Source organism: Anomaloglossus baeobatrachus, chromosome 4 (assembly GCF_048569485.1).
Source record: "Anomaloglossus baeobatrachus isolate aAnoBae1 chromosome 4, aAnoBae1.hap1, whole genome shotgun sequence".
In the NCBI taxonomy this organism is placed as follows: domain Eukaryota; kingdom Metazoa; phylum Chordata; class Amphibia; order Anura; family Aromobatidae; genus Anomaloglossus; species Anomaloglossus baeobatrachus.
The window spans coordinates 12924458-13068636 of NC_134356.1; the positions used below are offsets into that span (position 1 = coordinate 12924458).

Below are 144179 nucleotides of genomic sequence, written 5' to 3' on the forward strand. Positions count from 1 at the left end.
TCACTCTTCTCTCCCCACCTCACCCTTCTCTCACCCTTCTCCCTCCTTATCGTCTTCTCCCTCCTCACCCTTCTCTCCCTCTTCTCCATCCACACTCTTCTCTCCCCCATCACCCTTCTCTTCTCTGTCCTCACCCTTCTCTCCCTCTTCTCCCTTCTCACCCCTCTCCCTCCTCATCGTCTTCTCCCTCCTCACCCTTCTCTCCCTCTTCTCCCTCCTCACTCTTCTCTCCCCCTCACTCTTCTTTCCCTCCTTACCCTTCTCTCCCTCTTCTCCCTTCTCACCCTTCTCCCTCCTCGTTTTCTCCCTCCTCACCCTCCTCTCCCTCTTCTCCATCCTCACTCTTCTCTCCCCCCTCACCCTCCTCTTCTCCGTCCTCACCCTTCTCTCTCCTCACCCTCTTCTCCCTCCTCACTCTTCTCTCCCCCTCACCATTCTCTCCCTCCTCACCCTTCTCTCTCCTCACCCTCTCTTCTACCTCCTCACTCTTCTCTCCCCACCTCACCCTTCTCTCCCTCTTCTCCCTCCTCACTCTTCTCTCCCCTCCTCACCCTTCTCTCCTTCTTCTCCCTCACCCTTCTCTCTTCTCACCCTCTTCTCCCTCCTCACTCTTCTCTCTCCTCACCCTCCTCACTCTTTTCTCTCCCCTCCTCACCCTTCTCTCCCTCTTCTCTCTCCTCTTCCTCCTCAATCTTCTCTCCCCCTCACCCTTCTCTCCCCCTCACCTTTCTCTCCCTCCTCACCCTTCTCTCCCTCTTCTCCTTCCTCACCCTTCTCTCTTCTCACCCTCTTCTCTCCCCTCCTCACCCTCCTCACTCTTCTCTCCCCACCTCACCCTTCTCTCCCTCTTCTCCCTCCTCATCCTCTTCTCCCTCTTCACCCTTCTCTCCCTCTTCTCTCTCCTCACCCTTCTCTGCCCACCTCACCCTTCTCTCCCTCTTCTCTCTCCTCACCCTCTTCTCCCTCCTCACTCTTCTCTCCCCCTCACCCTTCTCTCCCTCTTCTCCTTCCTCACCCTTCTCTCTTCTCACCCTCTTCTCTCCCCTCCTCACCCTCCTCACTCTTCTCTCCCCACCTCACCCTTCTCTCCCTCTTCTCCCTCCTCATCCTCTTCTCCCTCCTCACCCTTCTCTCTCCTCACCCTCTCTTCTACCTCCTCACTCTTCTCTCCCCACCTCACCCTTCTCTCCCTCTTCTCCCTCCTCACTCTTCTCTCCCCTCCTCACCCTTCTCTCCTTCTTCTCCCTCTTCACCCTTCTCTCTTCTCACCCTCTTCTACCTCCTCACTCTTCTCTCCCTCCTCATCCTCTTCTCCCTCCTCACCCTTCTCTCCCTCTTCTCTCTCCTCACCCTTCTCTCCCTCTTCTCCCTTCTCACCCTTCTCCCTCCTCGTTTTCTCCCTCCTCACCCTCCTCTCCCTCTTCTCCATCCTCACTCTTCTCTCCCCCCTCACCCTCCTCTTCTCCGTCCTCACCCTTCTCTCTCCTCACCCTCTTCTCCCTCCTCACTCTTCTCTCCCCCTCACCATTCTCTCCCTCCTCACCCTTCTCTCTCCTCACCCTCTCTTCTACCTCCTCACTCTTCTCTCCCCACCTCACCCTTCTCTCCCTCTTCTCCCTCCTCACTCTTCTCTCCCCTCCTCACCCTTCTCTCCTTCTTCTCCCTCCTCACCCTTCTCTCTTCTCACCCTCTTCTCCCTCCTCACTCTTCTCTCTCCTCACCCTCCTCACTCTTTTCTCTCCCCTCCTCACCCTTCTCTCCCTCTTCTCTCTCCTCTTCCTCCTCAATCTTCTCTCCCCTTCACCCTTCTCTCCCCCTCACCCTTCTCTCCCTCCTCACCCTTCTCTCCCTCTTCTCCTTCCTCACCCTTCTCTCTTCTCACCCTCTTCTCCCTCCTCACTCTTCTCTCCCCTCCTCACCCTCCTCACTCTTCTCTCCCCACCTCACCCTTCTCTCCCTCTTCTCCCTCCTCATCCTCTTCTCCCTCCTCACCCTTCTCTCCCTCTTCTCTCTCCTCACCCTTCTCTGCCCACCTCACCCTTCTCTCCCTCTTCTCTCTCCTCACCCTCTTCTCCCTCCTCACTCTTCTCTCCCCCTCACCATTCTCTCCCTCCTCACCCTTCTCTCTCCTCACCCTCTCTTCTACCTCCTCACTCTTCTCTCCCCACCTCACCCTTCTCTCCCTCTTCTCCCTCCTCACTCTTCTCTCCCCTCCTCACCCTTCTCTCTTCTCACCCTCTTCTACCTCCTCACTCTTCTCTCCCTCCTCATCCTCTTCTCCCTCCTCACCCTTCTCTCCCCCTTCTCTCCCCTCACCCTTCTCTCCCTCTTCTCCCTCCTCATCCTCTTCTCCCTCCTCACCCTTCTCTCCCTCTTCTCTCTCCTCACCCTTCTCTCCTTCTCCCTCCTCACCCTTCTCTCTTCTCACCCTCTTCTCCCTCCTCACTCTTCTCTCTCCTCACCCTCCTCACTCTTTTCTCTCCCCTGCTCACCCTTCTCTCCCTCTACTCCCTCCTCTTCTCCCTCCTCATCCTCTTCTCCCTCCTCATCCTTCTCACTCTTCTCTCCCTCTTCTCCTCTCACTGCTGCCCCCTGCCGGCTGCTCCCCCTGTTATAAGGCGGCGCTTATTACCGGCTCTGGAGTCCGCTGTCAGTGCGCTGCGCTCCGCTCTGCCCGGCGGATGGTGCCGGCTGCTGCGCCCGATCTCCGGCTGCCGGCGCTGTGTGCGGCCGTGACCTAGATGACCGGGGACGGGATGAGTTTCCATAAGGAGGACGGGGTGAGCCTGTGCCAGAAGGCGCTGCAGATCGTGTCCGAGCTCTGCCTGGGGGGGCAGGTGGAGTGGGACAAGTGCACCGGCATCTTCCCCCGGAGCAACCAGGGAGCCGGCAGTACAGGTGAGTGTCAGAGCGGGCAGAGGAGCGGGCAGGGGATCGGGCAGAGGAGCAGAGAGAAGAATGGGCAGGTGGAGTGGGACAAGTGCACCGGCATCTTCCCCCTGAACAACCAGGGAGCCGGCAGTACAGGTGAGTGTCCAAGGGCAGAAGAGCGGGCAGAGGAGCGGGCAGAAGAGCGGGCAGAGGAGCGGGCAGAGGAGCGGGCAGAAGAGCGGGCAGAGGAGCGGGCAGAGGAGCGGGCAGAAGAGCGGGCAGAGGAGCGGGCAGAGGAGCGGGCAGAGGAGCGGGCAGAAGAGCGGGCAGAGGAGCGGGCAGAAGAGCGGGCAGAGGAACTCATTGAGATTCTGAGCGAGCAAAGTAGCAACAGGTCCTCTACTTCAGATTTCTAAAGTCCAGGCACCAGCTCCTGCACACCCCTACTGTGTGTGACCCCGATATATACGGCTCCTGCCCCCACCTGTCTCTGACCCCGATATATACGGCTTCTGCCCCCCATCTCTGTGTGTGACCCTGATATATACGGCTTCTGCCCCCCATCTCTGTGTGTGACCCTGATATATACGGCTTCTGCCCCCCATCTCTGTGTGTGACCCTGATATATACGGCTTCTGCCCCCCATCTCTGTGTGTGACCCTGATATATACGGCTTCTGCCCCCCATCTCTGTGTGTGACCCTGATATATACGGCTTCTGCCCCCCATCTCTGTGTGTGACCCTAATATATACGGCTCGTGCCCCATCTCTGTGTGTGACCCCGATATAGACGGCTTCTACCCCATCTGTATGTGACCCCGATATATACGGCTCCTGAACCCCAACCTGTGTAACCCCGATATATACGGCTCCTGAACCCCAACCTGTGTGACCCCCGATATATACGGCTCTTGCCCCCCCCCCCACATCTGTGTGTGACCCTGATATATACGGGTCCTACCTCCACATCTGAGTGTGACCCTGATATATACGGATCCTGCCCCCATCTGTGAGTGACCCCGATATATACGGCTCCTGCCCCCATCTGTGTGTGACCCCGATATATACGGCTCCTGCCCCCCCAACTGTGTGACCCCGATCTATATGGCTCCTGCCCCCATCTGTGTGTGACCACGATATATATTGCTCCTGCCCCCACCTGTGTGTGACCCCGATATATACGGCTCCTGCCCCCCACATCTGTGTGTGACCCCGATATATACGGCTCCTGCCCCCCCACCTGTGTGTGACCCCAATATATACGGATCCTGCCCCCATCTCTGTGTGTGACCCCGATATATACGGCTCCTGCCCCCCACATCTGTGTGTGACCCCGATATATACGGCTCCTGCCCCCCCACCTGTGTGTGACCCCAATATATACGGATCCTGCCCCCATCTCTGTGTGTGACCCCGATATATAAGGCTCCTGAACCCCAACCTGTGTGACCCCGATATATATGGCTCTTGCCCCCCCACATCTGTGTGTGACCCCGATATATACGGGTCCTACCCCCACATCTGAGTGTGACCCCAATATATACGGATCCTGCCCCCCATCTGTGAGTGACCCCGATATATACGGCTCCTGCCCCCATCTGTGTGTGACCCCGATATATACGGCTCCTACCCCCCTAATCTGTGTGTGACCCTGATATATACGGCTCCTGCCCCCCCAAATGTGTGACCCCGATCTATATGGCTCCTGCCCCCATCTGTGTGTGACCACGATATATACTTCTCCTGCCCCCACTTGTGTGTGACCCCGATATATACGGCTCCTGCCCCCCACATCTGTGTGTGACCCCAATATATACGGATCCTGCCCCCATCTCTGTGTGTGACCCCGATATATACAGCTATTTATACAGTTGTCTCTGACTCCCCGATATGTTCCTGTTTTTCGGAGTCTCGTCCCGTCACTATCTCCGTTCTCACTTGGGTGTACCCCAATATCTGTCTCCCACAGCTCAGCGCCCGAACCTTCGTGCCACCCAATGTCCCCGTCACCTCAGCGCCTCCTATAGATCCCCCCGGTATCTTTCTACACCATAATACAACCTCTCCTTCAATACAATACAACTCCTTCAAGTTATTTTACTCTGCACCCCAAAATATCCGGAACCTCCCCAATATAATATGTACCCCAATACCAGGCTGCCCCCCACACACAGTGTCCTCCAGCCTTGGTCTCCCATTAGTCGTCTAGCCATCTTAATGCTGCTCCCCAGTCGTCTGCCCTCCGGGGATCCATCCTCAGCACAACCTCCCGTCACCTCAGATCCTGTCCTCTGTGAGCGATGGCCGCCTAGCATGTGTGGTCTCCGCAGCCTCCATCTCTCGGCACCTTATGGTCCGTACTCCTGAAGCTACAGATCTTCACGTGACCCCTAATGCCCCAATATACGTGGCCCCCGCTCAGCAGCACGGACCCCGGTCCACATAGATGCTATGTCTAGTCACTTATGATGTCTTCATGGTCTTCAGACATTCGCGTGACCCCCTCCCCAAGCCCCCGCAGGTCACCCCAATCCTCCAATCACTGCACCCACCTCACCATTACCCTACTACCCCCGAAACATGCGACTTCAGTACATCAATACTATATGCACCACCCCGAGAGCTCCCCATCCACCACTGGTCCCGGTATCTCCTCATCACTAGTCCCGGTATCTCCTTATTACTTTTCCCGGTATCTCATCACTGGTCCCGGCTATCTCCTCACCACTGGTCCCGGTATCTCCTCACCACTGGTCCCGGTATCTCCTCACCACTGGTCCCGGTATCTCCTCATCACTAGTCCCGGTATCTCCTTATTACTTTTCCCGGTATCTCATCACTGGTCCCGGCTATCTCCTCACCACTGGTCCCGGTATCTCCTCACCACTGGTCCCGGTATCTCCTCATCACTAGTCCCGGTATCTCCTTATTACTTTTCCCGGTATCTCATCACTGGTCCCGGCTATCTCCTCACCACTGGTCCCGGCTATCTCCTCACCACTGGTCCCGGCTATCTCCTCACCACTGGTCCCGGCTATCTCCTCACCACTGGTCCCGGCTATCTCCTCTCCACTGGTCCCGGCTATCTCCTCTCCACTGGTCCCGGCTATCTCCTCTCCACTGGTCCCGGCTATCTCCTCTCCACTGGTCCCGGTATCTCCTCACCACTGGTCCCGGTATCTCCTCACCACTAGTGTCAGTATCTCCTCACCACTGGTCCCGTTACCTCCTCCCGACCTGCTCCCGTTACCACCTTCCCACTGGCCCCAGTATTGCCGCACGACTGCTTCCAGTATCTCCCCATCCTTCCCACCACCGATCCCAATACCACCTCACTACTGCTCCCGTTACCGCCTCCCCACTGCTCCCCTTTACGGCCTCCCCACTGCTCCCCGTTACGGCCTCCCCACTGCTCCCAGTATCTCTTCATCCACTTCACCACTGCTCCCAGTATCTCACAGTCCTTCTCACCACTGCTCCCAGTATCTCACAGTCCTTCTCACCACTGCTCCCAGTATCTCCCAGTCCTCCTCACCGCTGCTCCCAGTATCTCCTCACCAGTGCTCCCAGTATCTCCTCACCAGTGCTCCCAGTATCTCCTCACCAGTGCTCCCAGTATCTCCTCACCACTGCTCCCAGTATCTCCTCACCAGTGCTCCCAGTATCTCCTCACCACTGCTCCCAGTATCTCCTCACCACTGCTCCCAGTATCTCCTCACCACTGCTCCCAGTATCTCCTCACCACTACTCCCAGTATTTCCTCACCACTGGTTCCGGCTATCTCCTCACCACTGGTTCCGGCTATCTCCTCACCACTGGTTCCGGCCACTGCTCCCAGCATCTCCTCACTCACTACTGCTCCCAGCATCTCACCACTACTCCCAGTATCTCCTCACCACTGCCCTCAGTATCTCCTCACCACTGCTCCCAATATCTCCTCACCACTGCTCCCAGTATCTCCTCACCATTGCTCCCAGTATCTCCTCACCACTGCTCCCAGTATCTCCTCACCACTGGTTCCGACTATCTCCGCACCACTGGTTCCGGCTATCTCCTCACCACTGGTCCCGGCATCTCCTCACCACTGGTCCCGGCATCTCCTCACCACTGGTCCCGGCATCTCCTCACCACTGGTCCCAGCATCTCCTCACCACTGGTTCCGGCTATCTTCTCACCACTGGTCCCGGCTATCTCCTCACCACTGGTTCCGGCTATCTCCTCACCACTGTTCCCAATATCTCCTCACCACTGCCCTCAGTATCTCCTCACCACTGCTCCCAATATCTCCTCACCACTGCTCCCAGTATCTCCTCACCACTGCTCCCAGTATCTCCTCACCACTGCTCCCAGTATCTCCTCACCACTGCTCCCAGTATCTCCGCACCACTGGTTCCGGCTATCTCCTCACCACTGGTCCCGGCATCTCCTCACCACTGGTCCCGGCATCTCCTCACCACTGGTTCCGGCTATCTTCTCACCACTGGTTCCAGCTATCTTCTCACCACTGGTCCCGGCTATCTCCTCACCACTGGTCCCGGCTATCTCCTCACCACTGTTCCCGGCATTCTCTCACCACTGGTCCCGGCATTCTCTCACCACTGGTCCCGGCTATCTCCTCACCACTGGTCCCGGCTATCTCCTCACCACTGGTCCCGGCTATCTCCTCACCACTGGTCCCGGCCATCTCCTCACCACTGGTCCCGGCCATCTCCTCACCACTGGTCCCGGCCATCTCCTCACCACTGGTCCCGGCCATCTCCTCACCACTGTTCTCGGCCATCTCCTCACCACTGGTCCCGGCCATCTCCTCACCACTGGTCCCGGCCATCTCCTCACCACTGGTCCCGGCCATCTCCTCACCACTGGTCCCGGCCATCTCCTCACCACTGGTCCCGGCCATCTCCTCACCACTGGTCCCGGCCATCTCCTCACCACTGGTCCCGGCCATCTCCTCACCACTGGTCCCGGCCATCTCCTCACCACTGGTCCCGGCCATCTCCTCACCACTGGTCCCGGCCATCTCCTCACCACTGGTCCCGGCCATCTCCTCACCACTGGTCCCGGCCATCTCCTCACCACTGGTCCCGGCCATCTCCTCACCACTGGTCCCGGCCATCTCCTCACCACTGGTCCCGGCCATCTCCTCACCACTGGTCCCGGCCATCTCCTCACCACTGGTCCCGGCCATCTCCTCACCACTGGTCCTGGCCATCTCCTCACCACTGGTCCCGGCCATTCCCTCACCACTGGTTCCAGTATCTCCTCACCACTGTTCCCGGCTATTTCCTCACCACTTTTCCCAGTATGTCCTCTCCAATGGTCCCAGTACCTCCCTGTCCCTCTCTCCATTGCTTTATTTTTATATTATAAAGTCTCAATTTTTGACCTGTTGCAAAACTACAACTCCCAGCATGCCGAATGTGGTGGTTATACCTTTCAATATGCAGTCAGTTTTTGTGAACGAGCCGGGGGCGGCTGCAGCTTCATGTATGGCGGATTTATCTCTTGTTCTGTCATAAAACATTTATGAATGGAGCGGGGGCAGGGCTGCGGCACGGGGAGTGCTGGGAATATTCAACGGGGGGGGGGGGGGTTTGTGGCGGGGTTTGCTCCTACTAATGAGGAAGCCCAGAACTGGAGCCTCCGGGAGGGAATTCTATTCAATGGCTCTAGAAGCTGCAGCAGGTGGTCAGGGCATGCTGGGAGTTGTAGTTTTCACACGGTCTTAAAGGGACATGACATAATTAGTGTTTTGCGTTGACATTGGCTCCTCCCCTTCATGTCATTAGCGGAGATCTTGATAATACTGATATCAATGAAGTGATTACGCCTTAATTACAAGGAGAAGTCCTATTATATCTGATTACGGGAAAGTTGGGTGCCAATATGGCCGCCATGACATTATGGCAACAGCCCCTAAATATAGCATTTACTGTACATTATGTCATTCAGAAGTCAGGAAAAGCTGGGTGGCCATACAGGCTGCGTACCGGCTTTTTCAGCCATTTCTTGGTTACTTCCGTTTCTATGACAACAGGGTGACAATATGGCTGACATTATCCTCTCCAGTGCGCAGCGTTGTGAGGGGTCATTATTTAGTGTTCATACCTCTCTGCGGACCCTTCTCGGTTGTCATGACGATGAGAGTCAATAATGAGACCTTTCTGCGGCTGGCGGCGCTCTGCGGCCATGCTGGTGTCATCTAGGGTTAACGCACAGACATTATGGGAATTTCTGACCCCGTCACCCAAATGCTAGAGCTCATCCCGAGACTGCTGCCATAGCAACGGCTATACAAGACGTCTTCCCCGTAGAGAGCCATTATATGGGGGATTTACATGGGACTTCTTTTCTTATATTCTCTGTTCATAGCATGTAATATATCATTACCCAGAAGCAAGGGGAGGATATAAAATGATGCAATGATTTCTCATTGGCTACATATCTAAGCATGGGCGGGGTTTTCTCCACCCCTGCGGAGCCAATTGTCAGGATTTTGTGCAGCAATGCTTTATAGGTAATAACTTTAAATATTTTATGCCGCTTTACTCCGGATTTATTTCCATCCGGTATAAGCCGCGGCTGAGCTGTAACTTTATACACGAACATTTATCTAAATCCTCTAAAATGTAATAAAACGTCTAATTAGATCTTCTGATGACAGCGAGGAAAGGTCAGAGACATCAACAAGAGGGAAGACGACAAATAATTGGGAGGAAGATGTGTAAAGACTTCAGTTAGAAGCTGTGAAGCCTGTACGGTATTATATCATCAGAGAGCGATATACAGACCTGAAAATTCAGGGAAAGGCAGTATTATAGTAGTTATATTCTTGTACGTAGGGGCAGTATTATAGCAGTTATATTCTTGTACATAGGAGCAGTATTACAGTAGTTATATTATTGTACATAGGGGGCAGTATTATAGTAGTTATAATCTGGTACATAGGGGCAGTATTATAGTAATTATATTCTTGTACATAGGGGCAGTATTATAGTAATTATATTCTTGTACATAGGGGCCAGTATTATAGTAGATATATTCTTGTACATAGGGGCAGTATTATAGTAATTATATTCTTGTACATAGGGGGCAGTATTATAGTAGTTATATTCTTGTACATAGGGGCAGTATTATAGTAGTTATATTCTTGTATATAGGGGGCAGTATTATAGTAGTTATATTCTTGTACACAGGGGGCAGTATTATAGTAGTTATATTCTTGTACATAGGGGCAGTATTATAGTAGTTATATTCTTGTACATAGGGGGCAGTATTATAGTAGTTATATTCTTGTACATAGGGGCAGTATTATAGTAGTTATATTCTTGTACATAGGGGGCAGTATTATAGTAGTTATATTCTTGTACATAGAGAGCAGTATTATAGTAGTTATATTCTTGTATATAGGGAGCAGTATTATAGTAGTTATATTCTTGTACATAGGGGCAGTATTATAGTAGTTATATTCCTGTACATAGGGGCAGTATTATAGTAGTTATATTCTTGTACATAGGGGCAGTATTATAGTAGTTATATTGTTGTACATACTGTAGGTGACAGTATTATAGTAAATATATTCTTGTACATAGGGGCAGAATTATAGTAGTTATATTCTTGTACATAGGAGCAGTATTATAGTAGTTATATTCTTGTACATAGGTGCAGTATTATAGTAGTTATATTCTTGTACATAGGAGCAGTATTATAGTAGTTATATTCTTGTATATAGATAGCAGTTTTATAGTAGTTATATTCTTGTACATAGGGGCAGTATTATAGTAGTTATATTCTTGTACATAGGTGCAGTATTATAGTAGTTATATTCTTGTACATAGGGGGCAGTATTATAGTAGTTATATTCTTGTATATAGGTGCAGTATTATAGTAGTTATATTCTTGTACATAGGGGCAGTATTATAGTAATTATATTCTTGTACATAGGGGCAGTATTATAGTAGTTATATTCTTGTACATAGGAGCAGTATTATAGTAGTTATATTCTTGTATATAGAGAGCAGTATTATAGTAGTTATATTCTTGTACATAGGGGCAGTATTATAGTAGTTATATTCTTGTACATAGGGGCAGTATTATAGTAGTTATATTCCTGTACATAGGGGCAGTATTATAATAGATATATTCTTGTACATAGGGGCAGTATTATAGTAGTTATATTCTTGTACATAGGGGCAGTATTATAGTAGTTATATTCTTGTACATAGGGGCAGTATTATAGTAGTTATATTCCTGTACATAGGGGCAGTATTATAGTAGATATATTCTTGTACATAGGGGCAGTATTATAGTAGTTATATTCTTGTACATAGGAGCAGTATTATAGTAGTTATATTCTTGTATATAGATAGCAGTTTTATAGTAGTTATATTCTTGTACATAGGGGCAGTATTATAGTAGTTATATTCTTGTACATAGGTGCAGTATTATAGTAGTTATATTCTTGTACATAGGGGGCAGTATTATAGTAGTTATATTCTTGTATATAGGTGCAGTATTATAGTAGTTATATTCTTGTACATAGGGGCAGTATTATAGTAATTATATTCTTGTACATAGGGGCAGTATTATAGTAGTTATATTCTTGTACATAGGAGCAGTATTATAGTAGATATATTCTTGTATATAGAGAGCAGTATTATAGTAGTTATATTCTTGTACATAGGGGCAGTATTATAGTAGTTATATTCTTGTACATAGGGGCAGTATTATAGTAGTTATATTCCTGTACATAGGGGCAGTATTATAATAGATATATTCTTGTACATAGGGGCAGTATTATAGTAGTTATATTCTTGTACATAGGGGCAGTATTATAGTAGTTATATTCTTGTACATAGGGGCAGTATTATAGTAGTTATATTCCTGTACATAGGGGCAGTATTATAGTAGATATATTCTTGTACATAGGGGCAGTATTATAGTAGTTATATTCTTGTACATAGGGGCAGTATTATAGCGGTTATACTGTATGACGGATTTTGTGAACTGCTATTGATACTGATTTTCTTATTTCCCCTGCAGACATATCGGTGAGTCTCCTTGCGGTGGTGGTCAGTTTCTGCGGTTTGGCGCTGTTGGTGGTCTCGCTCTTCGTTTTCTGGAAACTTTGTTGGCCGTGTTGGAGGAGTAAACCTGTAACATCCGCAACGAATGGCGTCCCCCAATGTGTCCCCAGCGCCCCCCCGGAAGTGATGGAAACCAATGAGAAAAAGGAGATCAAACAGAACGGGAAGCATTCTGTGCGGGTGCAGGAGGCGGCCATGAAGATCAGTCACACGTCTCCGGACATCCCGGCCGAGGTGCAGAACGCACTCAAAGAACATCTAATGAAGCACGCGCGGATCCAGCGCCAAATCACCGAGCCCGCCTCATCCTCACGGTGAGAACACAGGTCACAGAGGGGTTTTGTTTTGGTTTTTTTTTAATACTTTTTCTGTAGAGACGTCCACATGACAACACTGCCAGGCAAGGATCAATGGCGCCATCCTCCTCATGTCGCCATCCTCCTCATGTCGCCATCCTCCTCATGCCGCCATCCTCCTCATGCTGCCATCCTCCTCATGCTGCCATCCTCCTCATGTCGCCATCCTCCTCATGCCGCCATCCTCCTCATGCCGCCATCCTCCTCATGTCGCCATCCTCCTCATGTCGCCATCCTCCTCATGCCGCCATCCTCCTCATGCCGCCATCCTCCTCATGCCGCCATCCTCCTCATGCCGCCATCCTCCTCATGCCGCCATCCTCCTCATGCCGCCATCCTCCTCATGCAGTCATCCTCCTCATGCAGTCATCCTCCTCATGCAGTCATCCTCCTCATGCAGTCATCCTCCTCATGCCGTCATCCTCCTCATGCCGTCATCCTCCTCATGCCGTCATCCTCCTCATGCCGTCAACCTCCTCATGCCGTCAACCTCCTCATGCCGTCAACCTCCTCATGCCGTCAACCTCCTCATGCCGCCATCCTCCTCATGCCGCCATCCTCCTCATGCCGCCATCCTCCTCATGCCGCCATCCTCCTCATGCCGCCATCCTCCTCATGCCGCCATCCTCCTCATGCCGCCATCCTCCTCATGCCGCCATCCTCCTCATGTCGCCATCTTCCTCATGTCGCCATCCTCCTCGGTCTTAAAGTGGGGGAATTTCTATTTCGCAAAGTGCACCAAATTGATCATAATGGTGCACGGAGCGAGCTGTAGGCGACGGTTCTGTCAAACCGCTGTTTCTGAAGTGAGGGGCAATAGTTTTGTATGTGTCTCAGGAGGCAGACATCTTGTTTCCTCCCTTCAATATTAGACTTCGGGAAGGCGGGGCTTAGAATATTTCACTGCTGATTGGAGACAAAGAAAATAGGAAAGGAGCTTCGTTTACTAAGTCGGGCCTCCTGATTTGGTTCCTATGTGAATTTAGAAAAGGCTTTCGGGCCTAGTTTATCAAAACTAAGGTTCGCATTTACTCACTTTGTGCCGCTTGTGAGTGACCCCAACAACTTTAATTGGGTCTTTCAGAGCTCCATCGTGCAAATTTAATAGACAAAAAAAACCTGTCCTTGTTGCCCGTAGCAACTGATCAGGCCTAGGTAGCAGTTTCTAAAGAAAATCAGCCACTTTTGGATTGGTTGCTATGGGCAACCGGTACATATTTTATATTTTGAGGGCAGATTTATCCAAACTGTCTAAAACAAAGCGGGCAATTAAGAAAATGATAGCTGATTTTTTTGTTATGGGCCACAAAATCTAAAGTATAAAAATCCCATTAGGAGCTAATACCTCTCACGGCTAAGGGTTTGTTACAATTGGATCTGGTCAAGACTACATAGTACTGCCCACAAGGATGAACATGGGACTGCCCCTGAGAAAGAACATAGAACCTCCCCTGAGGATGAACATAGGACCTCCCCTGAGGAAGAACATAGGACCGCCCCTGAGGAAGAACATAGGACTTCCCCTGAGGATGAAGATAGGATCTCCCCTGAGGATGACCATAGAACCTCCCCTGAGGATGACCATAGGACCTCCCCTGAGAATGAACATAGGACCTCCCCTGAGAATGAACATAGGACCTCCCCTGAGGAAAAACATAGGATCTACCCTGAGGAAGAACATAGGATCTCCCCTGAGGAAGAACATAGGATCTCCTTTAATGATGAACATAGGACCTCCCCTGAGGAAAAACATAGGATCTCCCCTGAGGATGACCATAGAACCTCCCCTGAGGATGACCATAGAACCTCCCTTGAGAATGAACATAGGACCTCCCCTGAGGAAGAACATAGGACCTCCCCTGAGGAAGAACATAGGACCTCCCCTGAGGAAGAACATAGGACTTCCCCTGAGGATGAAGATAGGATCTTCCCTGAGGAAGAACATAGAATCTCCTTTAATGATGAACATAGGACCTCCCCTGAGGAAAAACATAGGGTCTCCCCTGAGGATGACCATAGAACCTCCCCTGAGGATGACCATAGAACCTCCCCTGAGGATGACCATAGAACCTCCCCTGAGGATGAACATAGGACCGCCCCTGAGGATAAACATAGGACCTCCCCTGAGGATAAACATAGGACCTCCCCTGAGGAAGAACATAGGACTTCCCCTGAGGATGAAGATAGGACCTCCCCCGAGGATGACCATAGAACCTCCCCTGAGGATGACCATAGGACCTCCCCTGAGAATGAACATAGGACCTCCCCTGAGGAAAAACATAGGATCTACCCTGAGGAAGAACATAGGATCCCCCCTGAGGAAGAACATAGGATCTCCTTTAATGATGAACATAGGACCTCCCCTGAGGAAAATCATAGGATCTCCCCTGAGGATGACCATAGAACCTCCCCTGAGGATGACCATAGGACCTCCCCTGAGAATGAACATAGGACCTCCCCTGAGGAAAAACATAGGACCTACCCTGAGGAAAAACATAGGATCTACCCTGAGGAAAAACATAGGATCTACCCTGAGGAAGAACATAGGATCTCCCCTGAGGAAGAACATAGGATCTCCCCTGAGGAAAAACATAGGACCTCCCCTGAGAAATAACATAGGACCTCACGTGAGGAAGAACATGGGACCTCCCCTGAGGATGAACATGGGACCTCCCCTGAGGATGAACATGGGACCTCCCCTGAGGATGAACATGGGACCTCCCCTGAGGATGAACATGGGACCTCCCCTGAGGATGAACATGGGACCTCCCCTGAGGATGAACATAGTACTGCCCCTGAGGAAGAACATAGGACCGCTCAAGCACACTTCTAGCCTGTGAATCACAGCACATCAGGTTTAAATAGCCGTATGGCAAAGAAACTCACCTGAATATTTCCTAACTGAGGCCTGTGATGCCTTTTTAGCATAGGCACGTGCTCTATCCTTATGGAACCGCTGGAAATTATCAAGGACTGTTTTCCATAGTCAATGATCAGACATTGTTACGTTCCAATAGGGCATTTTAGGCCCATATTTTCGGGATCGGTACCCCCAGTGTTCAGCTAGTGATCCCCTAACTGTGGATAGCGGATAAACCCTTTAACCCTTCGTTAGGCACGGATTTGCTCTACACTAAATGGCAAAATAGGCACATAAATACCAACCAATGCATCACGCTTGATAAAAGCCATAAAAAAAACACAAAAACTTGGCAGAATTTTCTTAATGAGAGTGTATCGGGGAGGGGCGAGGACAGGAACACAATCGCGGGGTAACGAGAGATTCCTGACAGACATGAAATGTTTATGAAAACTAATTACACGGAGCGTTCAGATAACAGAGAACAATGACGGCAGGTAATTCATGTTCTGCATAAGCAATTTCCTTCTGCTAATTTGACAGACAAAAGAGCCAAATTAATTGAATGCGGAAGGATCTATAGATTTAGAACAGAGGGGTCTCGCGCGTCTCATCGGCCCGGCTCATCGGCGTAGGATTCGTACAGCCTGTACCCACAGGTACAATAGAGGACGGGTTATTTGTCTTTGTGCTCTGGGTTCATTGGAGGTAAACTCTTCACTGGAGAACGGAGAAAGATTGCAAGAGCCTCCGAGAAACACTGCAAGAATGAAGGCCATGTCCAACATCTTCTGCTAAAGATTCTTTCCTATCCAGAGATTCAAATCTGTCTTGAGTCACCACTAGGGGGAGCTCCCTGTATACAGAGATACATGATAAGATCCTGTCTGCAGCTACCACTAGGGGGAGCTCCCTGTATACAGACATACATGATAAGATCCTGTCTGCAGCCACCACTAGGGGGAGCTCCCTGTATACAGAGATACATGATAAGATCCTGTCTGCAGCCACCACTAGGGGGAGCTCCCTGTATACAGAGATACATGATAAGATCCTGTCTGCAGCTACCACTAGGGGGAGCTCCCTGTATACAGAGATACATGATAAGATCCTGTCTGCAGCCACCACTAGGGGGAGCTCCCTGTATACAGAGATACATGATAAGATCCTGTCTGCAGCCATCACTAGGGGTAGCTCCCTGTATACAGAGATACATGATAAGATCCTGTCTGCAGCCACCACTAGGGGGAGCTCCCTGTATACTGAGATACATGATAAGATCCTGTCTGCAGCCACCACTAGGGGGAGCTCCCTGTATTTAGAGATACATAAGATCCTGTCTGCAGCCACCACTAGGGAGAGCTCCCTGTATACAGAGATACATGATAAGATCCTGTCTGCAGCCACCACTAGGGGGAGCTCCCTGTATACAGAGATACATGATAAGATCCTGTCTGCAGCCACCACTAGGGGGAGCTCCCTGTATACAGAGATACATGATAAGATCCTGTCTGCAGCCACCACTAGGGGGAGCTCCCTGTATACAGAGATACATGATAAGATCCTGTCTGCAGCCACCACTAGGGGGAGCTCCCTGTATACAGATATACATGATAAGATCCTGTCTGCAGCCACCACTAGGGGGAGCTCCCTGTATACAGAGATACATGATAAGATCCTGTCTGCAGCCACCACTAGGGGGAGCTCCCTGTATACAGAGATACATGATAAGATCCTGTCTGCAGCCACCACTTGGGGGAGATCCCTGTATACAGAGATACATGATAAGATCCTGTCTGCAGCCACCACTAGGGGGAGCTCCCTGTATACAGAGATGCATGATAAGATCCTGTCTGCAGCCACCACTAGAGGGAGCTCCCTGTATATAGAGACACATGATAAGATCCTGTCTGCAGCCACCACTAAGGGGAGCTCCCTGTATACAGAGATACATGATAAGATCCTGTCTGCAGCCACCATTAGGGGGAGCTCCCTGTATACAGAGATACATGATAAGATCCTATCTGCAGTCACCATTAGGGGGAGCTCCCTGTATACAGAGATACATGATAAGATCTTGTCTGCAGCCACCACTTGGGGGAGATCCCTGTATACAGAGATACATTATAAGATCCTGTCTGCAGCCACTATTAGGGGGAGCTCCCTGTATACAGAGATACATAATATCCTGTCTGCAGCCGCCACTAGGGGGAGCTCCCTGTATACAGAGATACATGATAAGATCCTGTCTGCAGTCACCACTAGGGGGAGCTCCCTGTATACAGAGATACATGATAAGATCCTGTCTGCAGCCTCCACTAGGGGGAGCTCCCTATATACAGAGATACATGATAAGATCCTGTCTGCAGCCACCACTAGGGGGAGCTCCCTGTATACAGAGATACATGATAAGATCCTGTCTGCAGCCACCACTAGGGGGAGCTCCCTGTATACAGAGATACATGATAAGATCCTGTCTGCAGCCTCCACTAGGGGGAGCTCCCTGTATACAGAGATACATGATAAGATCCTGTCTGCAGTCACCACTAGGGGGAGCTCCCTGTATACAGAGATACATGATAAGATCCTGTCTGCAGCCACCACTAGGGGGAGCTCTCTGTATACAGAGATACATGATAAGATCCTGTCTGCAGTCACCACTAGGGGGAGCTTCCTGTATACAGAGATACATGATAAGATCCTGTCTGCAGCCACCACTAGGGGGAGCTCCCTGTATACAGAGATACATGATAAGAATCTGTCTGCAGCCACCACTAGGGGGAGCTCCCTGTATACAGAGATACATGATAAGATCCTGTCTGCAGCCACCACTAGGGGGAGCTCCCTGTATACAGAGATACATGATAAGAATCTGTCTGCAGTCACCACTAGGGGGAGCTCAGAGAAATCTTGTTTCTTCTAAAAATTATATACAAATCAAATTGAAAAATCCAATGTTTTATATTTTCTTCCTTTTTCTATTTTTTGTTTTATTTTTCTTGCAGACACAATTCCTTCAGGAGACATTTACCCAGACAAATGCAGGTGTCCAGCGTAGACTTCAGCATGGGGGTGGAACCGCTACAGAGAGGCGAGACCACCACCAGCATCGGCCGGATCAAACCCGAGTTATACAAGCAGAAATCCGTAGACTCTGAAGATAACAAGAAGGAAGACGTCAAGACGTGCGGGAAGCTCAACTTCGTCCTTCAGTACGACTACGAGAACGAACTGCTCATTGTCAAGATCCTGAAAGCCCTGGATCTGCCGGCAAAGGACTTGTGTGGGACATCCGATCCCTACGTCAAGATCTATCTCCTCCCCGACAGGAAGAAGAAGTTTCAGACCCGAGTTCACAGGAAGACCCTGAACCCCATGTTCGATGAGACTTTCCAGTTCCCGGTGGCTTACGATCAGCTCAGCAATAGGAAACTGCATTTTAGTGTGTACGACTTTGACCGCTTCTCCAGACATGACATGATCGGGGAGGTGATCCTCGATAATTTGTTTGAGGTCTCGGATCTCTCCAGAGAAGCGACAGTGTGGAAGGACATCCATTGTGCCACCACCGTAAGTGCCAGTCCTGTTCTCTTATATCGGTCATTTTACTTTACATGTGATTGATTGTTTGACAATGCCGCCAAGCACTTTTCGGTTATGGGGTATCTTCATGGGAATTTGCATCAAAGTGTAAGATAAACAGTCACGATTGTTGGCCAACAGTCTGACCCAAACTAAATGGTGGGGGCCACTAAGGGCGGTGATAACCTGAAGAAAAGCTCCTTGTTCCTTTGAGGTCACTGGAAGGCTGGATAGGCAAGAGACACCGTAACGGTTTTATCGGGATCCTTGGCTTTTACATGAGTGCTGCTCCTTGAGTATATTGTGTCTGATCAGTACGGGGGATGATACCATGAAGTGAAGTTCCCGTACCACCTCCCTGAGGTCCCGAGAAGGCTTTACAGGGGGATAACAGTAGAAGACTCCTGTATCTGTCTAAAGCGGGCTTTACACGCTACGATATCGTTAATGAATTATCGTCGGGGGTCACGGTGATTGTGACGCACATCCGGCGCCATTAACGATATCGCAGCGTGTGACACTTATGAGCGACCTTCAACTATTGCAAAAGCGGCCAAAATCGTTTGCCGCGGAGAGGTCGTCCTGAAACAAAAAATCGTTTTCTGTTTATTAGCGATGTTGTTCCTCGTTCCTGCGGCAGCACACATCGCTGTGTGTGACACCGCAGGAGCGAGGAACATCTCCTTAGCTGCCTCCACCAGCAATGCGGAAGGAAGGAGGTGGGCGGGATGTTTACGTCCCGTTCATCTCCGCCCCTCCGCTTCTATTGGACGGCTGCCGTGTGACGTCGCTGTGACGCCGCATGAACCGTCCCCTTAGAAAAGAGGCGGTTCTCCCGCCAGAGCGACGTCACAGGGCAGGTATGTGCGTGTGAAGCTGCTGTAGCGATATGTTCTCTACGGCAGCGATCACACAATATCGCATGTACGACGGGGACGGGTGCTATCGAGCTTGACATCGCTAGCCGATGCTACCGATGTCGCCCGCTTAAGTCTTATTTCCAGCTGTAAGATGTAGCTTCCTCCTCCCACAGTAAAACAAAGTTCCCCGACCCAGACTTTCAACATTGATATCCTCCATTATATGTGAAGGTGGGTGATAACATGAGGAAAAGTTCCCCCATCACTTCCGAGGCGTCATTAAATAAGGGACAGCTGATAACATGAATAGTTCCCGCGTCACTACCCAGGGCTCACTAGGTAACAGTGGGTGATAACATGAAGCATAGTCCCCGCATCACTACCCAGGGATCACTAGGTAACAGTGGGTGATAACATGAAGAATAGTTCCTGCATCACTACCCAGGGGTCACTAGGTAACATTGGGTGATAACATGAAGAATAGTTCCCGCGTCACTACCCAGGGATCACTAGGTAACAGTGGGTGATAACATGAAGAAAAGTTCCTGCATCACTACCCAGGGCTCACTAGGTAACAGTGGGTGATAACATGAAGAATAGTTCCTGCATCACTACCCAGGGATCACTAGGTAACATTGGGTGATAACATGAAGAAAAGTTCCTGCATCACTACCCAGGGATCACTAGGTAACAGTGGGTGATAACATGAAGAATAGTTCCTGCATCACTACCCAGGGCTCACTAGGTAACAGTGGGTGATAACATGAAGAATAGTTCCCGCATCACTTCCCAGGGTTCACTAGGTAACAGTGGGTGATAACATGAAGAATAGTTCCTGCATCACTACCCAGGGCTCACTAGGTAACAGTGGGTGATAACATGAAGAATAGTTCCTGCATCACTACCCAGGGATCACTAGGTAACAGTGGGTGATATCATGAAGCATAGTCCCCGCATCACTACCCAAGGTTCACTAGGTAACAGTGGGTGATATCATGAAGCATAGTCCCCGCATCACTACCCAGGGTTCACTAGGTAACAGTGGGTGATAACATGAAGAATAGTTCCTGCATCACTACCCAGGGATCACTAGGTAACAGTGGGTGATATCATGAAGCATAGTCCCCGCATCACTACCCAGGGTTCACTAGGTAACAGTGGGTGATATCATGAAGCATAGTCCCCGCATCACTACCCAGGGTTCACTAGGTAACAGTGGGTGATAACATGAAGAATAGTTCCCGCATCACTACCCAGGGTTCACTAGGTAACAGTGGGTGATATCATGAAGCATAGTCCCCGCATCACTACCCAGGGTTCACTAGGTAACAGTGGGTGATATCATGAAGCATAGTCCCCGCATCACTACCCAGGGATCACTAGGTAACAGTGGGTGATAACATGAAGAATAGTTCCCGCGTCACTACCCAGGGATCACTAGGTAACAGTGGGTGATAACATGAAGAAAAGTTCCTGCATCACTACCCAGGGCTCACTAGGTAACAGTGGGTGATAACATGAAGAATAGTTCCTGCATCACTACCCAGGGCTCACTAGGTAACAGTGGGTGATAACATGAAGAATAGTTCCTACATCACTACCCAGGGCTCACTAGGTAACAGTGGGTGATAACATGAAAAATAGTTCCTGCATCACTACCCAGGGCTCACTAGGTAACAGTGGGTGATAACATGAAGAAAAGTTCCCGCATCACTACCCAGGGCTCACTAGGTAACAGTGGGTGATAACATGAAAAATAGTTCCTGCATCACTACCCAGGGATCATCAGGTAACAGTGGGTGATAACATGAAGAATAGTTCCCGCATCACTACCCAGGGTTCACCAGGTAACAGTGGGTGATAACATGAAGAATAGTTCCCGCATCACTACCCAGGGATCACTAGGTAACAGTGGGTGATAACATGAAGAATAGTTCCCGCATCACTACCCAGGACTCACTAGGTAACAGTGGGTGATAACATGAAAAATAGTTCCTGCATCACTACCCAGGGATCATCAGGTAACAGTGGGTGATAACATGAAGAATAGTTCCCGCATCACTACCCAGGGATCACCAGGTAACAGTGGGTGATAACATGAAGAATAGTTCCCGCATCACTACCCAGGGTTCACTAGGTAACAGTGGGTGATAACATGAAGAATAGTTCCTGCATCACTACCCAGGGCTCACTAGGTAACAGTGGGTGATAACATGAAGAAAAGTTCCCGCATCACTACCCAGGGCTCACTAGGTAACAGTGGGTGATAACATGAAGAATAGTTCCTGCATCACTACCCAGGGCTCACTAGGTAACATTGGGTGATAACATGAAGAATAGTTCCCGCGTCACTACCCAGGGATCACTAGGTAACAGTGGGTGATAACATGAAGAAAAGTTCCTGCATCACTACCCAGGGCTCACTAGGTAACAGTGGGTGATAACATGAAGAATAGTTCCTGCATCACTACCCAGGGCTCACTAGGTAACAGTGGGTGATAACATGAAGAATAGTTCCTACATCACTACCCAGGGTTCACTAGGTAACAGTGGGTGATAACATGAAAAATAGTTCCTGCATCACTACCCAGGGATCATCAGGTAACAGTGGGTGATAACATGAAGAATAGTTCCCGCATCACTACCCAGGGCTCACTAGGTAACAGTGGGTGATAACATGAAGAATAGTTCCTGCATCACTACCCAGGGATCACTAGGTAACAGTGGGTGATAACATGAAGAATAGTTCCTGCATCACTACCCAGGGCTCACTAGGTAACAGTGGGTGATAACATGAAGAAAAGTTCCCGCATCACTACCCAGGGCTCACTAGGTAACAGTGGGTGATAACATGAAGAATAGTTCCTGCATCACTACCCAGGGCTCACTAGGTAACATTGGGTGATAACATGAAGAATAGTTCCCGCGTCACTACCCAGGGATCACTAGGTAACAGTGGGTGATAACATGAAGAAAAGTTCCTGCATCACTACCCAGGGCTCACTAGGTAACAGTGGGTGATAACATGAAGAATAGTTCCTGCATCACTACCCAGGGCTCACTAGGTAACAGTGGGTGATAACATGAAGAATAGTTCCTACATCACTACCCAGGGTTCACTAGGTAACAGTGGGTGATAACATGAAAAATAGTTCCTGCATCACTACCCAGGGATCATCAGGTAACAGTGGGTGATAACATGAAGAATAGTTCCCGCATCACTACCCAGGGCTCACTAGGTAACAGTGGGTGATAACATGAAGAATAGTTCCCGAATCACTACCCAGGGATCACTAGGTAACAGTGGGTGATAACATGAAGAAAAGTTCCTGCATCACTACCCAGGGCTCACTAGGTAACAGTGGGTGATAACATGAAGAATAGTTCCTGCATCACTACCCAGGGCTCACTAGGTAACAGTGGGTGATAACATGAAGAATAGTTCCTACATCACTACCCAGGGCTCACTAGGTAACAGTGGGTGATAACATGAAGAAAAGTTCCCGCATCACTACCCAGGGCTCACTAGGTAACAGTGGGTGATAACATGAAAAATAGTTCCTGCATCACTACCCAGGGCTCACTAGGTAACAGTGGGTGATAACATGAAAAATAGTTCCTGCATCACTACCCAGGGATCATCAGGTAACAGTGGGTGATAACATGAAGAATAGTTCCCGCATCACTACCCAGGGTTCACCAGGTAACAGTGGGTGATAACATGAAGAAAAGTTCCCGCATCACTACCCAGGGATCACTAGGTAACAGTGGGTGATAACATGAAAAATAGTTCCTGCATCACTACCCAGGGCTCACTAGGTAACAGTGGGTGATAACATGAAGAAAAGTTCCCGCATCACTACCCAGGGATCACTAGGTAACAGTGGGTGATAACATGAAAAATAGTTCCTGCATCACTACCCAGGGCTCACTAGGTAACAGTGGGTGATAACATGAAGAAAAGTTCCCGCATCACTACCCAGGGCTCACTAGGTAACAGTGGGTGATAACATGAAAAATAGTTCCTGCATCACTACCCAGGGATCATCAGGTAACAGTGGGTGATAACATGAAGAATAGTTCCCGCATCACTACCCAGGGTTCACCAGGTAACAGTGGGTGATAACATGAAGAATAGTTCCCGCATCACTACCCAGGGATCACTAGGTAACAGTGGGTGATAACATGAAGAATAGTTCCCGCATCACTACCCAGGACTCACTAGGTAACAGTGGGTGATAACATGAAAAATAGTTCCTGCATCACTACCCAGGGATCATCAGGTAACAGTGGGTGATAACATGAAGAATAGTTCCCGCATCACTACCCAGGGATCACCAGGTAACAGTGGGTGATAACATGAAGAATAGTTCCCGCATCACTACCCAGGGTTCACTAGGTAACAGTGGGTGATAACATGAAGAATAGTTCCTGCATCACTACCCAGGGATCACTAGGTAACAGTGGGTGATAACATGAAGAATAGTTCCTGCATCACTACCCAGGGCTCACTAGGTAACAGTGGGTGATAACATGAAGAAAAGTTCCCGCATCACTACCCAGGGCTCACTAGGTAACAGTGGGTGATAACATGAAGAATAGTTCCTGCATCACTACCCAGGGCTCACTAGGTAACATTGGGTGATAACATGAAGAATAGTTCCCGCGTCACTACCCAGGGATCACTAGGTAACAGTGGGTGATAACATGAAGAAAAGTTCCTGCATCACTACCCAGGGCTCACTAGGTAACAGTGGGTGATAACATGAAGAATAGTTCCTGCATCACTACCCAGGGCTCACTAGGTAACAGTGGGTGATAACATGAAGAATAGTTCCTACATCACTACCCAGGGTTCACTAGGTAACAGTGGGTGATAACATGAAAAATAGTTCCTGCATCACTACCCAGGGATCATCAGGTAACAGTGGGTGATAACATGAAGAATAGTTCCCGCATCACTACCCAGGGCTCACTAGGTAACAGTGGGTGATAACATGAAGAATAGTTCCCGAATCACTACCCAGGGATCACTAGGTAACAGTGGGTGATAACATGAAGAAAAGTTCCTGCATCACTACCCAGGGCTCACTAGGTAACAGTGGGTGATAACATGAAGAATAGTTCCTGCATCACTACCCAGGGCTCACTAGGTAACAGTGGGTGATAACATGAAGAATAGTTCCTACATCACTACCCAGGGCTCACTAGGTAACAGTGGGTGATAACATGAAGAAAAGTTCCCGCATCACTACCCAGGGCTCACTAGGTAACAGTGGGTGATAACATGAAAAATAGTTCCTGCATCACTACCCAGGGCTCACTAGGTAACAGTGGGTGATAACATGAAGAAAAGTTCCCGCATCACTACCCAGGGCTCACTAGGTAACAGTGGGTGATAACATGAAAAATAGTTCCTGCATCACTACCCAGGGATCATCAGGTAACAGTGGGTGATAACATGAAGAATAGTTCCCGCATCACTACCCAGGGTTCACCAGGTAACAGTGGGTGATAACATGAAGAATAGTTCCCGCATCACTACCCAGGGATCACTAGGTAACAGTGGGTGATAACATGAAGAATAGTTCCCGCATCACTACCCAGGACTCACTAGGTAACAGTGGGTGATAACATGAAAAATAGTTCCTGCATCACTACCCAGGGATCATCAGGTAACAGTGGGTGATAACATGAAGAATAGTTCCCGCATCACTACCCAGGGATCACCAGGTAACAGTGGGTGATAACATGAAGAATAGTTCCCGCATCACTACCCAGGGATCACTAGGTAACAGTGGGTGATAACATGAAGAATAATTCCCGCATCACTACCCAGGACTCACTAGGTAACAGTGGGTGATAACATGAAGAATAGTTCCTGCATCACTACCCAGGGTTCACTAGGTAACAGTGGGTGATAACATGAAGAATAGTTCCTGCATCACTACCCAGGGATCACTAGGTAACAGTGGGTGATAACATGAAGAATAGTTCCTGCATCACTACCCAGGGCTCACTAGGTAACAGTGGGTGATAACATGAAGAAAAGTTCCCGCATCACTACCCAGGGCTCACTAGGTAACAGTGGGTGATAACATGAAGAATAGTTCCTGCATCACTACCCAGGGCTCACTAGGTAACATTGGGTGATAACATGAAGAATAGTTCCCGCGTCACTACCCAGGGATCACTAGGTAACAGTGGGTGATAACATGAAGAAAAGTTCCTGCATCACTACCCAGGGCTCACTAGGTAACAGTGGGTGATAACATGAAGAATAGTTCCTGCATCACTACCCAGGGCTCACTAGGTAACAGTGGGTGATAACATGAAGAATAGTTCCTACATCACTACCCAGGGTTCACTAGGTAAGAGTGGGTGATAACATGAAAAATAGTTCCTGCATCACTACCCAGGGATCATCAGGTAACAGTGGGTGATAACATGAAGAATAGTTCCCGCATCACTACCCAGGGCTCACTAGGTAACAGTGGGTGATAACATGAAGAATAGTTCCCGAATCACTACCCAGGGATCACTAGGTAACAGTGGGTGATAACATGAAGAATAGTTCCTGCATCACTACCCAGGGATCACTAGGTAACAGTGGGTGATAACATGAAGAAAAGTTCCCGCATCACTACCCAGGGCTCACTAGGTAACAGTGGGTGATAACATGAAGAATAGTTCCTGCATCACTACCCAGGGATCATCAGGTAACAGTGGGTGATAACATGAAGAATAGTTCCTGCATCACTACCCAGGGATCACCAGGTAACAGTGGGTGATAACATGAAGAATAGTTCCTGCATCACTACCCAGGGCTCACTAGGTAACAGTGGGTGATAACATGAAGAATAGTTCCCGCATCACTACCCAGGGCTCACTAGGTAACAGTGGGTGATAACATGAAGAATAGTTCCTGCATCACTACCCAGGGCTCACTAGGTAACAGTGGGTGATAACATGAAGAATAGTTCCCGCGTCACTACCCAGGGATCACTAGGTAACAGTGGGTGATAACATGAAGAAAAGTTCCTGCATCACTACCCAGGGCTCACTAGGTAACAGTGGGTGATAACATGAAGAATAGTTCCTGCATCACTACCCAGGGCTCACTAGGTAACAGTGGGTGATAACATGAAGAATAGTTCCTACATCACTACCCAGGGTTCACTAGGTAACAGTGGGTGATAACATGAAAAATAGTTCCCGCATCACTACCCAGGGCTCACTAGGTAACAGTGGGTGATAACATGAAGAATAGTTCCTGCATCACTACCCAGGAATCACCAGGTAACAGTGGGTGATAACATGAAGAATAGTTCCTGCATCACTACCCAGGGGTCACTAGGTAACAGTGGGTGATAACATGAAGAATAGTTCCCGCATCACTACCCAGGGCTCACTAGGTAACAGTGGGTGATAACATGAAGAATAGTTCCTGCATCACTACCCAGGGATCACTAGGTAACAGTGGGTGATAACATGAAGAATAGTTCCTGCATTACTACCCAGGGGTCACTAGGTAACAGTGGGTGATAACATGAAGAATAGTTCCCGCATCACTACCCAGGGGTCACTAGGTAACAGTGGGTGATAACATGAAGAATAGTTCCTGCATCACTACCCAGGGTTCACTAGGTAACAGTGGGTGATAACATGAAGAATAGTTCCCGCATCACTACCCAGGGCTCACTAGGTAACAGTGGGTGATAACATGAAGAATAGTTCCTGCATCACTACCCAGGGCTCACTAGGTAACAGTGGGTGATAACATGAAGAATAGTTCCCGCATCACTACCCAGGGCTCACTAGGTAACAGTGGGTGATAACATGAAGAATAGTTCCTGCATCACTACCCAGGGCTCACTAGGTAACAGTGGGTGATAACATGAAAAATAGTTCCTACATCACTACCCAGGGCTCACTAGGTAACAGTGGGTGATAACATGAAGAATAGTTCCTGCATCACTACCCAGGGATCATCAGGTAACAGTGGGTGATAACATGAAGAATAGTTCCTGCATCACTACCCAGGGATCACCAGGTAACAGTGGGTGATAACATGAAGAATAGTTCCTGCATCACTACCCAGGGCTCACTAGGTAACAGTGGGTGATAACATGAAGAATAGTTCCCGCATCACTACCCAGGGCTCACTAGGTAACAGTGGGTGATAACATGAAGAATAGTTCCTGCATCACTACCCAGGGCTCACTAGGTAACAGTGGGTGATAACATGAAGAATAGTTCCCGCGTCACTACCCAGGGATCACTAGGTAACAGTGGGTGATAACATGAAGAAAAGTTCCTGCATCACTACCCAGGGCTCACTAGGTAACAGTGGGTGATAACATGAAGAATAGTTCCTGCATCACTACCCAGGGCTCACTAGGTAACAGTGGGTGATAACATGAAGAATAGTTCCTACATCACTACCCAGGGTTCACTAGGTAACAGTGGGTGATAACATGAAAAATAGTTCCCGCATCACTACCCAGGGCTCACTAGGTAACAGTGGGTGATAACATGAAGAATAGTTCCTGCATCACTACCCAGGAATCACCAGGTAACAGTGGGTGATAACATGAAGAATAGTTCCTGCATCACTACCCAGGGGTCACTAGGTAACAGTGGGTGATAACATGAAGAATAGTTCCCGCATCACTACCCAGGGCTCACTAGGTAACAGTGGGTGATAACATGAAGAATAGTTCCTGCATCACTACCCAGGGATCACTAGGTAACAGTGGGTGATAACATGAAGAATAGTTCCTGCATTACTACCCAGGGGTCACTAGGTAACAGTGGGTGATAACATGAAGAATAGTTCCCGCATCACTACCCAGGGGTCACTAGGTAACAGTGGGTGATAACATGAAGAATAGTTCCTGCATCACTACCCAGGGTTCACTAGGTAACAGTGGGTGATAACATGAAGAATAGTTCCCGCATCACTACCCAGGGCTCACTAGGTAACAGTGGGTGATAACATGAAGAATAGTTCCTGCATCACTACCCAGGGCTCACTAGGTAACAGTGGGTGATAACATGAAGAATAGTTCCCGCATCACTACCCAGGGCTCACTAGGTAACAGTGGGTGATAACATGAAGAATAGTTCCTGCATCACTACCCAGGGCTCACTAGGTAACAGTGGGTGATAACATGAAAAATAGTTCCTACATCACTACCCAGGGCTCACTAGGTAACAGTGGGTGATAACATGAAGAATAGTTCCTGCATCACTACCCAGGGATCACTAGGTAACAGTGGGTGATATCATGAAGAATAGTTCCTGCATCACTTCCAGGGATCACTAGGTAACAGTGGGTGATAACATGAAGAATAGTTCCTGCATCACTACCCAGGGATCATCAGGTAACAGTGGGTGATAACATGAAGAATAGTTCCTGCATCACTACCCAGGGATCACTAGGTAACAGTGGGTGATAACATGAAGAATAGTTCCCGCATCACTACCCAGGGCTCACTAGGTAACAGTGGGTGATAACATGAAGAATAGTTCCTGCATCACTACCCAGGGTTCACTAGGTAACAGTGGGTGATAACATGAAGAATAGTTCCCGCATCACTACCCAGGGCTCACTAGGTAACAGTGGGTGATAACATGAAGAATAGTTCCTGCATCACTACCCAGGGCTCACTAGGTAACAGTGGGTGATAACATGAAAAATAGTTCCTACATCACTACCCAGGCCTCACTAGGTAACAGTGGGTGATAACATGAAGAATAGTTCCTGCATCACTACCCAGGGATCACTAGGTAACAGTGGGTGATATCATGAAGAATAGTTCCTGCATCATTTCCAGGGATCACTAGGTAACAGTGGGTGATAACATGAAGAATAGTTCCTGCATCACTACCCAGGGATCACTAGGTAACAGTGGGTGATAACATGAAGAATAGTTCCTGCATCACTACCCAGGGCTCACTAGGTAACATTGGGTGATAACATGAAGAATAGTTCCTGCATCACTACCCAGGGATCACTAGGTAACAGTGGGTGATAACATGAAGAATAGTTCCTGCATCACTACCCAGGGATCACTAGGTAACAGTGGGTGATAACATGAAGAATAGTTCCTGCATCACTACCCAGGGATCACTAGGTAACAGTGGGTGATATCATGAAGAATAGTTCCTGCATCACTACCCAGGGATCACTAGGTAACAGTGGGTGATAACATGAAGAATAGTTCCTGCATCACTACCCAGGGATCACTAGGTAACAGTGGGTGATAACATGAAGAATAGTTCCCGCATCACTACCCAGGGTTCACTAGGTAACAGTGGGTGATAACATGAAGAATAGTTCCTGCATCACTACCCAGGGATCACTAGGTAACAGTGGGTGATAACATGAAGAATAGTTCCTGCATCACTACCCAGGGATCACCAGGTAACAGTGGGTGATAACATGAAGAATAGTTCCTGCATCACTACCCAGGGATCACCAGGTAACAGTGGGTGATAACATGAAGAATAGTTCCTTCAACCCTTTCAAGTCAAGAAAAATTACTTAGTCTCTTTCACAGCCAAAGACATAACACATGCATGGATGGGTTCTTGTATTCTGATGGTCACAAAGCATTGTACTTCACATAGGTTATGCGTCTGAGAAGTGGGGGTGTGGCTTACTCCTCGGGGGTGGGGTCTCTATTAATGGGTGTGTCTACTTGTGATAGGCTCATACAGAAAAACACCTGAGACTGTCAACTGCCTACAAGGATGTGAAATCCAGGGGCATCTATCCCTTTACTAGTCTTCCAGCCTATATCATACAGAATATACAGTATATCACAAAAATGAGTACACCTCTCACGTTTTTGTAAATATTTTATTATATCTTTTAATGGGACAGCGCTGCAGATCTGCCCCTGTGATACACTGTGCAGTGTCAGTGCGTAGCTCGTATAACAGGGTAAGTAACTCATGACAGCCATTAATGTCTAAACCGCTGGCAAGAAAAGTGAGTACACCCCTAAGTGAAAATAGCTAAATTCTGCCAAATTAGCCATGTTCCCTACCCAGTGTCATGTGACTCCTTAGTGTTACGAGGTCTCGGGTGTGACTGAAGGAGCAGGGGTGTTGTATTTGGTGTTATCCCTCACACTCTCTCTGGTCACTGGATGTATAGCATGGCTTCTCATGGCAAAGAATTTTCTGAGGAGCTGAAAAAAAAAATTGTTGCTCTACATAAAGATGGCCGAGGCTATAAGAAGATTGTCACCCCCCTGACACTGACCTGCAGCACGGCGGCCAAGACCATACAGCGGTATAACCAGACAGGATCCACTCAGTACAGGCCTCGCCATGGCCGACCACAGAGGCTGAGTGCATGAGCTCAGCGTCGTCCAGTGGGGGGTCCGCCTGTCAGTGCTCAAACCATACACCACACACTGCAGTGGTTACAGGGGTGGGGGATCCGCCTGTCAGTGCTCAAACCATACACCACACACTGCAGAGGTTACAGGGGTGGGGGATCCGCCTGTCAGTGCTCAAACCATACACCACACACTGCAGAGGTTACAGGGGTTGGGGGCCGCCTGTCAGTGCTCAGACTATACACCACACACTGCAGAGGTTACAGGGGTGGGGGTCCTACTGTCAGTGCTCAGACCATAGACCACACACTGCAGAGGTTACAGGGGTGGGGGGTCCGCCTGTCAGTGCTCAGACCATAGACCACACACTGCAGAGGTTACAGGGGTGGGGGGTCCGCCTGTCAGTGCTCAGACCATACACCACACACTGCAGAGGTTACAGGGGTGGGGGGTCCGCCTGTCAGTGCTCAGACCATACACCACACACTGCAGAGGTTACAGGGGTGGGCGTCCGCCTGTCAGTGCTCAGGCCATATGCCGTGCACTGCACCACACTGCTCTGCATGGCTGTCGTCCCAAAAGGAAGCCTCTTCTAAAGATGAAGCACAAGAAAGCCACAGATTGCTGCAGACTAAGGACATGGGTTACTGGAACCGTCCTGTGGACTGATGAAACCAACATAAACTTATTTGTGTCAGATGGTGTCAGCGTGTGTGTAGGCTCGAAGTGAGGAGGACAAAGACAAATGTGTCCTGCCTACAGTCAGGCATGGTGGAGGAGGGTCATGGTTTGTTGCTGTATGAGTGCTGCCGGCTGTGAGGGCTACAGATCATTGAGGGAACCATGAATGCCGACATGTCTTGTGGTACTGAAGCGGAGCAGGATTCCCTCCCCTCATATTCCAACATGATAACGACCCCAAAAACCTCCAAGACCCCACTGCCTCGCTACAGAAACTGAGGGTAAAGGTGCTGGACCGGCCGAGCGTCTCCAGACCTAAACCCTATGGAGCATCTGTGGGGCCTCCTCACACGGATGATGTAGGAGGGAAGGTCTGTAACGTCTTTCAGCTCTGAGATGTTGGTCATGGAGGATGAGGAGGATCCAGCGGCTCCTGTGAAGCTCCAGTGACCTCCAAGAGAATTATGGTTGTGCTGGAAAATAATGGAGCCACACAAAATATTCACACCAAGGGCACAATGTGGCCATTATCACAAAGGGGTGTACTCACTTTTGTTGCCAGTGGTTTAGAGATTAATGGCTGTGATGAGTTATTTACCCTGTTATACGAGCTGCGCACTGACACTGCACATGTATCACAGGGGAAGATCTGCAGTGCTGTCCCAAGAAAAGATGTAAGGCCCTGTGCGCACACTGCGTTTTTACCAGCGGTTTTGCTGCAGAAATTTCTTGAGAAATGTGCATGTCACTTCTTTTCCGCAGGTAGCTGCATTATTTCACTCCATTCACTGTAATGTAATCGCGACATACCGCGGGTAGCAAATGATGTGCGGTTACCCCCGGTATAGCCGCGATTTACCTGCGGTAATGGTCATCACTGCTTGCATTTTGCAGGAAGTGATGTGATTATGCCAGGAAGAGGAGGCAGAGCAGAGTAAACACAGACGTCACACTCCCTGGACGCCGCACAGAAGCGCTTCCGTGTGACCTCCAGGTGCCCGTGCAGTCTGTGTCCCGTTCCAGCCCCGCTGCTGCCCGCCCTGCTGTGTGTCAGTGTCTGCCCGCAGTATCGGCAGCTTGTCACGCTGCAGTGCGGGCAGCCATGTGGATGCCGAGCGCTGCTGTCAGGAGGTGAGATGAGATCATTACCTGCGGTGACGATCTCCTGCTCTCCTGACGTCAGCGCTGTCACTACCGTCTATGCCCGTCTCGCGGGCGGCCTGAAACTGTCACTAGCGGTGACGTCACGGGCTCCCGCGATTCTTCGCTGAGAACGCGGCGGGCATCGAAGTCAGTGACAGCGCTGACGTCAGGAGAGCAGGAGATCGTCACAGCAGGTAATGATCTCATTTAACCTCCTGACAGCAGCGCTCGTCATCCCCTGCAGTGACCTGGGCTGACCTATTGATGTTAGCTCAGGTCACTGCACTGGTCTCCCAGCCAATGGGGAACATTCTGTTCTTCATTGACTGGGTCAGTGACTATGGTATGGATCGTCGTGAGACCCCCTTATTAGATTACGCCGGACCCACATTTGATTGTTCTTTTCAATAAATTGGTGAAAGAGGGAATGTTTTGGGGAGTGTTTTTTCAAATAAAACTTTTTTTGTTGTCTATTTTTTATTTCTTACTGACTGGGTTGGTGATGTCGGGTATCTGATAGACGCCTGACCTCACCAACCCCAGGGCTTGATGCCAGGTGACATTACACATCTGGCATCAACCCCATATATTACCCTGTTTGCCACCGCACCAGGGTAACGGGATGAGTTGGGACAAAGCGCCAGGATTGCCACATCTAATGGAAGCGCCACTTCTGGGGCGGCTGCGGCCTGCTATTTTTAGGCTGGGGAGTGTCCAATAACGGTGGACCTCCCTAGTCTGAGAATACCAGACCACAGCTGTCCGCTTTACCTTGGCTGGTGATCCAATTTGGGGGGGACCCCACGGTTTTTGTTTTAAATTATTTATTTAATGTAAAATAAGAATGTTTTGGATTACCAGCCAAGGTGAAGCTGCCAGCTGTGGTCTTCAGGCTGCAGCTGTCTGCTTTACCCTAGCTGGCTACAAAACATAGGGGGGACCGCATGTCATTTTTTTAAATTATTTATTGGCTAAAAACAAGGCTAAGCACCCTTTAGTGCCACATGAAAGTCACTAAAGGGTGCGAGCTTAGAATATGCAGGGAGGTGGGACAATATATAGGTCTTTCTCATCTATTATCTTTCTATTCATCTCTCTATTTATCTATCTTTCCCTCTATCCATTATCTATCTATCGACTATCTATTATCTATATTATTTATTGCAGTTACAGCATAAAAAACCGCAGGGACCAACCTGCGGAAAAACCACGGCAAAAACGCACCGAAAACGCAAAAAAAAGCGGCAAAACATGCGTTTTTCCCGCATTTTTTTTTACAGCAGATGCGGTAATCTTCAACTCCCAGAAGTTTCTCAAGAAATTTTCTTGAGAAAAAAAATCACTTTTCTAGTGCGCACATAGCCTAATACATTTTTTACAAAAATATGAGGGGTGTACTCACTTTTGGGATCTACTATGTGTGACGCTGTCACCTTTGTTATTGCATATTATCCCCCTGAGCCGCTGAATTCCAACACTCAGCTTCTTCTACATTATTAATTACTGTATGTATCCCAGAGGGCTCCTCGGGGGAGGGGCGACTGCTTATATTGGTGATGATGGAATGCAGATCTCGTGTATTTGAATATATTCGACTTATGACAGTCACTCAGCAAAAGGGGTCATTTGGTCGCAGAATTAGAAGTTTACTTGCTCCATGTTTAACCGAATAAATAATGAAGAAACTGTGTTGATCACCAATATTTTTGATAAACAGCCAAGAAACAGCAGACAGCTGCGAGCTGATTTTATCAGTCTGGGAAGGCCCATGGCTATTTGGCCCCTCACAGCCTAAAAACACTGGCCCGCAGCCGCCCCAGAATTGACACAACAAAATTAGATGTTGCAGAGCAGGAGAAGCTGCCGCCGGAGCTGGGAAGACCCATGGTTATTTGGCCCTTCCCAGCCTAAAAACACTGTCCCGCAGCCGCCCCAGTATTGGCCCATCACATTAGATGTCGCAGAGTGGGAGAAGCTGCCGCCAGAGCAGTGTGCGGAGGTGCTGGCGCCAAATCTAACTGGTGAGCCACAAAAGGCGTACTATGACCTGGCCTTGCAGGATGCAAAGGAGGACGTCAAGATAAAAACTAAAATAATGGCGCGCTTGGGAGTGACTTTGACTGTTGGGGGTGCAATGGGTGCATCACTGGGCTTATTACGCTAACAAACGTCCCCACTTCGAAATGTTTGATCGGTTATATCTAGTCCTGAAGTGGTTATAGCTAGAGTCCTCCACCCCCGCCCAGATGGTGGAACACGTTGTTATGGACCATTTCATTCACTGCTTTCCGAGGCCAGTGCAGGCCTGAGTTGCCCAGGGAGATCTCTGCAATGCTGCTGACCTGGTGGGCTAAGTAGAAACGTACCAGGTATTTGAGATGTCATTGGGGAAGCCAGGGATCGCATCATCTAAATACACAAGGTCCCAAAGGGAGGCTAAGACCCAGAAGAAGGACCACAAGTGGGGGAAGCCCAAGATACCAAGGGGTGGGTGATGGTTTGTCAAAGGTCGTGGCTCATTATATAATCTGTTGGAGGTGTCAAGGCCCAGGTGACATAGCTGCAGTTGATGACCTTGGTAAGGGCCACAATCCCACACCAGTTGACTCCGGGGAAGGTGGTGGACATCCGCTGCATCCACAGTGTGCCAAGGACTAACTTGTCACCAGTGTGGTACTGAGTGTCATGAAGTCGGATTGGTAAAGGACCTTTTTACACCTGATTATAATAGGGCGTTACTTATTCTGGGACTTGTGGCATAAGTTGAGAGGACCCAGGTACTCGGTTAAGGGCCGACTCGCTGTTTAAAGAAACCCCATTGCAATCGCAAGTAGATGAGATCCCCTTGTGTGTACTTGTTGGTGACAAGGATGAGGTGGTGACCCATGAAGCCAGATGGGGGTCTCCTGGAGGAACATTGGGACTGCTCAAATGAAAGACCTTAAACTTAAGGAGCATTTAGAACATGACTCTTCTGAACGGGGTGGCTCAGGAGCCGAGGACTGGCACCAGGTTCCATACTTTGTGGTAAATGGGGACTTGCTCTATCGGGTTACCAAACTGAGAGCTGAGGTTATAGAGCAATTGTTGGTACTGGGACCCTATATGCGTAGGGTATTAGACATGGCCCACACACATGTCTTGGGAAGACATCTAGGGGTTGACAAAAATTATCCAGATGTTCTGCTTGCCTGGATGTGGCCGGGAAATGGTAAATTACTCTAAATCATGTCCAACATGCCAGTTTACCTCCCTGGTTGCCCATGTCCATAGTCTATTAGTGCTGCTACCCATTATAGAGGTTCCATTTGTCTGTATTGCTATGGATTTAGTGGGATCCCTGGTCAAGTCGGCTAGAGGGCATCAGTATATCTTGGTGGTTCTGGAGAATGTGACATGGTATCCGGAGGCGGTACATTTGAGAAACGCTTCCGCTAAGAGTATAGCCTGGGAGTTGGTCCACATCTTCTCTCTAACTGGAGTGCCAAAGGAGATTTTGACAGACACAGGGACTCCATGTCAAAGGGCATGAGGGAACTGTGTAGAGCTTTGCAGATCACCCAACTGAAGACTTCAGTGTGCCACACACTTACAGACAGTCTCGTAGAGAGATTTAACATGACCTTGAAGTCCATTCTGAAGAAGGTCGTGGAGAAGGCTGTCCGAGACTGGGACTGCCTACTGCCATATCTGCTATTTTGCGTCTGAGAAGTTCCCCAGGCCTCTACCAGACCTTCTCCCTTTGAGCTCTTGTGTGGCCAACATTCTTGTCAACTACTGGATATAGCGAAGGTTATCTGGGAAGCATAGGTTACCCTCACAGGAGCGTCATCGAGCACGTGGCCCAGATGCAAGAAAGGATTGAAAAGGTGATGTCCATTGTTAAAGAGAGTCTTCTCCAGGTTACCTCTACCTGTTAGGCTGAAAGTTTAGGTTAATGTCAGACCATGCACCCTTGAGATGGATGAGGGAAAGGAAGAGGAAGAATGCCTGGGTGACTAGGTGGTTTCTTGAACTCTAGGACTTCAGCTTCCACGTAGAGCAGTGTTTCTCAACTCCAGTCCTCAAGACCCACCAACAGATCATGTTTTCCTCAATCAGGTTTTCAGGATTTCCTTAATGTTGCACAGGTGATGGAATTATTCCCTGTCTAACATTGAGGAAAACCTGAAAACATGATCTGTTGGTGGGTCTTGAGGACTGGAGTTGAGAAACACTGATGTAGAGCATAGGCCCGGAAACTACATGGTAATGCAGATGCTCTGTCAAGACTTCTCTGTTCAGTGCCCGACTTTGAGCAGAGGGAGGGATATGTAAGTTTGTCCATGGTAAAATCCTGATGGGGAGATATTTTTCACCTGGAGTGAAGAGTAGATGGGTCTATTTACTGTCCATTATGCCCCCCACACCATAGTACTGGGAGTAGGACCTTTTCAACATTCCCTCGTGAAGGTGTCTTTATGGTGTTGCCCATGTGGTCTTCAGACCAACCTCCGGTGATCATTGTGTCCAAGACAAGAGCAGTCCTCTTCCCTCTTTGCCTTGCACCACGATAGCCTTTGGTGTGAGGTCAGTGGACACCTCGTAGCCCAATATCGTGTATACACTTCCTGATGGTTTGTGTAGACGTCAGGATCAGTTTTTGATGTCTGTGGATCAATCATGGAACCAGTGTTGCCGCCATTCCTCCAAGGTGTCCAGGAGTCATCTATCAGCACAACGCCCGGTCTGAGAAGCAGTCACAAGGCTTTATTCTTTTCTTCCTCTGAATTATTGTGCTGTTGAGCAGAACTTTTTGGTCTCTTTGGGCCTCATGGATTCGGTCCACTGCAGGGAGTCAGCGCTGAATTCCGGGAGGATCCGGAGCGTTCCTCACCAGTGTGCGGAGAGTGAATTAGAAGGCGTCCATATGTTCCTGTGAGCGCGCGTTCCCTCAGTGTTTGCTGATAATTTGTGCCCAGACTTTGCTGTTTTCGAGCTGATTAGGAAATTATGAATGTTCCAGGAGGCGCGGAGATGACAGCTGTCACCGAACCTTTGGCGCTGCGCTTTTTACGTATTCTGTAGACGTGATGTGCAGCTCTGTAGAGAAATAACTGGAGCTTAAAGGGGTCCTCTGCTTTGGTGTAGGATTCTATAACCCCAACAATGATACCTAAGGCCTGATGAGCCATAATTAAAGGGGTTTACAGCATAAGGAGGCAACAGGGGCCAAAGGTCTCCTTATACAACCTATGTGAGAGCAGTGTTAATAAGGAATGAGGTGGGCTCCAAATTATTATACCCCTCCCTTGTGACAAAGACACTGTCACAGCCCCGCCCCCTTTTATACATTTTGTAAAGTCAATTAACCCCCCCCATATGATTCTTTCCCCCCAGAAGTCTTACACTGAAGCATCCACGGGGTAACGCTTGCTGCATGTGACATGAACCTCGCAGACCCTTTAAATTTAAAGGGGAAGTCCATCTTTACAACCACATTTTTTCTATTGTTCTAGTTTTTCTAAAATGAAAAATTTAGCCGTTGTGTGATGAATCTAAGTTAAAAATCTCCTACCATTTTGTGCATATGGCTGCCATACGCTGTGTACTGCCTCGGTAGCAGACTTCTTTCCAAGATACCTAAAAATATACGTTAGAAAGTTATTGCAGATGGATGGAAGGCATCTGACCGCAGGATCTGACTACAAAGGGGTTGTTTGTAGTCTGTTACCATGGAGACACATAGTTACACTGACAAGCAAAGGGGAACAATAGTTTGAACTTCTGACTTTTAGGCTCCATATATCACCATCACTACAGCTTTGAGGGTGAGACAACCTTCATCTCATAGACGTTCTGGCGACTTTACCGGTCCACTCTCTCTTGTTTACCGGTCCGCTCTCTCTTCTTTACCGGTCCGCTCTCTCTTGTTTACTGGTCCGCTCTCTCTTCTTTACCGGTCCACTCTCTCTTGTTTACCGGTCCGCTCTCTCTTCTTTACCGGTCCGCTCGCTCTTCTTTACCGGTCCGCTCTCTCTTGTTTACCGGTCCGCTCTCTCTTGTTTACCGGTCCGCTCTCTCTTGTTTACTGGTCCGCTCTCTCTTGTTTACCGGTCCGCTCTCTCTTCTTTACCGGTCCACTCTCTCTTCTTTACCTGTCCGCTCTCTCTTCTTTACCTGTCCGCTCTCTCTTCTTTACCGGTCCGCTCTCTCTTCTTTACCTGTCCGCTCTCTCTTCTTTACCGGTCTGCTCTCTCTTCTTTACCGGTCTGCTCTCTCTTCTTTACCGGTCCGCCCTCTCTTCTTTACCGGTCTGCCCTCTCTTCTTTACCGGTCTGCTCTCTCTTCTTTACTGGTCCGCCCTCTCTTCTTTACCGGTCCGCCCTCTCTTCTTTACCGGTCCGCTCTCTCTTCTTTACCGGTCTGCTCTCTCTTCTTTACCGGTCCGCCCTCTCTTCTTTACCGGTCTGCTCTCTCTTCTTTACCGGTCTGCTCTCTCTTCTTTACCGGTCTGCTCTCTCTTCTTTACCGGTCCGCCCTCTCTTCTTTACCGGTCTGCTCTCTCTTCTTTACCGGTCCGCCCTCTCTTCTTTACCGGTCTGCCCTCTCTTCTTTACCGGTCTGCTCTCTCTTCTTTACCGGTCCGCCCTGTCTTCTTTACCGGTCCGCTCTCTCTTCTTTACCGGTCTGCTCTCTCTTCTTTACCGGTCCGCCCTCTCTTCTTTACCGGTCTGCTCTCTCTTCTTTACCGGTCTGCTCTCTCTTCTTTACCGGTCTGCTCTCTCTTCTTTACCGGTCCGCTCTCTCTTCTTTACCGGTCTGCTCTCTCTTCTTTACCGGTCCGCCCTCTCTTCTTTACCGGTCTGCTCTCTCTTCTTTACCGGTCCGCTCTCTCTTCTTTACCGGTCCGCTCTCTCTTGTTTACCGGTCCGCTCTCTCTTGTTTACCGGTCCGCTCTCTCTTCTTTACCGGTCCGCCCTCTCTTCTTTACCGGTCTGCTCTCTCTTCTTTACCGGTCTGCTCTCTCTTCTTTACCGGTCTGCTCTCTCTTCTTTACCGGTCCGCTCTCTCTTCTTTACCGGTCTGCTCTCTCTTCTTTACCGGTCCGCCCTCTCTTCTTTACCGGTCTGCTCTCTCTTCTTTACCGGTCTGCTCTCTCTTCTTTACCGGTCCGCTCTCTCTTGTTTACCGGTCCGCTCTCTCTTCTTTACCGGTCCGCTCTCTCTTGTTTACCGGTCTGCTCTCTCTTCTTTACCGGTCTGCTCTCTCTTCTTTACCGGTCCGCTCTCTCTTGTTTACCGGTCCGCTCTCTCTTCTTTACCGGTCTGCTCGGGATTCTTTACCAGTACTCTCTCTTTTTTACTAGTCCGCTCACTCTTCTTTACCGGTCCGCTCTCTCTTCTTTCTTTACTGGTCCGCTCTCTCTTCTTTACCGGTCCGCTCTCTCTTCTTTCTTTACTGGTCCGCTCTCTCTTCTTTACCGGTCCGCACTCTCTTCTTTCTTTACTGGTCCGCTCTCTCTTCTTTACTGGTCCGCTGGCTTCTTCCCCTGACTACCTCCTTAGGGGTCATTTTGTTGATGCGCTTCTGTTGCATTCGGCTTTTCTTGGCTCAGCGCCAGGTTTCCTTCTGGGCACGAAGCAGAACAGTCAGTGCTGTATCCAGGTCGGTGCAGTGAATCCGGCAGAAGATTGAATCTATGCGGCATCCAGGGAGCGATGAGCAGATATTACAGAGCGGCAGCCCGGAGCCATCACAAACCTCAAGATGTCCATCAGCAGAGCAAACATCTGTGCCATGTTAGCCATCCTCCCAGGCTGCGCCATCCTCCTGGGCCGCGCCGTCCTCCCAAGCCACGCCGTCCTGCTGGACCGTGCCGTCCTCCAGGGCTATGCAGTCCTCCAGGGCTGCGCCGTCCTCCTGGGCTGCGCCGTCCTCCTGGGCTGCGCCATCCTTCTGGGCTGCACCGTCCTCCTGGGCCGCGCCGTCCACCTGGGCCGCGCCGTCCTCCTGGGCCGCGCCGTCCTCCTGGGCTGCGCCATCCTTCTGGGCTGCACCGTCCTCCTGGGCCGCGCCGTCCTCCCGGGCCGCGCCGTCTCACTTCTATTCGACTTCTTAGGGGAGGAATTCATCCACCTCCTAATGGGGATAATTAGACTCCGCTCTGAAAACTTATAACCAGGAAACCTGATCTAATACTTTCTGGATTACTAGAAGCGAAGAGGCAGATTGCAGCACAGATATATACAACCTATTGCTCCCTGTTATCAGCCATTTCAGACTGGAGAAAGACTGTATTTATCTTTCCTACATAAAGTCAGTTTTTCCATCTGCCTGAAATGGCTGATAACAGAGAGCAATTCTGCTGAAGAGTACGCCTCTCACCAGCAAAAAAATGGCTGGTAACAGGGAACAATAGAATATAGTAATCTGAATTATAGTTAGTCTATTACTCCCTGTTATCAGCCATTTCAGGCTACAAAGAAGCATGAATATAATGGCTTGCTCTCTGTTATCAGCCATTTCCCTGCCTCCCTTTGTGATTTCGCCTCCCTCTGTATCCTGCAGGTGTTATACGCCGATATTACAATGGCGGGATGTGATTTACATAAAGCAGAGTAAGCAGAAGCCGGCGGAGGCTCCGCGCCGCTCACCGCCATATAACCCTCATTATAGCGGAAGTCATTATCCCGCATTCACAGACGATGCCGCAAAGTAACAGGTGCGAATAGTGCCGCCCCGGGGAGCGCGAGAATGTCAGAAGCGAATAGTGCCGCCTTCACGGAAAGTTCATTGTCGTAAAATAAAGCGATCGCATTTCCGAGGATTCCAGAAAAAATAATGGATCAGTTAACTTTTATGTTTAACCTTAAAGTCACAAACTAAGTGCACCCCCCGTAATAATCACAGCGAAGAGCCAGGAAAATAAGCAGTATTATAGTAGTTATATTCTTGTATATAGGGGCAGTATTATAGTAGTTATATTCTTGTATATAGGAGCAGTATTATAGTAGTTATATTCTTGTACATAGGGGCAGTATTATAGTAGTTATATTCTTGTATATAGGGAGCAGTATTATAGCAGTTATATTCTTGTACATAGGGGCAGTATTATAGTAGTTATATTCTTGTACATAGGAGCAGTATTATAGTAGTTATATTCTTGTATATAGGGGGCAGTATTATAGTAGTTATATTCTTGTACATAGGAGCAGTATTATAGTAGTTATATTCTTGTATATAGGGGGCAGTATTATAGTAGTTATATTCTTGTACATAGGGGCAGTATTATAGTAGTTATATTCTTGTACATAGGAGCAGTATTATAGTAGTTATATTCTTGTACATAGGGGCAGTATTATAGTAGTTATATTCTTGTATATAGGGGCAGTATTATAGCAGTTATATTCTTGTATATAGGGAGCAGTATTATAGTAGTTATATTCTTGTACATAGAGGCAGTATTATAGTAGTTATATTCTTGTATATAGGGAGCAGTATTATAGCAGTTATAGTCTTGTACATAGGAGCAGTATTGTCACGCTCCCCGGGTCCTCGGCTCCCCTTCCCGGGTCCTCTGTTCCGCTCCCCGGGTCCTCAGCCCCGCTCCCCGGCTCACCTGCCACGCTCCCCGCTCTCCAGCCTCCGGTGCCCGTCCTTCCCAGGTCCCCTGGTCTCCGATCCCGGCGCCCGACGGCTTCCCAGGCCCTGGCCGGCTCCCCTGCGTCCTCCTCTCAGCTTCCTTCCCTGGCTTCTGGCACCCGGGCCGCGCGCATGCGCATTAGGGCGCGCGCGCGGTCACTGACCCTTTCTTAAAGGGCCAGCGTCCATTAACAGGAAATGAGGCTAAACAGGTACAGGGTATAAAGGGGTTTATTGTCCAAGGGGGCGGGGCCTGATCTTCGTGTTTCCTAAGCTAGGAGTCAGGTCTCCTGGTGTCTCTGTGCATATACTCACCTATCTCTCTTGTAGAGCCGTGCCTGCCTCGCCATCCAGTCCTGCCGTATCCTGAACCCCGAACGCTGTCCATCTGCCATCCTGACAGTCCGCACCATCTCGGATCCCTGCGGTGACCCGTCATCTCGCTCCAAAGGTTCCGGACCCCGCCTGACATCATCTCGGCTTCCGAACCTGAGCTGCGTCACCCGGACTACCACCCTTGACTCCGTGGTCCCAGGGACTTCTCCGCTATACTCGTGTGCACGGACTGTTCTGCTGTTTATAGTGTTCCAGCTACCGGACTCTTTACTACCATCTAGGAGTTCGGCCCAGTGGATCCACCTCCTGGGTCTGCCCGTCCACCTGGCCGTGACAGTAAGATCAGGCCATGGATCCCGCTGCAGCACTAGCAGCCGTACAGGAGGAACTCCAACGCCAGCGTGAGACTCAGACCCGCATGCTGCAATTCATGTCTTCTGTGGACGCCCGCCTGAACACGCTACAAGCGGCAGTCACGTCTTCAGCATCGCGGGCTTCCACTAGTCAATCCACGGATCCAGCTCCTGTGGCGACTTCTTCAGATACCACCAGACTTCGGTTGGCTTCACCACCCCGGTACGCCGGAGACCCCAAGACCTGCAGGGGATTCTTAAACCAATGCTCCCTCCATTTCACGCAGCTGCCGCATTTGTTTGCCTCCGACCAAGCCAAGGTCGCCTTCATCATGTCCCATCTAGAGGGTGAGGCACTGGCGTGGATGAACCCCTTGTGGGAGAAGGGGGATCCTGTGACCACGAACATCCAGGACTTCCTGCAGGCATTCCGTGGTACCTTTGATGAGCCCGGACGCGCCTCCGCGTCTGCTTCGTCTCTTCTCCGGTTACGTCAGGGGACTCTGATGGTGGGTCAATACGCGATCCGGTTTCGCACCCTGGCCTCAGAACTCGGGTGGAACAACGAGGCCCTAACCGCCGCCTTCTGGGAAGGACTCTCAGGGCGAATTAAAGACGAGCTGGCGGGTCGTGACGTACCGACCACCCTGGATGCCCTGATTGCCCTAGCGACTCGAGTGGACATTCGCTTTCAGGAGCGATCCAAGGAAGTGTCCCGTGAGAGACGTCCGGTACGGCATTCCTCTCCTCCGCAGAAACCCTCCGTACTTCAGTCATCGACAGCTGGGGCTCCCGTCCACGAGCCCATGCAGATCGACCGAGTGCGTCAGTCTGAACAACGTCGAGCAGAGCGGCTCGCCAAGGGTCTCTGCTTTTACTGCGGTGAGGGCACACACCTGCTACGCTCCTGTCCAGAGAGGCCGGGAAACTCCAAAGCCTAGGGTTGGTAGGAGAGGCCACCCTAGGTGCTGGGACTCTCTCTGACCCGGTTACATGGACAGTGCAAGTGACAACGGGAGAGACGCGGTTCACGGCTGATGCCTACCTCGATTCCGGGGCAGCAGGCAATTTCATCCAGCAGGCCACGGTGGACAAGTACCGGGTGCCTGTTATTCCACTCGACAAGCCCCTAGTGATTGCCTCGGTGGATGGGAGACCCCTCTCTGACACCATCTCCTGGATCACCAGGCCGGTCGAACTGCGTATCGGTGCCCTTCACACCGAGAACATCGCTTTCTACGTCCTCCCACACATGTCCCACCAGATCCTGCTGGGACTTCCATGGTTGCGGACACACGAACCATCAGTTAGCTGGGGCACTGGCGAAATCACCCGATGGGGCTCTTCGTGTCCTGAGAGGTGCCTAAAGTCCATACAACCCATCCGACGACCTCCGGTTCCAGAGAACCTACCGGGGCTGCCCTCGGCCTATTGGTCCTTTGCAGATGTCTTTGATAAAAAGGAATCCGAGGTACTGCCGCCACATCGTCCATACGATTGTGCCATCGATCTGCTCCCAGGAACAACACCACCTCGAGGACGGATATATCCATTGTCTCCAGCCGAAACAAGGGCCATGTCTACTTACATCTCAGAGAGCCTGGCAAGGGGGTTCATTCGGAGATCCTCCTCTCCTGCTGGAGCAGGTTTCTTCTTTGTCAAGAAGAAAGAGGGCGACTTACGCCCATGCATAGACTACCGGGGTTTGAATCAAATCACCGTAAAAAACAAGTACCCTCTGCCGCTCATTCCCGAATTGTTTGACCGGCTTAGAGGAGCTCGTGTGTTCACCAAGCTGGATCTTCGGGGTGCTTACAATCTGGTACGCATCCGCTCTGGTGACGAATGGAAAACCGCGTTCAATACGCGCGATGGACATTATGAATACTGCGTGATGCCCTTCGGCCTGTGTAACGCTCCTGCCGTCTTTCAAGAACTGGTGAACGACGTGTTCCGGGACCTTCTCTACATCTGTGTGGTAGTGTATCTAGATGACATCCTTGTCTTCTCTCCGGACCTCCAAACCCACAGAGAAAACGTACAGCTGGTTCTACAAAGACTGAGAGAGAATCGTCTGTACGCAAAGCATGAGAAGTGTGTCTTTGAGCAGTCTTCTCTCCCCTTTCTGGGGTACATCATCTCTGATACTGGACTGCAGATGGATCCCAAGAAGGTCTCCGCCATTCTCAACTGGCCTCCTCCTTCTGGACTGAAGGCAATCCAACGCTTCCTGGGATTCGCCAACTACTACCGCCAGTTTATCCCTCACTTCTCTGCCTTGACTGCTCCTCTCTCCGCTTTGACTAAGAAGGAGGCTAATCCAAAGGACTGGTCACCTGCGGCTGACGCCGCGTTTGGCTCTCTGAAGCGGGCTTTTGCTTCCTCTCCTGTACTTCACCGTCCGGAGTTAAACCGCCAGTTCACCTTGGAGGTGGATGCCTCCTCCTCAGGAGCCGGAGCAGTGCTCATGCAAAAGTCCTCCTCCGGGAAGATGGTGACTTGCGGATTCTTCTCCAAGGGCTTCTCAGCGCCTGAACGCAACTACACCATCGGTGACCGAGAGCTCTTGGCAGTCAAACTGGCTTTGGAGGAATGGCGCTACCTCCTGGAAGGTGCAGTGTACCCCGTGATTATTTACACGGACCACAAGAACTTGGAATACCTACGGTCCGCTCAGCGTCTGAACCCACGGCAAGCCAGGTGGTCCTTATTCTTTGCCAGGTTTGATTTCCAGCTTCACTTCCGACCCGCGGACAAGAATGTACGCGCTGATGCCTTGTCCAGGTCTTTCATGCCCATGGAGCAGGAGGAAGAGACTACCCAACCCATCATTTGTCCTAGTAAAATCATTCCGGTGGCCCCTGTCACCCTGGCCCAGATACCGCCCGGGAAGACCTATGTCTCCGAGGTAGACAGGAAAAAAGTGTTACACTGGGGTCATGCCTCGAAAACAGCCGGTCATGCTGGTCAGAAAAAGACATGGGGTGCGATTGTACGCCATTACTGGTGGCCATCCCTTCGCACGGACGTCGCTGCTTTTGTATCCGCCTGTTCCTCTTGTGCCAGGAACAAGACGCCCAAACACCTCCCATATGGCCGTCTTCTGCCTCTGCCGATACCCTCAGTTCCGTGGCAACACATAGCAATGGACTTTATTACGGACTTGCCATTGTCCTCCGGACACACAGTCATATGGGTCGTGGTGGACCGGTTCTCTAAAATGGCTCATTTCGTCCCTATGGCTGGACTGCCCTCTGCTCAGGAACTCGTGGACGCCTATATACAACACATCTTCCGCTTGCATGGCTTTCCATTACACATCGTATCCGACAGAGGAACTCAGTTCACCTCCCGCTTCTGGAGGGCTCTCTGTAAACATCTGGGAGTGACTCCGGACTTTTCATCTGCATACCATCCTCAGTCTAATGGCCAGGTAGAGAGGGTCAATCAAATCTTGACCTCTTTCTTACGTCACTATGTTAACGCCCATCACGACGACTGGTCCGCTCTTCTTCCTTGGGCTGAATTCTCCCACAACCACCACATCAGTGAGTCGTCCTCCAGCTCTCCCTTCCATGTCGTTTACGGACTTCAGCCTTCCATCCCATTGCCTGTATCCCCTTCTTCGGATGTCCCTGCTGCAGATACAGTAGCCCGTGACTTTGCAACCATTTGGGACTCTGTCAAAGCGTCCCTTGGGCGTGCTTCCCTGCGGATGAAAAGACACGCAGACAAGAAACGTCTGGACCCTCCGTGTTTCTCTCCTGGAGATCTCGTCTGGCTTGCTTCCCAGTACGTCCGCCTGAAGATACCATCCTACAAGCTGGGTCCTCGCTACATTGGGCCGTTTAAAGTCCTCAACAAGATCAATGAGGTCTCCTACAAACTACAGCTCCCGGCCACGATGAGGATACCCAACTCATTCCACGTCTCCCTGCTCAAGCCGGTTGTCCTTGGTCCCTTCTCCGCTGCTGCCAGTCCGGCTCCTCCACCTATTGCCGATGACGACATCTATGCGGTAAGGGATATCGTGGCCATGAAGACCGTACGAGGTCGACAGTTCTTCCTGGTGGACTGGGAGGGGTATGGTCCTGAGGATAGGTCCTGGGAGCCCAGGGAGAACGTAGGCACTCCTCTGATCCGTGCCTTCATGTCCCGGTTGCGGGGAGGGGGGCGTGGGGGGGGGGGGTACTGTCACGCTCCCCGGGTCCTCGGCTCCCCTTCCCGGGTCCTCTGTTCCGCTCCCCGGGTCCTCAGCCCCGCTCCCCGGCTCACCTGCCACGCTCCCCGCTCTCCAGCCTCTGGTGCCCGTCCTTCCCAGGTCCCCTGGTCTCCGATCCCGGCGCCCGACGGCTTCCCAGGCCCTGGCCGGCTCCCCTGCGTCCTCCTCTCAGCTTCCTTCCCTGGCTTCTGGCACCCGGGCCGCGCGCATGCGCATTAGGGCGCGCACGCGGTCACTGACCCTTTCTTAAAGGGCCAGCGTCCATTAACAGGAAATGAGGCTAAACAGGTACAGGGTATAAAGGGGTTTATTGTCCAAGGGGGCGGGGCCTGATCTTCGTGTTTCCTAAGCTAGGAGTCAGGTCTCCTGGTGTCTCTGTGCATATACTCACCTATCTCTCTTGTAGAGCCGTGCCTGCCTCGCCATCCAGTCCTGCCGTATCCTGAACCCCGAACGCTGTCCATCTGCCATCCTGACAGTCCGCACCATCTCGGATCCCTGCGGTGACCCGTCATCTCGCTCCAAAGGTTCCGGACCCCGCCTGACATCATCTCGGCTTCCGAACCTGAGCTGCGTCACCCGGACTACCACCCTTGACTCCGTGGTCCCAGGGACTTCTCCGCTATACTCGTGTGCACGGACTGTTCTGCTGTTTATAGTGTTCCAGCTACCGGACTCTTTACTACCATCTAGGAGTTCGGCCCAGTGGATCCACCTCCTGGGTCTGCCCGTCCACCTGGCCGTGACAAGTATCATAGTAGTTATATTCTTGTATATAGGGGCAGTATTATAGTAGTTATATTCTTGTATATAGGGGGCAGTATTAAAGTAGTTATATTCTTGTACATAGGGGCAGTATTATAGTAGTTATATTCTTGTATATAGGAGCAGTATTATAGTAGTTATATTCCTGTACATAGGGGCAGTATTATAGTAGTTATATTCTTGTACATAGGGGCAGTTTTATAGTAGTTATATTCTTGTATATAGGGGCAGTATTATAGTAGTTGTATTCTTGTACATAGGGGCAGTATTATAGTAGTTATATTCTTGTATATAGGGGGCAGTATTATAGTAGTTATAGTCTTGTACATAGGAGCAGTATTATAGTAGTTATATTCTTGTACATAGGGGGCAGTATTATAGTAGTTACATTCTTGTACATAGGGGCAGTATTATAGTAGTTATATTCTTGTATATAGGGGGCAGTATTATAGTAGTTATAGTCTTGTACATAGGAGCAGTATTATAGTAGTTATATTCTTGTACATAGGGGGCAGTATTATAGTAGTTACATTCTTGTACATAGGGGCAGTATTATAGTAGTTATATTCTTGTACATAGGGGCAGTATTATAGTAGTTATATTCTTGTACAAAGGAGCAGTATTATAGTAGTTATATTCTTGTATATAGGGGCAGTATTATAGCAGTTATATTCTTGTACATAGGGGTAGTATTATAGTAGTTATATTCCTGTACATAGGGGCAGTATTATAGTAGTTATATTCTTGTACAAAGGAGCAGTATTATAGTAGTTATATTCTTGTATATAGGGGCAGTATTATAGCAGTTATATTCTTGTACATAGGGGCAGTATTATAGTAGTTATATTCTTGTACATAGGAGCAGTATTATAGTAGTTATATTCTTGTACATAGGGGCAGTATTATAGTAGTTATATTCTTGTACATAGGGGCAGTATTATAGTAGTTATATCCTTGTACATAGGGGCAGTATTATAGTAGTTATATTCTTGTAAATAGGGGCAGTATTATAGTAGTTATATTCTTGTACATAGGGGGCAGTATTATAGTAGTTATATTCTTGTGCATAGGGGGCAGTATTATAGTAGTTATATTCTTGTAAATAGGGGCAGTATTATAGTAGTTATATTCTTGTACATAGGGGGCAGTATTATAGTAGTTATATTCTTGTACATAGGGGCAGTATTATAGTAGTTATATTCTTGTACAAAGGAGCAGTATTATAGTAGTTATATTCTTGTATATAGGGGCAGTATTATAGCAGTTATATTCTTGTACATAGGGGCAGTATTATAGTAGTTATATTCTTGTACATAGGAGCAGTATTATAGTAGTTATATTCTTGTACATAGGGGCAGTATTATAGTAGTTATATTCTTGTACATAGGGGCAGTATTATAGTAGTTATATTCTTGTACATAGGGGCAGTATTATAGTAGTTATATTCTTGTGCATAGGGGGCAGTATTATAGTAGTTATATTCTTGTAAATAGGGGCAGTATTATAGTAGTTATATTCTTGTACATAGGGGCAGTATTATAGTAGTTATATTCCTGTACATAGGGGCAGTATTATAGTAGTTATATTCTTGTATATAGGGGGCAGTATTATAGTAGTTATAGTCTTGTACATAGGAGCAGTATTATAGTAGTTATATTCTTGTACATAGGGGGCAGTATTATAGTAGTTACATTCTTGTACATAGGGGCAGTATTATAGTAGTTATATTCTTGTACATAGGGGCAGTATTATAGTAGTTATATTCCTGTACATAGGGGCAGTATTATAGTAGTTATATTCTTGTACAAAGGAGCAGTATTATAGTAGTTATATTCTTGTATATAGGGGCAGTATTATAGCAGTTATATTCTTGTACATAGGGGCAGTATTATAGTAGTTATATTCTTGTACATAGGAGCAGTATTATAGTAGTTATATTCTTGTACATAGGGGCACTATTATAGTAGTTATATTCTTGTACATAGGGGCAGTATTATAGTAGTTATATTCTTGTACATAGGGGCAGTATTATAGTAGTTATATTCTTGTAAATAGGGGCAGTATTATAGTAGTTATATTCTTGTACATAGGGGGCAGTATTATAGTAGTTATATTCTTGTGCATAGGGGGCAGTATTATAGTAGTTATATTCTTGTAAATAGGGGCAGTATTATAGTAGTTATATTCTTGTACATAGGGGGCAGTATTATAGTAGTTATATTCTTGTACATAGGGGCAGTATTATAGTAGTTATATTCTTGTACAAAGGAGCAGTATTATAGTAGTTATATTCTTGTATATAGGGGCAGTATTATAGCAGTTATATTCTTGTACATAGGGGCAGTATTATAGTAGTTATATTCTTGTACATAGGAGCAGTATTATAGTAGTTATATTCTTGTACATAGGGGCAGTATTATAGTAGTTATATTCTTGTACATAGGGGCAGTATTATAGTAGTTATATTCTTGTACATAGGGGCAGTATTATAGTAGTTATATTCTTGTGCATAGGGGGCAGTATTATAGTAGTTATATTCTTGTAAATAGGGGCAGTATTATAGTAGTTATATTCTTGTACATAGGGGCAGTATTATAGTAGTTATATTCTTGTACATAGGGGCAGTATTATAGTAGTTATATTCTTGTAAATAGGGGCAGTATTATAGTAGTTATATTCTTGTACATAGGGGGCAGTATTATAGTAGTTATATTCTTGTGCATAGGGGGCAGTATTATAGTAGTTATATTCTTGTAAATAGGGGCAGTATTATAGTAGTTATATTCTTGTAAATAGGGGCAGTATTATAGTAGTTATATTCTTGTACATAGGGGCAGTATTATAGTAGTTATATTCTTGTACATAGGGGCAGTATTATAGTAGTTATATTCTTGTAAATAGGGGCAGTATTATAGTAGTTATATTCTTGTACATAGGGGGCAGTATTATAGTAGTTATATTCTTGTGCATAGGGGGCAGTATTATAGTAGTTATATTCTTGTAAATAGGGGCAGTATTATAGTAGTTATATTCTTGTACATAGGGGGCAGTATTATAGTAGTTATATTCTTGTACATAGGGGCAGTATTATAGTAGTTATATTCTTGTACAAAGGAGCAGTATTATAGTAGTTATATTCTTGTATATAGGGGCAGTATTATAGCAGTTATATTCTTGTACATAGGGGCAGTATTATAGTAGTTATATTCTTGTACATAGGAGCAGTATTATAGTAGTTATATTCTTGTACATAGGGGCAGTATTATAGTAGTTATATTCTTGTACATAGAGGCAGTATTATAGTAGTTATATTCTTGTACATAGGGGCAGTATTATAGTAGTTATATTCTTGTAAATAGGGGCAGTATTATAGTAGTTATATTCTTGTACATAGGGGGCAGTATTATAGTAGTTATATTCTTGTGCATAGGGGGCAGTATTATAGTAGTTATATTCTTGTAAATAGGGGCAGTATTATAGTAGTTATATTCTTGTACATAGGGGGCAGTATTATAGTAGTTATATTCTTGTGCATAGGGGGCAGTATTATAGTAGTTATATTTTTGTACATAGGGGCAGTATTATAGTAGTTATATTCTTGTACATAGGGGCAGTATTATAGTAGTTATATTCTTGTATATAGGATCAGTATTATAGTAGTTATATTCTTGTATATAGGGGGCAGTATTATAGTAGTTATATTCTTGTACATAGGGGCAGTATTATAGTAGTTATATTCTTGTACATAGGGGGCAGTATTATAGTAGTTATATTCTTGTAGATAGGAGCAGTATTATAGTAGTTATATTCTTGTACATAGGAGCAGTATTATAGTAGTTATATTCTTGTACATAGGGGCAGTATTATAGTAGTTATATTCTTGTACATAGGAGCAGTATTATAGTAGTTATATTCTTGTACTTAGGGGGCAGTATTATAGTAGTTATATTCTTGTATATAGGGGGCAGTATTATAGTAGTTATATTCTTGTACATAGGAGCAGTATTATAGTAGTTATATTCTTGTATATAGGAGCAGTATTATAGTAGTTATATTCTTGTATATAGGGGGCAGTATTATAGTAGTTATATTCTTGTATATAGGAGCAGTATTATATTAGTTATATTCTTGTATATAGGGGGCAGTATTATAGTAGTTATATTCTCGTATATAGGGGGCAGTATTATAGTAGTTATATTCTTGTACATAGGAGCAGTATTATAGTAGTTATATTCTTGTACATAGGGGCAGTATTATAGTAGTTATATTCTTGTATATAGGGGACAGTATTATAGTAGTTATATTCTTGTACATAGGGGCAGTATTATAGTAGTTATAGTCTTGTACATAGGGGGCAGTATTATAGTAGTTATATTCTTGTACATAGGAGCAGTATTATAGTAGTTATATTCTTGTATATAGGGGACAGTATTATAGTAGTTATATTCTTGTACATAGGGGCAGTATTATAGTAGTTATATTCTTGTACATAGGGGCAGTATTATAGTAGTTATATTCTTGTACATAGGGGCAGTATTATAGTAGTTATATTCTTGTACATAGGGGCAGTATTATAGTAGTTATATTCTTGTACATAGGAGCAGTATTATAGTAGTTATATTCTTGTACATAGGGGCAGTATTATAGTAGTTATATTCTTGGACATAGGGGCAGTATTATAGTAGTTATATTCTTGTACATAGGGGCAGTATTATAGTAGTTATATTCTTGTACATAGGGGCAGTATTATAGTAGTTATATTCTTGTACATAGGGGCAGTATTATAGTAGTTATATTCTTGTACATGGGGCAGTATTATAATTGTACATGGGGCCACTGCTCTGCTGATTTGGTTATTATGTGTCGGTGATATCTCTCGTGGCGCAGTACAGATGTGATTACTGGTCGGTCGGTCCCTATAATTACCGTTGGTGCAGGATGTGATGGAGGCGGCGGTGACTGATGTTTGCTGTCAGTCGTCTGTCTTCATTCTTGAGGTTTGTGCAGTTTCCATATTTAGCTCTGATCCTATACACTGTATAGCGGGGTTATTAATTAGCATTACTTAGAGGTGTTGGATGACGGCTCTGACAGAAGACAATGACTTAATGATTACTCTGCAATCTGCTTCTGTCCCTAAAGACATTTTTTATAAGATCCCGCCAGGGGCAAAGTATAGCTAGAACTTCGGAAGGAAGATGTGGAAATTGAGAATTTTCTATTTTCCTCCCCTTTCGGGTTATTTAAGAGGCACATGACAAATATATCTCTGTGGCCTTTCAGATATTATTAGTTACTCTGTAATTTTTATTGAATAAAATAAAGGGATTTGCTTTTTTTTTCCCCCCAGAAACTGCGCCACCCTTGTCCTTGTGGCCGCGTCTGGTATTACAGCCCAGCACGTTCGGCTCCCATTGAATATTTGTTTGTTTTTTTTTTATTTTGCAAATATTTCTACCTTCCTATATCCATTTATGACAATGGATCATTATTATAAACCTTCACCGTTCTGATTTTTTACTTAATTTCCTCTTAAGCCGTCTCTCTCTATATAGACAGAACAATATCCGACGTGTATTAACCTAGACGCCTGTAAATTACCATTTAATCAAAGTAACATCACCGACTGGTTCAACTGATGGCCTATAAAAAGGTGTCTCATTGCCAAGATTCCACACAAGAAACATCTCATAATGGGTAAAACCAGTGAGCTGTCTCAAGACCTTCACAACATTATTGTTAGAAAACATACTGATGACATTGTTTACAGAAGAATTTCTAAACTACTGAAGGCTCAAGTGAAGATTCTAATAATCCTTTACCGTTCTGATTTTTTCTCTAATTTCCCCATAATTGGTCTCTCTATATATAGACAAAATAATATCCGCCGTGTATTAACCTGCACACCCGTAAATCACCATTTAATCAGAGCAGCATCACCGACTGGTTCAAGTGATGACCTATGAAAAATTGTCTCATTACGGAGATGCCACACAAGAAACATCGCATGATGGGTAAAACCAGTGAGCTGTCCCAAGACCTTCACAACCTTATTGTTAGAAAACATACTGATGACATTGTTTACAGAAGAATTTCTAAACTACTGAAGGCTCAAGTGAAGATTCTAATAATCCTTTACCGTTCTGATTTTTTCTCTAATTTCCCCATAATTGGTCTCTCTATATATAGACAAAATAATATCCGCTGTGTATTAACCTGGACACCCGTAAATCACCATTTAATCAGAGCAGCATCACCAACTGGTTCAAGTGATGGCCTATAAAAAGGTGTCTCATTACCAAGAGTCCACACAAGAAACATCTCATGATGAGTAAAACCAGTGAGCTGTTTCAAGACCTTCACAACCTTATTGTTAGAAAACATACTGACGGCATTGGTTACAGAAGAATTTCTAGACTTCCTCATAAACAATTTCTCTATATATAGACAGAACAATATCTGACGTGTATTAACCTGGACGCCTGTAAATCACCATTAAATCAGAGTAGCAACAATGACTGGTTCAAGTGATGACCTATGAAAAGGTGTCTCATTACCAAGATGCCACACAAGAAACATCTGATGATGGGTAAAACCAGTGAGCTGTCTCCAGACTTTTACAACCTTATTGTTGCAAAACATACTAATGACGTTGATTACAGAAGAATTAATAAACTACTGAAGGCTCCAGTGAGGATTCTAATAATCCTTTACCGTCCTGATTTTTTTCCTCTAATTTCCCCGTAAACGGTCTCTCCATATAGACAGAATAATGTACGCCATGTATTATCCTGGACACCTGTAAATCACCATTTAATCAGAGCAGCATCACCGACTGGTTCAAGTGATGACCTATAAAAAGGTGTCTCATTACCAAGATTCCACACAAGAAACATCTCATGATGGGTAAAACCAGTGAGCTGTCTCACAACTTTTACAATCTTATTGTTGCGTTAGTTACAAAAGAACTTCCCCATAAACGGTTTCTCTGTATATAGACAGAACAATATCCGCCGTGTATTAACCTGGACTCCTGTAAATCACGGTTTAATCACAGCGGCATCACCGGCCGCCGCGCTCTAACTCCCCCTGATTAATGGATCTGCTGATTGCTACAGTCAGCTGATTGGACGGCCGAGAAGCCGGCTCATTAGCATACCGCATAATTTCCCCTTAATGTCGGCTGGAATCTCATCACATTATCGGGATTGTCTATTTATCTAATTTACGAGATAAAGTGACCGATGCGTCTCTGAAAAATCCAAACCAATTCCAGCCTATTCCATACTCAGGGTCATCATGGTGCGGCCCTGGAGGACAGGACCCCCGCCCGTGAATATTACAGGAGGACGGCGCCCCCCACAGGACGGAAATACATGAAAATGTCATCACTTTTGAAATAAAAAAATAATATTAGAGAACATGCCTGGTGGTGATTGGGCCCCTATGTGTGATCTGCCGCCCGGTGATTGTGTGATCTGCCGCTTGGTGATTGTGTGATCTGCCGCCCGGTGATTGTGTGATCTGCCGCCCGGTGATTGTGTGATCTGCCGCCCGGTGATTGTGTGATCTGCCGCCCAGTGATTGTGAGATCTGCCACCCGTTGATTGTGTGATCTGCCGCCCGGTGATTGTGTGATCTGCCGCCCGGTGATTGTGTGATCTGCCGCCCGGTGATTGTGTGATCTGCCGCCCAGTGATTGTGTGATCTGCCGCCCGGTGATTGTGAGATCTGCCGCCCGGTGATTGTGAGATCTGCCGCCCGGTGATTGTGTGATCTGCCGCCCGGTGATTGTGTGATCTGCCGCCCGGTGATTGTGAGATCTGCCGCCCGGTGATTGTGTGATCTGCCGCTTGGTGATTGTGGTTTTTTGGGATTTTTCCAGGAAAGTGTTGACCTCGGGGAGATCATGTATTCGCTCTGTTACCTCCCGACCGCCGGCAGGATGACGCTGACCGTGATCAAGTGTCGGAATCTGAAGGCGATGGACATCACAGGATCATCCGGTACGTCCGACGCAAACACACAAAATGTCCCGCACGGGAAGACGCCGGCGTCGGGGGAAAACTCCTGCACCAAACAAGGGCTAAGAAAGGGGAAATGTGTCAGCTCTTCATGCCGCAACCATTCTTAGTCTTTCCTTTCCTTTTCTTTTCCTTCACACTTTTGTTCTTTCCTTTTGCCCGTACTTCTTTTTTCCCACTTTTTCTATTTGCGCCATTCCAACCTTTATCTTTCCTCCTATTCCAGTGTTTCCTTCGTTACATTTCCCCCTTTCCTTCTTCCTTGCTGCCATCTACTTCCCTTCCTTTTCCTACTTTCTTGATCTTCCTTTCTTTTCTTTCCTTCCTTGTTTTCTTTCTTTCCTCTTCCTTTTCATCACTTTCTTTTTCCTTTCTTGTTTCTTTATTGCCGTTTCCTTCCTTCCTTCTCCTCTTTTTTCTTCCTTCCTGAATTCCATTTCCTCATTGCGTGCGTCCATCCTTCCTTTTTCTTCTCCCGTTCCTTCTTCCTTGATTTCCCTTTTGTTTTGCTTTCCTTTTTTCCACCTGTTTTCTTTCCTCCCTTTTTATTCATTCCTTCCTTTCCACTTCATTCCCTTTCCTTCTTCCTACTGACTTACATTCACTGCCAGCATTCCTTTTTCTTCTATCGTTCCATCACTCTTCCTTTTTTTGTAGTTTTTCGCTTTCCTTCATTCCTCTTCCCTTCATTACTTGTCCTTTCTTGCTTCCTTTTACCCTTTCCTTTCTTCCTTTTCCACCCTTTTCCTTCCTGATTTCCATCTCCTCATTTCTTGCTTCATTCCTTCATTTTCATTCTCTCTTTCCTCCTTCCCCCTTTTTATTTCCTTTTTATTTTGCTTTCCTTCATTCCTGTTCCTTGTTTCTTTTACTTCTCTCCTTCCTTTTCTTCTGTTTTCCTTCTTCCTTCTGACTTCCATTTTGTTTCATGCTTCCTTTTCCTTCCTTGTTCTTCTATCACTTCCTCCGTCTTCCCTTTTCACCTTCTTTTGGTTTTCCTTCTTTCCTCTTCCTTGTGTCATTCCCTCATTTTTCCTTTCATGCTTCTTTTTGCCCATTCCCACCCTTTTCCCCACTTTTTTCCTTCCAATTACCTTGCCCTCATTCCCCACCTGCTTTCCTTTCTTTTTTTTATTTTCCTTAATTTATAACTTGTTCATTCTTTTTTGTTTTTTTATCTTTTATCTATTCATCTCTTTCACCTTTCCTTTCCTTTGGTTATTTTCTCTTCATATTTTCCCTACTTCTCAGGCCCCTTTCTTACTTCCATCTCATTCATTTTCTTCCTCCCTCCCTTTTTTACTTCCTTCCATTCTGCCTTCCTCAGTTCTTCCCTTCCTTCCTTCCTTCCTTCTTTCCTTCCTCCTTTTCTCTCCCCCTCTCACCCTTCCTTCCTTTTTTCATTCCTTTCTCCCTTTTTTCCCTCCTTCCTCCTTTCCTTTCTCCCACCCTTCTTTTTTTTTCTTCATCCACACTTTCCTTCTTCTTTCTCCCCTCCTCCCTTCCTTCATCCTTCCAATCCTTTTTTCTTCCCTTCCTCCCTCATTTCCTTCCTCCTTTCCTTCCTCCCTTCCTTCTCTTCCTCCTTTCCTTTCTTCCTCCCTTCCTTTTTTCCTTTCTTACTCTCTTCCTTTTTTCCTTCTTTCCTTCCTTCCTTCCTTCCTTCTTCACTCCCTTCCACCTTTTTTTTCTTCCTTCCTTCTTCCCCTCCCTTCTCCCTTTCTCCTTTCCTTCCTTCCTCCCTTCCATTCTCCCTCTCTTCATCCCTTCCTTCCCTCCCTCCTCCCTTCCTGCTTTCCTTCCTCCCTTTCTCCCTCCCCCTTTCCTTCCTTTCTTTTTTCCTACCTCCTTTTCTCCCTCCCTTCCTTTTATCCTTCTTCCCTTTCTTCCTTCCTTCCCTCTCACTCTCCCTCCATCTCTTCCTTCCTCCCACTCTAATTTTTTCCGACCTTCCTTTTATCTTCCCTTTCTTCCTTCCTCCTTTTCTTCCTCCCTTCCTTTTTTCCTTCCTCCTTCCCTTCCTTCCTGCCTCCTTTCCTCCCTTCTTTCCTTCCTCCTTTTCTCTCACCCTCTCTCACCCTTCCTTCCTTTTTTCATTCATTTCTCCCTTTTTTCCCTCCTTTCTCCTTTCCTTGCTCCCACCCTTCCTTCTTTTTTTTCCTTCCTCCATCCTTTCCTTCTTCTTTCTCCCCTCCTCCCTTCCTTCATCCTTCACATCCTTTTTTCCTCCCTTCCTCCCTCACTTTCCCTTCCTCCTTTCCTTCCTCCCCTTCCTACTTTCCTGTCTTCCTCCCTTTCTTTTTTCCGTTCTTACTCTCTTCTTTTTTTCCTTCCTCCCTTCCTTCCCTCCATACCTTCCTCCCATCCATCTTTCCCTTCCTTCCTCCCCTCCTTCTCTTCCTCCCTCCTTACTTCCTCCTTTCCTCCCTTCCTTTTTCCTCCCTTCTTTTTTCCTCTCTTCCTTTTTTCCTTTCTTCCTTCCTCTGACCCTTGGTACTCCCCAGTCCCCAGAATGTCAGTGCCTGTTCCCTTGTTTCTGATGGAGAGGCGATTGTGTATGGGGCCGGGGGAGAGTGCAGCATTTAAGCAAATACCAAAGTGAAACAGCAATAGTACAAGTATCAGGGGACAAATGTCAGAAAAGGCAGCAGAAAGTGAATGTTCACTTCAATGTTACAGCTCGACACATCGCTGACAATAGAGACCTGATTAGTAAATGCTCCTGTGTCCGGAGAGCGGGAGAAAATGACCTGAATCATTCTGAGAGGTCTGTGCGAGTAATGATGATGATTTATGTAATTACACAGACGCAGAACAAAGACAACCAACAATTCACGCAAACTATTTCCCCTTCATCTCCAACAAAGTGGAAGAAACTTGGTTACTTCTTATCTCCTGTAAATTGGATAAAATGTACAGGTTTATATTTGAATGTACAGGAATATAACCGCTATAATATGTTTTCTTTCCTCCTAGATCCTTATGTGAAGGTGTCACTGATGTGCGATGGCCGTAGATTGAAGAAACGCAAAACCACCACCAAAAAGAACACCCTAAATCCGGTCTACAACGAGGCCATCATATTTGACATCCCTCCGGAGAACATGGACCAAGTCAGCCTGTCCATCGCCGTCATGGATTACGATCGGTATTAGCTCTGTCGCTTATAATGAAGCCATATTTCACTTGTATTTCTAGAAATCCCCGGTAATCCTTTGTTTTGTGCGCGGCTCTCGGAGGATTAGTCTGAGGATGATGAGTCTTCAGGCTGCGGATATTCATCATTTCGATAAACCTATCTAACCGCGCTTTACCGTACAGGGTGGGACACAATGAAGTGATCGGGGTGTGCCGGACCGGAGTGGACGCCGAGGGGCTCGGCCGGGACCACTGGAACGAGATGTTGGCGTACCCACGAAAACCAATCACCCACTGGCACGCATTAGTGGAGGTAACAAGGAACTTTTTTTCCATCTGTGACACATTTAACCATTTTATCTTTTCATTTTCTTGAACTTTTGGCGCAAATGAAAAGTAAAATTAGAACCAATCAGATCGCGGCTTTATTCCCAAAATGGCCTAAAAATAGTCAATAAAACCAATTTAAGAAAAGTTTAGACGTTTTATCTGATTTTTCACAGTTTTTTACTAGATAGTTCACCCACCGCATCAAATCCAGGGAGGAATGAAGGGGGAGGAGTCACAAAAGGGGAGGAGCCAGCAGGGACTGTGCAGCCCGGGTGACTCTGTGACTAAATCTCAGCTCTACACATATCAGAAAATGGCTGTTGTAACTTGATTAGCAAAAAGATGAAGAGAGTTTTTATTACTGTATTTATTAATTTTTTTATTTATTTATAATTTTTAGACAATGCCTTAAGGTTTAGGATTTATAACTAATAATAATAATAATAATTATTATTAATACATGTATTTATTTATTTTCCATTTATTGAAATCCTGAAGGATTTGGCAAAAAAAAAAGTGATTATAACTTTTTTCCTCTCTCGGGAAATTTTGTTGCCGAATCCAGATATTTAAAATAATAAAAGAAAATACAAAAAAAGATATATATCTAGATGCTGAAATAGAATTTCCCTATTCAGGTAGAAAAATCTATTCTATTCTAGACAAAGAGACAGGGAAAGAGACAGAGGGAAAGATACCGACAGACAGGGAAAAAGGCAAACAGGGAAAGAGAGAGACACAGGGAAAGAGACAGAGGGAAAGATACAGACAGACAGGGAAAGAGGCAGACAGGGAAAGAGGCAGAAAGAGACAGACAGGGAAAGAGACAGACCAAAAAAGAGGCAGACAGGGAAAGAGGCAGACAGGGAAAGAGGCAGACAGGGAAAGATACAGACAGGGAAAGAGACAGACACAGGAAAGAGACAGGGAAAGAAACAGACAGGGAAAGAGACAGACAGGGAAAGAGAGAGACAAACATGGAAAGAGACAGACAGGGAAAGAGACCAATAGAGACAGAGGGAAAGATACAGACAGGGAAAGAGATAGAGAGAGACAGAAGAAAAGATACGGACAGACACAGGGAAAGAGACAGACACAGGGAAAGAGACAGACACAGGGAAAGAGACAGACACAGGGAAAGAGACAGACACAGGGAAAGGGACAGACACAGGGAAAGAGACAGACACAGAGAAAGAGACAGACAGGGAAAGAGACTGACAGGAAAAGAGACAGAGAAAAAGACAGACAGGAAAAGAGACAGACAAAGGGAAAGAGACAGACACAGGGAAAGAGATATTAAGACATGAAAAGAGACACACAGGGAAAGAGACACACAGGGAAAGAAACAGACAGACAAACGGAAAGAGACAAACAGGGAAAGAGACAAACAGGGAAAGAGACAGACAGGGACAGAGACAGAGGAAAAGAGGCAGACAGGGAAAGAGACAGACAGGGAAAGAGACAGACAGGGAAAGAGACAGACAGGGACAGAGACAGTGGGAAAGATACAGAGAGGGAAAGAGACAGACAGGGAAAGAGACAGACACAGGAAAGAGACAGGGAAAGAAACAGACAGGGAAAGAGACAGACAGGGAAAGAGACAAACATGGAAAGAGACAGACAGGGAAAGAGACCGATAGAGACAGAGGGAAAGATACAGACAGGGAAAGAGACAGAGAGAGACAGAAGAAAAGATTCGGACAGATAGGAAAAGAGACAGACACAAGGAAAGAGACAGACACAGGGAAAGAGACAGACACAGGGAAAGAGACAGACACAGGGAAAGAGACAGACACAGGGAAAAAGACAGACACAGGGAAAGAGACAGACACAGAAAAAAAGACAGACAGGGAAAGAGACTGACAGGAAAAGAGACTGACAGGAAAAGACAGACAGGAAAAGAGACAGACACAGGGAAAGAGATATTAAGACATGAAAAGAGACACACAGGGAAAGAGACACACAGGGAAAGAAACAGACAGGGACAGAGACAGAGGAAAAGAGGCAGACAGGGAAAGAGACAAACAGGGAAAGAGACAGACAGGGAAAGAGACAGACAGGGACAGAGACAGAGGAAAAGAGGCAGACAGGGAAAGAGACAGACAGGGAAAGAGACAGACAGGGAAAGAGACAGACAGGGACAGAGACAGTGGGAAAGATACAGAGAGGGAAAGAGACAGACAGGGAAAGAGACAGACACAGGAAAGAGACAGGGAAAGAAACAGACAGGGAAAGAGACAGACAGGGAAAGAGAGAGACAAACATGGAAAGAGACAGACAGGGAAAGAGACCGATAGAGACAGAGGGAAAGATACAGACAGGGAAAGAGACAGAGAGAGACAGAAGAAAAGATACGGACAGATTGGAAAAGAGGCAGACAAGGAAAGAGACAGACACAGGGAAAGAGACAGACACAGGGAAAGAGACAGACACAGGGAAAGAGACAGACACAGGGAAAGAGACAGACACAGGGGAAGAGACAGACACAGAGAAAGAGACAGACAGGGAAAGAGACTGACAGGAAAAGAGACAGAGAAAAAGACAGACAGGAAAAGAGACAGACACAGGGAAAGAGACAGACACAGGGAAAGAGATATTAAGACATGAAAAGAGACACACAGGGAAAGAGACACACAGGGAAAGAGACACACAGGGAAAGAAACAGACAGACAAACGGAAAGAGACAAACAGGGAAAGAGACAAACAGGGAAAGAGACAGACAGGGAAAGAGACAGACAGGGAAAGAGACAGACAGGGAAAGAGACAGACAGGGAAAGAGACAGACAGAGACAGAGGAAAAGAGGCAGACAGGGACAGAGACAGACAGGGAAAGAGACAGACAGGGACAGAGACAGAGGGAAAGATACAGAGAGGGAAAGAGACACACAGGGAAAGAGACAGACACAGGGGAAGAGACAGACACAGGGGAAGAGACCGACAGGGGAAGAGACCGACAGGGGAAGAGACCGACAGTGAAAGAGACCGACAGTGAAAGAGACCGACAGAGAAAGAGACCGACCCAGGAAATGAGACAGACACAGAGAAAGAGACAGACACAGAGAAAGAGACAGACACAGGGAAAGAGACAGACACAGGGAAAGAGACAGACACAGGGAAAGAGACAGACACAGGGAAAGAGACAGACACAGGGAAAGAGACAGACAGGGAAAGAGACAGACAGGGAAAGAGACAGAGACAAGGAAACAGACAAACGGAAAGAGACAGACAGGAAAAGAGACAGACAGGAAAAGAGACAGAGAGACACAGACAGGGAAAGAGACAGACAGGGAAAGAGACAGACAGGGAAAGAGACAGACAGGGAAAGAGACAGACAGAGATAGACACAGACAAAAATACAGACAAGAAAAGAGACAGACAGAGACAAAGACAGACAGGGAAAGATAGAGAGTCAGACAAGGAAAGAGACAGACAGAGAGGGAGACAGGGAAAGAGACAGACAAACAGAGGGGGAGACATACAGAGACTGGGAGAGAGACAGAGGTACAGATACCATCCCGGGCAACGCCGGGTGCTACAGCTAGTATATATATATATATATATATATATATATATATATATATATACACTTTCTCCAAATATTATTACAATTAGAAAAGAAAAAGGTGTGTGTGTACACATGTATGCATGTATGTGTGTAACATAAATATATGTAAATAAATATATTTATGTATATATATATATATATAAATACACAATTATATTATATATACTGTATATCTATACTTACACACACCTTGTTCTTTTCTATTCGTAATAACTTTTTTCAAAGCTTTAAGGATTAGTATTAAAAATGAATAATAATTGTGCATTCATATATATTACATACACACACACACACCTTTTTCTTTAATTTTGTAATGATTTTTGGATTAGGATTTCAATAAAAATTTAACAACGTGTATTAATTTATATATTTGGTTGCATAGACAAAATTGGCTGATAAAAAAAATTCTAATTACTTAGATTTTTTTGGTCTTTTTTTTAAACTTTTTTTATTTATTTATTTTTTATTTGATTTTATTTTTTTTCCTAGTAATTTGATTTTTTTCCTATTATTTTTGGACAAAACCTCATTCTATGTAATGACTTAAAAAATAAAAATAGTAGTAATATTAATAATAATAATAATAATAATAATAATAATAATATAAATGTCTGTTCCCAGATGCCGGGCAGAGCTACCAGTTTCGACAGTCAAGGATCGTGTTCTTCTCCAAAGCCTCCGTTGACCCCTTAGATCAGCCACTACGAGGTCTTACACGTCAACCACTTGCCTAAAACACACACGTGGCCGCGTCACGGAGCCCGGTGTACAGCAGCCAATCAGCAGTGAGTTTATTTCGCGGTGTGACACCACTCATCGTCTCCAGCGCTCACATTCCCGCCAAAAAAGGGAACCGGATCTGACGCCGACACAAGAATTGTGAGGTTACTTACCTTCGTTATTCCTTGTGGTGGGTCTCCCTGAAATGTGTTGTACCGGACACAAACGCACTCAGGAGTATATTTCTATGTTATTTTTTATATATCTATATCGATATCTATACATCTGACCAAACGGGAAGGTGCCTGTAGAGAGAGCAGTGCATTCTGGGTGTCGGGCGCCTCCCACTTTTAACAACTCCGCCTACATCTGATGGGGCTGTAAAAACCAGGGGCTGTAAATTCTGACCAAGTCGAATGAAAGGTCAGACCTTTAAGTGAAGTCTCCAAATTTTAGGTAAAGTTGATTTTTCATGTTTTTTTTACCCCAGGGAGATTAATTTTGTTTTGGGGGGGCAAGGAAGAATAAGTAAAAAAAAAAAAAAAAAATCAAAAAATGTTAATGGATTTTTTTTTTTGAGCAATTTAGGGGCTCGGGTGATATCGTTAAAGGAGGTCCAACCGATGAAACCATTGGAAAAAATAATTGGTATGAGAATAAGGGGGCAATTTGCCCAATTTTTGGCTTTATTTTTGGCACTAAGCACCACAAGGACTCACTAAGCACCATAGTGGCCTCTATTAAGGCATCTTATAACATTTCCTTATAATTTACTAACTCAAAATGTTTTTCAAATCCACGGCAGCCAATCAGAACTTGCCGACACCACTTTAGCGGCAACTCCCCATTCTGATTGGCTCCTATGGTTCATTGGGAATTTTATCTCGGAATGTGAGTCCATGTCGGATTTTTTTCAAAAATGTTATATCGGGCCAAACTTTTTTTGTTTTTGGGCTATACGTTGCCTTGTTGCTGAGTTATTGGTCAGGAAGCCTCCAGTTCTTACATTGCAGATGGGTCTACTTCACATCCACTGTAGCACCGGCTCCTTATGGACCCACTTTTGTTTTTTTAACAAGTGCCCGTCATTACATTGGGCGAAAAAAGAGAAGACCAAGAAATTATTTTCTTCTGCTGCCACTGCCAGTCTTGAGCTACATTGACGATTTGTCATTTGACCGCGTCATCTATTGAAGGCCTCAGGGATCCCTACATCTTAGTGTTCTTTTACAAAAATGTAAAATGTCCTAAAATACTCTTGAAAAGTGGTAAAAAAGGATAAAAAGAAATCCCAAGGTCTAGTCCTCTACTTTCTGGTGTCATACGCCGCATCTTTGGCCTCTTAGTTATAGGCCAGGACATCTGGCTGCATTCAGGACTCAAAGGTGGCAGTGGCGTGTTATAACATATGTAGTGACCTCCAAAGCCTGGACATGGCCAGACGTCCTGGCCTGTAGGGAAATTTTAGAGATGCGGCACAATGGCAGAAAGAAGAGGCCCAGAGAGTGAGCACTGCAGGTGGATGGCCTGCAGTGCTCACCATCTGGTCCTCTTCTTTATTCCTGGGCTTTTCACTATAGGCCAGGACTTTTGGCTGCATCCAGGCCTCAAAGGTGGCATGTGTCAGAAGTCCTGGCCTGTAGTGAATATTCCAGAGATGTGGTGCAATGGCAAAAAGAAGAGGACCAGATGGCATACAGTGCTGGCCATCCGGTCATCTTCTTTCTGTCAGCAAGTGCCACAGTACTGGACTTTTAACTACAGACAAGACGTGCAATTATCTTCAGAAGTCAAGGTCTGTAGTGAAAAGTCCAGAGATAAGGTATGATGGCATAAAGAAGAGGACCAGATGACGAACACTGCATGTCATCAGCACCTCTTCTTCCTACCATCATGCGCCACATTCATGGATATTTCATTACAGACCAGGACTTCTGGTTGCATCCAGGCCTCAAAGATCACTGCATGTTGTAAGGTGGTTGTGAGGCTAAGACACATGCAATGACCTCCAGAAGTCCTAGCCTGTAGTGAAAAGTCCAGAGATGCAGTGCGATGGCAGAAAGAAGAGGACCAGATGGTCACAACTGCATGCCATCTGCTCCTTTTCTTTCTACCTTCACTCCGTACCTCTGAATGTTTCACTACACGCCAGGACTTCTGCCACCTGCCACCTTTGAGGCCTGGATGCAGCCAGAACTCCTGGTCTATATTGAAAAGTTCAGAGAAACAGTGCAATGGCAGAAAGAAGAGGACCGGATCGTCAACACTGCATGCCATCTGCTCCTTTTCATTCTACCTTCAAGTGCCACATTTCTGGACTTCTCACTACAGGCCAGGAGTTCTGGTTGAATCCAGGAGGCCTCAAAGGTGGCAGAAGTCCTGGCATGTAGGGAAAATTCCAGAGATGCGGTGTGGTGGCAGAAAGAAGATGACCAGATGACATGGCGTGCTGGCCATCCGGTCCTCTTCTTTCTGCCATTGTGCCACATTTCTGGACTTCTCTCTACAGGCCAGGAGTTCTGGTTGCATCCAGGCCTCAAAGGTGGCAGTAGTCCTAGCCTGTAGTGAAAAGTGCAAAAATGTGGCACGAGATGGCAGAAAGAAGAGGAGCAGATGGTATGCAGTGGTCACCCTCTGGTCCTCTTCTTTCTGCCATCACGCCACATTTCTGGTTGCATCCAAGCCTCAAAAGTGGCAGAAGTCCTGGCATGTAGGGAAAAATCCAGAGATGCGGTGAGGTGGCAGAAAGAAGATGACCAGATGGCATGGAGTGCTGACCATCCGGTCCTCTTCTTTCTGCCATTGTGCCACATTTCTGGACTTTTCACTACAGGCCAGGACTTCTGGCTGCATCCAGGCCTCAAAGGTGGCAGAAGTCCCGGCCCACAAATCACCAAGCACAATGTGCGCAGTGCCTTACCCCTTCAAAAATTTTCAAAAATTGGTCAAAATTGATTTTTTATTTTTAGACCCATACTGTAGAATAATTGTGATAAATTCCGCCGTTCGTTCCAGCGAGACAAATGATCTTTTCCCTGTGTGAACAGCGGCTATTTTTAGCAGTCGCCATTGACCTTATGATTTTCTGGCACTTGCCGGAAGAGTCCATTAGACCCATCGCCTATTATACTGTTGATGAAAGAGCCAATTAACATGGGGCTGTCTGTTGCTATGACACGGGCCATTCAATGCCGGCGCAGACAGTCGTGCTCGCACACAAAGAGACGGATCTGTTCTGTGCAGCAGCGGAAAGATTTTTATAGACAGAAAATAAAAAATTCTACAGGGAAGTCGCTGCTTATTTATCCTTGCACGATTATGACCAGAGCGAAAACAAATCTCTCCATAGATGTCAGATGAAATTCTCCTGGAGAAAAATATGTTTTTGAAAATTTTGGCAAATTATCAGGTCAAATTCGGTCATCCCCCATGAGAATCAGGATGATTGGGTCAGGTTTTAATGCTTTCCGCCATCCATGAGTAACAATATCTAAGGGTTTTTGGGTAAATTCCCAATTAAGCTACTAAAATAGCAACAAAGAGAAGTCCAGCACCAAACAAAAATTGCTCCCTGAGACTAGTATGTAGGAAAGGTAAATTTTGGCAACTAGTCACCAGGTGTCTAGTTTTAGATCAAGGTTTATTCCCACCATTCCCCTGAATATTCTGCTTTTTTATTTTTTAAAATCCGCCATATGGTTCCAAAGATATGGGTTTTTTTTAAATTTCTATGGTCCTCGAGGGCGGTGCTGACAGAGTAATTATGCAAAGCAGCCTAAAGACACACCCCTGAGGATCCTGTGAGCAAAAAAAATGACCCTTATCACTTGAATCGAATGGCAGATTAAAACTAAAATATTCCACTAAGAGAAGTCCGGCACCATACATAAATTTTTCCTGGAGACTTGTATGTAGGAAAGGTGAATTTTAGCAACTAGTCACCAGGTGTCTAGTTGTAGTTCAAGGTTTATTCCAGCCATCACCCTGAGTATTCTGTTTTTTTCTTTTTTTAAATCCACCATATGATTCCAGAATTATGGGCTTTTTTTATTTTCTATGGTCTGCAAGGGCGGAGCTCACAGGGTAATTATGCAGAACAGCCTAAAGACACGCCCATGAGGATGCTGTGAGCAAATAAAATGTCCCTTATCTCTTGAACCAAATGGCAGATTAAATCTAGAATATCCAACTAAAAGAAGTCCTGCACCATACAAAATTTTTTCCTGGAGACTACTACGTGGGAAAGGGGAATTTTGGCAACTAGTCACCAGGTCTAAAGTGCCTAGTTTTTGTTCTAGGTTTATTCCCGCTGTTCCCCTGAGTATTTCGTTGTTTTCTGTTTTAAAATCCGCCATAGGGTTAAAAAAATATGGACTTTTTCTATTTTCTGTGATCCATGAGGGCGGTTCTCACATGGTATACATGCAGAGCAGCCTAAAGACACGCCCCTGAGGATCTTGTGAGTAAACAAAATGTCTCTTATCTCTTGAACCGAATGGCAGATTAAAACAAAAAAAAAAATTGAATACTCAAGGGAGCTGTGGGAATAAAATAAAGGTAACACTTCTCCTATCTTTTGACTTGGTGAGAAATCTGCTTGAATTTGGGGCTTCCAGACTTTTAAAAATTTAACAAAACAAAGTTTTGGCTACAAATTTTCTAATTGGTAATATTTAATGACATCTTTATTGAACAGAGTGCTTTCCAAAATGAAGGGACTTTTGGGTTTGTTTTTTTTTGTTTTGTTTTTTTTTAATTCCTGTTATGGCATTAATTTGGCAACATTGTAACAATTTAGGCAAATTGTAAAATTTTATTATTTTCAACCATGACTTTTACTTCATGTCTTTTGGAAAATTGAAAAAAAAAATTACAATGGTTTGACGTACAATATTTTACAAAAATTAATGTACTCCAGCAAAGCAAAAAAAAATGAAAATACATTTTTATATATATATATAAAAATAAAATATATATATATATAAAAATAAAATATATATATTTTATATATATATATATATATATATATATATATATATATATATATATATAATATATATAATTTTTTTTTTTTTTTTTTTTTTTTTTTAATTTTTATTTATTTTTTTAATTCCCAAAATATCAATGGAGGACACAGATTACTATCTCTTATTGTTTGGAACTTGATCCCTGCCTGTGACACTTTATGTGAATGTACTTTTATGTGGCGCGTGTGTAAATTTTGGGTGTTTTTGAGCATCACAATACACTGTAGCAGCAATATCTCGAGACTGTTATCAATCAATTCCAGGTAGTATGGTTTGATAATTTACCAATACAAGTATTAACGTCAAATCTGAATAGACATTTTATGCTTCGAGGCCATTTTGGCTAAAAGGGAATTTTATCGATGAAAAATAAGCACAATTTTATTTATTTTTGAATTTTTTTTTCTGTATTAATGAAACTTTAAAAAAAATTCCGACCCTTTAAAATTGTAGATTTTACAAATTTAATTCTCAAACATTTCAGAATGTGATTTCTAAGATTGTCAGGAAATTATTTAGCATTATCTATGAAATTTTTATGCACTAATTTTACGTTTCCGCACCTCTTGGTACCAAAACATATGATTACGCCGGCATTCTGCATATTTTCCCCTCTTCTTTTCTTTTATAGCAGGTATTTATTTAATAGATTTATGCTGAAATTGACTAAATAAAAATAAAAATTCAGGTCACGTCGAAAAAAGGAGTTTGGATTGCTGACGTGGAGACTCGGAAATCACCGGGATGCTGTACACAGTTTGGGTATAAAATACAAGGTGTGTAATAGTGGCCATATATATATATATATAAGACTTGGGTTGGTGGAATCCACCGATAAGTATGACCTAGAGATGAGTGAAAACCCATTCTAAAATAGTAAGTCTACCAGCCTCATCAAGTTCTGCTTAATCATGTTTGTTGTCAATGGCGTAACTTCAGACCCCAGGGGGAAAATTGTTCACCCCCCCCCATTTAATAATGTCGTCCATTCTGGCCCCTTTCTGTAACTATATCCCCCATCCTGTAATAATGTCCCCTATCCTGGGCCCCTTCCGGTAATTATGTCCTCCATCCTATAACAATGTCCCTAATCCTGGCCCCTTTCTGTAATAATGTCCCCATTCTGGGCCCCTTCTGTAATGGTGTCCTCCATCCTGGCCCCTTCCTGTAATATTGTCCCACATCCTGGGTCCCTTCCTGTAATAATGTCCCCCATCCTGGGTCCCTTCCTGTAATAATTTCCCCTATCCTGGGCCCCTTCCTGTAATAATGTCCCCCATCCTGGGCCCCTTCCTGTAATAATGTCCCCATCCTGAACCCTTTCTGTAATAATGGCCTTCATCCTGAACCCTTCCTGTAATAATGGCCTTCATCCTGTGCCCCTTCCTGTAATAATGGCCCTCATCCTGGGCCCCTTCCTGTAATAATAGCCTTCATCCTGTGCCCCTTCCTGTAATAATGTCCTCCTTCCTATAACAATGTCCCCCATAATGACCCATTCCTGTAATAATGTCCCCTATCCTGGGCCCTTTCCTGTAATAATGTCCCCCATCCTAACCCCTTCCTGTAATAATGTCCCCCATCCTAACCCCTTCCTGTAATAATGTCCCCCATTCTGTGTCCCTTCCTGTAATTATGTCCTCCATTCTGGGACCCTTCCTGGAATAATGTCCCCTATCCTGGGCTCCTTCCTGTAATAATGTCCCCTATCCTGACCCCTTCCTGTAATAATGGCCCTCATCCTGGGCCCCTTCCGGTAATAGTGTCCTCTATCCTATAACAATGTCCCTCATCCTGGCCCCTTTCTGTAATAATGCCCCCATTTTGGGCCCCTTCTGTAATTATGTCCTCCACCCTGGCCCCTTCCTGGGTCCCTTTCTGTAATTATGTCCCCCATCCTGACCCCTTTCTGTAATAGTGGCCCTCATCCTGGGTCCCTTCCTATAATTATGTCCTCCATTCTGTGCCCCTTCCTATAATAATGTCCCCCATCCTGGGCCCCTTCCTGTAATAATGTCCCCCATCCTGACCCCTTCCTTCAATAATGGCCCTCATTCTGGGCCCCTTCCTGTAATAATATCCCTCCTTCCCAGCCTGACTGACTCCTCAGTGTCCCTCCTCCCTGCTGCTGAATATCCCTTCACATAGCCAAACAAGCTCTTCAATGTCTCTACTGAATGATACTGCTGAACCTCCACCCTCCTAGACTGCGCAGCCCCTCAGCGTCCCTCTTACCTTCTGGATCTCTATCCACCTAGACTGCGCAGCCCCTCAGCGTCCCTCTTACCTTCTGGATCTCTATCCACCTAGACTGCGCAGACCCTCAGTGTCCCTCTTACCTTCTGGATCTCTATCCACCTAGACTGCGCAGCCCCTCAGTGTCCCTCTTACCTTCTGGATCTCCACCCACCTAGACTGCGCAGCCCCTCAGTGTCCCTCTTACCTTCTGGATCTCCACCCTCCTAGACTGCGCAGCCCCTCAGTGTCCCTCTTACCTTCTGGATCTCCACCCTCCTAGACTGTGCAGCCCCTCAATGTTCCTCTTACCTTCTGGATCTCCACCCACCTAGACTGCGCAGCCCCTCAGTGTCCCTCTTACCTTCTGGATCTCCACCCACCTAGACTGTGCAGCCCCTCAGTGTCCCTCTTACCTTCTGGATCTCCACCCACCTAGACTGTGCAGCCCCTCAATGTTCCTCTTACCTTCTGGATCTCCACCCTCCTACACTGTGCAGCCCCTCAGTGTTCCTCTTACCTTCTGGATCTCCACCCACCTAGACTGTGCAGCCCCTCAGTGTCCCTCTTACCTTCTGGATCTCCACCCTCCTAGACTGTGCAGCCCCTCAGTGTCCCTCTTACCTTCTGGATCTCCACCCACCTAGACTGTGCAGCCCCTCAGTGTCCCTCTTACCTTCTGGATCTCCACCCTCCTAGACTGTGCAGCCCCTCAGTGTCCCTCTTACCTTCTGGATCTCCACCCACCTAGACTACGCAGCCCCTCAGTGTCCCTCTTACCTTCTGGATCTCCACCCTCCTAGACTGCGCAGCCCCTCAGCGTCCCTCTTACCTTCTGGATCTCCACCCTCCTAGACTGCGCAGCCCCTCAGTGTCCCTCTTACCTTCTGGATCTCCACCCACCTAGACTGTGCAGCCCCTCAGTGTCCCTCTTACCTTCTGGATCTCCACCCTCCTAGACTGCGCAGCCCCTCAGTGTCCCTCTTAACTTCTGGATCTCCACCCTCCTAGACTGTGCAGCCCCTCAATGTTCCTCTTACCTTCTCCACCCACCTAGACTGCGCAGCCCCTCAGTGTCCCTCTTACCTTCTGGATCTCCACCCTCCTAGACTGTGCAGCCCCTCAATGTTCCTCTTACCTTCTCCACCCTCCTAGACTGTGCAGCCCCTCAGTGTCCCTCTTGCCTTCTGGATCTCCACCCTCCTAGACTGTGCAGCCCCTCAGTGTCCCTCTTACCTTCTGGATCTCCATCCTCCTAGACTGCGCAGCCCCTCAGTTTCCCTCTTACCTCCTGGATCTCCACCCTCCTAGACTGCGCAGCCCCTTAGTGTCCCTCTTACCTTCTGGATCTCCACCCTCCTAGACTGCGCAGCCCCTCAGTGTCCCTCTTACCTTCTGGATCTCCACCCACCTAGACTGTGCAGCCCCTCAATGTTCCTCTTACCTTCTGGATCTCCACCCTCCTACACTGTGCAGCCCCTCAATGTTCCTCTTACCTTCTGGATCTCCACCCACCTAGACTGCGCAGCCCCTCAGTTTCCCTCTTACCTCCTGGATCTCCACCCTCCTAGACTGCGCAGCCCCTCAGCGTTCCTCTTACCTTCTGGATCTCCACCCTCCTAGACTGTGCAGCCCCTCAGTGTCCCTCTTACCTTCTGGATCTCCACCCACCTAGACTGTGCAGCCCCTCAGTGTCCCTCTTACCTTCTGGATCTCCACCCTCCTAGACTGCGCAGCCCCTTAGTGTCCCTCTTACCTTCTGGATCTCCACCCTCCTAGACTGCGCAGCCCCTCAGTGTCCCTCTTACCTTCTGGATCTCCACCCACCTAGACTGTGCAGCCCCTCAGTGTCCCTCTTACCTTCTGGATCTCCACCCACCTAGACTGTGCAGCCCCTCAATGTTCCTCTTACCTTCTGGATCTCCACCCACCTAGACTGTGCAGCCCCTCAATGTTCCTCTTACCTTCTGGATCTCCACCCTCCTAGACTGCGCAGCCCCTCAGCGTCCCTCTCACCTTCTGGATCTCCACCCTCCTAGCCTTATTGACAGCCCCTCAGTGTCCCTCCTCCCTGCTTCTGCTGAAATCCTCCACCGCTCGGTACAAGCTGCAGCGGTCAGGCCGGGTGGAAACCTCTGAATATTCTGGACTCATACCTTGCTCATTTTAATATCCAGATTGAACACGCCGTCAAAATGCGTAAGTCCACCGGCCTCATCAGGTCACTGGAATATCTGCGGACAGACCCGACACGGCGGAGAATCGCTTTCCATTACAATCCTGTACATTGTTAATATTCTTCCCGTTGTGGTGCGTGGGAGCGGGGGCGGACGCTCCGCTGAGGTCCTTTCAGAGTAAATGAATGCCTGTCAGATACAATGTGAAATCAGCGGGAACTGACAGTGTTATTTTTCTTAGAAAAAAAAAAATCTATTATTTTATTATTAATAATGAATTAATTGATTTTTTATTTTTTTTTATAAAATAGAAAAATAAAAATTCTAAATAAAAATATTTAAAAATGTAAATTATTTGTGGGAAATTTCCGTAAGTGATGGGAGTCTCTCCGCGGCACTCGATGTGAACACTCCCCGAACTTCACATTGCAAATATTTCATACATACAAAAGCCGAATTTCCACTAATTCACAAGGAATAAAATGACTTCCCTGGTGGTCTGTGGTACAACGCCATGGAGTAATAAATGATGTAATGAATATTCCTTCTCTTGTGGTCTAAAGTAATGGAAGGGTTAATTGTTCCTTCCCTGATGTCGGGTATTGGAGGGATTACCATTAGTGGTGGTATAAGGTAATGTCTGAGCTGTTATTGCTCCTCTGGTGATCTGGTTACCTTAGACCACCAGGGACGCAAAGATCACCAGATCCACCACCCTAGACCACCAGGGACGCAAAGATCACTAGATCCATTACCCTAGACCACCAGGGACGCAAACATCACCAGATCCAACACCCTAAACTACCAGGGAAGCAAACATCACCAGATCCAACACCCTAAACTACCAGGGAAGCAAACATCACCAGATCCAACACCCTAAACTACCAGGGAAGCAAACATCACCAGATCCACCACTCCAGACCACCAGGGACGCAAACATCACCAGATCCATTACCCTAGACCACCAGGGACGCAAACATCACCAGATCCATTACCCTAGACCACCAGGGACGCAAACATTACCAGATCCACCACTCCAGACCACCAGGGAAGCAAACATCACCAGATCCACCACCCTAGACCACCAGGGACGCAAACATCACCAGATCCATTACCCTAGACCACCAGGGACGCAAACATTACCAGATCCACCACTCCAGACCACCAGGGAAGCAAACATCACCAGTTCCACTATCCTAGACCACCAGGGAAGCAAACATCACCAGATCCACCACCCTAGACCACCAGGGAAGCAAACATCACCAGATCCACTATCCTAGACCACCAGGGAAGCAAACATCACCAGATCCAACACCCTAGACCACCAGGGACGCAAACATCTCCAGATCCACCACTCCAGACCACCAGGGAAGCAAACATCACCAGATCCACCACTCCAGACCACCAGGGAAGCAAACATCACCAGATCCACTATCCTAGACCACCAGGGAAGCAAACATCACCAGATCCAACACCCTAGAACACCAGGGAAGCAAACATTACCAGATCCACCACTCCAGACCACCAGGGAAGCAAACATTACCAGATCCACCACTCCAGACCACCAGGGACGCAAACATTACCAGATCCACCACTCCAGACCACCAGGGAAGCAAACATTACCAGATCCACCACTCCAGACCACCAGGGAAGCAAACATCACCAGATCCACCACTCCAGACCACCAGGGAAGCAAACATCACCAGATCCACTATCCTAGACCACCAGGGAAGCAAATATCACCAGATCTATTACCCTAGACCACCAGGGACGCAAAGATCACCAGATCCACCACCCTAGACCACCAGGGACGCAAAGATCACTAGATCCATTACCCTAGACCACCAGGGACGCAAACATCACCAGATCCAACACGCTAAACTACCAGGGAAGCAAACATCACCAGATCCACCACCCTAGACCACCAGGGACGCAAAGATCACCAGATCCACCACCCTAGACCACCAGGGACGCAAACATTACCAGATACACCACTCCAGACCACCAGGGAAGCAAACATTACCAGATCCACCACTCCAGACCACCAGGGAAGCAAACATCACCAGATCCAACACCCTAGAACACCAGGGAAGCAAACATCACCAGATCCAACACCCTAGAACACCAGGGAAGCAAACATTACCAGATCCACCACTCCAGACCACCAGGGAAGCAAACATTACCAGGTCCACCACTCCAGACCACCAGGGAAGCAAACATTACCAGGTCCACCACTCCAGACCACCAGGGAAGCAAACATCACCAGATCCAACACCCTAGAACACCAGGGAAGCAAACATCACCAGATCCAACACCCTAGAACACCAGGGAAGCAAACATTACCAGATCCACCACTCCAGACCACCAGGGAAGCAAACATTACCAGATCCACCACTCCAGACCACCAGGGAAGCAACCATCACCAGATCCACCACCCTAGACCACCAGGGACGCAAATATCACCAGATCTATTACCCTAGACCACCAGGGACGCAAAGATCACTAGATCCATTACCCTAGACCACCAGGGACGCAAACATCACCAGATCCAACACCCTAAACTACCAGGGAAGCAAACATCACCAGATCCACCACCCTAGAACACCAGGGAAGCAAAAAGTTACCAGATCTATTACCCTAGACCACCAGGGAAGCAAACATCACCAGATCCATTACCCTAGACCACCAGGAAAGCAAACATCACCAGATCCAACACCCTAGACCACCAGGGAAGCAAACATTACCAGATCCATTACCCTAGACCACCAGGGAAGCAAACATCACCAGATCCATTACCCCAGACCACCAGGGAAGCAAACATCACCAGATCCATTACCCCAGACCACCAGGGAAGCAAACATTACCAGATCCATTACCCTAGACCACCAGGGAAGCAAACATTACCAGATCCATTACCCCAGACCACCAGGGACGCAAACATCACCAGATCCATTACCCCAGACCACCAGGGAAGCAATCATTACTAGATCCATTACCCTAGACCACCAGGGAAGCAAACATCACCAGATCCACCACCCTAGACCACCAGGGAAGCAAACATTATCAGATCCATTACCCCAGACCACCAGGAAAGCAATCATTATCAGATCCACCACCCTAGACCACCAGGGAAGCAAACATTAACCCTTTCATTGTAGTCCATCACACACTGTGTGCAGCATCCCGATGATTTGGAAGTCAGGAAAACATCACGTGACCACAGGAAACCAAAGTTTGCGGTATCGTTTTTTTCCTCTTTTTTTTTTTTACCGATTGAATCAGTGAAGACGGCGGCAAAAAAAGCGAAAAATCCAATATAAATAGGAAACTAAGAAAGAATAAATAATATTTATTTTAATACTATAAAAATATTTTCTCAAAACATTTTGTCCTCGTGTTTTACAAAGTGAAGCAACTGGTGAGATGATTGCTTCCGGGGGGCGGGGGAGGTGCACAGGGGCCCTGGTGCGCCAGTGATACACATTACAGGGCCCTACTATAGATTCTGCATTGGGGCCCGGAAGCTTCCAAAAATGGCTGCCGAGATGACCTTAATCCGTGCCTCAATATACATTTCTAGGAGGGACAACCAGTTATATAAAAAAAAAAAACGACAACTTTCCAGCAAAATGTCCCTGACAACCAACAGCATTTTGGAATTTTGGAATTTGTTCCTTTCGAATGTAGCAATCTATAAATATGGGTTTTTTTTGGTGTTTTTTTATTCCTTATGTGTTTGTTGTGTTCGGATTTGTACATATTCGGTTTTGCAGATAAATTATTGGGGAGAAAAAATGATTGTGCAGCCGTGTAATCTGGCCAAGAAAAGAAAAAAAACAACTAAAAAAATAAAAAATACTATTGTTATATATTTTATTTTAATATGATCATTTTTTTATTTAACAAATATTATTATTATTTTCTTTTGATATTTATTTTTTTTATTATTATTTTTCTTGTTTTAATATTATTATTATTGTTATTATTATTATTATTATTATTATTATTATTATTATTATTATTATTAACAATAACATTTGCTTTCATATTTATTATATTCATTTGTTTTTTTTACATATTTAATTAATAATAATAATAACAATTGCTTTAATATTTATTATATGTATTATTATTTATTTTATAATTTTCATATTTATCATTGTTATTATTATTTGTTCTATTATTTTTTATTATTATTATTATTTAGTTTTAATATTTTTTGTATTTTTTTATTTGTTCTAATATTTATTATTATTTAGTTTTAATATTTTTTGTATTTTTTATTTGTTCTAATATTTATATTATTATTATTATTATTATTATTAACAATACTAATATGTGATTTCATATTTATTATATTTATATTTATTTTTTAAAAGTATTTTATTAATAATAATAATAATAATAATAATAATTGCTTAAATAATTATTATATGCATTTTTTTATTTATGTGTTTTTTATATTTATGTAATTTTTTATTTTCATAATTATTTTATTAATATTATTTGTTCTAATATTTATTATTCTTATTATTATTGTATTTTATTATTATTGTTTAGTTTTAATATTTACCGTATGTGTTCTAATATTTAGTATCATTATTATTATTATTTGTATATTTTTGCTTTATATTTATTATTATTTTATTTATTTATGTTTTTGCTTTAATATTTATTATATTTTTTATTATTTAATTTTAGTTTAATTTTTTATTTTTTTACATTTCTTTTTTGTTTTCTCAGTATTAGAATTTCTGTTTTTTTCCATACGGTCTCTTATCTGACATTTACAGGTAGCATATCATTAGAAGTATTCTATGTTAATAAAATGTAAAAAAAATGTAGTTTTTTTTCTGCTTATTTTTTTAATCTGATGTTTTGCCATGTGAAGATTAAAAAAAAAAAAAGACAATGTGAACAATATATGAAAAAAAAATGTTATTTGTTTATTCATTTAAATTTCTGAATTTTATGTTATAAGAAAAAAAATATATGCAATTTTGGAAAAAAAAACATAATATCGGGCAAAAATAATTATGCAAAAATGTATTAGTGACACAATTATGCAATTTTCTTGAAAATGCATCCAAAATAATAAAAAAAATTTCATTAATTGCAACCTAACCTGAACATTATTATTCCCCCCCTTCTCCAAAAAAATAATAGTAGTGTAATAGGGTACAATGTTGGGGAATATGAGGTTGGGGGATAGGATGTTGGTGTTAGAGTGCTAGAGGATAGGATGTCAGGGGAAAGGGTGTTAGGGGACAGGGGGTTAGGGGATAAGGCGTTAGGGGATACGGTGTGGGGATAATGGTGTTGGAGGATAGTGTGGTAGGGGATAGGGTGTTAAGGGATAGGGTGTTGGGGGATAGTGTGTTAGGGGACAGTGTGGTAGGGGATAGGGTATTGGGGGATAGTGTGTTGGGGGATAGTGTGTTAAGGGATAGTGTGGTAGGGAATAGGGTGTTGGGGGATAGTGTGGTAGGGGACAGTGTGGTAGGGGATAGGGTATTGGGGGATAGTGTGTTGGGGGATAGTGTGGTAGGGGATAGGGTGTTGGGGGACAGGGCGTTAGGGGATAGGGCGTTAGGGGACAGGGTGTTAGGGGGTAGGGCGTTAGGGGGTAGGGCGTTAGGGGATAGTGTGGTAGGGAATAGGGTGTTGGGTGGATAGTGTGTTAGGGGATAGTGTGGTAGGGGATAGGGTGTTAGTGGATAGGGTGTTAGTGGATAGGGTGTTAGGGGACAGGGCGTTAGGGGACAGGGCGTTAGGGGACAGGGCGTTAGGGGACAGGGTGTTAGGGGATAGGGCGTTAGGGGGTAGGGCGTTAGGGGATAGTGTGGTAGGGAATAGGGTGTTGGGGGATAGTGTGGTAGGGGATAGGGTGTTAGTGGATAGGGTGTTAGTGGATAGGGCGTTAGGGGACAGGGCGTTGGAGGACAGGGCGTTGGGGGACAGGGCGTTGGGGACAGGGTGTTAGGGGATAGGGCGTTAGGGGATAGGGCGTTAGGGGACAGGGCATTAGGGGATAGGGCGTTAGGGGATAGGGCGTTAGGGGACAGGGCATTAGGGGATAGGGCGTTAGGGGATAGGGCGTTAGGGGCTAGGATGTTAGGGGATAGGGTGTTGGGGGACAGGACGTTAGGGGATAACATGTTAGTGGATAGGGCGTTATGGTCAATAGATAGGGTTGTAAGGGATGGGACCTTGGGGTTCAGAGTTGGGGTGTTAGAGCAGAAGATGTCAGGTTTAGCCCCCGCTCCTATCATTCCCCGCTCCTATCTTTTCCCGCTCTGTCCGGGCGTTTGCAGGTTGCAGGCTGCACTGCAGGAGTCAGTGATTCTTTTTCTCTGTATAAATATTTCCTAGTCTCTGTTTCTGGTGGCGTTTGTGGGTAACGGGCCCCGGCTGCGGACACTTCTGCAGGACGTTCTCTGTGCTCCGTGTCGTCGGCTGATCAATACTTGAGCGTTTTGTACTTCTTCTCGTGTCCACATAATGTGACTTTTTATTGGGGTTTGTGATTTGATACTTTGCCTATTGTTGGTCGATATCTCCAGCTTCTGTAATATTAAAGATGAGACAGACTTTTTGGGAAACCCTTTGTGTATCCGCTTTTTGTACGCGCTGATTCTAATGTTTGTGACATTTGAGCTACAAGAGAGTATTTACCTATATATAAGATCTATTTATTGTACGACCTTTGACCTTCTATGTTTTTTGGATTTATTTTTTTTGTTTTTTTTTATTTGATTGATTTGCACTCGGCCGGGAAAAGATGTAAATCGCATTTTCAGTATTTTCAGAAATCGTCCGCTCTGGAAAAAAAAAAATGTGCAAAATGTTTGTCATTACAGATGATGAGTACTTTAACAGCAAAACCTCAATATTATGTCATGGAGTGTACAGTTTGTGATAACTTTTCTAAAAAAAAAATAATAAAAATAAATAAAAAATAAAGTATTTAAAAAAAAAAAGATTTAACTATAATTTTGATCTGTTTCATATGTATTTTAAAAGAATAAAGATATTCTAAATTCACCATTTAGTGTCTGTTTATTTTCACTTTTTAAATTTGCTTTTATATTCTTTTTTTTAATTTCTGGAATTCTGCGGCATTCACTTTTGAAATTTGTGTGTTTTTTTTTTGTTCTGTTCTGTTCACGTGAACACGACTGTAGATGTGAACTGCATTACCAAATGTACTGCATTGTGCCTGGTACTGTATCTCAGCCTTTTTCCCTTGAACAGGACCAACTTGATATGAGTTCCAGGCTCAGTCACTACCAAATGTACTGCATTGTGCCTGGTACTGTATCTCAGCCTTTTTCCCTTGAACAGGACCAACTTGATATGAGTTCCAGGCTCAATCACTACCAAATGTACTGCATTGTGCCTGGTACTGTATCTCAGCCTTTTTCCCTTGAACAGGACCAACTTGATATGAGTTCCAGGCTCAGTCACTACCAAATGTACTGCATTGTGCCTGGTACTGTATCTCAGCCTTTTTCCCTTGAACAGGACCAACTTGATATGAGTTCCAGGCTCAATCACTACCAAATGTACGGCACTAAGTCTGATACTGTAGCACAGTCCCATTCACTTGAACAAGACTAAATTGATGTGAGATGCAAGATCAAGCAGTCACTACTAAATGTACTTGCACTGTGCTTAGTACTGTATCTCAGTCTTTTTCCCTTGAACAAAACCAACTTGATATAAGCTACAGTACCAGGCACAGTCACTACCACTGATACTGTAACGTAGTTCCATTCACTGGAATAAGATTTGATATGAGCTGCAGGACTGGACACAGTCACTACTAAATGTACTGAACTGTGTCTGGTACTGTATCTCAGTATTTTTACCTTGAATAGGACCAACTTGATATGAGCTGCAGGATCAGGCACAGTCACTATAACTGATACTGCAGCGCAGTTCAATTCCCTCTAATAAGACTTGATGTGAGTTGCAGGACCAAGCACAGTCACTATTAAATGTACTGCACAGTGCTTGTTACTGTATCTGAGTCTTTTTCTCTTGAGCAGGACCAACTTGATATGAGCTGCAGTACCAGGCACAGTCACTACCAAATGTACGGCACCAAGTCTGATACTGCGGCACAGTACATTCACTTGATTAAGGCTAAACTGCTGTGAGCTGCAAGGTAGGGCACTACTAAATGTACATCACCGTGTCTAGTACTGTATCTGTGTTTCTCCTGATCAGCACTGTGAATCTGAGTTGCAGGACTGGGCTCAGTCACTACCAAAGGTATAGCACTGGTACTACAGATCAGACCCATTCATTTAAAAAACACTAGACTGACGTGAGCTGCAGGATCAGGAACCGTCAGTACCACATCTACAGTGCTGTGTCTAGTACTGTATCTGTCCTTTTCCATTCAACAGGACCAACTTGATATGAGCTGCAGCATCAGGCACAGTCACTACCAAATGTACAGCACTAAGTCTGATACTGCAGCACAATCCCATAAACGTGAATAAGACTAAACTGATGATAACTACAGGGTAGGGCATTACTAAATGTACTGCACTGTGCCTAGTCCTGTATCTGTCTTTTTTCCTTTTAACAGGACCAATTTGATATGAGCTACAGAACCAGGCTCAGCACTACCAAATGTACAGCACTAAAGGGTACTTTACATGTTGCGACATCGCTACCGATATATCGTCGGGGTCACGGTTGTTGTGATGCACATCCGGCGCCGGTAGCGACATCGCAATGTGTAAATCCTAGGAGCGACGATGAACAAATGCAAAACAGTCAAAAATCGCTGATCTGTGCTACGTTGTTCATTTTCATAATGTCGCTCCAGCTGCAGATATGATGTGGTTTGTCGTTCCTGCGGCAGCACACATCGCTGTGTGTGAAGCTGCAGGAACGACAAACATCTCCTTACCTGCGTCCACCGGCTATGCAGAAGGACGGACGTGGGCGGGATGTTATGTCCCGCTCATCTCCGCCCCTCCGCTTCTATTGGCCGGCCGCTTAGTGACGTCGCGGTGACGCCAAACTCCCCTCCCCCTTGAAGGAGGGATTGTTCGGCAGTCACCGCGATGTCGCCGACAAGGTATGTGCATGTGAAGCTGCCGTAGCGATAATGTTCACTACGGCAGCGATCACCAGATATCGCATGTGCGACGGGGGCGGGGACTATCACGCTTGACATCGCTAGCAGATGCTAGCGATGTCGCAACGTGTAAAGTACCCCTAAGTCTGATCCTGCAGCACAGTCCCATTTAATCGAATAAGATTAATGTGAGCTGCAGGACCGGGCACAGTCACTATTAAATGTACTGCCCTGTGCCTAGTACTGTATCTGTCTGTTTCCCTTGAACAGGACCAACTTAATGTGAGCTGCTGTACCAGGCACAGTCACCACCAAATGTGTGGCACTAAGGGGTACTTTGCACGTTGCGACATCGCTACTGCGATATCGTCGGGGTCAAATCAAAAGTGACGCACATCCGGTGCTGGTAACGACGTTGCAACGTGTAAAGCCTAGATGCGCCGATAAACGATCGCAAAAGCGTCAAAAATCGGTGCTCTGTGTAGTGTCGGTCATTTTCAAATGTCGCACCAATAGGAGATACGATGTTGTTCCTCGCTCCTGCAGCAGCACACATCGCTGTGTATGAAGCCGCAGGAGCGAGGAACATCTCCTTACCTGCCTCCACCAGCTATGCGGAAGGACGGAGGTGGGCGGGTCGCCAGCCAGAGCCACGTCGCAGGGCAGGTAAGTGCGTGTGAAGCTGCCGTAGCGATAATGTTCGCTACGGCAGCTATCACAAGATATCACATGTGCGACGGGGGCGGGGACTATCGCGCTCAGCATCGCTACAATCGGCTACCGATGTCGCAGCGTGCAAAGTACCCCTAAGTCTGATAACACAGCGCAGTCCCATTTAATTGAATAAGATTAAATGTGAACTGCAGGACCGGGCACAGTCACTACTAAATGTACTGCAGTGTGCCTGGTACTGTATCTCAGTCTTTTTTCCTTCAACATAACCAACTTGATATGAGCTGCAGGACCAGGCACAGGCACCACCAAATGTACAAATGTATGACACTGGTACTGCAGCTCCGTCTCATTCATGTGAATAAAACAACATTGGTGTGAGCTGCAGGAGCGGGCACGGTCACAATCCTTGTGCCTGTAATGAGAAGTATGTAGTTAGGAGCTGGGGGCTGCGATCCTTTCTTACCCTGATCATGGGGGTGTAAGAAGCTGCAAACAATTGTCAGTCCAGAGGGTCGGCTGCAAATATTAACACATATTACAAACAATATCCACCCTTTATTCCGCTGCCTCCATTATCGCATTCATTCCTGTCTGTTACTGAGATATCAATACCATACCCATAATATAGCCTGCATTATTTAACGCCGCGCTGCAAAATTACCTTTCCCGCTGCCTAGCAATAGAGGTACCCTATAATTTAGGAAATAAAATTCTCCCTGAGAACCTGCGGAAAACAAAATTACTGTATAATGGTAAGGTGTGGACATAAGATTTTATATATATATCTATATATATATATATTACATACATCCTTACAATATATATATATAATTGCCTAAAGGCCCTGTCACACACAGAGATAAATCTTTGGCAGATCTGCGGTTGCAGTGAAATTGTGGACAATCAGTGCCAGGTTTGTGGCTGTGTACAAATGGAACAATATGTCCATGATTTCACTGCAACCACAGATCTGCCAAAGATTTATCTCTGTGTGTGACGGGGCCTTTATTCTGTCTGTCTGTCTGTCTGTCGTTCTGTCTGTCTGTCTGTCTGTCTGTCTGTCTGTCTGTCGTTCTGTCTGTCTGTCTGTCTGTCATGCTCCAAAATTGTGTCCTTACGGTGACACAAAGCTGATTGGCCGCTGGACTCGCCATGGCCCCGCCCCCCCACACGGATTGGCCGCTCGCCCAGGCTGCGCCCCCCCACAGATTGGCCTCTAGCCCCGGCACCCTGCAGGCATTGGCAACTCGGCCACGCCACGCCCCCCTCACGCAATGCACGCTAGCTCTGGCCCCGCCCCCCCACGCATTCCCCGAAGCGACACGGTCACGGAGCCACGACTCACAGGTGAGTACTGTACCCCCGGGAGCCCACATCAGCGTACGCCGCAAACACAGCCGACACATACCCTCGCATTGCTGGGGCTGGACGGCGTATGCTGGTGTGGCCTCCCGTGCGAGTGGGGGACGTGATGCGCTGGTAACCATGGTAGCATAGTTACCAGCGCATCAAGGTCCTGCAGCGGCGTAACATACACACACGCACGCACATAACAGCACACACACACACACACACATCAGATCACACTCACTCTCACACACACCTCACACACACATCACATCGCATCCACATACTCACAACATCCTGGGATATCGCTTGCTTCTCGGCGGCGATACTGTGCTGTGAGCTGCTAGGACCTGCCGGAGGATCACATGGCTGGAAGCATGTGGTATCTCCGGATGTTGTGAGTGTGAGCGCGTATGTGCAATATCGTCTATGTGTGTGTGTGTGAGTGTATGCGATCGTGTGTGTATGCGATCGGGTGTGTGTGTGAGTGTCGGCAGAGGAGCACGGCGTGCTGGAGGAGGCTGGGAGGAGAGAGGCTGATCCTGGGGAAGGCTGGGAGGGGGAGGGGGGAGGCTGAGAGAAGAGAGGCTGAAGCTGGGGGAGGCTGAGGCTGGGGTAGGCTAGGCTGATCCAGGGGAAGGCTGGGAGGGGGGAGGATGAGAGAAAAGAGGCTGGGGGAGGCTGAGGCTGGGGTAGGCTGGAAAGAGAGAGGCTGATGCTGGGGACAGAAAAGGCTGATGCTGGGAGGAGGGAGGCTGATCCTGGGGAAGGCTGGGAGAGGGAGGGGGGAGGCTGAGAGAAGAGAGGCTGATGCTGGGGTAGGCTAGGCTGATCCTGGGAAAGGCGGGGAGGGGGAGGGGGGAGGCTGAGAGAAGAGAGGCTGATGCTGGGGTAGGCTAGGCTGATCCTGGGGAAGGCTGGGAGAGGGAGGCTGAGAGAAGAGAGGCTGGGGGAGGCTGAGGCTGGGGGAGGCTGGAAGGAGAGAGGCTGATGCTAGGGACAGAAAAGGCTGATGCTGGGAGGAGAGAGGCTGATGCTGGGAGGAGAGAGGCTGATCCTGGGAGGAGAGAGGCTGATGCTGCGGGCAGAGAGGCTGATGCTGCGGGCAGAGAGCCTGATGCTGGTGCAGCATGGGGGATGGAGCACGATGGGGGGTGCGCAGCATGGGGGATGGAGCACGATGGGTGCACAGCATGGGGGATGGAGCACGATGGGGGGTGCGCAGCATGGGGGATGGAGCACGATGGGGGGTGCGCAGCATGGGGGATGGAGCACGATGGGGGGTGCGCAGCATGGGGGATGGACCACGTTTGGGAGTGCGCAGCATGGGGCATGGAGCACATTTGGGAGTGCGCAGCATTGCGGATGGACCACGTTTGGGAGTGCGCAGCATGGGGGATGGAGCACACTTGGGAGTGCGCAGCATGGCGGATGAACCACGTTTGGGAGTGTGCAGCATGGCGGATGGAGTACGTTTGGGAGTGCGCAGCATGGCGGATGGAGCACGTTTGGGAGTGCGCAGCATGGCGGATGGACCACGTTTGGCAGTGCGCAGCATGGCGGATGGAGCACGTTTGGGAGTGCGCAGCATGGCGGATGGAGCACGTTTGGGAGTGCGCAGCATGGGGGATGCAGCACGATGGGGAGTGCGCAGTATGGCGGATGGAGCACGTTTGGGAGTGCGCAGCATGGCAGATGGAGCATGATGGGGGTGCGCAGCATAGGGGATGGAGCACGATGGGGAGTGCTCGGCATGGGGGATGCAGCACGATGGGGGGTGCGCAGCATGGGGGATGGAGCACGATGGGGGGTGCGCAGCATGGGGGATGGACCACGTTTGGGAGTGCGCAGCATGGGGCATGGAGCACATTTGGGAGTGCGCAGCATGGCGGATGGACCACGTTTGGGAGTGCGCAGCATGGGGGATGGAGCACACTTGGGAGTGCGCAGCATGGCGGATGAACCACGTTTGGGAGTGTGCAGCATGGCGGATGGAGTACGTTTGGGAGTGCACAGCATGGCGGATGGAGCACGTTTGGGAGTGCGCAGCATGGCGGATGGATCACGTTTGGCAGTGCGCAGCATGGCGGATGGAGCACGTTTGGGAGTGCGCAGCATGGCGGATGGAGCACGTTTGGGAGTGCGCAGCATGGGGGATGCAGCACGATGGGGAGTGCGCAGTATGGCGGATGGAGCACGTTTGGGAGTGCGCAGCATCGCGGATGGAGCACGATGGGGGTGCGCAGCATAGGGGATGGAGCACGATGGGGAGTGCGCAGCATGGGGGATGCAGCACGATGGGGAGTGCGCAGTATGGCGGATGGAGCACGATGGGGGTGCGCAGCATAGGGGATGGAGCACGATGGGGAGTGCGCAGCATGGGGGATGGAGCACGATGGGGGGTGCGCAGCATGGGGGATGGAACACTGGGAACCACAAACACCGCCCTACACAGACACCCACACACACAGACAACGCCGCACACACACAACACTCAACACACAAACACCGCGGCATACATAAATATACGCACGTACCGCACAACACACATATTGCACAAAACATACCTCACCCCAAAACACACCACACACACAAACCGCGCAACACACACACAACGCTCCACAAACAACGCAACACACATACAACACCGCTATCACCTCCCGCCACACCCAGACAACACCCAGAACATGTACAGCCCCTACACAAACACTTGGCAACTACACACAACAACATCTATATATATATAACAAAAATTATACATTAACTACACAATAAATTCTAGAATACCCGATGCTTTAGAATCGGGCCACCTTCTAGTATATAATATATATGTATTAGCTGTAGCACCCGGTGTTGCCTGGGATAGTAACTGTCTGTCTGTTTCTCCCCCACTCTGTCTGTCTCTCTCTCTCTATCTCTTTCCCTGTCTGTCTCTTTCCCTGTGTCTATCTATGTTTGTCTGTCTCTTTCCCTGTCTCTTTCCCTGTCCGTCTATATCTTTGTCTGTCTTTGTCTGTATGTGTGCCGCCCCTGCAGCAGTCAAACTGCTGAGATCCGGGTTGCTGTGGCTCGAGGGTCTCCGGACCCGGGGTCTCACGGCCACTCGAAAAAAAGAGAGCTATTTACAGGGGATAAGAGTTTGTGACGCCACCCGTGGTTTGCGGTAAGGGGAGTACCGCCACTGCCGATGGGAGTATCCAGGGGAGATGGAGTGGGGCAGCCAGATGACGTTCCCTCCACGGGTAGGGGAGGGCCAGGGACTCGGGATGGTGGAGAGTAGGGTAGCGTGGTGCGGGCTGTGGGGCAGGCAGGACGCAGGGTGTGCAGTGTACTCACTCAAGTTATGTAGACGTTGGTGCAACCATTAAACAGACTCTGACACAGAAGTATACCAAGTCTCTGGGTGCCGCTGCCACTTCAGGGGAGCTCGTCCGGGAATTCCCTCCCGTTGTTATTGCTGATGGCCTATAACCTGCCTCCATGCACATGTAGTTAGATGTTGTGAGTGACCCCTCGGCCTGAAACTGTCGCGGTCCCACTCTCTATTGTTAAGTAGGGAAGCTGTGCTCTCGATGGCTGACACTTGGGATTTCAGTGGGCCGCATAAGCTGGAAGGCCCTATCCCCCTCGTTGTGTTGATGCCTTCGATCTCTGAGATCTTGGGAAATTTCATAAAGAGACTATCCTCCACAGGTGAATTACCAGGTTGCGTGAATCTACTCCCTGATCTAGGGTCCAGTACCCCGCTGTGCTCGGTACCGATCCGGCTACTAGATAGTCTGGTGCCGACTGTTCTCCAAAACTAAATCTGGGCACCCTTCTCCAATACCCTGCGACCGGGTCTCCGACTCCTCCGGTCCCAGACCACCGGTCTGTGACCTAACCAAAGTCTCCCAGGGAGCTACAACTCCCTCAGCTCCTCACTCTCTGAGGGCTACCACTCAACTGAACGTGTCCCTCCCACCAGTCTGCATGACCCCTAGGCGGGTGGCCCTTTTCCAGCTAGACCGCCCACTGGTGTGCCTGACAGGGTGTGGTGTGAGGTGTGGCTGGGATTTGGGTGCTGATGGAAGCAATACCAGAGTTAGGATCCCAGAACCATGGGGGATGAGCTCTGCACCATAAGGGAAGGAGTGCAGTACCCTGTGACACCCTGAATAGGTCAGGGGCGTCACATATGTGTTTGTGTCTGTCTGTCTGTGTGTCTCTCTATCGCTTTGTCTGTCTGTCTCTTTCCCTGCCTGACTTTTTCCATATCTGTCTCTTTCCCTGTCTGTCTCTCTCTCTCTTTCCCTGTGTCTATCTATGATTGTCTGTTTCTTTGTCTGTCTCTTTCCTTGTCTCTTCGTCTGTCACTTTCCCTGTCTGACTCTCTGTCTCTTTCCCTGTCTGACTCTCTGTCTCTTTCCATGTCTGACTTTCTGTCTCTTTCCCTGTCTGTCTATCCCTGTCTCTTTCCCTGTCTGACTCTCTGTCTCTTTCCATGTCTGACTTTCTGTCTCTTTCCCTGTCTGTCTATCCCTGTCTCCTTCCCTGTCTGTCTATCCCTGTCTCTTTCCCTGGCTGCATTGTGACATGCCCACATTCTTCCGAAGTTCTGGCTGCACTGTGGCTGGCAGCTCCATTGACTTTAATGGAGGCAGGTTTTTTGGTGAATAACTGTAATGTGTGGGGTTAAAATTTCCCCTCAAAATATAGTGTATGACATTCCCTGAGTGAAATCGGGCGTCTGTGCAAAATTCCGTGATTGTAAATGTGACAATGCGGGTTCCTTTAGTGGACACACACACACACACATACATACACACACACACACATACATACATACACACACACACACACATACAAAAATACACACACACACACATACACACACACACACACACACACACATATACACACACACACACACACATACATACATACACACACACACACACATACAAAAATACACACACATACACACACACACACACATATACACACACACACACATACATACATACACACACATACACACACACATACATACACACACACATACATACACACACACACATACATACACATACATACACTCAGCTTTATATATTAGATTTTGTAAGGGTAGACAGTCTATACACAGCTGCAGGGTACGCCTTCCCAGGAAAATGTCTGGCTCCTCTAGCACAAGCCTACCTCTGGAGGTCTACACACCTCCATACACAGACAACAGACTGAATCCACAGGTCTCCATTTTATCTCATGGAGCATGCCCTATGGTGGAGATATGTGAACAGCCATCCCACCCATATCTTTGACTGTTCACGGAAACCCATGTCATGGCCTATTAACCCTCTCAGCATTTAGCATACAGGAGCCTACTTCCAGGATTACATCACGAGGCTATTAACCTCAGTGATACATATCTCCCATAGAGGATTTTAACAGTGACCCTCTTACAATATAGATAGATAGATAGATGTGTACATAACAGTATGACTCTTCCGTGTTGATTCTCCATTGTCGGCCGAGGTGCTGAGAGTGAAGGGCACCGCGTCCTCCGGGTACTTCACATTCCGGGAGGTAGTCCCATCGCTGCCATCCTCCTGACAGTCCTCAAAAACAAGATGACAAAACCATCAACCAAAAACTAACATTATGTGTGATCACAGACATCAGCTCACCTGTGCAAGATGATAGCGGATCTATCCGTCTACCGGAGAAAAGTATGTGCCCCCCCCCCCACATTACACACTGACCTCCCGTCCTCCATCCATAGACATTAATATGGGGTCGGCCTCTGCAGATATAACAGCTCAGCTCTTCTACAAGATTTTGGAAGCGTCTGTGGGAATATTGTCCCTTCATCCAGAAGAGCATTTGTGAGGTGACCCTGATGTTGGGGGGAGGCCGGCTCACAATCTCAGGTCTAGCTGGATGGGGCTGGGATCTGGACTGTGCGGACGGTCATGTTCTTTTCCTCGATGTCTGCATGGACCTTGTGCACTGGGCACAGTCATCTTACTGAAAAGGGTCCACAGCGTCTCGTGCTGAAACATTAAGATTTCCTTTTACTAGAACTTTGGGGTCGCGGCCACCCCCTGATAACAGCCCCGAGCATCCTCCTCCATCTGTACAGCGGCACAGTGCAGTCAGGGGGTAACGTCCTCCTTCACCAAACCCAGACTCCTCCATCAGACACAGACCAGTGCGATCCGTCCCTGCACAGAACACGTCTCCTCCAGAGTCCGGTAGTGGCGGTTTTATACCGCAGTATCCAATGCTCGGCATTGTGCTTGGTGATGTACGGCTCAGCATTGTGCTTGGTTATACATTGGGGCCGGATGTTATACACTGGGGGTGCTGGGGCCGGATGTTATACACTGGGGGGTGATGGGGCCGGATGTTATACACTGGGGGTGCTGGGGCCGGATGTTATACACTGGGGGTGATGGGGCCGGATGCTATACACTGGGGGTGATGGGGCCGGATGTTATACACTGGGGGTGATGGGGCCGGATGTTATACACTGGGGGTGATGGGGCCAGATGTTATACACTGGGGGGTGATGGGGCCGGATGTTATACACTGGGGGTGCTGGGGCCGGATGTTATACACTGGGGGTGATGGGGCCGGATGCTATACACTGGGGGTGATGGGGCCGGATGTTATACACTGGGGGTGATGGGGCTGGATGTTATACACTGGGGGTGATGGGGCCGGATGTTATACACTGGGGGTGATGGGGCCGGATGTTATACACTGGGGGGTGATGGGGCCGGATGTTATACACTGGGGGTGATGGGGCCGGATGTTATACACTGGGGGTGATGGGGCCGGATGTTATACACTGGGGGTGCTGGGGCCGGATGTTATACACTGGGGGTGCTGGGGTCGGATGTTATACACTGGGGGTGATGGGGCCGGATGTTATACACTGGGGGTGATGGGGCCGGATGTTATACACTGGGGGTGATGGGGTCGGATGTTATACACTGGGGGTGCTGGGGCCGGATGTTATACACTGGGGGTGCTGGGGTCGGATGTTATACACTGGGGGTGCTGGGGCCGGATGTTATACACTGGGGGTGCTGGGGCCGGATGTTATACACTGGGGGTGCTGGGGTCGGATGTTATACACTGGGGGTGATGGGACCGGATGTTATACACTGGGGGTGCTGGGGCCGGATGTTATACACTGGGGGTGCTGGGGTCGGATGTTATACACTGGGGGTGATGGGGCCAGATGTTATACACTGGGGGGTGATGGGGCCGGATGTTATACACTGGGGGGTGATGGGGCTGGATGTTATACACTGGGGGTGATGGGGCCGGATGGTATACACTGGGGGGTGATGGGGCTGGATGTTATACACTGGGGGTGATGGGGCCGGATGGTATACACTGGGGGGTGATGGGGCCGGATGTTATACACTGGGGGTGATGGGGCCGGATGGTATACACTGGGGGGTGATGGGGCCGGATGTTATTCACTGGGGGTGCTGGGGCCGGATGTTATACACTGGGGGTGAGGGGCCGGATGTTATACACTGGGGGTGATGGGGCCGGATGGTATACACTGGGGGGTGATGGGGCCGGATGTTATACACTGGGGGTGATGGGGCCGGATGTTATTCACTGGGGGTGCTGGGGCCGGATGTTATACACTGGGGGTGAGGGGCCGGATGTTATACACTGGAGGTGATGGGGCTGGATGTTATACACTGGGGGTGATGGGGCTGGATGTTATACACTGGGGGTGATGGGGCCGGATGGTATACACTGGGGGGTGATGGGGCTGGATGTTATACACTGGGGGTGATGGGGCCGGATGGTATACACTGGGGGGTGATGGGGCTGGATGTTATACACTGGGGGTGATGGGGCCGGATGGTATACACTGGGGGGTGATGGGGCCGGATGTTATACACTGGGGGTGATGGGGCCGGATGTTATTCACTGGGGGTGCTGGGGCCGGATGTTATACACTGGGGGTGAGGGGCCGGATGTTATACACTGGAGGTGATGGGGCTGGATGTTATACACTGGGGGTGATGGGGCCGGATGTTATACACTGGAGGTGATGGGGCTGGATGTTATACACTGGGGGTGATGGGGCCGGATGTTATACACTGGGGGTGAGGGGCCGGATGTTATACACTGGAGGTGATGGGGCTGGATGTTATACACTGGGGGTGAGGGGCCGGATGTTATACACTGGAGGTGATGGGGCTGGATGTTATACACTGGGGGTGAGGGGCCGGATGTTATACACTGGGGGTGCTGTGGCCGGATGTTATACACTGGGGGTGATGGGGCTGGATGTTATACACTGGGGGTGATGGGGCTGGATGTTATACACTGGGGGTGATGGGGCTGGATGTTATACACTGGAGGTGATGGGGCCGGATGTTATACACTGGGGGTGATGGGGCCGGATGTTATACACTGGGGGTGATGTGGCCGGATGTTATACACTGGGGGGTGATGGGGCCGGATGTTATACACTGGGGGTGATGTGGCCGGATGTTATACACTGGGGGTGATGGGGCCGGATGTTATACACTGGGGGTGATGGGGCCGGATGTTATACACTGGGGGTGATGGGGCCGGATGTTATACACTGGGGGTGATGGGGCCGGATGTTATACACTGGGGGGTGATGGGGCCGGATGTTATACACTGGGGGTGATGGGGCCGGATGTTATACACTGGGGGTAATGGGGCCGGATGTTATACACTGGGGGGTGATGGGGCCGGATGTTATACACTGGGGGTGATGGGGCCGGATGTTATACACTGGGGGTGAGGGGCCGGATGTTATACACTGGGGGGTGATGGGGCCGGATGTTATACACTGGGGGTGATGGGGCCGGATGTTATACACTGGGGGTGATGGGGCCGGATGTTATACACTGGGGGTGATGGGGCCGGATGTTATACACTGGGGGTGATGGGGCCGGATGTTATACACTGGGGGTGATGGGGCCGGATGTTATACACTGGGAGGTGATAGGGCGAGATGTTATACACTGGGGGTGATGGGGCCGGATGTTATACACTGGGGGTGATGGGGCCGGATGTTATACACTGGGGGTGATGGGGCCGGATGTTATACACTGGGGGTGATGGGGCCGGATGTTATACACTCGGGGTGATGGGGCCGGATGTTATACACTGGGGGTGATGGGGCCGGATGTTATACACTGGGGGGTGATGGGGCTGGATGTTATACACTGGGGGGTGATGGGGTCGGATGTTATACACTGGGGGGTGATGGGGCCGGATGATATACACTGGGGGTGATGGGGCCGGATGATATACACTGGGGGTGATGGGGCCGGATGTTATACACTGGAGGTGATGGGGCCGGATGTTATACACTGGAGGTGATGGGGCTGGATGTTATACACTGGGGGTGATAGGGCCGGATGTTATACACTGGGGGGTGATGGGGCTGGATGTTATACACTGGGGGGTGATGGGGCCGGATGTTATACACTGGGGGGTGATGGGGCGGGATGTTATACACTGGGGGTGATGGGGCCGGATGTTATACACTGGGGGTGATGGGGCCGGATGTTATACACTGGGGGGTGATGGGGCTGGATGTTATACACTGGGGGGTGATGGGGTCGGATGTTATACACTGGGGGGTGATGGGGCCGGATGATATACACTGGGGGTGATGGGGCCGGATGATATACACTGGGGGTGATGGGGCCGGATGTTATACACTGGGGGGTGATGGGGCCGGATGTTATACACTGGGGGGTGATGGGGCCGGATGTTATACACTGGGGGGTGATGGGGCCGGATGTTATACACTGGGGGGTGATGGGGCCGGATGTTATACACTGGGGGTGATGGGGCTGGATGTTATACACTGGGGGTGATGGGGCCGGATGTTATACACTGGGGGTGAGGGGCCGGATGTTATACACTGGGAGGTGATGGGGCCGGATGTTATACACTGGGGGGTGATGGGGCCGGATGTTATACACTGGGGGGTGATGGGGCCGGATGATATACACTGGGGGTGATGGGGCCGGATGTTATACACTGGGGGGTGATGGGGCCGGATGATATACACTGGGGGTGATGGGGCCGGATGATATACACTGGGGGTGATGGGGCCGGATGTTATACACTGGGGGGTAATGGGGCCGGATGTTATACACTGGGGAGTGATGGGGCCGGATGTTATACACTGGGGGTGATGGAGCCGGAAGTTATACACTGGGGATGATGGGTGTGACGACATGGACTCTCATGGGTTAAAGTTTCTTAACATTCAGCCAGACGTATTGTTCTTTGTGTGGTAACTCATGTTTGCTTAACTATTGTTTGGGACCAGACCCTTCGGAGCATTCATTGTAATGTAGTTGTGTATTGCTAATCTAATGTAAATTACCTTAGTAGCCATTGTCTAGTCTGTGACTTGCAGACTACATGTAGATATCTTCAGTCTATGCACATCATTTGGATGAACATTGTCCATGCAGCTTGAGATTCATCCAATGGGAGAGGCGATCTTGTCCAACCAATTGATGAGGACGCAGTGTATCCAAGTGGAAGGCTGTGGCTATAAAAGGGATTTCTTTAAGCCACCAGGTGGTTGTTGATGGATGCTGATGGATACAGTCTAAGCTCTTAGGAACTGACTAGAGGATCAGGATATCTTATGGCTTCAATCTAGGGACTCCGGTTCCAGTTGGAGACCATATCCACAGCCTAGGGATTTCGACCCCGGCTGCCAGGATTGTATCATCATACCAGGACTACCTAAGGAGGACACTCAGGTTGGGACAATCCAGTCACCTGGCTACAGACTTTGCAGACTTCACACAGCTTCCTAAATCTGGCGCTATTTCTATCTTGGTGGGTGCTCGCCGAAAGCGGGGTGCTGCTGGATTGGAGTAAATAGCCCTGGAACCTCTGAGGCATGGACATTCTAAATCCCTGGTGAGCCAGCGGAAGGGTGAGACTCTGTTGCCTGTTACATTTGTGTGTTTTGCTGGTTATGTGTTATGTGCCGTTAATTGTTTGGGGATCCAATAAAGTCTTACTATTGTGGTTCCCTCACCCTGTGTTGTCTGAGTAGTGTTACGCCCACAGTTAAGGAGGTCGGCGTTCAGTTGGGATGAGCCCTGAGCCACGCTGTCTTTCTAAAGGCGGACGGTTTTAGTGGACGAGACCACCCACTGAGCCCCGTGTCTCCACAATGGGGCCGGATGTTATACACTGGGGGTGATGGGGCTGGATGTTATACACTGGTGGTGATGGGGCCGGATGTTATACACTGGAGGTGAGGGGCCGGATGTTATACACTGGGGGGTGATGGGGCCGGATGTTATACACTGGGGGGTGATGGGGCCGGATGTTATACACTGGGGGGTGATGGGGCCGGATGTTATACACTGGGGGTGATGGGGCCGGATGTTATACACTGGGGGGTGATGGGGCTGGATGTTATACACTGGGGGTGATGGGGCCGGATGTTATACACTGGGGGTAATGGGGCCGGATGTTATACACTGGGGGTGATGGGGCCGGATGTTATACACTGGGGGTGATGGGGCCGGATGTTATACACTGGGGGTGATGGGGCCGGATGTTATACACTGGGGGGTGATGGGGCTGGATGTTATACACTGGGGGTGATGGGGCCGGATGTTATACACTGGGGGGTGATGGGGCTGGATGTTATACACTGGGGGTGATGGGGCCGGATGTTATACACTGGGGGTGATGGGGCCGGATGTTATACACTGGGGGGTGATGGGGCCGGATGTTATACACTGGGGGTGATGGGGCCGGATGTTATACACTGGGGGGTGATGGGGCTGGATGTTATACACTGGGGGTGATGGGGCTGGATGTTATACACTGGGGGTGATGGGGCCGGATGTTATACACTGGGGGTGATGGGGTCGGATGTTATACGCTGGGGGTGATGGGGCCGGATGTTATACACTGGGGGTGATGGGGCTGGATGTTATACACTGGGGGTGATGGGGCTGGATGTTATACACTGGGGTAATGGAGCCGGATGTTATACACTGGGGGGTGATGGGGCCGGATGTTATTCACTGGGGATGATGGGGCCGGATGTTATACACTGGGGGGTGATGGGGCTGGATGTTATACACTGGGGGTGATGGGGCCGGATGTTATACACTGGGGGGTGATGGGGCTGGATGTTATACACTGGGGGTGATGGGGCCGGATGTTATACACTGGGGGTGATGGGGCCGGATGTTATACACTGGGGGTGATGGGGCCGGATGTTATACACAGAAGGTGATGGGGCCGGATGTTATACACTGGGGGTGATGGGGCCGGATGTTATACACTGGAGGTGATGGGGCCGGATGTTATACACTGGGGGTGATGGGGCTGGATGTTATACACTGGGGGTGATGGGGCCAGATGTTATACACTGGGGGTGATGGGGCCGGATGTTATACACTGGGGGGTGATGGGGCCGGATGTTATACACTGGGGGGTGATGGGGCCAGATGTTATACACTGGAGGTGATGGGGCCGGATGTTATACACTGGGGGTGATGGGGCTGGATGTTATACACTGGGGGGTGATGGGGCTGGATGTTATACACTGGAGGTGATGGGGCCGGATGTTATACACTGGGGGTGATGGGGCTGGATGTTATACACTGGGGGTGATGGGGTCGGATGTTATACACTGGGGGTGATGGGGCCGGATGTTATACACTGGGGGGTGATGGGGCCGGATGTTATACACTGGGGGTGATGGGGCTGGATGTTATACACTGGGGGTGATGGGGCCGGATGTTATATACTGGAGGTGATGGGGCTGGATGATATACACTGGGGGTGATGGGGCCGGATGTTATACACTGGGGGGTGATGGGGCCGGATGTTATACACTTGGGGTGATGGGGCCGGATGTTATACACCGGGGGTGATGGGGCCGGATGTTATACACCGGGGGTGATGGGGCCGGATGTTATACACTGGGGGGTGATGGGGCCGGATGTTATACACTGGGGGTTGATGGGGCCGGATGTTATACACTGGGGGTGATGGGGCCGGATGTTATACACTGGGGGTGATGGGGCCGGATGTTATACACCGGGGGTGATGGGGCCGGATGTTATACACCGGGGATGATGGGGCCGGATGTTATACACTGGGGGGTGATGGGGCCGGATGTTATACACTGGGGGGTGATGGGGCCGGATGTTATACACTGGGGGTGATGGGGCTGGATGTTATACACTGGGGGGTGATGGGGCCGGATGTTATACACTGGGGGTGATGGGGCTGGATGTTATACACTGGGGGTGATGGGGCTGGATGTTATACACTGGGGGTGATGGGGCCGGATGTTATACACTGGGGGTGATGGGGCCGGATGTTATACACTGGGGGGTGATGGGGCTGGATGTTATACACTGGGGGGTGATGGGGCCGGATGTTATACACTGGGGGGTGATGGGGCGGGATGTTATACACTGGGGGTGATGGGGCCGGATGTTATACACTGGGGGGTGATGGGGCTGGATGTTATACACTGGGGGTGATGGGGCCGGATGTTATACACTGGGGGGTGATGGGGCTGGATGTTATACACTGGGGGGTGATGGGGCCGGATGTTATACACTGGGGGGTGATGGGGCGGGATGTTATACACTGGGGGTGATGGGGCCGGATGTTATACACTGGGGGGTGATGGGGCGGGATGTTATACACTGGGGGTGATGGGGCCGGATGTTATACACTGGGGGTGATGGGGCCGGATGTTATACACTGGGGGGTGATGGGGCTGGATGTTATACACTGGGGGGTGATGGGGTCGGATGTTATACACTGGGGGGTGATGGGGCCGGATGATATTCACTGGGGGTGATGGGGCCGGATGATATACACTGGGGGTGATGGGGCCGGATGTTATACACTGGGGGGTAATGGGGCCGGATGTTATACACTGGGGGGTGATGGGGCCGGATGTTATACACTGGGGGTGATGGGGCTGGATGTTATACACTGGGGGTGATGGGGCCGGATGTTATACACTGGGGGGTGATGGGGCCGGATGTTATACACTGGGGGGTGATGGGGCCGGATGATATACACTGGGGGTGATGGGGCCGGATGTTATACACTGGGGGGTGATGGGGCCGGATGATATACACTGGGGGTGATGGGGCCGGATGATATACACTGGGGGTGATGGGGCCGGATGTTATACACTGGGGGGTAATGGGGCCGGATGTTATACACTGGGGAGTGATGGGGCCGGATGTTATACACTGGGGGTGATGGGGCCGGAAGTTATACACTGGGGATGATGGGTGTGACGACATGGACTCTCATGGGTTAAAGTTTCTTAACATTCAGCCAGACGTATTGTTCTTTGTGTGGTAACTCATGTTTGCTTAACTATTGTTTGGGACCAGACCCTTCGGAGCATTCATTGTAATGTAGTTGTGTATTGCTAATCTAATGTAAATTACCTTAGTAGCCATTGTCTAGTCTGTGACTTGCAGACTACATGTAGATATCTTCAGTCTATGCACATCATTTGGATGAACATTGTCCATGCAGCTTGAGATTCATCCAATGGGAGAGGCGATCTTGTCCAACCAATTGATGAGGACGCAGTGTATCCAAGTGGAAGGCTGTGGCTATAAAAGGGATTTCTTTAAGCCACCAGGTGGTTGTTGATGGATGCTGATGGATACAGTCTAAGCTCTTAGGAACTGACTAGAGGATCAGGATATCTTATGGCTTCAATCTAGGGACTCCGGTTCCAGTTGGAGACCATATCCACAGCCTAGGGATTTCGACCCCGGCTGCCAGGATTGTATCATCATACCAGGACTACCTAAGGAGGACACTCAGGTTGGGACAATCCAGTCACCTGGCTACAGACTTTGCAGACCTCACACAGCTTCCTAAATCTGGCGCTATTTCTATCTTGGTGGGTGCTCGCCGAAAGCGGGGTGCTGCTGGATTGGAGTAAATAGCCCTGGAACCTCTGAGGCATGGACATTCTAAATCCCTGGTGAGCCAGCGGAAGGGTGAGACTCTGTTGCCTGTTACATTTGTGTGTTTTGCTGGTTATGTGTTATGTGCCGTTAATTGTTTGGGGATCCAATAAAGTCTTACTATTGTGGTTCCCTCACCCTGTGTTGTCTGAGTAGTGTTACGCCCACAGTTAAGGAGGTCGGCGTTCAGTTGGGATGAGCCCTGAGCCACGCTGTCTTTCTAAAGGCGGACGGTTTTAGTGGACGAGAGCACCCACTGAGCCCCGTGTCTCCACAATGGGGCCGGATGTTATACACTGGGGGTGATGGGGCCGGATGTTATACACTGGGGGGTGATGGGGCCGGATGTTATACACTGGGGGGTGATGGGGCCGGATGTTATACACTGGGGGGTGATGGGGCTGGATGTTATACACTGGGGGTGATGGGGCCGGATGTTATACACTGGGGGGTGATGGGGCTGGATGTTATACACTGGTGGTGATGGGGCTGGATGTTATACACTGGGGGGTGATGGGGTCGGATGTTATACACTGGGGGGTGATGGGACCGGATGTTATACACTGGGGGTGATGGGGCTGGATGTTATACACTGGGGGTGATGGGGCCGGATGTTATACACTGGGGGTGATGGGGCCGGATGTTATACACTGGGGGGTGATGGGGCCGGATGTTATACACTGGGGGTGATGGGGCTGGATGTTATACACTGGGGGGTGATGGGGCCGGATGTTATACACTGGGGGGTGATGGGACCGGATGTTATACACTGGGGGTGATGGGGCTGGATGTTATACACTGGGGGTGATGGGGCCGGATGTTATACACTGGGGGTGATGGGGCCGGATGTTATACACTGGGGATGATGGGGCCGGATGTTATACACTGGGGGTGATGGGACCGGATGTTATACACTGGGGGTGATGGGGCTGGATGTTATACACTGGGGGTGATGGGGCCGGATGTTATACACTGGGGGTGATGGGGCTGGATGTTATACACTGGGGGTGATGGGGCCAGATGTTATACACTGGGGGTGATGGGGCCTTATGTTATACACTGGGGGTGATGGGGCCGGATGTTATACACTGGAGGTAATGGGGCCGGATGTTATACACTGGGGGGTGATGGGGCCGGATGTTATACACTGGGGGGTGATGGGGCCGGATGTTATACACTGGGGGTGATGGGGCTGGATGTTATACACTGGGGGTGATGGGGCCGGATGTTATACACTGGGGGTGATGGGGCCGGATGTGATACACTGGGGGTGATGGGGCCAGATGTTATACACTGGGGGGTGATGGGGCCAGATGTTATACACTGGGGGTGATGGGGCCGGATGTTATACACTGGGGGTGATGGGGCCAGATGTTATACACTGGGGGGTGATGGGGCCGGATGTTATACACTGGGGGTGATGGGGCCGGATGTTATACACTGGGGGTGATGGGGCCGGATGTTATACACTGGGGGGTGATGGGGCCGGATGTTATACACTGGGGGTGATGGGGCCGGATGTTATACACTGGGGGTGATGGGGCCAGATGTTATACACTGGGGGGTGATGGGGCCGGATGTTATACACTGGGGGTGATGGGGCCGGATGTTATACACTGGGGGTGATGGGGCCGGATGTTATACACTGGGGGGTGATGGGGCCGGATGTTATACACTGGGGGTGATGGGGCCGGATGTTATACACTGGGGGGTGATGGGGCCGGATGTTATACACTGGGGGGTGATGGGGCCGGATGTTATACACTGGGGGGTGATGGGGCTGGATGTTATACACTGGGGGTGATGGGGCCGGATGTTATACACTGGGGGGTGATGGGGCTGGATGTTATACACTGGGGGTGATGGGGCTGGATGTTATACACTGGGGGGTGATGGGGCCGGATGTTATACACTGGGGGGTGATGGGACCGGATGTTATACACTGGGGGTGATGGGGCTGGATGTTATACACTGGGGGTGATGGGGCTGGATGTTATACACTGGGGGTGATGGGGCTGGATGTTATACACTGGGGGTGATGGGGCCTTATGTTATACACTGGAGGTAATGGGGCCGGATGTTATACACTGGGGGGTGATGGGGCCGGATGTTATACACTGGGGGTGATGGGGCCGGATGTTATACACTGGGGGTGATGGGGCCGGATGTTATACACTGGGGGTGATGGGGCTGGATGTTATACACTGGGGGTGATGGGGCCGGATGTTATACACTGGGGGGTGATGGGGCCGGATGTTATACACTGGGGGGTGATGGGGTCGGATGTTATACACTGGGGGGTGATGGGGCTGGATGTTATACACTGGGGGGTGATGGGGCCGGATGTTATACACTGGGAGGTGATGGGGCCGGATGTTATACACTGGGGGTGATGGGCCGGATGTTATACACTGGGGGTGATGGGGCTGGATGTTATACACTGGGGGTGATGGGCCGGATGTTATACACTGGGGGTGATGGGGCTGGATGTTATACACTGGGGGTGATGGGGTCGGATGTTATACACTGGGGGTGATGGGGCCGGATGTTATACACTGGGGGTGATGGGGACGGATGTTATACACTGGGGGGTGATGGGGCCGGATGTTATACACTGGGGGTGATGGGGCCGGATGTTATACACTGGGGGTGATGGGGCCGGATGTTATACACTGGGGGTGATGGGGCCGGATGTTATACGCTGGGGGTGATGGGGCCGGATGTTATACACTGGGGGTGATGGGGCCGGATGTTATACACTGGTGGTGATGGGGCCGGATGTTATACACTGGGGGTGATGGGGCCGGATGTTATACACTGGGGGTGATGGGGCCGGATGTTATACACTGGGGGTGATGGGGCCGGATGTTATACACTGGGGGTGATGGGGCCGGATGTTATACGCTGGGGGTGATGGGGCCGGATGTTATACACTGGGGGGTGATGGGGCCAGATGTTATACACTGGGGGTGATGGGGCCGGATGTTATACGCTGGGGGTGATGGGGCCGGATGTTATACACTGGGGGGTGATGGGGCCGGATGTTATACGCTGGGGGTGATGGGGCCGGATGTTATACACTGGGGGGTGATGGGGCCAGATGTTATACACTGGGGGTGATGGGGCCGGATGTTATACACTGGTGGTGATGGGGCCAGATGTTATACACTGGGGGTGATGGGGCCGGATGTTATACACTGGGGGGTGATGGGGCCGGATGTTATACACTGGGGGTGATGGGGCCGGATGTTATACACTGGGGGTAATGGGGCCGGATGTTATACACTGGGGGTGATGGGGCCGGATGTTATACACTGGTGGTGATGGGGCCGGATGTTATACACTGGGGGTGATGGGGCCGGATGTTATACACTGGAGGTAATGGGGCCGGATGTTATACACTGGGGGGTGATGGGGCGGGATGTTATACACTGTGTTACGGGGGGCTGTCTGATAATAACAGAAAGGAGTATCAGACAGTCAGGGTCCACCGTGCAAAGACTCTGCTGCAGACTATGGCAGAGTGCAATACCTCTGTTAACTCACAGAAGGATATAATAAGTAAGTAAAGCAATTCCTCCCTTACTTGGAGGGTGTGTGGAATGATCTCTGTTAATAATCACAGAGACAAAGGCAATGTGTGCGAAATGGCACCTACCTAGGTCCGCTCTTCTAGTGGTGCAAAAGAGACGAACAGCAGCTTAAGCCGCACAAAGCTCCTACCTGCGTTCGCTCCACTAGTGTGCGAGGACACGAACCACTAGATATGGCACCTGCCTAGGTCCGCTCTTCTAGTGGTGCAAAAGAGACGAACAGCAGCGTAAGCCGCACAAAGCTCCTACCTCTGTTCGCTCCCCTAGTGTGCGAGGATACGAACAACTGCCAGACGCAGTATAAGGAACGTTACCCTAACGGCAACGTCCACCTACGAGTAGAATCACAAGGCCCAGCCAGACCATGTGCCTCAGGCACCTGCCTATGTCCGCTCCCCTAAGAGGTAAGGATACGGACAGCAGCCGAAGCTGTAAGGTATAAGAACGCTACCCTGCCGGTAGCGCTCACCTAGCATAGACAGAGGAATGCCTAGAGGAACGCGCACAGAGCGTCTACTCATATGCATGAACCAAGAGGACTGAGCACCATGCGGCGTGTGTCAGGGTCTTATATAGACTCTGTGCCTCATCCAAGATGGAGGACACCAGAGCCAATCCGCTGCCAGAACGACAGGAGTGACGTCATGCTGGCCTATCACCGAGCAAGACGTCACAAGCACATGACCAGCGACCAATCGGCATAGAAGGTGTCAGAGACATGTGACCTCGTGTCAGCGATGATGTCACCCGCACATGTGCAATGGCTCCAAGATTGGACTTAGTCTCCGGCGCTCGCACATGTGCAGTAGCAAGAAATCTGGACTTAGTCTCCAGCGCTCGCACATGTGCAGTAGCAAGAAATCTGGACTTAGTCTCCAGCGCTCGCACATGTGCAGTAGCAAGAAATCTGGACTTAGTCTCCAGTGCTCGCACATGTGCAGTAGCAAGAAATCTGGACTTAGTCTCCAGTGCTCGCAGCAACCGTAACAGTACCTCCCCCTCAAGGGCCCCCCTCCCGGCGACGCAGGTAATCGGCAACTAAGTCGGGAGCATGGACAGCCTCCTCAGGCTCCCAAGAGCGATGTTCCGGACCATAGCCCTCCCAATCTATCAAGAAGAACCTGCGCCCTCTAACCATCTTAGAACCAACTATGGCTCGTACCTCATAGCTAGAGCGAGAGGAATCAGAGGCAGGAGAGTGCACTTCACGAGCGTGAGGTAAAATAGCCGGCTTTAGCAGTGAGACATGGAATTTGTCATGAATCCTAAGATGGACAGGTAACTTCAATTGATAGACTACAGGATTTACCTGTCGAAGAACCTCATAAGGACCCAGGAAGCGAGGAGCAAATTTGACAGAGCTCACTCTAAGTCTCACGTGTTTTGCAGAGAGCCACACAAAGTCCCCTGGAGAAAAGACAGGAGCCGGGCGACGAAACCGATCGGACACCGTCTTCATACGGTCCTTAGCTGCTTGGATCGACTCTTGAGTCCGATCCCAAACCTCTCTGGCATTAGTTGCCCAGTCGGCCACAAGAGGAGGAGGTGCAGCAGCGGGAAACGGTACTGGTACCCTAGGGTGTTGCCCATTATTGAGTACGAACGGTGTCTGCCCAGTGGCCTCAGCCAGCGAATTGTTAAGGGCAAATTCTGCCCAGGGTAGGAGGGAGGACCAGTTATCGTGGTTCTCAGCAACAAAGTGTCGAAGGTATATAATCATAGATTGATTGGTACGTTCAACCAAACCATTAGTCTCCGGATGGTATGCCGAAGAGAGATTCAACTCAATTTGCAGAAGGCTACAAAGATCTCGCCAGAAACGGGAAGTAAATTGCGGGCCTCTATCACAAATGATACGATCTGGCATCCCGTGAAGCCTAAAGACATGCTTGAGGAATAGTTTGGCTAGTACCCTGGAAGATGGGATTCTCGATAACGGTACGAGATGAACCATCCGGGAGAAATGGTCCGTAATGACCCACACAAATCTATGTCCCTGTGAACATGGAAGATCACCCACAAAGTCCATGCCTACCACCTCCCATGGTCTATCTGGCACTGGTAAAGGATGCAAGAGCCCAGCCGGTCTCTGCCGTAATGGACGGTTGCGAGCACACGAGTAGCAGGAACCGACATATCTCTTGACGTGGCTGGCTAAGTGTGGCCACCAATACCACCTCTCCAGTAACTCTCGTGTCCGCCTAATACCAAAATGCCCACCCACCTTTGAGGTGTGGGCCCACGACAGTATATCATTCTGTCGATCAGGTGGAACAAAGGTCTTGCCCGGTGGGATTTGGCCTAACGTCACAGGGGAGAGCGTATGAAAAACCCTGGAGGGAAGGATAAGACGAGGTTCGTCAATCTCTTCCTGGGTAGAAAGCATAGAGCGAGACAGGGCGTCTGCCTTGTTATTCTTACTCCCAGACAGATAGTTGATGGAGAAGTGAAAGCGGGAGAAAAACAAGGACCAGCGGGCTTGGCGAGGATTCAGACGCTGAGCGGTTTGTAAGTACGTCAGATTCTTATGGTCTGTATAGACCTGGAAAGGATGTTTCGCTCCTTCCAGCAAGTGACGCCACTCTTCCAAGGCTAATCTCAAGGCGAGCAGTTCCCTATCCCCAATGGTATAGTTTCTCTCTGCCGGTGAAAAGGTTTTAGCAAAGAAGAAACACGGCCTTTTTCTACCTGCACCGTTCTTTTGATACAAGACCGCACCAGCACCCACTGAAGAGGCATCAACCTCTAAGAGGAAGGGCTTATTCTCATCGGGTCTTTGAAGAACGGGAGCAGTTGAAAAGTGTCTTTTTACTGCCTCAAAAGCCTGAGATGTCTCAGTAGACCAGGCTTTGGGATTAGCACCTTTCTTAGTCAAGGCCACCAAAGGGGCCACCAAAGTAGAAAAATGGGGTATGAACTGCCTGTAATAATTTATGAATCCTAAGAAGCGTTGCACCGCCTTCAAGGAATGAGGTTCGGACCATTGCAGGACAGCAGAGAGCTTCGCAGGATCCATAGCCAGACCCTCTTGTGAGATAATGTAACCCAAAAAAGGCAATGAGGACTGCTCGAATACACATTTCTCGAGTTTAGCAAACAATGAGTGCTCCCTTAAACGGGAAAGGACACGAACGACATCCTGACGATGAGTCTCCAGATCAGGAGAAAAAATCAGGATGTCGTCCAGATACACCACTACTGAGGATAACAGTAAATCCCTGAACACATCGTTTACGAAGTCCTGAAATACTGCGGGTGCATTACATAACCCAAAAGGCATGACGAGGTATTCATAGTGACCGTCTCGGGTGTTAAAAGCGGTCTTCCATTCGTCACCCTTTCGAATTCGTACCAAGTTATACGCACCCCGCAGATCCAACTTCGTAAAAACTTGAGCTCCTCTCAGTCTGTCAAAGAGCTCCGAAATTAAAGGTAATGGGTATTTGTTCTTTATTGTGATTGCGTTGAGACCCCTGTAATCTATGCAGGGACGCAAATCACCCTCTTTCTTCCGAACAAAGAAAAACCCAGCTCCCGCGGGAGAGACAGACTTACGAATGAACCCCTTCTCTAAACTCTCTCTTATATAGGTCGACATGGCCTCCGACTCAGGTATCGACAGGGGGTAAACCCTGCCTTTAGGTGGAACCGAACCTGGGATAAGGTCTATGGCACAGTCATACGGCCTATGGGGTGGAAGAACCTCAGCACCCTGTTTGGAGAACACGTCAGCGAAATCCAAATAGGGTGTAGGTATGGGAGAGAGATCAGTTGATGCAACCGCAACGACCTTAGGTGGTAAGGGAAGACATCGGGACTGACATTTCGAACCCCAACTAATAATGCTGTCAGACTCCCAGTCAATGTGAGGAGCATGAGTCCGAAGCCATGGAAGACCCAGAAGGACGTCGTCTATACCCTCAGGCAAAACAAGAAAAGAAATCTCCTCTATGTGACCCTGAGACAGGGAAAGGCGCAAGGGAACTGTCCTCAATGTAATGGAGTCAGACAACATAGTTCCATTAACAACACGGACAGGAATAGGCGCCTCTAACATGATAGAGGGAATATTGTGTCCCTTTACAAATCCTGAGGACACAAAAATCCCGTCAGCTCCGGAATCCACAAAAGCCATAATAGGCCATGTATTCTCAGATAACGAGAGCTGACCTGGGATACAACACTTAGAGGGTGCAGAAGACGTCTCTAGTAACCCCCCTCTAATGGTTACTAGGCCAGGGAGTTTCCCTGACGACTAGGACACTTGTTGGCATAGTGCCCAGCCTGACGACATACGTAACATATAGGAGGACCAGACTTGCGTAGTCTGGAGGACGTATGACCTAACTCCATAGGAGTGGGAGATGTTTCAGATGCTGAGGAAGATGGTAGTGGACCCTCAACAACTGGAATAGCCCGATGCTTAGGGCGTGAGGAAGAGACCTCGAGTCTACGTTCCTTATGGCGTACATCGATCCTCGTTGCTACTGTGATCAAGTCCTCCAGAGAAGCAGGGACCTCACGAGTAGCAAGGGCATCCTTGACATAGCCTGCCAACCCTCTCCAGAAGATAGGAATCAACACCTTCTCTGGCCAATCTAGTTCTGCCACCAGAGTTCTAAAAGCAATGGCATAAGAACTAGTGGATAACGAACCCTGAGATAGATCTAACAGTCTCAGGGCCGCATCATGGGTAACCTGCGGACCCATGAATACCGCCTTAAGAGCATCAAGAAAGTCTTGATGTCTCAGAGTAACCACATCAGAGCGCTCCCATAGGGGAGTCGCCCATTCTAAGGCTTTGTCCTGAAGTAAGGAGATGATAAAGCCTACTCTGGACCTCTCCGTAGAGAAGCGAGAAGAGTTGACCTCTAGGTGTATCTGACACTGACTAATGAAACCACGACATGATCTGGCATCGCCAGAATATCTGTTTGGCAGAGCAAGTCGAGGATCATGTGCAGATGTCACCATGGTCTGAGGTTTATCCTCTATACTCTTGAGCCGTGACTCAAGTACTTGTATGTAACGGTGTAACTGCTGATATTCTGCCATAACTGCCAGACCCTTGGCTCAGTCCTAATGTTACGGGGGGCTGTCTGATAATAACTGAAAGGAGTATCAGACAGTCAGGGTCCACCGTGCAAAGACTTTGCTGCAGACTATGGCAGAGTGCAATACCTCTGTTAACTCACAGAAGGATATAATAAGTAAGTAAAGCAATTCCTCCCTTACTTGGAGGGTGTGTGGAATGATCTCTGTTAATAATCACAGAGACAAAGGCAATGTGTGCGAAATGGCACCTACCTAGGTCCGCTCTTCTAGTGGTGCAAAAGAGACGAACAGCAGCTTAAGCCGCACAAAGCTCCTACCTGCGTTCGCTCCACTAGTGTGCGAGGACACGAACCACTAGATATGGCACCTGCCTAGGTCCGCTCTTCTAGTGGTGCAAAAGAGACGAACAGCAGCGTAAGCCGCACAAAGCTCCTACCTCTGTTCACTCCCCTAGTGTGCGAGGATACGAACAACTGCCAGACGCAGTATAAGGAACGTTACCCTAACGGCAACGTCCACCTACGAGTAGAATCACAAGGCCCAGCCAGACCATGTGCCTCAGGCACCTGCCTATGTCCGCTCCCCTAAGAGGTAAGGATACGGACAGCAGCCGAAGCTGTAAGGTATAAGAACGCTACCCTGCCGGTAGCGCTCACCTAGCATAGACAGAGGAATGCCTAGAGGAACGCGCACAGAGCGTCTACTCATATGCATGAACCAAGAGGACTGAGCACCATGCGGCGTGTGTCAGGGTCTTATATAGACTCTGTGCCTCATCCAAGATGGAGGACACCAGAGCCAATCCGCTGCCAGAACGACAGGAGTGACGTCATGCTGGCCTATCACCGAGCAAGACGTCACAAGCACATGACCAGCGACCAATCGGCATAGAAGGTGTCAGAGACATGTGACCTCGTGTCAGCGATGATGTCACCCGCACATGTGCAATGGCTCCAAGATTGGACTTAGTCTCCGGCGCTCGCACATGTGCAGTAGCAAGAAATCTGGACTTAGTCTCCAGCGCTCGCACATGTGCAGTAGCAAGAAATCTGGACTTAGTCTCCAGCGCTCGCACATGTGCAGTAGCAAGAAATCTGGACTTAGTCTCCAGTGCTCGCACATGTGCAGTAGCAAGAAATCTGGACTTAGTCTCCAGTGCTCGCAGCAACCGTAACACACTGGGGGCGATGGGGCCGGATGTTATACACTGGGGGGCGATGGGGCCGGATGTTATACACTGGGGGGTGATGGGGCCGGATGTTATACACTGGGGGTGATGGGGCCGGATGTTATACACTGGGGGTGATGGGGCCGGATGTTATACACTGGGGGGTGATGGGGCCAGATGTTATACACTGGGGGTGATGGGGCCAGATGTTATACACTGGGGGTGATGGGGCCGGATGTTATACACTGGGGGTGATGGGGCCGGATGTTATACACTGGAGGTAATGGGGCCGGATGTTATACACTGGGGGTGATGGGGCCGGATGTTATACACTGGTGGTGATGGGGCCGGATGTTATACACTGGTGGTGATGGGGCCGGATGTTATACACTGGGGGTGATGGGGCCGGATGTTATACACTGGAGGTAATGGGGCCGGATGTTATACACTGGGGGTGATGAGGCTGGATGTTATACACTGGAGGTAATGGGGCCGGATGTTATACACTGGGGGTGATGGGGCTGGATGTTATACACTGGGGGTGATGGGGCCGGATGTTATACACTGGGGGTGATGGGGCCGGATGTTATACACTGGAGGTAATGGGGCCGGATGTTATACACTGGGGGTGATGGGGCTGGATGTTATACACTGGGGGTAATGGGGCTGGATGTTATACACTGGGGGTGATGGGGCCGGATGTTATACACTGGGGGTGATGGGGCCAGATGTTATACACTGGGGGGTGATGGGGCCAGATGTTATACACTGGGGGTGATGGGGCCAGATGTTATACACTGGGGGTGATGGGGCCGGATGTTATACACTGGGGGTGATGGGGCCGGATGTTATACACTGGGGGTGATGGGGCCGGATGTTATACACTGGAGGTAATGGGGCTGGATGTTATACACTGGGGGTGATGGGGCCGGATGTTATACACTGGGGGTGATGGGGCCACATGTTATACACTGGGGGTGATGGGGCCGGATGTTATACACTGGTGGTGATGGGGCCGGATGTTATACACTGGGGGTGATGGGGCTGGATGTTATACACTGGGGGTGATGGGGCCGGATGTTATACACTGGGGGGTGATGGGGCCAGATGTTATACACTGGGGGTGATGGGGCCGGATGTTATACACTGGGGGTGATGGGGCCGGATGTTATACACTGGGGGTGATGGGGCCGGATGTTATACACTGGGGGTGATGGGGCCGGATGTTATACACTTGGGGTGATGGGGCCGGATGTTATACACCGGGGGTGATGGGGCCGGATGTTATACACCGGGGGTGATGGGGCCGGATGTTATACACTGGGGGTGATGGGGCCAGATGTTATACACTGGGGGGTGATGGGGCCAGATGTTATACACTGGGGGTGATGGGGCCAGATGTTATACACTGGGGGTGATGGGGCCGGATGTTATACACTGGGGGTGATGGGGCCGGATGTTATACACTGGAGGTGATGGGGCCGGATGTTATACACTGGGGGGTGATGGGGCGGGATGTTATACACTGGGGGTGATGGGGCCGGATGTTATACACTGGGGGTGATGGGGCCGGATGTTATACACTGGGGGTGATGGGGCTGGATGTTATACACTGGGGGTGATGGGGCCGGATGTTATACACTGGGGGGTGATGGGGCCGGATGTTATACACTGGGGGTGATGGGGCCGGATGTTATACACTGGGGGTGATGGGGCCGGATGTTATACACTGGGGGGTGATGGGGCTGGATGTTATACACTGGGGGTGATGGGGCCGGATGTTATACACTGGGGGGTGATGGGGCTGGATGTTATACACTGGAGGTGATGGGGCCGGATGTTATACACTGGAGGTGATGGGGCCGGATGTTATACACTGGGGGTGATGGGGCCGGATGTTATACACTGGGGGTGATGGGGCTGGATGTTATACACTGGAGGTGATGGGGCCGGATGTTATACACTGGGGGTGATGGGGCCGGATGTTATACACTGGGGGTGATGGGGCCGGATGTTATACACTGGGGGGTGATGGGGCCGGATGTTATACACTGGGGGGTGATGGGGCCGGATGTTATACACTGGGGGTGATGGGGCCGGATGTTATACACTGGGGGTGATGGGGCCGGATGTTATACACTGGGGGGTGATGGGGCCGGATGTTATACACTGGGGGTGATGGGGCCGGATGTTATACACTGGGGGGTGATGGGGCCGGATGTTATACACTGGGGGGTGATGGGGCCGGATGTTATACACTGGGGGGTGATGGGGCCGGATGTTATACACTGGGGGGTGATGGGGCCGGATGTTATACACTGGGGGTGATGGGGCCGGATGTTATACACTGGGGGGTGATGGGGCCGGATGTTATACACTGGGGGGTGATGGGGCCGGATGTTATACACTGGGGGGTGATGGGGCCGGATGTTATACACTGGGGGGTGATGGGGCTGGATGTTATACACTGGGGGTGATGGGGCTGGATGTTATACACTGGGGGGTGATGGGGCCGGATGTTATACACTGGGGGGTGATGGGACCGGATGTTATACACTGGGGGGTGATGGGGCCGGATGTTATACACTGGGGGTGATGGGCCGGATGTTATACACTGGGGGTGATGGGGCTGGATGTTATACACTGGGGGTGATGGGCCGGATGTTATACACTGGGGGTGATGGGGCTGGATGTTATACACTGGGGGTGATGGGGTCGGATGTTATACACTGGGGGTGATGGGGCCGGATGTTATACACTGGGGGTGATGGGGCTGGATGTTATACACTGGGGGTGATGGGGCTGGATGTTATACACTGGGGGTGATGGGGCCGGATGTTATACACTGGGGGGTGATGGGGCTGGATGTTATACACTGGGGGTGATGGGGCCGGATGTTATACACTGGGGGTGATGGGGCCGGATGTTATACACTGTGGGTGATGGGGCTGGATGTTATACACTGGGGGTGATGGGGCCGGATGTTATACACTGGGGGTGATGGGGCCGGATGTTATACACTGGGGGTGATGGGGCCAGATGTTACACACTGGGGGTGATGGGGCCGGATGTTATACGCTGGGGGTGATGGGGCCGGATGTTATACACTGGGGGGTGATGGGGCCGGATGTTATACACCGGGGGTGATGGGGCTGGATGTTATACACTGGGGGTGATGGGGCCAGATGTTATACACTGGGGGTGATGGGGCCAGATGTTATACACTGGGGGTGATGGGGCCAGATGTTATACACTGGGGGTGATGGGGCCAGATGTTACACACTGGGGGTGATGGGGCCGGATGTTATACGCTGGGGGTGATGGGGCTGGATGTTATACACTAGGGGTGATGGGGCCAGATGTTATACACTGGGGGTGATGGGGCCGGATGTTATACACTGGGGGGTGATGGGGCCGGATGTTATACACTGGGGGTGATGGGGCCGGATGTTATACACTGGGGGGTGATGGGGCCGGATGTTATACACTGGGGGTGATGGAGCTGGATGTTATACACTGGGGGTGATGGGGCTGGATGTTATACACTGGGGGGTGATGGGGCCGGATGTTATACACTGGGGGTGATGGGGCCGGATGTTATACACTGGGGGTTGATGGGGCCGGATGTTATACACTGGGGGGTGATGGGGCCGGATGTTATACACTGGGGGTGATGGGGCCGGATGTTATACACTGGGGGTGATGGGGCCGGATGTTATACACTGGGGGGTGATGGGGTCGGATGTTATACACTGGGGGTGATGGAGCTGGATGTTATACACTGGGGGTGATGGGGCTGGATGTTATACACTGGGGGGTGATGGGGCCGGATGTTATACACTGGGGGTGATGGGGCCGGATGTTATACACTGGGGGTGATGGGGCCGGATGTTATACACTGGGGGGTGATGGGGCCGGATGTTATACACTGGGGGTGATGGAGCTGGATGTTATACACTGGGGGTGATGGGGCTGGATGTTATACACTGGGGGTGATGGGGCCGGATGTTATACACTGGGGGTGATGGGGCCGGATGTTATACACTGGGGGTGATGGGGCTGGATGTTATACACTGGGGGTGATGGAGCTGGATGTTATACACTGGGGGTGATGGAGCTGGATGTTATATACTGGGGGGTGATGGGGCCGGATGTTATACACTGGGGGTGATGGAGCTGGATGTTATATACTGGGGGTGATGGGGCCGGATGTTATACACTGGGGGTGATGGGGCCGGATGTTATACACTGGGGGTGATGGGGCTGGATGTTATACACTGGGGGTGATGGGGCTGGATGTTATACACTGGGGGTGATGGGGCTGGATGTTATACACTGGGGGTGATGGGGCCGGATGTTATACACTGGGGGTGATGGGGCCGGATGTTATACACTGGGGGTGATGGGGCTGGATGTTATACACTGGGGGTGATGGGGCTGGATGTTATACACTGGGGGTGATGGGGCGGGATGTTATACACTGGGGGTGCTGGGGCCGGATGTTATACACTGGGGGGTGATGGGGCTGGATGTTATACACTGGGGGTGATGGGGCTGGATGTTATACACTGGGGGTGATGGGGCCGGATGTTATACACTGGGGGTGATGGAGCTGGATGTTATATACTGGGGGTGATGGGGCCGGATGTTATACACTGGGGGTGATGGGGCCGGATGTTATACACTGGGGGTGATGGGGCTGGATGTTATACACTGGGGGGTGATGGGGCCGGATGTTATACACTGGGGGTGATGGGGCCGGATGTTATACACTGGGGGTTGATGGGGCCGGATGTTATACACTGGGGGGTGATGGGGCCGGATGTTATACACTGGGGGTGATGGGGCCGGATGTTATACACTGGGGGTGATGGGGCCGGATGTTATACACTGGGGGGTGATGGGGTCGGATGTTATACACTGGGGGTGATGGAGCTGGATGTTATACACTGGGGGTGATGGGGCTGGATGTTATACACTGGGGGGTGATGGGGCCGGATGTTATACACTGGGGGTGATGGGGCCGGATGTTATACACTGGGGGTGATGGGGCCGGATGTTATACACTGGGGGGTGATGGGGCCGGATGTTATACACTGGGGGTGATGGAGCTGGATGTTATACACTGGGGGTGATGGGGCTGGATGTTATACACTGGGGGTGATGGGGCCGGATGTTATACACTGGGGGTGATGGGGCCGGATGTTATACACTGGGGGTGATGGGGCTGGATGTTATACACTGGGGGTGATGGGGCCGGATGTTATACACTGGGGGGTGATGGGGCCGGATGTTATACACTGGGGGTGATGGGGCCGGATGTTATACACTGGGGGTGATGGGGCTGGATGTTATACACTGGGGGTGATGGAGCTGGATGTTATATACTGGGGGGTGATGGGGCCGGATGTTATACACTGGGGGTGATGGAGCTGGATGTTATATACTGGGGGTGATGGGGCCGGATGTTATACACTGGGGGTGATGGGGCCGGATGTTATACACTGGGGGTGATGGGGCCGGATGTTATACACTGGGGGTGATGGGGCCGGATGTTATACACTGGGGGTGATGGGGCCGGATGTTATACACTGGGGGTGATGGGGCTGGATGTTATACACTGGAGGTAATGGGGCCGGATGTTATACACTGGGGGTGATGGGGCCGGATGTTATACACTGGGGGGTGATGGGGCCGGATGTTATACACTGGGGGTGATGGGGCCGGATGTTATACACTGGGGGTGATGGGGCTGGATGTTATACACTGGGGGTGATGGGGCTGGATGTTATACACTGGGGGTTATGGGGTCGGATGTTATACACTGGGGGGTGATGGGGCCGGATGTTATACACTGGGGGTGATGGGGCCGGATGTTATACACTGGGGGTGATGGGGCCGGATGTTATACACTGGGGGTGATGGGGCTGGATGTTATACACTGGAGGTAATGGGGCCGGATGTTATACACTGGGGGTGATGGGGCCGGATGTTATACACTGGGGGGTGATGGGGCCGGATGTTATACACTGGGGGTGATGGGGCTGGATGTTATACACTGGGGGTGATGGGGCCGGATGTTATACACTGGGGGTGATGGGGCTGGATGTTATACACTGGGGGTGAGGGGCCGAATGTTATACACTGGGGGTGATGGGGCCGGATGTTATACACTGGGGGTGATGGGGCCGGATGTTATACACTGGGGGTGAGGGGCCGAATGTTATACACTGGGGGTGATGGGGCCGGATGTTATACACTGGGGGTGATGGGGCTGGATGTTATACACTGGGGGTGATGGGGCTGGATGTTATACACTGGGGGGTGATGGGGCCGGATGTTATACACTGGGGGGTGATGGGGCCGGATGTTATACACTGGGGGTGATGGGGCCGGATGTTATACACTGGGGGTGATGGGGCTGGATGTTATACACTCGGGGTGATGGGGCTGGATGTTATACACTGGGGGTTATGGGGTCGGATGTTATACACTGGGGGTGATGGGGCCGGATGTTATACACTGGGGGTGATGGGGCTGGATGTTATACACTGGGGGTGATGGGGCTGGATGTTATACACTCGGGGTGATGGGGCTGGATGTTATACACTGGGGGTTATGGGGTCGGATGTTATACACTGGGGGTGATGGGGCCGGATGTTATACACTGGAGGTGATGGGGCCGGATGTTATACACTGGGGGGTGATGGGGCTGGATGTTATACACTGGGGGTGATGGGGCTGGATGTTATACACTGGGGGTGATGGGGCTGGATGTTATACACTGGGGGTGATGGGGCCGGATGTTATACACTGGGGGTGATGGGGCTGGATGTTATACACTGGGGGTGATGGGGCTGGATGTTATACACTGGGGGTGAGGGGCCGGATGTTATACACTGGGGGGTGATGGGGCCGGATGTTATACACTGGGGGTGAGGGGCCGGATGTTATACACTGGGGGGTGATGGGGTCGGATGTTATACACTGGGGGTGAGGGGCCGGATGTTATACACTGGGGGGTGATGGGGCCGGATGTTATACACTGGGGGTGAGGGGCCGGATGTTATACACTGGGGGTGATGGGGCCGGATGTTATACACTGGGGGTGATGGGGCCGGATGTTATACACTGGGGGTGATGGGGCCGGATGTTATACACTGGGGGGTGATGGGGCCGGATGTTATACACTGGGGGTGATGGGGCCGGATGTTATACACTGGGGGTGATGGGGTCGGATGTTATACACTGGGGGTGATGGGGCTGGATGTTATACACTGGGGGTGATGGGGTTGGATGTTATACACTGGGGGTGATGGGGCTGGATGTTATACACTGGGGGTGATGGGGCCGGATGTTATACACTGGGGGTGATGGGGCCGGATGTTATACACTGGGGGTGATGGGGTCGGATGTTATACACTGGGGGTGATGGGGTCGGATGTTATACACTGGGGGTGATGGGGCTGGATGTTATACACTGGGGGTGATGGGGTTGGATGTTATACACTGGGGGTGATGGGGCTGGATGTTATACACTGGGGGTGATGGGGCCGGATGTTATACACTGGGGGTGATGGGGCTGGATGTTATACACTGGGGGTGATGGGGCCGGATGTTATACACTGGGGGTGATGGGGCTGGATGTTATACACTCGGGGTGATGGGGCCGGATGTTATACACTCGGGGTGATGGGGCTGGATGTTATACACTGGGGGTGATGGAGCTGGATGTTATACACTGGGGGTGATGGGGATGGATGTTATACACTGGGGGTGATGGGGCCGGATGTTATACACTCGGGGTGATGGGGCCGGATGTTATACACTGGGGGGTGATGGGGCCGGATGTTATACACTGGGGGTGATGGGGCTGGATGTTATACACTGGGGGTGATGGGGCTGGATGTTATACACTGGGGGTGATGGGGCTGGATGTTATACACTGGGGGTGATGGGGCTGGATGTTATACACTGGGGGTGATGGGGTCGGATGTTATACACTGGGGGTGATGGGGCTGGATGTTATACACTGGGGGTGATGGGGTTGGATGTTATACACTGGGGGTGATGGGGCTGGATGTTATACACTGGGGGTGATGGGGCCGGATGTTATACACTGGGGGTGATGGGGCTGGATGTTATACACTGGGGGTGATGGGGCCGGATGTTATACACTGGGGGTGATGGGGCTGGATGTTATACACTGGGGGTGATGGGGTTGGATGTTATACACTGGGGGTGATGGGGCTGGATGTTATACACTGGGGGTGATGGGGCCGGATGTTATACACTGGGGGTGATGGGGCTGGATGTTATACACTGGGGGTGATGGGGCCGGATGTTATACACTGGGGGTGATGGGGCTGGATGTTATACACTCGGGGTGATGGGGCCGGATGTTATACACTCGGGGTGATGGGGCCAGATGTTATACACTCGGGGTGATGGGGCCGGATGTTATACACTGGGGGGTGATGGGGCCGGATGTTATACACTGGGGGTGATGGGGCTGGATGTTATACACTGGGGGTGATGGGGCGGATGTTATACACTGGGGGTGATGGGGCCGGATGTTATACACTGGGGGTAATGGTGTTGGATGTTATACACTGGGGGGTGATGGGGCTGGATGTTATACACTCGGGGTGATGGGGCCGGATGTTATACACTGGGGGTGATGGGGCCGGATGTTATACACTGAGGGGTGATGGGGCCGGATGTTATACACTGGGGGGTGATGGGGCCGGATGTTATACACTGGGGGGTGATGGGGCTGGATGTTATACACTGGGGGTGATGGGGCCGGATGTTATACACTCGGGGTGATGGGGCTGGATGTTATACACTGGGGGTGATGGGGCCGGATGTTATACACTGGGGGTGATGGGGCCGGATGTTATACACTGGGGGTGATGGGGCTGGATGTTATACACTGGGGGTGATGGGGCTGGATGTTATACACTGGGGGTGATGGGGCTGGATGTTATACACTGGGGGTGATGGGGCTGGATGTTATACACTGGGGGTGATGGGGTCGGATGTTATACACTGGGGGTGATGGGGCTGGATGTTATACACTGGGGGTGATGGGGCTGGATGTTATACACTGGGGGTGATGGGGCCGGATGTTATACACTCGGGGTGATGGGGCCGGATGTTATACACTGGGGGGTGATGGGGCCGGATGTTATACACTGGGGGTGATGGGGCTGGATGTTAGACACTGGGGGGTGATGGGGCCGGATGTTATACACTGGGGGTGATGGGGCCGGATGTTATACACTCGGGGTGATGGGGCCGGATGTTATACACTCGGGGTGATGGGGCCGGATGTTATACACTGGGGGGTGATGGGGCCGGATGTTATACACTGGGGGTGATGGGGCTGGATGTTATACACTGGGGGTGATGGGGCTGGATGTTATACACTGGGGGGTGATGGGGCCGGATGTTATACACTCGGGGTGATGGGGCCGGATGTTATACACTCGGGGTGATGGGGCCAGATGTTATACACTCGGGGTGATGGGGCCGGATGTTATACACTGGGGGGTGATGGGGCCGGATGTTATACACTGGGGGTGATGGGGCTGGATGTTATACACTGGGGGTGATGGGGCTGGATGTTATACACTGGGGGGTGATGGGGCCGGATGTTATACACTCGGGGTGATGGGGCTGGATGTTATACACTGGGGGGTGATGGGGCCGGATGTTATACACTCGGGGTGATGGGGCTGGATGTTATACACTGGGGGTGATGGGGCTGGATGTTATACACTCGGGGTGATGAGGTCGGATGTTATACACTGGGGGTGATGGGGCCGGATGTTATACACTGGGGGTGATGGGGCTGGATGTTATACACTGGGGGTGATGGGGCCAGATGTTATACACTGGGGGGTGATGGGGCCGGATGTTATACACTCGGGGTGATGGGGCTGGATGTTATACACTGGGGGGTGATGGGGCCGGATGTTATACACTGGGGGTGATGGGGTCGGATGTTATACACTGGGGGGTGATGGGGCTGGATGTTATACACTCGGGGTGATGGGGCTGGATGTTATACACTGGGGGGTGATGGGGCCGGATGTTATACACTGGGGGTGATGGGGCTGGATGTTATACACTGGGGGGTGATGGGGCTGGATGTTATACACTCGGGGTGATGGGGCTGGATGTTATACACTGGGGGGTGATGGGGCCGGATGTTATACACTGGGGGTGATGGGGCCGGATGTTATACACTGGGGGTGATGGGGCTGGATGTTATACACTCGGGGTGATGGGGTCGGATGTTATACACTGGGGGTGATGGGGCCGGATGTTATACACTCGGGGTGATGGGGCTGGATGTTATACACTGGGGGGTGATGGGGCCGGATGTTATACACTGGGGGTGATGGGGCTGGATGTTATACACTGGGGGGTGATGGGGCCGGATGTTATACACTCGGGGTGATGGGGTGATGGGGCCGGATGTTATACACTGGGGGTGATGGGGCTGGATGTTATACACTCGGGGTGATGGGGCTGGATGTTATACACTGGGGGGTGATGGGGCCGGATGTTATACACTGGGGGTGATGGGGCCGGATGTTATACACTGGGGGTGATGGGGCTGGATGTTATACACTCGGGGTGATGGGGTCGGATGTTATACACTGGGGGTGATGGGGCCGGATGTTATACACTCGGGGTGATGGGGCTGGATGTTATACACTGGGGGGTGATGGGGCCGGATGTTATACACTGGGGGTGATGGGGCTGGATGTTATACACTGGGGGTGATGGGGCTGGATGTTATACACTGGGGGGTGATGGGGCCGGATGTTATACACTGGGGGTGATGGGGTGATGGTTCTGCGCTATACTACAATCTGGTGAGAAATTAACAATTGAAGATATTTTCCAGGAAGGTTCCTCAGACGCGGCACTTCCTCCATCCACATCTAACGGCATCGAAATAACTCGGCAGCGGCTCCTCATCAATCTTCACGAGTCACCGGCACTGACACCAGACAAATAGATTATCTTCCCCATCCGTGTCATCTCTGATTGTGCAGGCCGGAAAATCAATGCAGCAAATAAGTCGCTTGTCTTTTCTGTCTGTCAACAGAATTGAGCAGAAGGACTGGAAAGAAGATGTAGCGGAAGGATAAAATATCACGGAGCGGCCATAACTCTGCCTGTACGAGGGTTAGAGGCTTCTCGGTGGCTCTTAACCCTTAATATGGTGGACGGCTCACTGGATGCCTTGGCCCTCAATATGGTGGATGGCTCACTGGATGCCTTGGCCCTCAATACAGTGGATGGCTCACTGGATGCCTTGGCCCTTAATATGGTGGACGGCTCACTGGATGCCTTGGCCCTAAATATGGTGGATGGCTCACTGGATGCCTTGGCCCTTAATATGGTGGATGGCTCACTGGATGCCTTGGCCCTCAGTATGGTAGATGGCTCACTGGATGCCTTGGCCCTAAATATGGTGGATGGCTCTCTGGATGCCTTGGCCCTCAGTATGGTGGATGGCTCACTGGATGCCTTGGCCCTTAATATGGTGGACGGCTCACTGGATGCCTTGGCCCTCAATACGGTGGATGGCTCACTGGATGCCTTGGCCCTAAATATGGTGGATGGCTCACTGGATGCCTTGGCCCTCAATATGGTGGATGGCTCACTGGATGCCATGGCCCCCAAAATATGGTGGATGGCTCACTGGATGCCTTGGCCCTCAGTATGGTAGATGGCTCACTGGATGCCTTGGCCCTCAGTATGGTAGATGGCTCACTGGATGCCTTGGCCCTCAGTATGGTGGATGGCTCACTGGATGCCTTGGCCCTCAGTATGGTGGATGGCTCACTGGATGCCTTGGCCCTCAGTATGGTGGATGGGCTCACTGAATGCCTTGGCTTTCCTTGTGGTTCTTGACCATAATGTAAAAGTCTCACAGGAGGACGGATCTAAACAGTCTCTTTCTCCAAAATGTCTGCTCCTTACATCCAGTTACTTATGCCTTCGGAGATGCTGCTGGCCAGTGGAGCAAGTTGTCAGAAAGAAGGGTTATCAAATTCAGGAGGTCAAAGACAGGAATGAGATCAGAAGACAGGAACAATGTTAGCAGGATGCTGGGGCTTCTGTTACCCAGTAGAATCTGTTATGTTAGTGTGGCGCCACCTAGTGACATGGTCAGAGACAGTAGGAGTGTGTTTGGACAAGGATATTATACCAATCAGGTATATATTAGGGGTTGACTTGACACAGGTTTGAAGTTCTCACATAGCACTCATCATATCTCAAAAGTCTCCCAGGTTTCCCAGAGACCTCCCCAAACTGTTATGAGGCCACCACTTTATACTGGCATCTGTGATAACTTCCGATGTTCACCCCAACCCTGCAATCTTAAACACAAGAACTCCTATTTGTGGTTGTGGTTTTTGTAAACTCCACCACATTTTAGCCTGAGATATCCCAAACGTGTCATGATTGTGTCTGGAAAATTGAGACCCACCTGAAAAATCACGGACTATTGACAACTACAGGTTCTCTCGGTCCCTATAAAACTCATTTATTGCACCATAACCTCAACCCACACTTCGGTTCCCAGCCTACGAACTCATAATGGACAAGTCACCTCCAAGCTGCAGCCAACTCACTCTCTCATGATGGGATCCCATCATGAGTCTCCTCCAATCTTCAGCCCACCAACTCTCTCATGATGAAGTCACCTAAAATCTTCAACCCACCCACTCTCTCATGATTGACAAGTCTAATCCAGTCTCCAGCCCACCAACTGTCTCATGATGGAAAAGTCTACTCCATTATCCAGCCCACCAACTCTCTCATTATTGACAAGTCTACTTGAGTGTCCAGCCCACAAAATCTCTCATGACAGACAAGTCTAATCCAGTCTCCAGACCAACTCTCTCATAATTGACAAGTATACTCCGGTTTCCAACCCAGTAATGACAAATGTACTCCAGTCTCCAGACAACAAACTCTTTTATGATGGACAAGTCTTCTTCAGTCTGCAGCCCACAAACTGTCTATTCCATAGTCCAGTGCACCAACTCTTATGACAAAAATGTCTACTCCAGTATCCAATTATCTCATGATTGACAAGTCACTTCCAATCTCCAGCCCACCAACTCTCTCATGATGGACAAGTCTTCTCAAGTATCCATTCCGCCAACTGTCTCAAGATAGATAAGCCTACTCTGGTCTCCATCACACAAACTCTTTTATGATGGACAAGTCTTATCTGGTTTCTAGCCCACCAACTTTCTCATGATTGATGTCTTGTGCAGTACCCATTCTACTAACTCTCTCAAGATGGCCATGTCAACTTTGGTCTCCAGCCCTCAAACTCTTATGATGGACAATTCTATTCCAGTCTCCAGGGCACCAATTTTATCATGATGAACAAGTCTACTCTTGTCTCCAGCCCACCAACTCTCTCATGATGGACAAGTCTAATTCAGTCTCCAGCCCACCAACTCTCTCATAATCGACAAGTATACTCTGATTTACAGCACTTTAATGTTCTCAGGATGGAAAAATGTACTCCAGTCTCCAGCCCACAAACTCTTTTACGATGGACAAGTCTTCTTCAGCCTACAGCCCATAAACCATTTCATATTGAACATGTCTATACCATACTCCACCAACTCTTATGACAAAAATGTCTAATCCAGAATCCAATTCTCTCATGATTGACAAGTCACCTCCAATCTCCAACTCATTAAGTCTACTTCAGTATCCATTCCACCAATGCTCTCATGATGGACGAGTCTTCTCCAGTATCCATGCCACCAACTGTCTCAAGATATATATGCCTACTCTGGTCTCCATCCCACAAACTCTTTTATGATGGACAAGTCAATTCTGGACTCTAGCCCACCAACTCACTCATGATGAATGTCTTTTCCAGTATCCAATTCACCAACTTTCTCAAGATATACATGTCTACTCTGGTCTCCAGCCCATAAACTCTTTTATGATGGGCAAGACTACTCCAGTCTCAATTGCACCAATACTAGCATGATGAACAAGTCTACTCTTGTTTCCAGCCCACCAACTCTCTCATGATGGACAAGTATACTACAATCTGCAGCCCACAACTCTCTCACTATGAACAAGTCTACTCGAGTTTCTGGCCCACAAACTCTCCTATGATGGACAAACCTACTCAAATCTCGAGCCCTCCAACTCTCTCAAGTTGTACATGTCTGCTTAAGTCTCCAACCCACCAACTCTCTCAAGATGTACATATCTACTCTGGTCTCCAGCCCACAAACTCTTTTATGATGGACAAGTCTATTCCAGTCTCCTGTGCACAAACTCTCTCATGATGAATGTCTTTTCCAGTATCCATTCCACCAACTTTCTCAAGATGTACATGTGTACTGTTATTTCCAGCCAACAAACTCTTTTATGATGGACAAGGCTACTCCATCTCCAGTGCACTAATTCTATCATGATGAACAAGTCTAATCTTGTCTCCAGACCACCAACTCTCTCATGATGGACAAGTCTACTCTTGTCTCCAGACCACCAACTCTCTCATGATGGACAAGTCTACTCTTGTCTCCAGATCACCAACTCTCTCATGATGGACAAGTCTACTTTTGTCTCCAGACCACCAACTCTCTCATGATGGACAAGTCTACTCTTGTCTCCAGATCACCAACTCTCTCATGATGGACAAGTCTACTTTTGTCTCCAGACCACCAACTCTCTCATGATGGACAAGTCGACTTTTGTCTCCAGACCACCAACTCTCTCATGATGGACAAGTATACTCTTGTCTCCAGATTACCAACTCTCTCATGATGGACAAGTCTACTTTTGTCTCCAGACCACCAACTCTCTCATGATGGACAAGTATACTCTTGTCTCCAGATCACCAACTCTCTCATGATGGACAAGTCTACTTTTGTCTCCAGACCACCAACTCTCTCATGAGGGACAAGTCTACTCTTGTCTCCAGACCACCAACTCTCTCATGATGAACAAGTCTACTCTTGTCTCCAGATCACCAACTCTCTCATGATGGACAAGTCTACCCCATCTCAAGCCCAACAACTTTCCTATACCAGACAAATCTACTCCAATTTTCAACCCTCCAACTCTCTCATGATGGACAAGTCTACTCTTGTCTCTCTCCAGACCACCAACTCTCTCATGATGGACAAGTCTACTCCAATCTCCACCCCATCAACTCTCTTATAATAGATAAGTCCTACTGCAATCTCCAACCCACCAATTCTCTCATGATGGACAAGTCTACCCCAATCTTCACCCCATCAACTCCAATTTCCATACCACAAACAGTCTCTTAATGGACAAGTCTAGTCTGTTCAATTTCCTTACAGCGCCTCTGACAGGCAAAATGATGCATTACACAACCCTCATTGACATCAATGCCCTGTCCGCGGGATGTCTAGATACTTTGGGTCCTACAGGGTCTGATATGGTAAATAGACGTTTGTACCACTACAAGTCTCAGCATGCCCCATATGTGCCAAAATATATCTCCCCTCCTCCACAACTGGTGCGAGTCAATGATGCATCTATAGTAAATACCAGCAGAACGGATAAATTAATGGTAATTCCTCTTAGTCTCGGGCAGAAATTACATTTATTACTCCTGGGTGAAAAGCGTGAAAAATAAACACATTAAATTAGAGGGATAATTTACATGAATTCAATTAGGTGTCGCTTTCCCCGATGGCGGCGGCAGCAGCGGAGGTTACGGCCTTCGAAGGATCCGGCAGGAAAAATGCAAATCTGATTATATTTATGCTAATGACGAGCGGAGAAGTCCATTTACTACAGATGTTTGTGTAATTAGAGGGGATTTCCACAACTGCTCTCATATACACATTATAAGTCTAGCGTAAGGCGGGAACATGGGCGAGTATCACCCGCACAAGCTGTGAGCATGGGGGCAACAAAAGGGGGCGGAGTCTGGGAAAATAAGCGCAATATGCAAATGTATTGTCAATTTATGGGCGGTCTCAAATAGAATGGAGCGAAGCTTAAATATATTGGCGAGTATTGCAAAATCTGTTCTGAGTGGTATCATGACAGTGCGTGCATCATCACTACAGCGCATGTATCATCACTACAGTGCGTGCATCATCACTACAGCGCATGCATCATCACTACAGTGCACGCATCATCACTACAGTGCGTGTATCATCACTACAGTGCACGCATCATCACTACAGCGCATGTATCATCACTACAGTGCACGCATCATCACTACAGTGCACGCATCATCACTACAGTGCACGCATCATCACTACAGCGCATGCATCATCACTACAGTGCACGCATCATCACTACAGTGCGTGTATCATCACTACAGTGCACGCATCATCACTACAGCGCATGCATCATCACTACAGTGCACGCATCATCACGACAGTGCGTGTATCATCACTACAGTGCACGCATCATCACGACAGTGCACGCATCATCACTACAGTGCACGCATCATCACTACAGTGCACGCATCATCACTACAGCGCATGTATCATCACGACAGTGCATGTATCATCACGACAGTGCACGCATCATCACTACAGTGCACGCATCATCACGACAGTGCACGCATCATCACTACAGTGCACGCATCATCACTACAGCGCATGTATCATCACGACAGTGCACGCATCATCACTACAGTGCATGTATCATCACTACAGTGCACGCATCATCACTACAGCACATGTATCATCACTACAGCACATGTATCATCACTACAGCGCGTGCATCATCACTACAGCACATGTATCATCACTACAGCGCGTGCATCATCACTACAGTGCGTGTATCATCACTACAGTGCACGCATCATCACGACAGTGCACGCATCATCACTACAGTGCACGCATCATCACGACAGTGCACGCATCATCACTACAGTGCACGCATCATCACTACAGCGCATGTATCATCACTACAGTGCACGCATCATCACTACAGGGCACACATCATCACGACAGTGCACGCATCATCACTACAGTGCACGCATCATCACGACAGTGCACGCATCATCACTACAGTGCACGCATCATCACGACAGTGCACGCATCATCACTACAGTGCACGCATCATCACTACAGTGCACGCATCATCACTACAGTGCACGCATCATCACTACAGTGCACGCATCATCACGACAGTGCACGCATCATCACTACAGTGCACGCATCATCACTACAGTGCACGCATCATCACTACAGTGCACGCATCATCACGACAGTGCACGCATCATCACTACAGTGCACGCATCATCACTACAGTGCACGCATCATCACTACAGTGCACGCATCATCACAACAGTGCACGCATCATCACTACAGCGCATGTATCATCACGACAGTGCATGCATGATCACTACAGCGCATGTATCATCACGACAGTGCACGCATCATCACTACAGCGCATGTATCATCACGACAGTGCACGCATCATCACTACAGTGCACGCATCATCACTACAGTGCACGCATCATCACTACAGTGCACGCATCATCACTACAGCGCATGTATCATCACTACAGCGCATGTATCATCACGACAGTGCACGCATCATCACTACAGTGCACGCATCATCACGACAGTGCACGCATCATCACTACAGCGCATGTATCATCACGACAGTGCACGCATCATCACTACAGTGCACGCATCATCACTACAGTGCACGCATCATCACTACATCGCATGTATCATCACTACAGTGCACGCATCATCACTACAGTGCACACATCATCACGACAGTGCACGCATCATCACTACAGTGCACACATCATCACGACAGTGCACGCATCATCACTACAGTGCACGCATCATCACGACAGTGCACGCATCATCACTACAGTGCACGCATCATCACTACAGCGCATGTATCATCACTACAGCGCATGTATCATCACGACAGTGCACACATCATCACGACAGTGCACGCATCATCACGACAGTGCATGTATCATCACGACAGTGCACGCATCATCACGACAGTGCACGCATCATCACTACAGTGCACGCATCATCACTACAGCGCATGTATCATCACTACAGCGCATGTATCATCACTACAGTGCACGCATCATCACTACAGTGCACACATCATCACGACAGTGCACGCATCATCACTACAGTGCACACATCATCACTACAGTGCACGCATCATCACTACAGTGCACGCATCATCACTACAGCGCATGTATCATCACTACAGTGCACGCATCATCACTACAGTGCACACATCATCACGACAGTGCACGCATCATCACTACAGTGCACACATCATCACGACAGTGCACCCATCATCACTACAGTGCACGCATCATCACGACAGTGCACGCATCATCACTACAGTGCACGCATCATCACTACAGCGCATGTATCATCACTACAGCGCATGTATCATCACGACAGTGCACGCATCATCACGACAGTGCACGCATCATCACGACAGTGCACGCATCATCACTACAGCGCATGTATCATCACGACAGTGCACGCATCATCACGACAGTGCACGCATCATCACTACAGCGCATGTATCATCACTACAGCGCATGTATCATCACGACAGTGCACACATCATCACGACAGTGCACGCATCATCACGACAGTGCATGTATCATCACGACAGTGCACGCATCATCACGACAGTGCACGCATCATCACTACAGCGCATGTATCATCACTACAGCGCATGTATCATCACGACAGTGCACGCATCATCACGACAGTGCATGTATCATCACGACAGTGCACGCATCATCACGACAGTGCACGCATCATCACTACAGTGCACGCATCATCACTACAGCGCATGTATCATCACTACAGCGCATGTATCATCACTACAGTGCACGCATCATCACTACAGTGCACACATCATCACGACAGTGCACGCATCATCACTACAGTGCACACATCATCACTACAGTGCACGCATCATCACTACAGTGCACGCATCATCACTACAGCGCATGTATCATCACTACAGTGCACGCATCATCACTACAGTGCACACATCATCACGACAGTGCACGCATCATCACTACAGTGCACACATCATCACGACAGTGCACCCATCATCACTACAGTGCACGCATCATCACGACAGTGCACGCATCATCACTACAGTGCACGCATCATCACTACAGCGCATGTATCATCACTACAGCGCATGTATCATCACGACAGTGCACGCATCATCACGACAGTGCACGCATCATCACGACAGTGCACGCATCATCACTACAGCGCATGTATCATCACGACAGTGCACGCATCATCACGACAGTGCACGCATCATCACCACAGCGCATGTATCATCACTACAGTGCACGCATCATCACTACAGTGCACACATCATCACGACAGTGCACGCATCATCACGACAGTGCACGCATCATCACTACAGCGCATGTATCATCACTACAGTGCACGCATCATCACTACAGTGCACGCATCATCACTACAGTGCACGCATCATCACGACAGTGCACGCATCATCACTACAGTGCACGCATCATCACTACAGCGCATGTATCATCACGACAGTGCACGCATCATCACTACAGCGCATGTATCATCACGACAGTGCACGCATCATCACTACAGCGCATGTATCATTACGACAGTGCATGTATCATCACGACAGTGCACGCATCATCACTACAGTGCACGCATCATCACGACAGTGCACGCATCATCACTACAGCGCATGTATCATCACGACAGTGCATGCATGATCACTACAGCGCATGTATCATCACGACAGTGCACGCATCATCACTACAGCGCATGTATCATCACTACAGCGCATGTATCATCACGACAGTGCACGCATCATCACGACAGTGCACGCATCATCACTACAGCGCATGTATCATCACGACAGTGCACGCATCATCACTACAGCGCATGTATCATCACAACAGTGCACGCATCATCACTACAGCGCATGTATCATCACGACAGTGCACGCATCATCACTACAGCGCATGTATCATCACGACAGTGCATGCATCATCACTACAGCGCATGTATCATCACGACAGTGCACGCATCATCACTACAGCGCATGTATCATCACGACAGTGCACGCATCATCACTACAGTGCACGCATCATCACGACAGTGCACGCATCATCACTACAGTGCGTGCATCATCACGACAGTGCGTGCATCATCACTACAGTGCGTGCATCATCACTACAGTGCGTGCATCATCACGACAGTGCGTGCATCATCACTACAGTGCGTGCATCATCACTACAGTGCGTGCATCATCACGACAGTGCGTGCATCATCACTACAGCGCATGTATCATCACTACAGCGCATGTATCATCACTACAGTGCACGCATCATCACTACAGTGCACACATCATCACAACAGTGCACGCATCATCACTACAGTGCACACATCATCACGACAGTGCACGCATCATCACTACAGTGCACGCATCATCACGACAGTGCACGCATCATCACTACAGTGCACGCATCATCACGACAGTGCACGCATCATCACTACAGTGCATGTATCATCACGACAGTGCACGCATCATCACTACAGCGCATGTATCATCACGACAGTGCACGCATCATCACTACAGCGCATGTATCATCACTACAGTGCTCGCATCATCACTACAGCGCATGTATCATTACGACAGTGCATGTATCATCACGACAGTGCACGCATCATCACTACAGTGCACGCATCATCACGACAGTGCACGCATCATCACTACAGCGCATGTATCATCACGACAGTGCATGCATGATCACTACAGCGCATGTATCATCACGACAGTGCACGCATCATCACTACAGCGCATGTATCATCACTACAGCGCATGTATCATCACGACAGTGCACGCATCATCACTACAGTGCACGCATCATCACTACAGCGCATGTATCATCACGACAGTGCACGCATCATCACTACAGTGCACGCATCATCACTACAGTGCACGCATCATCACTACAGCGCACGCATCATCACTACAGCGCATGTATCATCACTACAGCGCATGTATCATCACGACAGTGCACGCATCATCACTACAGTGCACGCATCATCACTACAGCGCATGTATCATCACTACAGCGCATGTATCATCACTACAGTGCACACATCATCACTACAGTGCACACATCATCACGACAGTGCACGCATCATCACTACAGTGCACGCATCATCACGACAGTGCACGCATCATCACTACAGCGCATGTATCATCACTACAGCGCATGTATCATCACGACAGTGCACACATCATCACGACAGTGCACGCATCATCACGACAGTGCATGTATCATCACGACAGTGCACGCATCATCACGACAGTGCACGCATCATCACTACAGTGCACGCATCATCACTACAGCGCATGTATCATCACTACAGCGCATGTATCATCACTACAGTGCACGCATCATCACTACAGTGCACACATCATCACGACAGTGCACGCATCATCACTACAGTGCACACATCATCACTACAGTGCACGCATCATCACTACAGTGCACGCATCATCACTACAGCGCATGTATCATCACTACAGTGCACGCATCATCACTACAGTGCACACATCATCACGACAGTGCACGCATCATCACTACAGTGCACACATCATCACGACAGTGCACCCATCATCACTACAGTGCACGCATCATCACGACAGTGCACGCATCATCACTACAGTGCACGCATCATCACTACAGCGCATGTATCATCACTACAGCGCATGTATCATCACGACAGTGCACGCATCATCACGACAGTGCACGCATCATCACGACAGTGCACGCATCATCACTACAGCGCATGTATCATCACGACAGTGCACGCATCATCACTACAGCGCATGTATCATCACGACAGTGCACGCATCATCACGACAGTGCACGCATCATCACTACAGTGCACGCATCATCACTACAGTGCACGCATCATCACTACAGCGCATGTATCATCACTACAGTGCACGCATCATCACGACAGTGCACGCATCATCACTACAGCGCATGTATCATCACTACAGTGCACGCATCATCACTACAGTGCACACATCATCACGACAGTGCACGCATCATCACTACAGTGCACACATCATCACGACAGTGCACGCATCATCACTACAGTGCACGCATCATCACGACAGTGCACGCATCATCACTACAGTGCACGCATCATCACTACAGCGCATGTATCATCACGACAGTGCACGCATCATCACTACAGCGCATGTATCATCACGACAGTGCACGCATCATCACTACAGCGCATGTATCATTACGACAGTGCATGTATCATCACGACAGTGCACGCATCATCACTACAGTGCACGCATCATCACGACAGTGCACGCATCATCACTACAGCGCATGTATCATCACGACAGTGCATGCATGATCACTACAGCGCATGTATCATCACGACAGTGCACGTATCATCACGACAGTGCACGCATCATCACGACAGTGCACGCATCATCACTACAGCGCATGTATCATCACGACAGTGCACGCATCATCACTACAGCGCATGTATCATCACAACAGTGCACGCATCATCACTACAGCGCATGTATCATCACGACAGTGCACGCATCATCACTGCAGCGCATGTATCATCACGACAGTGCACGCATCATCACTACAGCGCATGTATCATTACGACAGTGCATGTATCATCACGACAGTGCACGCATCATCACTACAGTGCACGCATCATCACGACAGTGCACGCATCATCACTACAGCGCATGTATCATCACGACAGTGCATGCATGATCACTACAGCGCATGTATCATCACGACAGTGCACGCATCATCACTACAGCGCATGTATCATCACTACAGCGCATGTATCATCACGACAGTGCACGCATCATCACTACAGTGCACGCATCATCACGACAGTGCACGCATCATCACTACAGCGCATGTATCATCACGACAGTGCACGCATCATCACTACAGCGCATGTATCATCACAACAGTGCACGCATCATCACTACAGCGCATGTATCATCACGACAGTGCACGCATCATCACTACAGCGCATGTATCATCACGACAGTGCACGCATCATCACTACAGCGCATGTATCATCACGACAGTGCACGCATCATCACTACAGCGCATGTATCATCACGACAGTGCACGCATCATCACTACAGTACGTGCATCATCACGACAGTGCGTGCATCATCACTACAGCGCATGTATCATCACGACAGTGCGTGCATCATCACTGCAGTGCATGTATCATCATGACAGTGCGTGCATCATCATTACAGTGCATGTATCATCACAACAGTGCGTGCATCATCACTACAGCGCATGTATCATCACAACAGTGCGTGCATCATCGCTACAGCGCATGTATCATCACAACAGTGCGTGCATCATCACTACAGCGCATGTATCATCACGACAGTGCGTGCATCATCACTACAGTGCATGTATCATCATGACAGTGCGTGCATCATCACTACAGTGCATGTATCATCACAACGCCATTCACTTTTATGAATCTATTGGCAGAGATGAAATTATCGCAACTGAAGAGGGTGCAACCGTGACTGGGCCTGTGCTGGAGGGCGGCCCGCCAATGCCAGTGGCTATTAAAGCTGGGTGTATTGCTGTGCAGAGACTCGCTGCCTGCCTGCACTGCACTACACGCTGCCGGTAAAATCAGAGGCGTGCCCGTCACTGGCGGTGCATAACAGTGATGTAATGTGCTGTCCAACGCTTGCACACCGAAGTACAAAGTAAGTATCATATGAGTGGGGAAAGGGCAGAAGAAACCAAGATGGAGGAACCAAGATGGGGGATATTATTACTGGAAGGGGCCCATGATGGCGGACATCATTACTGGAAGGGGCCTAGTATAGGGGACATTATTACAGGAAGAGGCACAGGAGAGTGGACACTATTACTGGAAGGGGCCAGGATGGGGGACATTATACTAGGAAAATTCCTAGGATGGAGGACATTATACCTAGAAGGGGCTCAGGACAAAAGATATTATACTTGCAAGTATAGAGGACATTAATACTGGAAGGGGCCAAGGTTTAGAACAATATTTCTGGATGGGGCTCAGAATAGGGGACATCATACCAGAAAGGGGCCCAAGATGAGAGACATTATACCTAGAAATGACAGGATGGAGGACATTATTACTAGGAGGAGCCAGAATGGGGGCATTATTATTGGAAGGAGCCAGGATAGGGGTGATTATTAGCAGAAGGTGCCCAGAATGGAGGACATTATTACTGGAAGGGTCCAGAATGGGGGAAAATGCCCAGGAAAATGCCCAGGATGGAGGACATTATACCTAGAAGATGCTCAAGACAAGAGATATTATAATTGCAAGGGACCCAGGATGGAGGACATTCATACTGGAAGGGGCCAGGGTGTAGAACATTATTAATGGACAGGGCTCAGGATAGGGGACATCATACAAGAAAGGGGCCCAAAATGAGATGAGAGACATTATACCTAGAAGTGACAGGATGGAGGACATTATTACTAGAAGGACCCAGAATGGGGGCATTATTATTGGAAGGAGCCAGGATAGGGGACATTATTGGCAGAAGATGCCCAGGATGGAGGACATTATTACTGGAAGGGGCCAGAATGGAAGGAAATGCCCGGTAAAATGCCCAGGATGGAGAATATCATAGCTAGAAGAGATCTAGGACAGGAGACATTATACTTGCAAGGGACCCAGGACGGAGGACATTAATACTGGAAGGGGCCCAGGATGTAGAACATTATTACTGGAAGGGGTTAAGGATAGGGGACATTATACTAGAAAGAGGCCCAAGATGAAAGACATTATACCTAGAAAGGCCAGGATGGAGGACATTATTATTGGAAGGAGCCAGGATGGGGGACATTATATTGGAAGGGGCCAGGATGGGGGACATTAATATTGGAAGGGGCAAGGATGGTGAACATTAATATTGGAAGGAGCCAGGATGGGGGACATTAATATTGGAAGGGGCCAGAATGGGGGACATTAATATTGGAAGGGGCCAGGATAGGGGACATTAATATTGGAAGGGGCCAGGATGGGGGACATTATTACTGGAAGTGGCCCAGGATGGGGACATTATTACTGGAAGGGGCCCAGGATGGTGGATATTAATATTGAAAGGGGCCAAGATGGGGGACATTATTACAGAAAGGTGCAAGGATGGGGCATAGATGCCCCGGATGGGGGACATTAATACTGGAAGGGGCCAGGATGGGGGACATTAATATTGGAAGGGGCCAGGATGGTGAACATTAATATTGGAAGGAGTCAGGATGGGGGACATTAATATTGGAAGGGGCCAGGATGGGGGACATTAATATTGGAAGGGGCCCAGGATGGGGGATATTAATATTGGAAAGGGGCCAGGATGGGGGACATTATTACTAGAAAGCGACAGGATAGGGGACATTATTACTGGACGGGGCCCAGGATGGGGGACATTAATATTGGAAAGGGGCCAGGATGGGGGACATTAATATTGGAAAGGGGCCAGGATGGAGGACATTATTATTGGAAGGGGCCAGGATGGTGGACATTATTATTGGAAGGGGCCAGGATGGTGGACATTATTATTGGAATGGGCCAGGATGGAGGACATTATTATTGGAGGGGGCCAGGATGGGGTACATTAATATTGGAAAGGGGCCAGGATGATGGACATTATTATTGGAAGGGGCCAGGATGGGGGACATTAATATTGGAATGGGGCTAGAATGGGGGACATTATTACTGGAAGGGGCCCAGGATGGTGGATATTATTATTGGAAGGGGCCAGGATGGGGACATTATTACTGGAAGGGGCCAGGATGGTGGACATTATTATTGGAATGGGCCAGGATGGAGGACATTATTATTGGAGGGGGCCAGGATGGGGGACATTAATATTGGAAAGGGGCCAGGATGGAGGACATTATTATTGGAGGGGGCCAGGATGGGGGACATTAATATTGGAAAGGGGCCAGGATGATGGACATTATTATTGGAAGGGGCCAGGATGGGGGACATTAATATTGGAAAGGGGCTAGAATGGGGGACATTAATATCAGAAGGGGCCAGGATGGTGGATATTATTATTGGAAGGGGCCAGGATGGGGACATTATTACTGGAAGGGGCCAGGATGGTGGATATTAATATTGGAAGGGGCCAAGATGGGGACATTATTACAGGAAGATGCCCCGGATGGGGGACATTAGTTCAGGAAGGGGCCAGAATTGGGGACATTATTACAGGAAGGGGAATATTATTACATAGGGAGGCATACACATACATATTCATAGGATCTGAAATGTTACAAGGGCCCATACATCTGATGAACATACATATTGGAGCCCATCGTCTAATTTTGCAGCGGGGCCCATCAGACTCCAGTTCCACATTACATTATGTATTGTGCATGCGTGAACACGGCTCCATTGACTTCTATGGGACTGTTATGCGCTCGTGACCGTCACCCCACCCATGATGTGTTAGCGGGGTCTTGTGTGCACCACAGCTCTCATAGAAGTGAATGGAGGGAGGTCATTTATCTTCACTACTGCTCCCATTGACCTACAGAGGTGACTGTCGCAGCGGTCACACATGAAATCCATCAGTCTGGTGTATAATGGTCCGCGCTGTGACTGAGGCGGGAGATTTTTGGGGCGTTCTCGACGATCACGTCTCAGGTAAATAATCCATTGAACGCCTTTTCCTCCTTTCTTAAACTGCTGAGAGCCATTCTCCTGACAGCCCATTCATCAGAGCCGAGCCCGTTACCATGACGACGCCCGCTGCTCCCCATCATTACAGCACGCGGCATTGTGACTGCGCCGAGCACAAAACCAGGAGCCGCCGTGGAAATTACACAGGTAAATGGTACAAAACCCCAACGCCCATTACCCCTGTGTGCTATACACAGAGCGGCACAATACAAACACACCGCCAAATTACACAGCAACAGTGCCGCAATAATGTGCAAATAACAGCACAATACTGCAATACAGCTCCAGCGTTATTTACATCAGTTATATTCCTCTACATAGGGAGCAGTATTATAGTAGTTATATTCTTGTACATAGGGGCAGTATTATAGCAGTTATATTCTTGTATATAGGGGGCAGTATTATAGTAGTTATATTCTTGTACATAGGGGCAGTATTATAGTAGTTATATTCTTGTACATAGGGGGCAGTATTATAGTAGTTATATTCTTGTACATGGGAGCAGTATTATAGTAGTTATATTCTTGTACATAGGGGGCAGTATTATAGTAGTTATATTCTTGTATATAGGGGCAGTATTATAGTAGTTATATTCTTGTACATAGGGGCAGTATTATAGTAGTTATATTCTTGTATATAGGAGCAATATTATAGTAGTTATATTCTTGTACATAGGGGGCAGTATTATAGTAGTTATATTCCTGTACCTAGGAGGCAGTATTATAGTAGTTATATTCTTGTACATAGGGGGCAGTATTATAGTAGTTATATTCTTGTACATAGGGGCAGTATTATAGTAGTTATATTCTTGTACATGGGAGCAGTATTATAGTAGTTATATTCTTGTACATAGGGGCAGTATTATAGTAGTTATATTCTTGTACATAGGGGGCAGTATTATAGTAGTTATATTCTTGTATATAGGAGCAGTATTATAGTAGTTATATTCTTGTACATAGGGGGCAGTATTATAGTAGTTATATTCTTGTACATAGGGGCAGTATTATAGTAGTTATATTCTTGTATATAGGAGCAGTATTATAGTAGTTATATTCTTGTACATAGGGGGCAGTATTATAGTAGTTATATTCTTGTACATAGGGGCAGTATTATAGTAGTTATATTCTTGTACATAGGGGCAGTATTATAGTAGTTATATTCTTGTATATAGGAGCAGTATTATAGTAGTTATATTCTTGTACATAGGGGGCAGTATTATAGTAGTTATATTCTTGTACATAGGGGCAGTATTATAGTAGTTATATTCTTGTACATGGGAGCAGTATTATAGTAGTTATATTCTTGTACATAGGGGGCAGTATTATAGTAGTTATATTCTTGTACATAGGGGCAGTATTATAGTAGTTATATTCTTGTATATAGGAGCAGTATTATAGTAGTTATATTCTTGTACATAGGGGGCAGTATTATAGTAGTTATATTCTTGTACATAGGGGCAGTATTATAGTAGTTATATTCTTGTACATAGGGGCAGTATTATAGTAGTTATATTCTTGTACATAGGGGCAGTATTATAGTAGTTATATTCTTGTACATAGGGGGCAGTATTATAGCAGTTATATTCTTGTACATCGGGGCAGTATTATAGTAGTTATATTCGTGTACATAGGAGCAGTATTATAGTAGTTATATTCTTGTATATAGGGGCAGTATTATAGTAGTTATATTCTTGTACATAGGGGCAGTATTATAGTAGTTATATTCTTGCACATAGGGGCAGTATTATAGTAGTTATATTCTTGTACATAGGGGGCAGTATTATAGTAGTTATATTCTTGTATATAGGGGCAGTATTATAGTAGTTATATTCTTGCACGTAGGAGCAGTATTATAGTAGTTATATTCTTGCACATAGGGGCAGTATTATAGTAGTTATATTCTTGTACATAGGGGCAGTATTATAGTAGTTATATTCTTGCACATAGGGGCAGTATTATAGTAGTTATATTCTTGCACATAGGGGCAGTATTATAGTAGTCCCTGATATTCCAGTGTCTCGCTCTGTGTAATCTGACATTTGCAGGCTTTCTTGTGCCTTCGCTGGGGTAGATGTGGGGATATCAGACACTTCCAGGTATCTCGTTGCTCGTGGCTTCTATTATCACATAAGAGATGACTAATCCTAATGATAACACTTATAATTACAGATTCTCGGCTGAAGAGAAGACGCTCGCTTTGTGCGGAGAACAGAGCGTATCTGCGAGCACTGAGCGCAGCTGGATCCGGAGACGCTCAGTGCAATTAAAGAGACAGATTTCCTGCTCAGACATTTAATATTTTCTCTTTATTCTACGGTTATTTCATTAAGAAATTCTGCGTTTTTTGTGTTTGTGATTTTTCTGGTTTTCTGCAAATGGAACCTGTGAGCTTATAACATGATACGGGACAGAATCAGGGACTGTGTGATGGAGTGATATAGGGGATGGAATCAGGGACTGTGTGATGGAGGGATATAGGGGATGGAATCAGGGACTGTGTGATGGTGGGATATAGGGGATGGAATCAGGGACTGTGTGATGGTGGGATATAGCTGATGGAATCAGGGACTGTGTGATGGAGTGATATAGGGGATGGAATCAGGGACTGTGTGATGGAGTGATATAGGGGATGGAATCAGGGACTGTGTGATGGAGTGATATAGGGGATGGAATCAGGGACTGTGTGATGGAGTGATATAGGGGATGGAATCAGGGACTGTGTGATGGAGTGATATAGGGGATGGAATCAGGGACTGTGTGATGGAGTGATATAGAGGATGGAATCAGGGACTGTGTGATGGAGTGATATAGGGGATGGAATCAGGGACTGTGTGATGGAGTGATATGGGGGGATGGAATCAGGGACTGTGTGATGGAGTGATATAGGGGATGGAATCAGGGACTGTGTGATGGAGTGATATAGGGGATGGAATCAGGGACTGTGTGATGGAGTGATATAGGGGATGGAATCAGGGACTGTGTGATGGAGTGATATAGGGGATGGAATCAGGGACTGTGTGATGGAGTGATATAGAGGATGGAATCAGGGACTGTGTGATGGAGTGATATAGGGGATGGAATCAGGGACTGTGTGATGGAGTGATATAGGGGATGGAATCAGGGACTGTGTGATGGAATGATATAGGGGGATGGAATCAGGGACTGTGTGATGGAGTGATATAGAGGATGGAATCAGGGACTGTGTGATGGAGTGATATAGAGGACGGAATCAGGGACTGTGTGATGGTGGGATATAGAGGATGGAGTCAGGGACTGTGTGATGGAGTGATATAGGGGATGGAATCAGGGACTGTGTGATGGAGTGATATAGAGGATGGAATCAGGGACTGTGTGATGGTGGGATATAGAGGATGGAGTCAGGGACTGTGTGATGGAGTGATATAGGGGATGGAATCAGGGACTGTGTGATGGAGTGATATAGGGGATGGAATCAGGGACTGTGTGATGGAGTGATATAGGGGATGGAATCAGGGACTGTGTGATGGAGTGATATAGAGGATGGAATCAGGGACTGTGTGATGGAGTGATATAGGGGATGGTATCAGTTACTGTGTGATGGAGTGATATAGGGGATGGAATCAGGGACTGTGTGATGGAGTGATATAGGGGATGGAATCAGGGACTGTGTGATGGAGTGATATAGGGGATGGAATCAGGGACTGTGTGATGGTGGGATATAGGGGATGGTATCAGGGACTGTGTGATGGAGTGATATAGGGGATGGAATCAGGGACTGTGTGATGGAGTGATATAGGGGATGGAATCAGGGACTGTGTGATGGAGTGATATAGAGGATGGAATCAGGGACTGTGTGATGGAGTGATATAGGGGATGGTATCAGGGACTGTGTGATGGAGTGATATAGGGGATGGAATCAGGGACTGTGTGATGGAGTGATATAGGGGATGGAATCAGGGACTGTGTGATGGTGGGATATAGAGGATGGAATCAGGGACTGTGTGATGGAGTGATATAGGGGATGGAATCAGGGACTGTGTGATGGTGGGATATAGAGGATGGAATCAGGGACTGTGTGATGGAGTGATATAGAGGATGGAATCAGGGACTGTGTGATGGTGGGATATAGAGGATGGAATCAGGGACTGTGTGATGGAGTGATATAGGGGATGGAATCAGGGACTGTGTGATGGAGTGATATAGGGGATGGAATCAGGGACTGTGTGATGGAGTGATATAGGGGATGGAATCAGGGACTGTGTGATGGTTGGATATGGGGGGATGGAATCAGGGACTGTGTGATGGAGTGATATAGGGGATGGAATCAGGGACTGTGTGATGGTGGGATATAGGGGATGGAATCAGGGACTGTGTGATGGGGTGATATGGGGGGATGGAATCAGGGACTGTGTGATGGAGTGATATAGAGGACGGAATCAGGGACTGTGTGATGGAGTGATATAGGGGATGGAATCAGGGACTGTGTGATGGAGTGATATAGAGGACGGAATCAGGGACTGTGTGATGGAGTGATATAGGGGATGGAATCAGGGACTGTGTGATGGAGTGATATAGGGGATGGAATCAGGGACTGTGTGATGGAGTGATATAGGGGATGGAATCAGGGACTGTGTGATGGAGTGATATAGGGGATGGAATCAGGGACTGTGTGATGGTGGGATATAGAGGACGGAATCAGGGACTGTGTGATGGAGTGATATAGGGGATGGAATCAGGGACTGTGTGATGGTGGGATATAGAGGACGGAATCAGGGACTGTGTGATGGAGTGATATAGAGGATGGAATCAGGGACTGTGTGATGGAGTGATATAGGGGATGGAATCAGGGACTGTGTGATGGTGGGATATAGAGGATGGAGTCAGACACTGTGTGATGGTGGGATATAGAGGATGGAATCAGGGACTGTGTGATGGTGGGATATAGAGGACGGAATCAGGGACTGTGTGATGGTGGGATATAGAGGATGGAATCAGGGACTGTGTGAAGGAGTGATATGGGGGGATGGAATCAGGGACTGTGTGATGGAGTGATATGGGGGGATGGAATCAGGGACTGTGTGATGGAGTGATATGGGGGGATGGAATCAGGGACTGTGTGATGGAGTGATATGGGGGGATGGAATCAGGGACTGTGTGATGGAGTGATATGGGGGGATGGAATCAGGGACTGTGTGATGGAGTGATATGGGGGGATGGAATCAGGGACTGTGTGATGGAGTGATATGGGGGGATGGAATCAGGGACTGTGTGATGGAGTGATATGGGGGGATGGAATCAGGGACTGTGTGATGGAGTGATATGGGGGGATGGAATCAGGGACTGTGTGATGGAGTGATATGGGGGGATGGAGTCAGGGACTGTGTGATGGAGTGATATGGGGGGATGGAATCAGGGACTGTGTGAAGGAGTGATATGGGGGGATGGAATCAGGGACTGTGTGATGGTGGGATATGGGGGGGATGGAATCAGGGACTGTGTGATGGAGGGATATAGAGGACGGAATCAGGGACTGTGTGATGGAGTGATATAGGGGATGGAATCAGGGACTGTGTGATGGAGTGATATAGGGGATGGAATCAGGGACTGTGTGATGGAGTGATATAGAGGATGGAATCAGGGACTGTGTGATGGAGTGATATGGGGGGATGGAATCAGGGACTGTGTGATGGAGTGATATAGGGGATGGAATCAGGGACTGTGTGATGGAGTGATATAGGGGATGGAATCAGGGACTGTGTGATGGAGTGATATAGAGGATGGAATCAGGGACTGTGTGATGGTGGGATATAGGGGATGGAGTCAGGGACTGTGTGATGGAGTGATATAGAGGATGGAATCAGGGACTGTGTGATGGAGTGATATAGAGGACGGAATCAGGGACTGTGTGATGGAGTGATATAGAGGACGGAATCAGGGACTGTGTGATGGAGTGATATAGGGGATGGAATCAGGGACTGTGTGATGGAGTGATATAGGGGATGGAATCAGGGACTGTGTGATGGAGTGATATAGAGGATGGAATCAGGGACTGTGTGATGGAGTGATATAGGGGATGGAATCAGGGACTGTGTGATGGAGTGATATAGGGTATGGAATCAGGGACTGTGTGATGGAGTGATATAGAGGACGGAATCAGGGACTGTGTGATGGTGGGATATAGGGGATGGAATCAGGGACTGTGTGATGGTGGGATATAGAGGATGGAATCAGGGACTGTGTGCTGGTGGGATATAGAGGATGGAATCAGGGACTGTGTGATGGAGTGATATAGAGGATGGAGTCCAGGGACTGTGTGATGGTGGGATAGAGGACGGAGTCAGGGACTGTGTGATGAAGTGATATAGGGGATGGAATCAGGAACTGTGTAATGGAGTGATATAGACGATGGAATCAGGGACTGTGTGATGGTGGGATATAGAGGATGGAATCAGGGACTGTGTGATGGAGTGATATAGGGGATGGAATCAGGGACTGTGTGATGGAGTGATATAGAGGACGGAATCAGGGACTGTGTGATGGTGGGATATAGAGGACGGAATCAGGGACTGTGTGATGGAGTGATATAGAGGACGGAATCAGGGACTGTGTGATGGTGGGATATAGGGGATGGAATCAGGGACTGTGTGATGGTGGGATATAGGGGATGGAATCAGGGACTGTGTGATGGAGTGATATAGAGGATGGAATCAGGGACTGTGTGATGGAGTGATATAGAGGACGGAATCAGGGACTGTGTGATGGTGGGATATAGGGGATGGAATCAGGGACTGTGTGATGGTGGGATAAAGGGGATGGAATCAGGGACTGTGTGATGGAGTGATATAGAGGATGGAATCAGGGACTGTGTGATGGTGGGATATAGGGGATGGAATCAGGGACTGTGTGATGGAGTGATATAGAGGATGGAATCAGGGACTGTGTGATGGTGGGATATAGGGGATGGAATCAGGGACTGTGTGATGGAGTGATATAGAGGATGGAATCAGGGACTGTGTGATGGTGGGATATAGAGGATGGAGTCAGGGACTGTGTGATGAAGTGATATAGGGGATGGAATCAGGGACTGTGTGATGGAGTGATATGGGGGGTGTCATGCTCCCGGTGTCCCGGCACCGCTCCGTACCCACTGATCCGGTCTCAGTGTCCCGGCACCGCTCCGTACCCACTGATTCGGTCTTGGTGTCCCGACACAGCCCCGTACCCCCTGATCCGGTCTCGCTGTCCCGGCACCGCTCCATACCCACTGATCCGGTATCGGTGTCCCGGCACCGCTCCGTACCCACTGATCCGGTATCGGTGTCTCGGCACCGCTCCGTACCCACTGATCCAGTCTCGGTGTCCCGGCACCGCCCCGTACCCACTGATCCAGTCCACGTGCTCACCGATCGCAGCCGCTGCTCCCGCTCCCCTGCGTCCCCCGTGCTCCCTGCTCGGCGGTCCCTCCGGCTTACTGTGACTCGGGACTTTGCCCCGGTTCCTCTGCGCCCTGTCCCCGGCCTCCTGTGCTTGCCTCTGGCTCCCGGGCTTCACGCATGCGCGTTAGGGCGCAGGCGCGCTCAGTCACCTTGTCTTATAGGGCCAGCATCCCTGGAACAGGATGTGGCTGATTGCAGGTGCAGGGTATAATAGACTTCCTGTTACGGGCGGTGCCTGTTCTCTCAGCCAGTATCTTGTGATAGTGTTCAACCCCTTTGTGTTCGGTCAGTAACCCTGTCTCTGTCCTCAGAACCTGACGCCCGGATTGCCTCAGCTGGTCCGGCTCCCTGGAGATTCCCCGGTTTCCGTTTGCAGTGGATCTCTCCATCGTCCCTCTGCTTCACTTCGCCACCGGTTCTGGATTCCATCTGAAGTCTCCAGTCCGCCCTCGTCACTGGTCCCGGACTCCGCCTGCGGCCCTCACCCGGCTCCGGTCATCCGTTCCGATTCCCTCCGGACTTTCCGAGGACGCTCCCGGTACCCCGCCTGTGTTCCGGCCACTGTGCATCTAGGCCCTCTCAGGTGGTCGACAGACAGTCCCTGTATAGGGGTTCGCTCCTGGTGGCCTCCCTGGGGGAGTCCGGTGCACGGCCCAGTGGGTCCACTCCTGGACTGATGCGTAACAGGGGGATGGAATCA

At 48.8% G+C, this 144179-nt stretch overlaps 1 protein-coding gene across 1 annotated transcript; it reads left to right on the forward strand.

The window, feature by feature from the left end:
- Positions 1-2741: 2741 nt before the first annotated feature.
- On the forward strand, positions 2742-65374 carry SYT10 (synaptotagmin 10). Its single transcript, XM_075341986.1, has 7 exons — positions 2742-2898; positions 11914-12271; positions 18179-18743; positions 55979-56099; positions 59094-59265; positions 59439-59568; positions 63772-65374. Exons 1-7 carry the CDS (start codon positions 2742-2744, stop codon positions 63841-63843), a joined length of 1575 nt encoding a protein of 524 aa, XP_075198101.1. The 3' UTR covers positions 63844-65374.
- The last annotated feature ends 78805 nt before the right edge of the window (positions 65375-144179 follow it).

Coding starts and splice junctions, on each gene's coding strand:
- SYT10 (XM_075341986.1), top strand. CDS start 2,742: ATGACCGGGGACGGGATGAGTTTCCATAAGGAGGACGGGGTGAGCCTG. Junction 2,899..11,913: donor CCAGGGAGCCGGCAGTACAG/GTGAGTGTCAGA, acceptor TTTCCCCTGCAG/ACATATCGGTGAGTCTCCTT. Junction 59,266..59,438: donor GCCGTCATGGATTACGATCG/GTATTAGCTCTG, acceptor TTTACCGTACAG/GGTGGGACACAATGAAGTGA.